Consider the following 144179-nt stretch of genomic DNA (forward strand, 5'->3'; position numbering starts at 1 on the left):
AAGACCAATCCACAGAATTTCTCCATGCTCTAACTGCTAGATGCTGCAGTCCTTACCCGCAACAGCAAGCCTGCTGTTAACTATAACTAAGGAAAGGTTTATTTCCATCCATGCAGTGAGGTGGAAGAAAAGAAACACACACACACATCACAGATCACATATATAAGCAACGCAGGTTGATGGCCCCATCAGTTATAAATGTCACCCCCGCCTAGTGTGAAATGTAGGGACCCAGCAGCAAACATACCTGCTTTTTGTTTGTATGAAAAATAAATTGATTGCAGGCTGGCATATGGTGGGGAAACGTGCATTTTGTCGGCCTTGGCAAATATCCCCAGCTCAGCCCTGCAAGGAGTAGGCAGAAGTGGTTATCAAAACTGTAGATATCTGAAGGCTGGCATGAGTAACCGTCTTCACAACTGACTTCTCTAGCACTATGAAAACGAGGCACAGATCCCAGCTACTTGTCACATTACTCACTGCAAAAGTAGCATGACAACCATAACATAATGTACCTTGGCTCTTACACTGAGAGATGTTTGTCCAGGGAAGTGCATTTCTTGCCTTTTCTTTCCTTCCCCATTAGGAAAAACAAATGAGAAAATGAACTGCAAGACAACGATTAAAACATTAACAACTTGAATGGGATTTAGCAGGCTGTGGTTCCAATTTCTAATCTAAGCACACACTGTGGTAGGATTTATGGAACATTTATGGCTCCCATTCAGGACCAAGCCTCACGTTAAGCTTTGAGACCAGGGGTGGAAATCATGCAGCCTTAGTGAACTGCAAATCCCAGCAGCTCTAGCCAGCACTGAGGAATGCTGCCAGCAACATCTGGAAGGCTGTGTGTTTTAGGCACAATTGGGGTTATTCACACTGTGAAAACAATCCAGGATGAATCCAAGTTGAATCTCTGTTGTTCACATGCATCCTGAATGCACCCAGTTAAGTTGGCGGGGGGGGGGGGGGGGGTTCTGCCCCAAATCCACTAAATCAATAATGTTTTTCCCCCTGAGTTTTTAAAAATGATCTGATTGGCAGTAGTGTGAATAAGCAATGCAAATATACCCAAATAGACTCAGAATGGCCCAATTTAAATGGGCCTTTTTCACCTCCCCCGTCATGTGCTAGGGGTTGGCCATCCATACCGGCCTCACCCCTAGCACATGATGGGGCCGGGGGCATCAAAATGGCGGCGCCCTGTACATACGGGCAACGCCATTTTGACGTGATGGACGCTTAGCTTAGTGCGTCATTGGCACCTTGCGGTGTCACAATGGCGCTGCAGAAAGAACCCGCTTTTGTGGGTTCTTTTTGCTGCGCGAGGGAGCCGTGCGGTTTGTCCGCTGTGGCTCCCTTGCGCAGCAAACCAGGGCAGTGGGAGACCACCCTTCTTGGGCAGTCTGTATCCCGCCAATAAAATTCTGGATGCCTTGAACATGTTCCAAATGCATTTACATTTTTGACTCCATCTTTATTCAAATGTTTGCACATGTGAGCAACCAAACTTGCAAAGGTGCACACTGATGCAGTTCTATAGTGTGAATAACAAACCTGGGATGCGTGAGTGAGATGATTCACATCATCGCACTAAATAAAATGATATCCAAATATGAGCTTTGTGCCTAAGTGGTCCATATGGCCTCCAAGAGTTCTTCAGGGCTCTCTCCACTCTTTCCAGGGTAATGGCTGGAGGCATCCTGGAGCTGAGAACCCACAGCCCAATGCAGGCGTGGAGGAGGTTTGGCTGTCCAGCATCACAGCTCCCATTATCCTGCAAAACTGGGTCGGCTGGCTGAGGACTGAGGGGCAATGCAGCCCAGAAACATATAAAGGGCTGAAAGGTCCCCACCCCAAGTGACCTCACAGGCTAAGGGTTTCTCAGAGGCCTGATTCCCACTACCTTTTAAACCGATTCAAATGACCCTGGTTCCCACTTGAACTGAATCACTGAAGCAGTTCAGGGAGGAGAGCCATGCACTAGACCCATTTAACCTTTTTGGCACTGATTTTTTCCGCATCTTTTTGGATATATCAATTCCATGGAAGTATGGACCATATGCGGATCAGAATCAGTTTAAATTTGTCCTTCGACCAGCTGGAGCAGGTCCATTTTGAATTGATTCATTCGTGAATGTGAACCACAAGTGGGTTATTTTACAAGGGAAAAAATGCGATCAGGGCAAATATAGTGTGAACCATGCTCCACTGTCAAATCGATCCATCGATTCAAATCACAAAGTGATTTATTTGTAAGTGGGAATGAGGCCTCTGGCCTTATGAGTTTCTCATAAGGATTTGTACTTCCAGAGTTATGGCTAAACCAGCTCCTGGGAGTTCCTGGCTTTCCTTTCAGCTGGAGTTGGATACTTCTGCCAAAATACTCAAACACATGTCTGGTGCTTGCTAGGGTTGCCAATTCCTTACCAGCGACACCTTCCCCTGTGCCTTTCAGCAGCAGGTATTGGCCCATGATAATGCTCATTAAAAATATATATAAGATAAAATCCACACAAGAATGTCCAGCAGAGATGGCTCTCAAGTCTTCTTTGCCCACTTTGGTCCAAAACACACTGCAGAAATCATCCATTTTGAGACCGTTTGAACTGCCCTGGCTCAATGCTAGGGAATTCTGGGGACAGTAGCTTTCTGAGACATTTTAGCCTCCCCTGTCAGAGAGCTCTGGGTCCACAATAAACTACAATTCCCAGGTTCCCTTAGCACTGAACCAGGGCAGTTAAAGCATTGTCAAACTGGATTATTTCTAATGTGAAGTTGAAGCTTTTCATGGCTGGCATCCCTAGTTTTTTTGTGGGGTTTTCAAGCTATGTAGCCATGCTCTAGAAGAGTTTATTCCTGACATTTCATGAACGTCTGTGGCTAGCATCTGCAGAGAACATGCTGGCAAAACATCAGGAATAAACTCTTCTAGAACACGGTCACATAGCCCAAAAAATCCACAAAAAACTATGGATTATTTCTGTTTTGGACCTGATTCCTAAACCCAGGTAATTGTTCCGTGTTGGCCTTCGGAATGCCCAGCCAGTATGGCCCATGGTCAAGGATTCTGGGAGCTGTAGTCCAACCACATCTGTGTGAGGAAGTCTGGGAATTCCAGTGTTGTCAAGGTTTTGAAGGCCTTTCTCTTTCTTCCCCTTCCCACTCCCTCTCTTGATTTTAAAGTTACTACTGTATCTTGGTGCTGCTGGTGGTTGTATGCAGAGCTCTGGTGCCACCACAAAATGCAGTTCCCAGAATCCCCTAGCCTTGAGCCGTGGCAGCTAAACTGGCGTCGAACTGGATTATTTCTGCAGTGTGGATGCAGCCTGAGAAATGAAGCGAGAAAAGGAGGCAGGAGGACAGGAGGAGAGGGAGGGATGTCCCTCCTCCTGCTGCTGCCTCTGTTGCCTGGGATGCTTTGCTGGCTGTCCCTGCGAGGAGGAGGAGGAGGAGGCTCTGGGAGAGAAGAGGTCTGGAGCCCAAAGGATGGAGAGCCAGGGAGCCAGCCCAGCCGCCCAGCAGCCCCCCGGCCCTGCTGCAGCCAAGGGGGCCTCCCTCCGGGGAAGGCTCTCCAGGCAACTCAAGCGCCATCCAGGAGTGAGTCCTCCTCCCCTCTCCCTCCCCGGACCCCCTTCCCGCCAAAACTTTGGGGAGAGTCACTTTGGGGAGTGCTTCTGGTCGTGTAGCTTCAACTTTCTGACTGAGACTCTAAGAAGGGGAGCCACTCATGGTTTTTTTCTTGACAAGTTTGGCTCAGAGGGAGGTTGCCCTGGCCATCCTCTGAGGCTGAGAGAGTGTGACTGGTGAACTCACTCCTGGGGTTTTCTTGGCAAGTTTCTTCCCAAGGATTGTTGCCCTGACTATCCTTTGAGGCTGAGAAAGTATGACTGGCCCCAAGTGAACTCTCTCCTGGGGTTTTCTGGGCAGGTTTCTTCCCAGGGGGGTTGCCTTGGCCATCCTCTAAGGCTGAGAGAGTGTGACTGGCCCCAAGGTGGACTCCCTCCTGGGGTTTTCTGGGCAGGTTTCTTCAGAGGGGAGTTGATCTTGTCATCCTCTCAGGCTGAGACAGTGTGACTCGCCCAAGGTGAACCTCTCATGGGGTTTTCTTGGCAACTTTCATCTGAGAGGGTTTGTCTTGGCCATCCCCTAAGGCTGAGAGAGTGTGACTGACCTAAGGTCACCCAGTGGGTTTCTGTGGCTGGGCTAGGATTTGAGTCCTGGTCTCCAGAGTCCTAGTCCAATGCTCAAACCACTATTGTGCCAAGCTGGCTCTCAGTGCCCCAGTGCTGATGCTGGCCAGGGAATTATGAGTAGTGTTTTCCAAAAATGGAACACATTCCCCATTTGTAGAAGCTCCTGCTGTTGTCAGCTGGCCTCAAGTGGACCCCAACTCAGGGCGACCCTGTGGAGGAGGCATCTCCAAGCCCCCCTGTCCTCCACTGCTCTGCTCAGATCCTGCAAATTTACATTTGTGTGCTCCCGGATTGAATCTATCCATCTGGTGTGGGGTCTTCCTCTTTATCTGCCTTCTTTTACCTTTCTGAGCATTATTGTCTTTTCTAGTGCGGTATGCTGCCTTCTCGTGTTGCGACCAAAGTAGGACAGCCTCAGTTTAATCATCTTGGCTTCCAGGGAGAGTTCAGGCTTGATCTGTTCAAAGACCCATTGATTTGACTTCTTGGCCATCCACAGTCTCCTCAGCACTCTTCTCTAGCACCACATCTCCAACAAACTGATTTTCATCCTATCTTATTTCTTGCTTGCCATCTCCATTCTGATCAATGTCTGATCCAAGTTACAGGAACTCTTTAACTATTTCAATTTCCTCATTGCCTAGGTTGAATTTATGTAGATCCTCCATGGTCATTATTTTTTTAACCCTCTTCTCCTTGCCAAGGTACCCCTCAGTCTCTACTGAGAATAGTCCCATTTTCAGGTTTTTGGGGGTTTTCAGACTATGTGGCCATGTTCTAGAAGAGTTTATTCCTGATGTGCTGGCATCTGTGGCTGGCATCTTCAGAGAATGCATTCTGTGAAGATGGCGGCCACAGATGCCAGCAAAACACGAGGAGTAAACTCTTCTAGAACATGGCTACATAGCTTTTAAAAAGCCACAAAAAACTATGGATGCCAGTCATGAAATCCTTCAACTTCACAGTCCCATTTTTCTCCATATTTTTCTCCTCTCTCTTCCTCACTCTTGAACCAGCTTTCTCAGGCAGAAATTCAACAGGTGCCACTTCTCCTAGAATGAAGCTGCAGGTTTCCTTTCATTATATCTCTGTGATTAGGCATGAAGGGTGGGGTGTGTGTGTGTGTGTGTGTGTGTGTGTGTGTGTGATAAATTGCTTTGGGGAATGAGGAGGATGGTGACTGTTACACAAGACATAGGAGCCCTCTCCAAGAAAGAAGTGGCAACCAACCATGTTCCCTACCTTAGTAGGTGCCTCTAGCAGCCCTGCCACTTTCCAGTTTCTCCTCACACCCCTTGTTTGTTTGTTTGTTTGTTTGTTTGTTTGTTTATATGCCACCTTTCTCTCAATTTGGACCCAAGGCAGCTCGCAAAAGATGCTTAGTTAGGAGTCTGTTAAATTCCTGCCCCTACCTCTAGCCAGGTTTGGGTCTTATTTTAGAACATCAATCCCTGGGGCCAGCACTCCTGTTAGGCAAAAGGGTGAAATCACCACAGGCAGCAAATGCTGGGTCCTGTGGAGGGGGTGTCCTTTAAATACCCTTTTAAAAGGCCCTAAAGCCCACTGGTCTTGATTAATAAGCAGGGTCAGCCTTGGATAGTATGTGGATGGGAGACCACCAAGGAATACCAGGCGCTGAAGGCTATATTTCAGAGGCAAGAACTGGCAAAATCACCTCTGCTATTCCTTGCCTAAGAAAACCCTATGAGATTCATGAGGTCACTATAAGTTGTCAGGCAACGTGGAAGTGCACATACGCACACAGAAACATACGGCGGGAGCAGTGATAAAAGCAGTCCCTGGCTATTCCTCTCTGGTGTAGGACAGCTCCAGGCAGCCTGCTGTATCCCCCTCCCTAAAAGCAAGTCTTCTGCCCTCAAGTAAAAGGAAGGGCATGTAATCTTGCTCCAATCCTTCAAATACTCCCCAGTTGTGCATAGATTTACTCCTCAATTCTACATAGAATTGTGGGGATCTTGTCCTTCACCTCAGATGGTAAAATGTCTTTGGGTGACTTCAGCTCATCCCGTAGCAATCCTAATGTTTCATAGTCCCTTATCCTTTTTACACTTGGTTCCTTGAAAACATTAGATTCTTTTTGGACCAAGAGACTCTTCTGCTTTGTATTGCTGGGTGTTCCTTCAGAGGCTGTTTATACCATACAACATTTCACATAAATAAACTGGGATGCAAGTGGCCATACAACACCAGAGTGTAGTCAGAATAGCAAAAGCATTAATAAGGGAAAACATACTAGCTAGGTAAGGCTGCAGCAGTTTGCTTTTGCCTGAGCCTACAGGAAAGTGGAAAACTTACTCCCCCCCCCATTTTTCTCTCCCCTCCAACTCAGTTGAGAGCAAACTGCTTTTGCACTTTGAACTCAGTTTACAGAAACTGAAGTAAGCCAAGAAAAAAAGGGGGAAAGGGAGTAATAGAAACTGGGACATATTAAAAGCAGCTGGAAAAGTGGGACAGCAGGAGATTAATTGGGACTATTCCTGCCAAATTGGTACAGCTGGGGTTTATACTGTTTTCACCCACTTGGCAGTCAAGGGACTCTGGAGCCTCTTTTAAACTGTCTGCCTACAGTATATGTGTGAATATTCTTAGTGCTAGACAAAAAGTAAGAGAAAGCAGTTTAAAATATCAAATATATAAAGCCTACAAAGGTAAGCTGCACACATTACTCGCTATTACTGCAAGCACTGGAAAGCAAATTTATGTGTTATCTCTGAAAAGAGTGAGTGGCAGCAACTAGGTTTTTTTTAAACTGATTTTCAGATATTGTGCCCTAAATGCATTATTTCTAAAATGAGAGAGGTCAGGTGTCCAGATGCCAAACCATATCTTTCCCCTCACACTCAGGGATCTTTGGCTATTGATTGTACAGTTTTTCAGAAGGAAGGGCATTCTGCACATGCTCAGGTGATTTTGCCTGTTGTGTTATTTCAGTTGTGCCACAGCTGGTTTATGGGATTGAAAAAAAAATGGTCTGGAAACTAAGCCTTATGAAAAAGCTAAGCCTAGGGAAATGTGGATATTTAATTTGGAGAAGAGAAGACTGAAAAGTGACATGGTGGTTATCTTTAAATATCTGAAGGGATGTTAAGTAGAAGATGAAGAGAGCTTGTTTTCTGCTGCTTCAGAGACTAGAACAAGAACCAGTGGATTCAAATTAAAAGAAAAGCGATTCCATCTAAACATTAGGAAGAACATTGCAAGGGTAAGATCTGTTTGACAGTGGAATATGCTACCTCACAGTGGCGGACCTTCCTTCTTTGGAGGTCTTTAAACAGAGGTTGAGTGGATGCCTATCAGGAATGTTTTACTTGTGTATTCCTGCATGGCAGGGATTTGATCCACATGTCCATTGTCGTCTCTTCCATTGGATTCGATGATGATGATTTTATTCGTACCCTGCCTTCCCCCCAAAGTTGGGATTCAAAGCAGTTTATAGTCTAAAAACACAATAAAATTAAAAACCTACAGAAGTGACAATTAAAATGGAATTAAACTATTTCAATATTAAAACAGATCATTTCTTTCAAAATAGAGTACTATTTAAAAAGATAATCCTATAAAAATAGATTTCTTGAGATAAGCCCTTGCCACCCTTTCAGCTAACGATGTCCTGAATCGACCTATACAAACATCTAATCTTTTTCAGTCCTTTTACCCACCCCACACAATTTCAAGATTAAACTGCAAAATGGGGAAGGGGAAGGACAATCTCAGGGCTCATTCACACTAATAAATAACCTGATGTGGGACCCAGCGTTCATAGGCATTCACATTCTTTTGCCCAACTGTACTCGGTGCAGTTTGGGGAGTGGCAAAAAAAACCACTTGACCTGGTGGATTTTGCACCACGTCATTACATCTTTTTCGCAATAGTGCAACAATCTGGAGGCGCCTCCACTTTCAAAATGATCTGGCGCATGTGCCCCCTCTTCCTTTCCCCTGCCACTGCCACATCTTCTTATGTCCTCCTTCATCTTCTCTCTTCCTCTTTCCTCCTCTTCCTCTCCCCTGCCACCACTGCATTCTCCTACTTCCTCCTTCATCCCCCCTCCTCCTTTCTCCTCTTCATCTCTCCCCACCACCACAATCAAATCTCTCATGGCATTTTATCCCTATTGCCATTCTCCCCTCCAAGTGTGAACAGCAGCAAGTTACAAAACAGGTGGCATACAGTAGGAATAAAATGCCACAGAGAGATTCACTTGTGGCAAACATAGTGAGAACTTCAATTTGGAATGGCATCACCAAGGAGACCTTGATCTCCTCAGTTAAAAAAAGATAAGTTTGAATGACCCCTCGGTATTTGAAGAACATTTGTCTATGCCACTTCATAAGAGCGTGAACAATGTTGTCATCAACATGGGTTACAAAACAGGTACTTAAGCAAAAGGGACTTGTGCATTTGGCAGAACTCTGCCTGGGACATAAGCCATTTCAGATGTTTGGAACTAGATGCCTGGCATCCTGCTAATGACATCCCAGAAGGAGGTGTCACCCAGTGAGGTAGTACAGCCCAGAGAGATTGGGCAGCTTCCTTCTGGGTTCCATAAGGCCATAGCCATATGGGACTTAGAAGGCCAGGGGTTGCTAAGGGGGCCCAGTGTACCCTCCACCTCACTGCCGAGGCACCACTGTACATACTGCAGCAGCGAAGTGGAGGGAGTGCCCTTTTGGTCCCAGAAGGTCAAAATGTAGGACATGTCCTGGGAAGGGAGGGCATTAGGTCACTCTGAGCTGATGGGAAATCTAACCATATCTGGAAGGCAAGAATTTCTCAGCTTTTGTTGTATGGCTATACTACCCAAGTCATTTGCTATCCTCAGTTCCTTTCCCTTTCTTGCCTAACCCTAACTGCTTTGCTAAGATTGCATGCTCCTCACTCCAAATTGACTTTTTTTCTATAGTCAATGCCAAAGAATAGCGGTCTTCTCCTCCTGTGACCTCTCCCTCCCTCAGAATCTCTCCCTTATTCACTCAAGAAAGACTGCAAGGAAAGGAAGATGCAAGAAATTTTCCCCCTTTCCTTACTTTCTTTTACGCTAATATGTTTTTTAAAAGGGCCACTTGACTTGATGATCATTATGGCCCTTAAACTGGACCCTTCCCAGGGCTTTTCCCAGAAAGATATTTACTTCAGTTCCACAAGGTTCTTCCTTCTGTTGCTATTGGAACTCTTGTCCTGCTTCTCCCAAGGGACCAGAGCAATCATCCTACGCCTATTTAGAAGGATTTAAAGGGCTCTTGTGATTTTGCCCTCTTTCATTCTCTTTCTCATAAACTCATTTTATGGCCCAAACTTTGGCGCTGGTCTTCCCATCTGCACAGATGCAAGCTTCTGCTTTGTTCAGTGCTGGATAATTTGTTCACTAACCCTACCTGACCAAGGCTGGCATACACACGGATGGCAAGAGAGGAGATTTGATGTGTTGTTATTTACCTTGTTATATCTGATGCCTCTAAGGGGTTTTCCTACACTCTAGGCATAAATCAACACAGAGCCGGTTTCAACTCTCTCTCCTATGCTTGCACACCTCCCAAATTCAAAAGCCAGCTTAAAGTGAATGTGTGAGTGTGTGTGTGTGTGTGTTTTCTCTTTCCTCTGTCCTTTGTGATCTGACTTCCATCAACCCCTAAACACACACACACATGCACAAACACACAGAGAGAGAGAGACGCTTCACAATTTCTGTGACAGAATGGAAAGCCTACAGCCCACCCACCCCTTCATCCCATCTCCCAAAGCCATTGTCTTGCTTTCTATCAAAAATTCATGACAGGGATTTTGTTTACAAATATGAATAAACCCAGATAAATTATATATGCCCGCGAGGCCTTGATATAAATATAATTTCCCTTCTCATGGGCTCAAGAAGGGGAAAGGGAGATGGCCTTATTTGAGTTGCACACACACATACACACAGAGGAAGGGAGAGAGAGCACTGCTTTTTCATTACATAGGAAAAATGTTTAAAGTACCAGTTCCTCTCCAAGGCCACAGGATTTTTTTGCTGCATATAGATCAGGAATGAGGAACATGTGGCCATCCAGATGTTAGTCTGCTACTCCCTGAAATCCTGTTGGTTTGACCCAAGTGGAGAGGACCAATATTATTTATTTATTTATTATATTGAATTATATCCTACTTTTCTCCCAAAACTGGGAGCTTACAGTCTGAAAACTTAGAATTAAAAATTTACAAAAATACAATTAAAACCTTACAAAAGTGACAGTTAAAACAGAATTAAACTGTTGCAAAATTAAAATGGATCAATTGTTTTAAAATAGAATACAATTACTGTAAAAAGATAAAATCACTTTAAAACTATACACATTAAAACAACACACCAACTGAATTAAGTTAACAGATTTAAATCCTGTTAATTCAATGGATCTGCTCTAGTGAAGAGTAACAATTCGATTGAGGGCGCACTGCAGAAATATGGCAGTTTGACACCACTTCAACTGTCATGGTTCCATCCTATAGAATCCTGGGGTTTGTAGTTTTGTAAGGCACCAGCACTCTTTGGCAGAGAAGGCTAAAGACCAGCTAAAACTACAAATTCCAGGATTCCTTAGGGTGGTGCTACAGCACTTGAAGTGCATTATTTCTACAGTGCAGATGTGCCCTTAGACTGATGGAGAATACAGTACTATACTACACTGTTATAGGGCTATTATTCCACTTATATTGTTCTGGCATCTCTTGAGGCATTCTGGAGTTTGTAGTTTAGTGAGGCATAAGAGCTCTGTGACTGAAAACACTAAGTGCCCTTCCCTAAATTGCAAATCCCAGGCTTCCACAGAAGGCAGCCATAGCAGTAAAAGTGAAATAATGGTGCTATAACAGTGTAGTACAGTACTGTCTCAATCGTGATGGGAGTTTTAGTCTATAAACATCTAGCCATCCTCAGGTTACCCCCACTCCCAATTCCTGCTATATATCTTCGCCTCATCCTATAGAATCACAGAACTGTAGAGTTGAATGGGATCCCAAGGGTAATCTAGCCCACCCCTTTGCCAGCTCAGGAATCCATGTTGCTGGATTCAGCAATCATTATCTCCCACTATTGGCTATGCTGGCTAAGGGAGTTATGATCTCACAAAATGGGGACACACACACATACTATCTTGTGGTGAATATTCAAAAGGTGTGATTTTATATAAACATAGTCAACACATTTTTTGGGAGATAGGGCCTTGTTTCCCTACATAGTTCTTTGCCCCTTCAAATGATTACCCAGATCAGGCTGAACTATGAAAAATAAAGGAAGATATGGATAAATGCTTCCTTTGGGTAAGTTATCTGTTGCGGAGTTCTGATTTGCTTTATGCAGGATGTGGATTTGGTTTAATTTGTTTCTTCATATACCTCGGGGTACACACATGGTATTCTGTAGCTACACTTCAATCTAGGCAGGCATGCTTAACAAGGCTTCATCCTTTACTACCAAAACAATCATAACACCACCACAGTACCCCTCCATCCCCATGGCATTTAAAGCAAAGAATTGCTATTATCCACCAGTTTACAGCAACCATGGTGAAGTCACATTCTTCTGCCATAGAGAGCTAAGAGGTTATCTTCTATAGGTGTGTGTGATCCAAATGTCCACCCTCTGGCATTTCACTGTTGCAAATAATATACTTCTAACACATCTGGAGGGAGGTTTAAACTTCAAACACCCCTATTCGTCTCACATCAAGAATTACTGCCAGAGTGCACTTCCAGCTCTTGCTATTACACTCTTTTCAGCCTACCCTATGCCTGATTGTGCTCTCCTATATGCTATTTTCTGCCCAATGCTGCATTTGTTTATTTTGCAATAGCCTACACTGCATCAGCTTCTGAAACAATGAAACAAGTAGAAAACTATTCATAATCACTTTCTTTTTTTTAACAAAAAAATGGAAACCTTGGCAAGTAAATAAAGTGTTTAATCTTGCTGTGTTTCTGGCTGATCAAAAATGATATCCCCATACCCTTTGCCATTCAGGGATAGTATTCAGGTCATTTTTCAGAAATGGGTTTTAAAGGGTTAGGGAGAGGGCAACTTTCCACTGACAGCATCTGCAGCAGCGGTAGTGCTCCCTACTTTTCTTAAATGGGTAAGAAGGATGTAACCCCTCCAAATGTTGTTCAATGGTAGTTCCTATCATGCCCTATCATTGGCTATGTGGTTCCAGAGCATGACACTCAAAGTGGTGGTCCCTGGACCAGAGCCAGTCTGCAAGTCATTGGATGCCAGTCCATGGAAGAGTTTCCAGGAAAGAAAGAAACAATTGTAGCCAATAGGCATAAATATGGTATCAATCCCTGGCACACTTGGGAGGGGGGAGGAGAAATTGCTCATTTTCCACATCAGACACCACATGGAAAGCACTGAGTAAGAGGGCTGATGGGTGTTGCACACTTTACTCAGCCTGATTTTAAAACTAAGTAGCACCGCTGCAGGATGCCACTCTTAAACTTTGAGAGCTGTTTAACAGTGGAATAGACTGCTTTGCAGAATGGTGGATTCTCCTTCTTTGTAGGTCTTTAGAAAGAGGTTGAACTGACATCTTTTGGGAGTGCTATAACTGTATATTCCTGCATAGCAGGGGGTTGGGATGGATGGCCTTTGTGAACCCCTTCCAATTCTAAGATTCTATAATCTGTTATCTTTCTCAGACTTATTTATAGTTGCAACAATGCAAGGCTGACTAATTGAACAGTGGCAGTTGTGGACAGGAACAGAAAAGAATTGGCAGTGAGCTCCACTTCATACGTACTTTCATCCCCAACATGTTTATATTTTTAACAAAAATCCCAATTTCTACTCCAAAATTGGGGAGAGAGAAAGGGAGACAGATGTCAGAAACAAAGGGCTCTCCCTGGAAAAGAGTAGTGATTGGGAAGGTGCACAAATGGTTAAGTGTGAGGGCCAGCCAGATATTTACAAAAGAAATTAGGGGGGAAAGATGTGCAATTGGTGGAGCTCAGGCTGCAGAAGAGATTCCTGACATGCCATCCATTATCCACAATCAGCTGTTGTTTGCACCATCCATGTAGATCAGCATTTTCACCTTGCAACAGCTTCTCCTGCTGCTGCGAGGTTGCACTTCCCAGGGTGCCCAACTGCCTCATCCTGTGATTAATGCTACCTCTACATGTAAGGCCAGCTGAGTCTGAAATGGCTCACAACGCCCACAGCTCTGCTGGGAAACCAATAGGAGAGCAGAAATAGGCTGTGCTAACAAGGCAAAGCCAAGAAATAGTAGCAATGTTGATGGTAGTAACAGAAGCAGATGTAGAAGCAACAACACAGCAAGGCATGGCATGGCATGGCATGGCATGGCATGGCATGGCCTAGTAGTTGTGAAGTTTGGGAACTTTCTCCTTTTCAGAGAAGCAGCAGAAACAAAATGCTATCCAAAAGCTGGCATCCATCACTCTACAAGCCTTTATTCTCTAGCCTACTGAGAGCCTCCTCTAACCTGGCACCATCCTGATGCACCCTTGACCATGGGTGATGTGGGTCATAGTCAGATACACCTGGCAGGGTCCCAGCTTGGGGAAGGCTGACCTAGGGCAGGTCTACACTGGCTAGACTGCTCCAGGCTGCTCTGGGAGTATTCTGGCCACAAAGCTGCCTCAAATTCCTTCTCTTACCTCCTCATTCTGGAGTGATGTGGGGTGAATGTTTACACAGCATCCCACTGTACCACCCAGCCATACCACCTTTGGCATGGATCATCCCCTTGGAAGTAGAAAATGAGGCACTCAGCATCAATTATATGGCTGGGCACCTCATTGCAATCTCAGAGGGAGTGACTCGCATCAGTGCCAAGTGGCACAGTGGGATGCTGTGTAAACAGCCACTCAGCATTGCTCCAGGGTACTCCAATTCTGAATTCAATTTAAGGCAGGGATAATTTGTTTTATTTTGTTTTATTTATATACCGCTATTCCAAAGATCATAGCGGTGAACAGCAAGTAAGCTAATTAGCAAGTAAGCTAATTTGCCCCCAACAGTCTGGGTACTCATTTTAGCGACCTCGGAAGGATGCAAGCCTGAGTCGAGCTTGGGCCCTTTTGCTGGTCTTGAACTCGCAACCTTGTGGTTTTGAGTGAATAGCTGCAGTACAGTCGGCCCTTCTTATACACGGATTTAAGCATACACAGTTTGAAAATGTACCAAAAAAGTATAAATTTACCTTGATTTTCCATTTTTTATAAGGGACACCATTTTGCTGTGTCATTATATGTAATGAGACTTGAGCATACACAGATTGTGTTATACACAGGAGATCTTGGAACCAAACCCCAGCGTATAACAAGGGTCCACTGTACAGGCATTTAACCACTGCGCCACCAGGGCTCCATATGGCCCAGGTTCAGTGCAGAACTGGTCTTCCCGTATGAAAACAGTCAGAACTTGTTTTGAGGCTTTGGCCCTGCATCATCTGGATAGGGTGACATAAAGGCAGGGGGAAACTAGTGTAAATGGCGTATGTATATATTTCCCCAGTAGAACAAGAGCATAGTAAAATTGATCTTATTCTAAGTCTAACTGTTGGTCCATCTAGCTGAGAAGGCCTCTTTCTAACCCTATCTGGAGGTGCCATGGACCGAGAGCTTTTATATGCAAAGTATGTGATCTGCCACTGACTTACACCCTTTTACAAGAGTTAAGCCAGACTACTTCCTCCACTCTGCCCATTTGTACCTGTCGCCTCTTGCTTATCTTGCCCTTTTATTTGGGCTGGTTTGCATTTGCTTGTTATTGCTTCCTAACTTAGTCAGCCAATGGGCATGCAACAATGAGCCTGAAAGAAGCAGAACTTGAAAAAATGCTTTCTGGATTGTATCTCGCAGAATCTCCCAGCCAGCAAGGAGTTGCAGTCAAAAAAGCAACTTTTCTAATCTCTGGATAGAGGAACTGTAACTTTTCCAGAATATAAGAAAGCTGCTTGGGAGACATGCCAGTACTGTGTTCTTCTGTACTCTGTATGGTTTCTACAGAGAGATCGAGCCATCCAGCTTGCTGCCATTCATCCGTTGTGACCTTCTTCCAGGTAGCAGCCAAATTTGTATGTTTATCCCCAGTGACTTGCCCATCCTCAGATGTTTCCCCAGTATTAATAACCCAGCAGCAGATGGTGAAATGCGTCTGCAATCCCTGCCTCTCCAAAGAGGAGCCAGCAGTCCCTAGGACTGTGGCGTCAATCTTGATTACCCGGTGTATTTCAGATAGCAGCCACTGCCAGGTCTTCCTGGCACACAGCTGGCACACAGCACTAAAAGGAGAATCATTATTTCCCAAGAACTCTAACCTTCAGCATCACAATAGGCCTCTACTGCCTTAAATGTGGGATTCACTAAAGGAAGTGAAACTCTGAGGGAGAGGAAAGTTTGCACCTGGTACTGAGCCCACTAACATGTTAGAAGATGACAACAAGGGGATGAGATGGTGTTAGGCACAAACTCACTGAAACATTCAATGGGAGATGGGCTGTTCTGGATTTCCTAGTTCTGTCTTCCACTGGTGGGAGTGGGGACTTAAAGCATGGGTGGGAACAACTAATAAGAATCCTGACTCCCTAGCTTGTTTTTCCGTCTCATTTATGCCATCCTCTCCTTCCTCATCTGCCATGGGCCCCTGCCTCTCTTCTACATCAGTGTCAAACAGGGTGATGCAGGATGGACAGCATTTGTTGCTCAAGAAGCCCCAGGCAGCCTGGCCAATGGCAAAAGATTATGGAAGTTGTCACCCAGAACTTCTTGGGAGAAAATAAACATCCCCCCATTCCTGCTCTTGTCCTTAGGACAGGGTTAGAATCATGCAGCCCTTCAGATCTTGGTAGACTGGAAGTCCCAGCAGCCCTAGACAGAATAACGAATGCTGGGTTGCAGTCCAACAACATTTGGAGAGCCATACGATCCCCACCCCTGCCTTACGGAGATAACAGTTTTCTATCTCCTGTATAATATATCCTTATTCTTAACAGACCTTGTGCAGCTTTGCACAAGCTTATCTGATACCTTGTGTCTTTCTCTTCATCTTAGTGCCCTGCTAGTTCCATGCTTTCTGTTCTATCATGTTGATCCTCACTTGTGAAATTGCTTCACCAGCTTCTCTCAAAGTGTATGTTATTGTTGGCCTTTACGTTGATTAACCACCATTCCTCCAAGGAATTTGAGGCAACATACATGGCATCCCTGTCCATATTTATCCTCACAAGAACTAAATGATTGGGCCAGGGTCACCAAGTGAGTGTCATGTCAAAGTAGGATTGTCGGGTGCTCCTTATTATCAGGGAGAACCTTGTCTGAGGACCTGAAAGCTTCTCCCTTACTGAATTGCCTGGCGTCCCTTATTGTAAAGGATGAACCCTATTTGAGTGTTGGAAAGCTTTTTTTCTATATAGAATGAACAAGATGCCATAATAATAATAATAATAACAACAACAACAACAACAACAACAACCCATATTTTTGAGTGTGAGCCTTTCATAAATACAGAAAGGAGTGCATTATATAATTTATGAAACTGGAGTATATGTAAAGAAACACGTGGCTAAGTTAACTGAAACCAACACTTTCCTTAGGTGTTTAGGTACAGCACAAACAACTTGTTGCTAACTTCTTCCTGTTAATTCAGCATATCATGAATTTTGACTATCCTTTATTGCTATTTGAAAACTGGGCAACTTTATGTCAGAGTGGAAATCTGCACTTGGGTCTCTCCAGTCCTAGTTTTGCTTTATATGGCGTCCATAAATCTTTTTTTTCCCCAAATGATCCTTGCTGCAGATTTAAAAACTCAGGGAATACTAGTTCTGTGAAGGTAACTGGAATGTTAAGGTACTTCAGCAGCACCCTTATTATAAAGATTATAAAATTCCCAACATTCTTGCTGAGGGACATCTTTAGGCTATTTACCCTTTTCAGAAAGAGTATCTTCTTCACTGTTATCTTTTCTTGCCTTGGTCTCCTTTTCCTTGCCATTTTCAAAATTATTTATTTGTCAAGTTCACTTCAGCCATCAGATTTTATGTGCATGTGTTTAAATTATGTCTATCCAAACTGTGTAAAGTATCATTGGACCAGGCCTGTCCATGTACAAACCTGTGTCTCACATGTAGGCCTGTACATCTGAGGGATCAAGAATCAGTTGTGTGAACTGTAACATCAAGCTTCCAGGCTCTGATGTGCGTACACCTTAATAAAGAAGATGTTTAAACCTGTGGAGCAGATGAGATTAGTGTGAGTCTCAAAAATAAAGAGAAGCCAGCTTTTACACCTGGGACTTGTGATCCTCCTGGTGTTAGAGGCTGGTATCTTCCAGTTCAGGAGGGCAGTAGATCAAGCTTCATGTCTTATCCTCAATTCTAAAGGAGCTATCCAATGTCCTAAAATAAATTCAGCATGTTGGAGAGCCCCTTTAAAACTAAGGCTGCATCTGCACTGCAGAAATTACCCAATTTGACACCACTTTAACGTCCATGGCTCAGTGTTATGGAATTCTGGTATTTGTAGTTTGTGAGAAATTTAACTTTCTCTGTCACAGCACTCTGGTGCCACAAAGAACTACAATTCCTGAAATTCCATAGTATTGATCAATGACAGATAAAGTGGTTTGAAACTAGATTATTTCTGCAGTCCAGATGCACCCTAAGATGGAAACTCAGAGTGGATTCCACATTCGATTGACATAGGAGCTTCCAGAGGCCAATGCCACCAGCCCTGTCCAGTATATCTGATGGTGTTCCAGACTAACAACTTGAGACTGGAGGGCTGCAAGTCATTCACTCTTTTATTTGGCATTTTTCAGTCAGCCCAGAGAACTAACTGCCTCCCCTCTCAGCCATGAGGGTGAGACCAATATTTCATTTTATTTTCCCAATGTCATTGCCAGGACATACACATTGGCAAAAGAAACAATGATTTATTTGTGAACCATGCCCCATTGCCTGCTTCATGTTATTGGTTCTAATAATTGTCTGTATCTGTTCATTCATCCCCATATTTTTATAGATTTCTTATAAAGAAATGAGAATGACTTTCATAAAACCAAAGAATTTGGTGCTACATTCAAATTCTACACATATGTCTGCAACAAGAAACATCAAGTGGGTTGCAGATTTAGGCAGTGAATCTATGTTCAAAGTGCTGCTAGTATTTACCAATGATACCACAAGCTTGTCACAATGGCATCACAAAATATTATGCATACCCTTCTAAAGAAATCAGTGGAGTGGTACACACTCTTCAAAATACAGGACCATAAAGAGTGAGAGTGTTTACAACTCCACTGACTTCTTTTGAAGGGTATGTATAATTTTAATATGAATAGCAGGGTATTTCTGTTTTATAGTTTATTGAGTTTTGTCCTGTCTTCTTAATACTTATATGTGTATTTGTATTTGTTTCTAGCCCCTGAAGATGGCCTTTTCTCATTGTGGCTGAAACATGTTAGACTTTTTTTAAAAAAAAGACTAAATAAACAGTTGACCACCTTAGAGCACGTGGTGCTTGCCTCCTCACTGTTTTCTACTTTACAATGTGCTTTTCAGTACTCTCTTCACATCTCATGACATGGTCAAAGTATGACAGCTTCAGTTTAGTCATCTTGGTTTCCAGGGAGAGTTCTGACTTGATCTGTTCAAGAACCCAGTTGTTTGACTTTTTGGCCATCCACTGTATCTTCAGCACTCTTCCCCTGCACCACATCTTAGTTGATTTTCTTTCTGTCTGCTTTCTGTCCAACTGTCACATCTGTACATAGTGGTGGGGAATCCTAACTTTAGTGTTCAGTGTTTGAGAACTTCTAAATGAGCTTCTCTGCTCTAAAAAGTTTTTATTCTGTTCTCCTCCTTTACCTCCAGTGCCACACTGCTGATGGCCTGCAGAAATCCCATTTCCTGACTTGCGTATTTTGTTTTTGGTGACTGGCCTCTTTGCCCTGTGGAGTTCCATAGGGCAAAATCAACAGCCCATAAGAGTCTTTCTTAATCAGTGAACCCATGTTTTTGTGGGTGTGTTCCACATGCCCCACTTCTGCTCTTTGTTTCCAGACAGGAAAATGGTTTTGCTTTGCTTTTAATGCAACGGTTAGGATTATAAGCACCTGGCTATTTAGTTTCCTAGAGGCCAGGGGGAATGGACAGGGAGGTTCATTATGCTACAAACACCTATCCGGGCACAAGGGGGCATTGCAATTTGGGAAAGGTCAAGCGGCTGCTGTATCTGTTTGGATTGAGGCTTTGCACCTTCAGCCTCCTGGGGATTCATAGAGCGGGCTGGGAAGAAAATTAGCTTGGAATTGGATACAAAAGCCATTGGCACTTAGGGCAGCCGTGTTAAATAGGACTGGTGGTAGCTCAGGCTCAAGAGCCAAGCAAACATAAGTATTCTATTTGAATGTGTGCACCTGCATATCCGTATGTGTGCATAAATGTGTGAGGTTGAGTGGGGAGGTGGTTGTGTGTTCCATGGAGCTGGGAAAAAGAAGGGCTGCTGTCAGAAAATATCCATCAATTCAAAAACCATTGGACAGACTCAGTAGTCAGCAATGTCCATCAAGTTTGTTATTTGATGGCTGGAGAACAGGCCATAGTTCCAGGCAGTGATATCTGTTAGCAGCTACTTGGATGGAGCAGCAAAGTGGTAGAAGTTGTGTGCCATGTGAGTTTCCCTTTTATGTGTGTATTTTTATGTGCCTTCAAGTTGTTTGTTGACTCATGCTGATCCCATGCATTTCACAAGGTTTTAAGGAGTACTGAGTTCCTTCTTCTGAAATATAGCCCACAGCACCTGGTATTCATTAGGTGGTCTCCCATCGAAGGATTAACCAGGGCTGACTGCTTAGCTTCCAAGAGCAAACAGGATCTGTTTAAGCCTTTCTATATCCCCTGAGTTACCTTCAGATGTGGAGGAAGTTTATCTCTAACTCTCACTTTTAAAGAACTTTTGTATGTGTGTGTGGAGGAGCAGGGAATGTCTGTAAGACATTTTTACCAGACAGGGAACTGTGGTAAACACTCCAGAGTTCAACATTCTGAAAAATCCCCCAGTAAACTGAAATATCCTCATCCTCAAATCTATTGGGAATACTTATTAAGTTTGACCACAGCATCCAAAAGTAACTTGGGCCCCATACAGACAGGTCAAAATAAAGCTGCTTCGGGTCACTTTGGAGGTATGCTATTTAAATGATGCATGTGTACTAAGAGTCTGGAAGCTGCGCCAAAGCTGCACTACAGTCCTTGTTTATCAGTAGATTCAACAGAGATCAAAACAAAGCACTTCTTCATCCAACACATTAGGAAATATAAAGAAAATTATGCATCTTAGTCTCCTGACCACTGGTAATCTTTGTCAGTGAGGTCCTACATATCAGCATCTTGATTTCACTGTGTGTTGCAAACATACTTTCAATCCAATCTTTGCAACAAGAAGGACATGAAAAATGAAAGCTGAAATAGTCAGAATGATGATTCATGATTCCTATAGCCATTTCTGCAAGCAATTGCAGAATACACAAAACCTTGAGTAAGATAGAAGGGGTAAGATTCCTCATCTCCAAGATCATATCCTCATTTATTTTATATACATTCTAGCTCTGAACGCACTACCCCAAATAGAGGTTTTAGCATTATTTGTCAATGTTTATTGTGCAATTTCATGTTTTTCCCCTTGAAAAGAAGCAACTCAGTGTATTTATTATTCATTTTTCTCCCCCCTTCAGAGTTAGAACAATGTTAAATACAATAAGGTGACAATAGCAAGTAGTTATGACTAGATATTCATGTCAAGGGACTGCCTTTACCTATAGTAACAAGGAATCACATTCTGATGGTGGTGGTATAGAGGGATGCAGAGAATGCCTTCTCTTAGTGAACCTTAGTGGATGTGCTGGTTTTTATGGGAAGAATTTCTCCATTCCAGCAATAAGCATTCTTTTAATCCATAGTCACATTCCACTCAAGCTGGTTTAACTACAAGCTGACTGAGTCAGGTGGAGGAAAGCAACCAAGGAAGAAGAAAAGTGTCAGAAGTGTGAGTATAGGATTACAGAGGTGGAAAACATAAGAGTGAACAAAGAGGGGTCAAGAGTGGGCAAGTGGATGAAGAAAAATCCTTTTGGGTTGGAAGGAGAGGCATGCAGGGAAGGTAGTTAAGTGCCATGTGGTAAATAATGGCTTTAATTTAGCAAAGAAAGGTGCGCATAACCTCATCTCCCAAGTCTACCATGAGCCGTACCCACTGCTCCATCATTTACACAGTGCTGTTGACAAAATGCCTTCCTGTCACCATTTCTCTAAAGGCTCAGCAGGCAAAGGGAGAAAAGTCATGTTTCCTACTGCCATCCTTAGACTTTTCCACTCACTTACCCAAATTCCAATATGAATTGTCAATGGCCCCATTGTCTCCCTCCCCCCCCCCCCCACACACACACATATACCCTACGAAGTGTGGGGAGTGGCAAATGATTTCTCTTCCCCCAAATCCAATTCCTCCCCAAGACGTGGCTATTTTTCTCCCCCTCTTTTAATTCAGTCACTCATTCTGACAGCTACACTATGTACTTGAGCTGGGCTACATGATTGCTGTGCCATATTTTCCCTGTAAATCTTCCAATGTGTCAGGTCTCCCTTTCACTCTCCAGTCCCCCTGATAAATATTCATTTTATTTAAGCATTTTTCATCTCTCTCTCCCTCTTTCTGCAGCTTATCCCCCTCATTGGCTTCATTGGACTCGGACTGGGCAGCGCTGCCCTCTACCTTTTGAGGTTGGCCATCTACAGCCCTGATGTGAGGTACATTTCTGGGAGTGGGTGGAACAGTTCTGCCTAAGACCAGAATGCCGGAGTCTGTCTTGTTTGTGACAAATCCATCCTTTGATCCAGTCCAGTATCTGAAAATGCACTGGGTTAGTCCCAGCATAAACCAGGACTTCCCAACATGGTACTTTCCAAACTATTTGCACAACAACCTCTATCATCTCTACCAGCATGGCAAGATGGGATGATGGCAATTGTTGTCTAATGCATCTAGAGAGCAAAAGGTTGTGTAAGGCTGGTTTGCACCATCTTAGGACCAGAGCTAGACTTGGAAAGGCAAAGGCAATTTGAGAAGGAAGCTCAAGAAAAGTTATTTTATTCTGTCTAGTACAGTGGTGTGGTCAGATAATTTTGAAATGTAAATCAAATGGTCTTATGCCCCACTCCCACCCCTCTTTAGATGGTAATGCATATTACTTCACTTTTTTCAAAATGTGACCTGCTGCATTTGGAAGAACTTCAGGTCATTCTGCCAAGCAAGGAGCAGGTAAGGTGTGGTTCACAGCCTTCTCATGGGGCACTACTGGGTCCTTAGCCCAAGAAGGGGGTCTCCCCACCACCACCTCCTCCACCACCACCCCATGTCCTCAGCACCAAAGCCTAGAGGAAAGTGAAAACGTTCTCTAGAACAGTAGTTCTTAAGCTATCTGATGTGGGGAACCAGCAGGGTATTTTCCACCCACAGTATCAGCACCAGCAACAGATTTGTGCCCTTTGGCCACTATTTTTTCCTTTCCTGGAAACATACCATGGGCCAGCAGCCAATAGCCCATAGACCAGCAATGTTTCTTGGGCCACCACTTTGAGTAGCACTGCTCTAGAAGGTGAAAGGTACTATTTCACTCAGTTTTTGGGGGGGAGGGTTGTTTTAGGCCTGTGGGTTTTTTGTTTTTTGTTCTTTTTGTCAAAATCAGATGGGAGTATGCGGGTTCTGCAAGATTTGAGGAGGACTGCAGCACTTAGATATCTGGAAGTTATTCACTTCTATGTGGAGCAGTGCCAACTGCAGGATTTGAATAGGGCACTTGAAAAGATGCTCACAGTTCCTACCTTCTCATTCTGTCCTAGATGCCTCCTATCTTCCAACTGTCCCAATTTGACAGGAACAGTACCAACTAATACTCTGTTGTCCACGTTTTCAACTGCTTTTAAAATGTCCAAATTCCTCTCTCCTCCTCTTTCCCCCTTTGTCCTCAACTGACTTCAGTTGGTGCAAACGTAAGATTAAAGTGCAAAAGTACTTTGCACTCAGCTAATTCAGCAGTTGGGAAAGGAGACAGTAGGATCTTGACCTTTCCAAGAGCTAAGACAAATGCAAACCGCTTCAGCATCTCCTACTTTGTGTGCTAATCCTCATTAATAATTTTTGCCATCTTGACCTCACTCTGATCTCACTCACCTGTCTTGGTTTTCACCCATGAAATGTTGAAAGGTATGCCATCCACTCACTTGTCCTCCCCCTGTGGACCATGTCTGTGCAACCATCCAGAGGGAAAGAGCAAGAGATGTGGTAGAATCTCTTCTATTTTCTTTCTCTAGGCCCTCCTTACATACTCAAGGAAGGCAAGTGAAGAGGTCCTGATAGCAAGGAGTAACAGGGTCAGGACGCCTCCAGACCTGACCAAGCAGCCCCACAAGTATGTAGGCCTTGGCAGATGTCCCTTTACGCCCAAAGAAGCTGATCGGGAAAGGTTTTTTTCCAGCTTTAATTTTAAAGAAAAAATGTTGAGAAAACAAAGTAAGAAAGAGTGAAGGGGTAAATGGCTACACATCCCGTCCTCTTAGTTGCCCATGCCTGCCTGCCAAGCATCAATCCATGGTGCCTCTGGCAAGTGCACCATGAGTCACCCCTTTGAAGGCGGCTAATGCTTTTATAATATCTGTTTGCTCCCGCTAAAGAGATCATTGATTCAATTTGACACCAGCTGCCCAGGGCACTTAGCACAGCAATTATCAGCTCTAGAGCCCCTGCGCCTCCAAGTGAGCTGTACACAGCACTGGAACAGAGATCTGGGGACATTCACCAGCCTCCTACTAACAGGCAACAGCAGGGTCAGCATCAGCAGTTTTTACTAGAGCTCTGTGGATAGCAAAAAGGCTACCTATGGGCCCTCCTGTTCCTCCTGCATCCTCAGTCATGGGAAGACCATGCTTCTAAGAATGTACAAAGCGTTTTTGCTTACTACTCCATAGTCACACCATTAATCTCAGAACATCAGACAGTAAGAAGAAAGTATGTCCAGGATGAAAATCCTTACTTTCACTTCTTCTGCCATCTCTTTTGAAATGTATGTGTCTAGCTCCCATCTAATAATCAACATGCCTAGTATGCTCAGTCCACAAGTGCAGGGAAGCATCAATAATGATAATTATTATTATTATTATTATTATTATTATTATTATTATTATTATTATTATTATTATTTATTTATTTATTTATAGCCCACCCAATCACGAAGAATCCGGGCGGGTTACAACAATAAAATACATCAATTACAATAGAGTTAAAAATCAAACCCTAGACCTACCACCACCACCCCATACCCAGTACTAAAACAGAATTAAACAATAATAGTATAAAAAACATTTAAAGCATTTTTTAAAAAAGCAGAAACATAGGCGGGGAAGAATAGACAAATGGGACAATATCTCTATATCTGGAGAGGGTAACTAAGTTGGAAAGGCTTGCCAGAAGAGATCCGTCTTGAGTGCTTTCTTAAAACCTGTCAGAGTGGGAATGTGACGGATCTCCCCCGACAGGTCGTTCCATAGTTTAGGAGTAGTAGTAGAGAAGGCCCTCTGGGAAACTGATGTTAGCCTAGATTTTTTTGGCTGTAGTAGATTTCTTCCAGAGGACCTTAGTGTGTGGGGCGGACAATAGGGAAGAAGGTGTTCCCTCAAGTACTCTGGGCCCAAGCCATGTAGGGCTTTAAAGGTAATCACCAACACCTTGTACTTCGTCCGGAAACTAATAGGCAGCCAGTGCAGGGACTTCTAGACCGATGTTATATGGTCATTCCTAGAAGTTCCCGTGATCGATCTGGCTGCCATATTTTGTACCAACTGAAGTTTCCAAATTTGGCACAAGGGTAGCCCCAAGTAGAGCGCATTACAGAAGTCCAATCGAGAGGTTACCAGTGCATGTACTACTGTTTCCAGGTCCCTCGGCTCCAGGAAGGGGCGCAGTTGGCGTATCAGACTAAGCTGATAGCAGGCGCTCTTGACTGTCGCATCCACCTGAGCTGTCAGTTGGAGCGAGGAGTCAAGGAGCACCCCCAATCTAGGGTGGGTACCCTTAACAGTGTGAGTCCTTGCAAAAGCCATCAACTAGATTGGCTGCCTAATGCTTTACCAAAACAGAGGGCAAAAAAGACACTGCTTTGCACAATTTTTGCATAGGCTAATTTATATTTATAGATACTACGTTAAAAATATCTGGTTTAATTTTAAGTAGAAATGCCTTTATATCATATATAAAAGAGATTTAAAAAAAACACCAACCCAACCTTCATCATAAAATGATAACAATATAAAATATGCCATCATTAAAAATCGAATAAAATTAGACAGCAATCAATCAATATCAGATACAATATACATCACTATTCAACTATGGAGTTTATCACATGGGGGAAAATTGGGAGTTTAAACAGGCATTTGCCTGAGACAGTCGCATGATCACAGTGAAGATTTTCACATACATCGCAATTAAAGAGAACTTATTTTGGAAAGAACTAGGAATGCTCCAGCAACAAATCATTAATAGCATTTCCCCGTGAATGATTTGTTGCTGGAGCATTCCTGGTTCTTCCCAGGATAAGTCCTCTTTATTCACGACGTCGTGTGAAAATCTTCACTGTGATCGTGCAACTGTCCCAGGAAAATGCCTGTTTAAACCCCTGATTTTCCCCATGTGATAAACTCCTATCTTGTTATACATTTCACCATAGTGAAGAAAGACTGTGCCTATATGTCTGTACCTATGAGCAGAGAACAGAGACTAGTGTTGCTTAGCAGTTTGAGTGTTGGATTACGACTCTGGAGAGCAGGTCTCAAATCCCAGCTTGGGCATGGAGACCCACTGGGCATAGAAACCCACTGGGTAATCTTGGGCATGTCACATTTTTTCAGCCAACATGGAGGACCATCATCTAACAGCCCTTCAAATTACAGGCAGCCTTCTGTATAGTCAGACACACTGTCACCCAAGTTGGGACCAGCCACCAGCTGAAGCTTTTAGAGAAGTCAGACCCAAGAGTGATGAGGGATTGGATAAGAACATCCAAGCTCCCTTTCTCTGCTGGTGCCAAACCAAGCATCTTCATATATCAGAGCCTGATTCCCACATGGAAAGTTTAGTCTCTTGCTTCCTGTCTAGGGCCAAAGTGTTAGCAGAGCAGGAAGGAGCCCATGAGTGTCTGACAAAGAGTTTCTCGTGGGAACTTTCCCTGGCCTTGATCTCCAGCACTATTTTTTTGACTTACGGTAACCTCCCCCCTTCATCCTGTTCCCAAAGCCATAACATGCTATTTGCTCAATGACACCTCCAAGTCAAAATGGAAAGAAAGAAGTTCTGACGTACATCATGGTTCAACAACAAGAACAAAAATCCACCAGAGATTATGTGATAGAGAGAAAATATTTCACCTCCTAATTTCTTCTGTCCCTTGAAAATTTATCAACCCTGCCCCACATTTGAAAGGTTTCCAGGCACTGGACCAGACTCCCTTCTCCTTACAGTTAAACTATCGAGTGTATTTCTTCTGGGGCCACATTGCTTTTACTCTAACTTGCATTTTGTAGGCACATTTGAAATACAAATCTATACTATCATATGTCAGATTTGGCTGTTCTGGCTTCCCACACAGAGGCCTTGGGGACCATGGTTCAGAAAGATGCTCAGCATTCTGTTATGGATACTCTGATCCAACTTCAGCTCCCAACACCAGTACCCAGGGGATTGTGAGAGGAAGTAAAGATAGAAAGAGTAACCATAATGTCTGCATGAGAATTAGGCAACTTTGGGGAGCAAGTTGTTGTTGTGTGTCTTCAAGTCATTTCTGACTTATGGCAACCCTAAGGTGTGAACATATCATGTGGGTTTCTTGGCAAGATTTGTTCAGAGGGGGTTTGTTTTTATCTTCTTCTGATGCTGAGAGAGTGTGACTTGCCTAAGGTAACCCCATGGGTTTCCATGACCAAGTGAGGATTTGAACCCTAGTTTCCAGTTGTAGTCCAACCACTGCACCATGCTGGAACCCTTTGGGAGGCCAGGTGGCCACATTTCCCCCCCAGGAGACCTGTAGGGGGGCCTGCATCCCTACCACACCCTCCACTGTAAGAAAACTCAATATTTTTGCCCCCAAATGCCTCCTGTCCTCTAGGGGCTGTGGCAGGGCATTTTTGCCATGGTTTTAGAGCCAGGAGAGCCTTTTCCCCCCCCAAAATAGGAAATGTCCAGAAGTCACTTCCAGTTTGTTAAAAGGCCTTTTCTGTGCCTAAAATTGTCCAGAGAGCTTACAAAACTTGGTAAAAATGGTCCCTAGACATTTGGGGCAAAAAAAAAAAATCAGCCCTTGTGGAGTCTCTGAAGACCACAAAAATGACCCTGGGAGGCCATATGGAAGCTGTGGGCTGCACTTGGGCCATCCCTGCTCTAGATCCACTAACTAGAAGGGGTTAGAAAAAGCAGCATAGCCTTGAGTGATGAATGCTGGGAGATGCAATCCAATGACTTCTGGAAGACTGCATGATACAGACAGAAAGGTGAGAGGGGGAGATCGAGATCAATGGTTCCTAAGTAGGTACCAGTGGAGTGACATGTTGTATTAGAAATACAGCATTTCTCTGCCAATACAGAAATAGTATGTAGCCTCTGACTTAGTTCCTCTGACCTTGCCCAGTTAACCACTCAGTGCGAAAATCAGGCGGCTGGCAGAGCCTGGGGCCAGCCCAGGGGCTCATTCACATTACAAAAAAAATCGGTTTTGAAACCGATTCAATCACGTGAAGTTCCTACTCACCCCGAATCTCACACAAGCGAATCCGGAGCTTGCACACCCATTCCGTGGTAAATGGCCCCTAGCGCGGGTCTTTTGAAATCGGCGCAAATACCGTTTCTTTTTAAAAACCCCGGGTCCTGGGAATGAGAACTTTGGCCTCGATCACGATCGAGGCAAATTGAGGGAGGGATTTTAGGTCAGAGGGTGGGCAAAGGGCAAGGCATTTCCTCCCCTCATCGGAGGGGAGGGGGAGGAGGAAAGAGCCCTGGGCAGAAGGGCTGCTGCTAGGCAAGGAGCAGGCAGGGCTCCTGGCGCCGGGAGGAAGGGGATGCTCTCCTCCTCCTCCTCTTCCTCCTCCTCCTGCTCTCCTGCTGGCCCCTGCTCCCTCCGGGGCCATTCAAGGCCGCCTCTCTTGCTGGGGGACTTGGCCAACCCCAGGAGGGCACATTGCATGCCCACGGAGGCAGCCACTTCCAGCCTGGAGCCTGGCACCCAGAGAGGGGCTCCCCTGAGAGCCAGCCTGGCAGCCAGGGGATGGCGGGAGGAGGAGGAGGAGGGTCGCTGGCCAGGCAGCAGCAGGCCTCCAGCAGCTGAAGCAGGGAGAGAGATTCCTCTCTCTCTCTCTGTGTGTGTGTGTGTGTCAGAGGGAAAAGGGGGGGGTCTACTTCCCGCTCCCGCAGCCTCCCCATTGCTTTTCTCCCTCATGATCCCAAGGCTGGAAGGGATCCCCAAGGGACATCCAGTCCAACCCCCATTCAAAGCAACACCCCCCCCTTTTTCAAGCAGCCTCTTTTGACCATTTATGCGCATTTTTTGACCATTTATGCGCATTTTTTGGGGGGTGACATGTCTGTGTGCTTGCTTGTGCTTTATTTCCTCTTGCTCCTGGATTATTTATTATTATTATTATTATTATTATTGTTATTGTTACTGTTATATGCGGATGCTACAGTCAGAATGCCTGCACTGCATTTCCCCTTTATTCCCAATTGATTCCATGGGTTAGAGCATTCCCGCCCCTCATCGGAGGGGAGAGAGAGGAGGAAAGAGCCCAAAGGGTGGATGCTAAGGGTGACAGGTGGCAAAAGGGGAGGCTGGGCTGCATAGGGCTGGGGGTGGGAGGGAGATGGAGAAAGTGATGGAGGAGGAGGAAGAGGAGGATTGCCAAGGCTGGGGGATGTAGGGAAATGAATGCAGCAGAAGCATTTATGCGCATTTTTTGACCATTTATGCTCATTTTTTGGGGGGGTGACATGTCTGTGTGCTTGCTATTTCCTCTTGCTCCTGGATTATTATTATTATTATTATTATTATTATTATTATTATTAATGCGCTGCATTTCCCATTTATTCCCAATTGATTCCATGAGGTCACTCTCTCTCAGCCTCAGTGGAAGGCAATGGCAAAGTGTAAGCAGGAGGAAAGGGGTCAGTTCAGCAGAGGGGGAAGCTACAATGTTGCAAAAGACCTCACTTACAATCAGTGTTACATTTTTAAACAATTTTTTGGAGCAAAGGGAAAGCTACAAATGTTGCTTTTAAAAGCATAAAAAAATGCATGACAATTCCATCCTTTGCCTGGGACAGGGGCAGATCTGACTCAAATGCCCACAGGTTTATAAAAAATTAACCCTGTGCCTGGCTCTTTAAAAAAAGGGAGGAGGGGGAGGACACTTTCCGATGCCCTGCAAAACGTCACCATGACAATCGCTTGATTGACAGTGGCCACCTCGCCGGCAGAGATAGAATGCATTCAATTTCTGTCAAAATGCATTCGATTTCAATTTGTAGTGGGCACTTGCTAACGGAGCAATTCGGGGGAGGGGCATCCGGATCATCCCAGTTCCCTCCATGTCTTTTACCCCAGTATGAATGGGGCCCAGGTAAATGATGTGTTCGCTTCAGGGTCTGCCATAATAGGTCTTCCAAGACTGGAGGAATGATAGGCAGACAGACAGACAGACAGACACTTCTTCTGCTACCACCAAAAGAAGCAAGATATATAGGATGGACATGGTTTGCTGACAGCCTATGTATGGCAATAATAATGCCAGGAGAACATGGCTGGGTATTCAGTCTCCATACATAAGCAAAACGTAGAGGGTCTCTCTGAACTTTCTCCTTTGATGCAGAACTGCCCATGCAGTGCCAGCCTCATGAAGGTGTTGTGCTATGTGGAACTTAGGATAAATCCCCATCTCCACATCACCCAGCTGTTGACTGGCTGTTTCTGGGTCCTCATTCCCACTTTGTGAAGATGAAATAAGGATGATTTGGTGCACAAAAAAGATGCATCAAGGAGATCCAGCAGCCTTTAGGACTGTGGTGAGGATGAGGGTTGATGAAACTTCTTTTCAGCATCCCTTAAAATCACCATAAAGTCTCACTGATTGCTTCATGAGGTGGTGTCTCCCATCCTTCACCTGCCCACACAAGTTCACTTCCTTAGCTGTGTTTTTCACTTGTAGTGGCAGTTAGGAAATTCTTGCGACGCCTGGATGCAGAGCATTGCTTCTGTGGCTTGGAGTAGTGCCATTTTGGGAGAGACTGAGTGACTGGAGCAAGGAGCTAAAGCATGGGGCAGCATGAAAGAAGTGGTGGCAAAAAGGAGCTTTCACTTTTGAGACCTGGCTTAAGCTTTGGGAATTTTGCTGGGACTATATTTGGCTCTGTTTGATTACAGCTGACATAAAGGTATTATGGATATTTGCTAGCAATTGATAGATGATGTGTGGTAGCATTACTACTATCTGACAGTGAACAGCTCTATGAGATTTCATGTTTGACACCTGCCAAAATCAAAGCCGTCAAGAAGCACCAACAGAGAACTAACATTCTGAGATTTAAAAAATTCATATTCAGAATTTGAATGACCTGTTTGAAATGTCACTTTCGACATTAGAGCCATGAGATTCAAAATGATGCAGAATTTCAAACATAGGTTCCTCCAGCTCTACTTATAGGGTAGGTGTGGGGGGGGGGGAGTTTACATCCTTGTATTTTTAAAAAGGCCTCTTCTGGCTGTTAAGTAACCCAGGTGGGGAACTAACAAAGTTGCTGTAAAGCAGGGGTGGGCAAAAATGTGGCCACTTGAGACCCCCCAGAATCATTTTGCTGTGTGCTGCCTTGAGTTCATAGTACTTCAACATGCACTGGGGAAGGAGGCTAGAATTTCATCTTGCTTGTAAGGAAGTGCTCATGTGGGAGTCACTTTGCTCAAAGCTGCCCCTTAGGCAGAGTGAGGAAATAAACTCAGGCAGCAGATTCAGGTAGACAGCAGTGGGAGCTTCTGCAGTTGTTTCCTCCTGAACCTCTTAGCCCAGTGGCATCACTAGGGGAGTGCGGGGAGTGAGGACCACATTGGCTGACAACCCAGAGTGGGATGTACACCCGGTGGGGATGGCGTACCTGCTGGGTGAGCAAGAAAGGGTTTCATGTCCCTCCAAGCAGCCACACTGGATCCCATATGGCCCTCCAGAGGCCACAGTACTGCCACTCAAGCAGTGGGCACTGCTTGCAGGGTGAGTGCCTTTCGCTTGGGGCCCAACACAGCTTCTCCCCAAAGCAGCTGCTCTGGATCCCAAATGCACATCAAAAGGCTGCGGAATCAGGACGTACCTTTTGTTTGAGGTCCAGCATGGCCGCTGCCCTGAACAACTATGCTGGAGCCCAAATGACCATCCTGAACTTGCAGCGCACACACACACACACACACACACACCAACAGCAGTCTTACTGGGCAGTGGTGGGCCAGCTGGTGGGCAGAGAGGGTGATAGGGCAGTTTGTTTCCCCCCCCCCCAACTGGCTGACACCCACCACTGAGATGCCACTGCCTTAATCATTCTGGTCTTTTGGAGGGCAGAGTTCTGTGTGTCACACAGTCTGGCCTATACTCCCTAAACTACGCTGCTGAACTCAGGGCTCCCAGATGTGAGGACCTGGCCCTGAGCCTTACACTGTCTAATGGTAGGGCAGCTTATTCTAGATTTCTTTATCTAGGCTGTATCCGCATGGCAGAAATAATCCAATTTGACATCATTTTAAATGCCATGGCTCAGGGCTATGAAATTCTGGGAACCAGTAAGACTGCTGTTGGTGTGTGTGTAGTTTTGTGAGATATTGAGCCTTCTCTGTCACAGAGCTCTGTGCCACAACAGACTGAAAATCCCAGAATTCCATAAGGTGGAGCCATGACAGTTAAAGTAGGGCCAAACTGGATTATTTCTACAGTGTGGGTGCAGCCCTAGACAACTTGCAGTAGGGTCCTCTTCAGCACAACAAGAACAGTGAATGGATATAGGGATGGGGCATTTGGCTTTTTCTTTGGAGGTCTTTGGAGGAATGGGAAGGAGAGTGGCTGGAAATGTTATGGTTGGTAGTGATGATGGCTCAGTATTTTCAAAGTCTAAAATTTGGACCCAAAATCTCCATCTTAAAGAGTCCTCACCCAGTTTCTTCTGTAGATGAGAACACTCTATCCACTGTAACTGCAGACAGTGATGCCCCCCATTGCTCTGCTTTATTATTGTATTATAGTTTAAATGGGATCTAGGCCCTACACTGACCTGAGAAGAGTTAAGTTAACACAGCCCCATTATAAGAGGACAAGCCTGCAGCTGACAGGCAGCTTTCCTTCACTGTCAGGCCTCAATATCATGTCAGCCGTTGTCCTGGATATTCATTTAAATGGAAAGATGCAGTTTATTTCCCCCAGGCACCTCACCACATTCTGTGGCCATTGCTTGACAGGTAAATATGCATTAAAATGCCATTCTTTACGTCTATACCTTACCTGGCTTAAAACAGCCCATTTCCACCTTTAAAATATATTAACCTTATTTACTATCCTAGCTATATACACACAGACACCCCCCCAAAAAAAAAAATCCCCTTATCCCTGCTGTGTGAATGAGAAAATAACAACTGGAAAAATATTAGTGCTCCTGTCCTGCACCTTGCCTTGCATTACATCCTTTAACTGTCCCAATTTGAGTAATTCTGGTTAATCCTCTGTCATTCCACTTTTTAAACTGTTTTTAAAATATCCCACTTGGTGTCTTCCTCACTTTCCCACTTTGACCTCAGCTTACCTCAGTGGCTGCAAAATGAGTTTGCATTCAATTAACTTTGCAAGTGCAACTCTGCTGCAGCCTCTCCTGGTTTGTCTGTTCTTCCTCCTTAATAACTTTTGCCATTTTGACCACACCCTGGTCTTGCTTTACTCACAGTCTATCGAAAACCCACTGATCGCTACACATATTTACACACCTCCAGTTTCCACCCAGTACACACTACAAAATCTATTGTTTACAGCCAAGCCTCCAATATAATTACATCTGTTCAGACCCACAAAACAGAGACTTGAAACTCATGGATTTACAGGCATTTCTCAAACTACAGTATCCACCTAATGAAGTAAAGAAAGAAAGAAAAAACAAAGCAAGATTAATTCCTAGGAACAATCTATTATGGGATATACCAATAACACAAAATGACAGAACACCCCTAGTAGTCACCTACAGACCCTAGCTAAGATCACTTAAACATATCATCAAGCTACAAGCAGTTTTAGAATATAATACAATCCTTTCGCAAGTTCTGGAAGACAGGCCTTTATTAGCCAACAGACAGCCACCATATCTTAAACAGCTACTCACTTACAACAGGATACATAACAGGGATGACAATACAAGGAAAAGACCCTGCCACAAACTCATATGCCAACTTTGTCCCCACATCTACTCTGGGAGCAATATTAGAGTGGGCAGTAATATCACCCACAACATCAGAGGTACGTTCACTTATTTCTCCTCCAACATGATACATGCCATCCTGTTCCAGCAGTGCCCCTCTATACTCTACATTGGACAAACAGGACAGTCTTTACACAAAAGGATAAATGGACACAAATTAGACATTAGAAGTAGCAATACTCCAAAACCAGTTGCAGAACATTTCAGCTTCCCCGGACATATAGTACAAGCTTTAAAGGTCAGAGTCCTTGAACAAAGGAATTACAAAAGAAGACTATAAAGAAAAACAACTGAATTGAATTATATTCACAAATTCTCATCCATTAGCACAATATAAACAAAGTCAATGGCTTCATCACACACTACATCTATTAATACAAGAGTCCTCGCTGCTGCACAGATAACAAAAGGAATTTTCTCAGAGAAGCTTTTGAACCAAGGAAATTGGCTTTTGGTAAGCAGAGGTATTGCTTTCAACACATCAACAATAACTAAGCACTGTAAATTTGAAGACATAGCTGGATTAGTCTGGAAAATCAGTATGCAAAGGGATCTTGCAGCACCTTTGAAACTAACAGAAAGAGAGAAGCTGGTAACGTGAGCTTTTATAGACTTGCACCTGTTTCCCCATGCATCTGAGGAAGTAAACTCTAGTCTACGAAAGCTCATGCTACCAGCTTCTCTCTTTCAGTTAGTCTGAAAGGTGCTGCAAGATCCTTTTGCATACTAACCACTGTAAAAATCTGAAAGACCTTTATCACCTTATGCAACCTTTTGAAAATTTGGGACAAGAGTCATGATTACATTTTTCTGGATCCTATTACATTCCATCCAACTCTCATAGCTGTGTAAATATGCTTTATCTCTTGAGGCCTGAATATCACTCTGCATTGCATATTGTTGTTTCTGTAATGGTTATACTGACCTGTTGTTACCCACCTTGATCCTCGATAGGGAGAGGCGGGATATAAATAAATATTTTATTGTTGTTATTATTAAGAAGTGGGTTTATATCCATGAAAACGCATGGAAAAATAAAAACCAGTTAGTCTTAATTCCTTCTTCTTTTCCCCCCACTTCCCATCCCTTCTTCCTTTTTATGCTGCAAGAGATTAACATGACTACATCTTTTAAAAAAGCAGCGTTCTAAGGTCCAATAGGATGCAAATGGGTAGGCAAACCTAAACCATAGGATACAGCTGCCACCTGAGCTGGAAGAGAATTACCTAGTAGACTATGTCTTCCCTACTGAAGGAGTTGCCATTTTGAATTTACTGCCTAAGAAGCACAACTTCTAGGACATACTTTTTTTTAAAGCTCAGTTTAGGCTGATTACACAAATCTGCAAAAATGAGGGTCATAACAACTTTTTTTAGGGATTTGGTGTTCTAAATCCAAAAATGACCTCAGACTTGCTCCATCACATTCTATAGTTTTTTCACAACTTGCTTTGATGTTTCTGTGTTATAATATGTGACTGAATGAAATGATCCTACAAAGAACGATCCTACAAAGAGCAAGAAAGGGGTTAAAGTCTTCTAACAGATTTTCAAAAGACTTTAATTCACTGACATGAAACACAAATATCTCTTCAAAAGCACTAAAAAACACACACACACTGGAACATCAGTGTCCACATTTAATCAAAGCGGAGTAACAATTGAATTGATAAAAAAAAAACCATCAGATTTGTAAAAGAACTGTGTGTGGTATGACATTTTTATTGTGTTTTTCAAATTCATCACCCAAAAATACATTAAAAACAGCTACAATATTGAAAAGTTTTTTCATCGCAGCGCTGTGTGATGATTGCATATGTGTTGATTGCTCAACATTTGAAGGCTCATTAACCTCTATGACAAAAGCAGGGATATATAAAACCTTGGTACTCACAGGGGACTAGCTTACAGAACAAGTGAGAAACGGATGGCAATGGGAGTGGGAATGGGGAATTAAGGGCAGACAGATGTCCATTAATAGAGTATCAGGGTAAATCACGCATCTAGCTATATTCCACTAGATATTTACAAGAGATGTGAAGTGTTATTGATTACTGCCTGCTTATTGATTGAGATGGGAGACTGAGGTTAGGTTAGGTCAGACTTACATAGTTTATGATGTTCTGTAATTTTTTGAGTAAATCTGTGTCACTACATTGTTGTTGCTGTTCTTGGCTGGAATTCATGATCAAAGTTACAAATGAGTGACCTTGAGTTATATATTCATAACCAATTCGCATGCATGATCCGTATGTATTCAATAGCAAAAATCACTTAATTCTGACTTACTGGTCAGCAGCTGCTGCAAGTGATGGAAGTGTGTTTTCCTATCAATGGGGTGCCGCAGACTAATGTTTCCACCCCACTCCTTAGAACAACCTCTTGTGTGACAGTCAGAAACAGGATTCTAGTCAAACTTCCTCCTCATGCCAGAGATCACTGATGGAAGAGTGTTTAGAAACATCAGTCTGCTGTGCCTCAACTGATAAGAGAACAGATCACTGTCATTTGCAGCAGCTGCTGTCCAATAAATCAGGATTGAGTGGGATTGGGCTGGGAGATGCTACTTAGCTGTGCAACTAAGGCAGTTATGTAACTAAGTAGCTCATCTGGAATTCTGGCTATTATTATTATTATTATTCCACATTTTTCCCAGTTTAGGACTGAGCATGGGTTACAGCAGTTAAAACAAACACAGTTACAAATTCATAGCATATGAAAGTTAAAAAGCCATCAAATATAAAAATATTAAAACTAGTTAAAGACACAAACCATTAAAAAAAATTCCAGCACTTGTTTCCCCTTTAAAAATCAATACGCAAAGGCCTGCTGGAATAAGAAAATAAGTCTTCACATGTTTGTTGAAAGGTAGTAAGGAAGGAGCCACTGGGGCTTCTCTTGGAAGGGAGTTCCAAAGCCCATGATCAGCCACTGAGAAGGTCCTCTCCTGTGTTACAATCAAATGGCCATGTGAAGGTAGAGAGATAGAGAGACAGGGTTCTCCAGAAGATCTCAAAACATGGGCAGATTTGTGTGGAGGATACAGTCCTTCAAATAGCCTGGACATGTATTAGGCCTGCACTTGGGCCCCGTAATTTGGTTCACACCTGTTCTTGTGATTCTGATGTGGACCAACTCAACACTTTTTTGAATTTGAAAAGATTTTTGGGAATCTGAATTAGCACTCTTCTGTGCCATGCACTGGAAAACCCAAAAGACTACAACCTATGTATTCACACAAACACATATCATTTGGAGATGCTAAAATGAAATTAGACAGCTCAGTTTCAGACAGATAATCCAACAGATTTTGTAATAGACATATGCAAAATTTGCTGTTTTTCCAAAAAAACAAAAATAATTCATAAAAGCTGTTGTTGATAGCTGAGTCTTGGCAATTCATTTCACACTGCTATTCTCCTGATATGTCCCACTAGAGCATCAGTAAGCTAAATGTGTTGATGTAATGATAATGAAATGACAGCATGCTTGAAGAGAGGGTACTGTTTTGTTTTATTCTACCAGTAATACAGTGTATAATAGCATGCTTTATTTATTAGCAGCAATCCAAATGATGCGAACCTCTTACAGATTGCCTTGCTCCATCTTAAGTCATTTGGTCATCTGGGCTGGCACTGAAAACTCCTCTTTCATGGCCCCATCCTACCCATTTTATCTTTTCCAGAGTTGCCTTCCTAAGCCTTTTGGAGAGAAATGGGAAATTATTAGATGCTGCTTCCATGAGCCCTTTTTTCCTCTTGCTCAGTAGGTCTTGGCCTTGATGTTCAGACTCTGCTTTTTCCATTGCCCTGAGCAAGCCTACTTGGTGCTCCCTTTTAATGTGTTTCAGTGGTCTACAGTACATGTGTTTTGGGTAGGGTTAACTCTGCGGATTTGGTGCTAACAGCAATGGCATCACTAATGACATGCAGGGGGTGCAGACTGCACTGAGTGACACCCCACAGAGGGTATATATACATCTGGTGGGGAGGTACACCCAGTGGGACTGCCACAGCTGATGGTGAAGCAAGAAAGGGCATTGCATCCCTTTCTTGCTTGCCTAGCAGCAATGCTGGACTCCAAACGGACTCCAATGCTGGACTACCAGAAGACGCAGTAGAGGCTATTTGGGGGCAGTGCCTTCTGTTTAGGCAGCCACACCAGGACCTAAACTGTCATCTGGAGGCCATAGCACTGTCCCTTCAAGCCGTAGCACTACCCTCTCAAGCTGCAGAGACTGCTGTGGGGAGCTGCAGCCAGGCCAGATCCCAAATGGCCCTCCAGAGGCCATACCTTGCCTTTGGGAGGCTGTGACTGCTAGGGAGGACAGTGCCTTTTATTTGGGCTCCAGTATGGCTGTAGCCACACTAGACCCCAAACACTTTCCCCCTGCAACACATCATTCAGTTGTAATACTCACTGCCCATAAGACATTGAAGGCCAATAGCATAATGGTTCTTCCATTTAAAAAAAAAAAGCTGGATTGAACAGATTCATGGAAGATGAAGGCATCAGTCTTACATTTAAGGCATTCTGTGGGACTGGCTGAATATGAGTGGGACCTACAGAGGAAGAATTTGCCCATGTATGTCCCATGCCTACTTTCATATTTTCCCTCAAGCATCAGATTTCAGCCACTTCCAGAGCAGCACACAAGAATAAAGAAATTATTAGTGTCATCTGTGGAAATCTTTCTATCCTGCTGCTACTGTATATCGGCCTTGAAGTTGGGCAGGTATTTTTAGGCAGATATTCTTCAGGTATTTAGCATTACCTCTGAGCTTTCCATTAAAAAAAAAAGATCATAAAATCACACAAGAGATTAATAGAAATTTATCAAAAAGAAGTGTGACCTTGTACCATGAAGAGAAAGTATTCTGTATCCTTGTATACTGGGCATGGAATAACTCAGCATCTTGGTTTTCATTAACTTTTTCAGTACAGTAGGTAAATTCTCCCAACTATGCTAGAAATCTCCTCCTGGGCTTCATTTAGCTTTCCCTGTCTTACTTATTGTGCAATTCTTCTCGACAGTGTATTCTCTACTGACTCATCCAATCTAACATTTCAGAAAATCAGCTATCATTCCATCCCATGACAGTCCTCACTGCCTCCCCCTGCCACATTACACACACTCTTTCACACTCTGCGGTTTCTTTCCACGTTGGGTCCCCAAAATTTGTATTTTCTGTAGCATATCACCCAACTCAGTAGTTATCAGTAACGCCTTTACATAGAGTCAGTCACCATGGTGGTGAAGGAAGCTAGGAGCTGTAATCTAAATACACATTTTTTCAAGGACTGAGATGCATGCAGTACATAGGAAACAGTTACACCGAGTTGGTCCATTGGTCTATTTACCAGTGTACTGTCCTGTGACAAACAGCGGCTCTTCAGTGGGACAGCAAACCGTCCATCTCCTCCATCTTTCCCGATTTGGCAAGGACAATCTGATTAATCCTCTGTAGTCCCACTCTTTCAGCTACTTTTAAAATGTCCTAGTTTTTCTCTCACCCTCCCACTTTCCCCCTTTCTTCTCAGCTTACTTCAGTTGCTGCAAACTGAGTTCCAAGTAGAAAAGTAGTTTTCACCCATTTAACTCAATGGGGGGATAGGACAGAAGAGGGCAGAATCTTGCCCTTTCCAGTAGGTTCAGACAAAAATCTAACTGCTGCAGCCTGTCCTGGCTTATCTATTCTTCCTCAATAATTTCTGCTGTCTTCGACACACTCTGATGTTGCTTGGCTACACGTGTCCTGTTTTTCATCAGTGAAAAGTTGGAGCATACTGGACAAGTACATATTAGCAGCTTGATGTTCTCAAGACAGTCCACAGGCTAGGTTGGAAGGCTCAGCTTGAAATGGTGGAGTGAGCCCACCCCTGCTAATATCATAGGCCACTGATGGAACTGTTTTAGCTAGAGATATTAGGGATTGAACCTGGGACTTAACTGCATTCAGAGCACTTACTCAGCAACAGAAAGCTGCGTTACGTAAGAAACTGTTCATTTTCAATGTGAAGTCGAAGGCTTTCATGGCCAGCATCCATAGTTTTTTGTGGGTTTCTCTCAGTCTCTCTCTCTCTCTCTCTGTGGTGGGGATCCTGTGCGTCTCTCAGCCCAGTTCCCAGGATGCTATTGGGGGGGGGTCTCTCTGTCATCCTCTTGGCTTCCTTACAGCAAGCAACGTAAAAGCAAGCTACCGTATGACGATTTTTTTGTACAATGGCCAAAACATAAATGTGCCCCCCCCCATGTTCGTGGTATGATCACATGGTACATCATCCACCTTTCGCATGCACCTTGATTGTAACCTCCAGGTCAACAGCCTCCTCTCCTCTCGCCACCCATCGTCCTTACCCTTGGTGCCACAACATGGATCTCCAGTCATCTTGAGTTTACTGTTTACAACAAACAAACTAGTCTGTTTTCGTCTTTTGCATTTTTGGTAGTGATCATGCAGTAGTGTTTCAGTGTTTGTGTTTGATTTTGAATGTTTGCCTAGTACGTTTACTACTGTATTGCATTCTTATGACAAGTTTTAAACTAAGTAAATAGGAAGTTTTAGTTGTTTAGGTGAGTACTCTATTATTACATTATCTTAGGGGATGGGGAGGCACAGCTGCCCTGTATTCTATATCTTTTATCATTACGTAATCAGAAATCAGAACAAGAATGTTGTTCTATAAAAGGCAATAAATTAGGCTACACAGACAATAATAGCAGAATAAAAAAGTATTTAACCTGTAAAAACTTAATTGGCTTTTTGACTAATTCTCAGTACTATGATGAGAGATTGGAACCTAAGTTTTATATCATGTTTAGCTTTAACAAATGAAACAGCGGAAATCAAGGAGTGAAAATAATTATATGGGGTGGCAGGGGTGCCAAAATATTTCTCGCCTAGGATGGTCAAATACCTAGAGCCAGCCCTGGGGAAGAGCCCTCCTCCTCCTCTCCACCCAGCTCCCCCAGAGATGGCCAAAGGGGGCCCTGGTCAGTCCCAACCTCCCCCCCCCCCCATGAAACCTTTGGTTCTCCCTCCTTTGCCCCTCTTTCCAGGAGGGAGGGAGGGGCTCTTCAGGGGGATTTGGGGGGAGGAGAGCCATTTTAGTTTGGAAAATCAGTATGAAAAGGGTTCTCAGATCCTCAAGCTCAAGTCTATGAAAGCTTATGCTGCCAACTTCTATCTTTCAGTTAGTCTCAAAGGTGCTGAAAGATCCCTTTGCAGCCTGTAGAACTAGCAACTTTTTCACAGAAACTTGTCCCACCCTCTGTGTTACTGGATAATTTCAAATTGTTTCTTGTCCAGTGTTAATACGTTTACACTTCAAAAGCCAATTTTGGTTTGTTTTTTAAAAAAACAGCAGCAGCAAAGCTCTTTCCATATTGATTATGTGGTTTGTGTAGCTGACAAAAGAGGATTCTTAACACAATTTGGCAGTTTATCGTTTACAACTATCATCATGTTAGCAGCACGTGGCACCACTTGCCATAGAGCCCAGAGTCAGCAACTACCTTGCTGCAAAGACACTGATGTAAGGTATGCCTACTTCATCCATTGTTGTGGCACATAAACTGATAAGAATAACAGTGGCTGCATCCGTACTGCAGAAATAATCCAGTTTGACACCGCTTTAATGGTCATAGCTCCATCCTGTGGAATCCTGGGATTTGTAGTTTGTTGTGGTAGCAGAGCACTCTGACAGAGAAGGCTAAATGTCTCAGGAAACTACAGATCCCAGAACTCCATAGCAGTGAACCATGGCAGTTAAAGTACTGTCAACTTGGTTTATTGCTACAATGTGGATGCAGCCACTGCCTCTACATTTACATCAGGGCAGGGATTAGGGTTCCCAGTTTAAGATCATCCCAGCTCCTGAGGTTTCTGGAACAAAACCTAAGACCTAAAGTGCATCTACACTGTAGAAATCATGCAGTCTATGCACCACAGTCTTCTAGTTCCATCCCATGGAATCCTGGGATTTATATTTAGACATGGTCTTTTAGCCTTCTCTGTCAAAGAGTGCTGGTGCTTCACAAAACTACAATTCCTGGTATTCTGTAGGATGGAACCATGGCAGTTAAACTCAAACTGAATTATTTCTACAGTGTAGATGCACCCCTAGATACAGCCACAGTAATGTCAATAACAATAAGTGTTGCATTAAGCACCAACGACCATTGCTCACAGCGTCTCATTCAAACATACACACACTTACAAAGAGAGAACATATTTTCCTGTTGGGAAATGAAGATAGCACGTTTAGCAATTATGTTTACTTTTTTGGTTTATAATTTTAATGTTTCATTGTTATTGTATTATAATATTCTTATTCTTATTATATTTATTTATTCATAGTACTGTATAATGTTTATTTTATTATAAATGTCATTTACTATTTTTAGTTACAATTTAAATTTATATTTTATAATTTTCTTTTCTTTCGATCTAGCCTTTCTCCCAATAGGAGACCTGGGATGCCTCATCATTTGATTGGAATTAAATTAAAACAATGTCTAGTACAAAAAATTGCAGTTGGCCCTTCATGTCCATGGATTCTGCATCTATGGCTTCAACTATCCACAGCTTGAAAATACATTGCTTAAAAATCCAAAATGCAAAGCTTGATTTTCCCACTTTATATAAGGGACACCACTATACTACATCATTATATATAATGGGATTTAAGCATCCATGGATGTTGGTATCCATGTCGGGTCCTGGAACCAAACTCCATCTTATTGCATGTTAAAAACATTAATTTAAAACAGTTTTGAAAAGCACATTGAAATCTAATAATAATTATAGAAATTAATGTCTTTTTCATCATTTCCAGCTGGGATAGAAAGAACAATCCTGAACCATGGAATAAACTGAGTCCCAATGACCAGTACAAGGTACGTGAAGGATTATGTTTTCCATCATTCACACTCAGAACCAAGAGAATAAAAACTATATCTAATAATACATAGGGCAGTGATAGTCAAACATTTTACCCTTGGGACTCCCCTTCACATCTATATCTGGATTTCATGCTCCCTTCCCCTTCAATGTAGTATATAAATAAAAATATTTTGTTTATTTTGTGGCCTTCTGTATCCATGGGTTCTTTATCCATGGATTTGACTTTCCAATATTTTTTAAAATTGAAAATATTTTTAAAAATATAAATTCCAGAAAAGAAACCTTAATTTTGCCATTTTATACAGTGACTCCATAGACTCACAGAATTATAGAGTTAGAAAAGACCACAAGAGCCATCCCGTCCAATTCCCTGTCATGCAGGAACTCACAATCAAAGCATCTCTGACAGATAGCCATCCAGCTTCTGTTTAAAGATCTCCAAATCCTTCGTGTATGCACTGAAGTTTGGATACAGGATTCAGTAAAATGGTGTCCCTTATATAAAATGGCAAAATCAAGGTTTGCTTTTGGGAATTTATATATATATTAAATATTTTGAAGCCATGGGTGCTTGAATCCATGGATAAAAAAATTCATAGATATGGAGGGCTGAGTTTATAAGTGATGCCATTTTCCTATGCCATTGTATTTGATGGGACTTGAGCATCCATGGATTTTGGTATCCACAGGGGGTCCTGGAATCAAACCCCAGTGGATACCAAGAATTCACTGTATATTAATATTTTAACATTTTATAATAAAATAACATTGTTCAAATTAGAACAGTTTTATTGAAGTAAATCCAGTGTTTAACTCAACAAACATATAAATTTTACACATAAAATGTTGGGAAGACAAGGAGGAAGAAGGATCAGAGCCTCCAAGTCTTGCTCCCCTTTGAGCAACTCTCACACACACATACCAGGAGTCCTGCCCCACCATTTGAGAACTGGTGTCATAACGGAAAAATTCAGTTACCAGCTTCATGTCTGGCCAAAATGAAAGAGCTGTCTCTTTTGCCCATGACTGCCTGCTCCCCTGCCTTCTCCCCCTTGGTCCTCCCCACCTAAATATCCTGACAGAGAGTGTAGTGCAAGGAGGCTTCTTCATTTCCTTACATTTGTCCTTGCTTTTATGCTTGCAGAGGGATGCTGAACAGGTAGTGACAACTAGAGAGGAACTGCCACAGCAGAAAGCTCCAAAGCATGGCAGTGGATGCCCATATGGGCCTTTATGGGTGCCCAGTCCTACCTACACCCTTGAGTAGAACCACAATAAATATGAAGAGAGCAGTCACACATCTCAAAGGTTTTATACAGGGTGTTTTTAAGAATCGCCTCATGACACAGGAATTTTAGTAGGACACAGCAAGGCTGCCCCAGTGGCATCCCCAGCCCTGGTGTCATCTGGTGCAGGAGAGGCTGTTGGTGGATGCCAGGGGGTGGGCAAAAGGGCATGCTTGGCCATCTCCTTTGCTGCTGCGGCATTGGCTTCCTCATGAGGAGACCGGTGCTGCCACAGAGAAGTTAGGGACAGAACACTTGGCCCTCTCTCTTGCTACTGTGGCACTAGCCTCCTCAAGAGGACATCAGTATTGCAGCAGCAGAATCAGGAGGGGCATGATCAGCCTTTCTCACTGTGAAGTGGGAGGAGGCCCTGACCAGGTGACACCACTGGGTTGCCCCAAGACATTTGCTCTCTAAGGCAAGGGACAAGGTGACACTTCCGCCTTTCCATATATTGTCAGACTGGCAGTTGAATTTTATTTTAATACTGGTGAAGGCACAGCATCCTCCACACATCCTCTAGGAGGCTAGATGAAGGGGTAGAGGGCAAGCCATGTAGCACACCCAGCTGTCTGCTTCCGGCCCTGAGAAATTGCTACCTGAGACAGGTTCCTCACTCTTCTTTCCTGGAAGGGCTGGTCCTGGACCAAAGAGAGCAGACATTCATTCATCAGCATCTCTTTCTTCCATAGTTCATGGCTGTCTCCACGGACTACAAAACCCTGAAGAAGGATCGCCCAGACTTCTGACGGTATCAGGCCATCCTTGGCCATGCCCAAAGGACCACTTGATTTGCCGCTCTGTGTGGCCATATTTCTTGCCTCTTGGTGGGCCACTAAGTGCCATTCACTTCAGTTGTGTGCATGCCAAAGCTAGTGTTGTTGTTGTTACTGCTACTGCCGACGTGTGATTTGCAGCACCAGTGATTGCCAAGAAAACATCAACAGCCCATCCAGCAAGAAACAGAGCAAAATATTAACCTGTGTTATCTCTGCAAAATGCCCCTGTGTGTTACAGTAACTACAAACAGCTCATTTATTAAAGTGGGGAGTGGGGGGAGGGGGAGGAAATAAGAAAGTGAAGGAAAGAAAGCTTGCTCCCTTTGGGTCTTAGCGAGGCTTTTCGTTTCAGTATTTTCCAATCTCATTCCTGTGAATATCCCTAACTCCCACCCCACTATTTGTAGCATTTCCTGTCTCCCACACTCAGTTACCATTCCCATGGAGAATGGACAATGCCAGGAGGTAGATTCCAGAGGTGAAAATGCCAGCTGAGGTCTGAAGGGAAACACCATCCATGCAAGAATAGATTGGAATGAGTGGGGGAAAGTCAAACAAAAGAGGCAGCACCATATGGCAAGTGCTGTGGAACCAATTTCAGAAAACCAATCTTTAGTAACAGTTTTGGGGGAGGACATTAGATGGCATCTTCATTTGCTTCTGTGCTTGGGCAGTTGCATTGTTATGCTTATGTATCTCACTATTATTATACAGACATCTGAAGAGCATATGTGTATATGTGTGTTAATTTAGTATATCATTTTTCTGTGGTTTTGCCCATTTGGATAGTTTGGGTACAAAGGTTATTTTTTTAAAAGGGAACATATCATTCTCTGCAAGCATTCTCCTCATGCATGCTTGCTGTAATGAATTGTACAACTGTGTGTATGTGTGCCTTCAAATCAACTGTTGACGTGTGGTTACACTGTAACTTTCATTGGTTTTCTTAGGCAAGGGATTCTCAGAGGTGTTTTTGCCAGTTCTTTCCTTTGAAATGTAGCCTACAGCTCCTGGTATCCATTGGCAGTCTTCCATCCAAGTATTAACCAAGGCTGACCCTACTTAGCTTCCAAGATCAGACAGGATCTGGTGCTTTTAGAGTATTTAGGTCCCTACATTTCACTCTTTGTCTTAAATGAGGAACATTTTTTTTCTGCTTGACCCAGGCCCAGGTAAGGCCTAGCCATAGAGATCTATTTTCTTAGCCAAGACATAGCCTTAGAATATGCAAACTGGTAACAAAGAAGAGAGTTCCTCTGAGCATTCACAAAATGTTTTTGATATACTATCTAGTTCCCACTGCTTATGTCTGCACATGTAAGATTAAGGACAGCAGTTTCAGGGACCCAGTGGAAGCTGACATTTATGTGAATTAAACCCTGATACTACTATTATTATTATTATTATTATTATTATTATTATTATTATTATTAACCTTTATTTATAAAGCGCTGTAAATTTACACAGCACTGTACATACAATCTTTTTAATTAGACAGTTCCCTGCCCTCAGGCTTACAATCTAAAAAGACACGACACAAAAGGAGAAGGGAGTGGTGGAGGGAAAGGGAATGAGGTCCAGCAGTTCTTCTCTACCTCTGAGGCCTGGACCATGGCAGATGGACTGGAGAGAAGACTTGGCTTCTTAATGGATGGTTAAAAGGAGGCATCCTGGGGCATAGGGGCTCACCCCTGGGAATGCTTCTCTAAACAATATAGTCTTTAACTCAGTTTTGAAACTGGGTAGAGAAGTAATGAGGTGCGAACATGGGGAGAGAAGTAAGGGGCAGCAAGTGAGAAGGGACGAATCCAGGAGGGGGCAGTGGTAGTCCTACACTGGGACAGGAGACCTTGACTACCAGAGCGGAGGGTAAGAGTAGGAATGGAAGGAGAAAGAAAGTCAGATAAGTAAGGAGGGGCCAATCCATGGAGGGCTTTGAAAGTCAACAACAAAAGCTTGTACTGGATGCGGAAGGGAAAGGGGAGCCAATGAAGGGAGGAAAAAAGAGGAGAAACATGGTCAAAGCGGCAAGCTGATGTGATAATACATGCAGCTGAATGCTGGACAGAGATTAAAGGATCGAGGTGTGAGAGAGGAAGCCCTGTCAGAAGAAGGTTACAATAATCTAGTCGCGAAACCACTAGGGCATGGACCAGAGTCTTGGCAGTAGAGGCTGAGAGGAATGGACGGATCTTGGCAATGTTGTGGAGAAAGAATCTACAGGCCTTGGTGGTGGCCTGGATCTGGGGAATAAATGACAGAGAAGAGTAAAAAATGAAGCCAAGACTGCGGGCTTGATGATGATACAGTGGTGTCCTTGTGGTTGCTGTAACCCTGTGCAGAGGAGGGGCAAACTACCTTACCGCCCTCCTTCCCTCCTGATGCCTTACATGCCTGTCTTCTGGCTGGCCAATTGCTGCCTGGCAAGACTGCTGCTGGGTGAGTGGTTGCTGCAACCTCCAGAGGGCTTTTTGGGGTCTAGTGCTGTTGCTCAGGAGAGCAGCCATGCTGGAGTCCAAAGGGGAAAGTACTGCAGCCTCCAAAGGGCTGTTTTGGGTTTCACACAATTGCTGGGCAAGCGAGAAAGGAATGTGATGCCCTCTGGATGTACATCACCCGGCTGTCACCCAATACAGCATGAACCCCTCACACCCACCTAGTGACACCACTGCCCTGACGTTCCTTCTTGTGTATAGGGGCTTGTGTGTGTGCTGTGTTTGTATTATCTGAGTGTACACGTCACATGCACACCATACATAAAAATAGGCTTCCATACAAAGAAATACATATGTGATTGGAAAATAATGCCTGTGTACTACCGACAAAGTTGCCCAAGTCTGAATGCATCAGCATTGATATATCTGAGTAGAAGTGGTATGTACAATTATGTAGAAACACAATTCTAGGCGGCCTCATGATGGGTACTAGTCCTTTAGGTGGACCTTTTAAAGACACCAAAAGTAATTTGAGAGTTTTTGTTTCCCATTGAAACCACTCACCCATACTTATGTAAACACACATTTGTCTCACTGATACCAGTATTTAAACTGGTGAGATGATTGCAACAATACAAGTAGGTCCAAATCCTGTTTACCAGAGGCAAAAGTGGGAGGGGACATACCACCATCAACAACTCTCCTCTTTTGCTTTCTTCAAAAAGTACTGTCTGCTGTCTCAATCAAGGCTATTTACTTTGGCTCCAAGAGCAAAACATAAACACTGACCAGATGTATGAACAGAACAAGAGGACGTGCTGGTGCACCAGGGGCCTCTCAATGTACCCCAGAGGATGATGGCTACTCAGAAGAAAGGTTATTCCTCACCCCAACATTTTTAATCTCCCAGAGCTACAAAAGAGAGCTCAAGTCCCATTCCTAATTCCAACTAGCGCACACTCACTGAATCCATTTCTGAATGCTAATCCCACATTTATGTAAATCTCATTGACTCAATGGGTTTTTCATTCCAGTTGGGATTAGCTGTTGCAGAGGTGAGAATTTTACAGCCCTCCAGATGTTTTGGATTACAGCTCTCATGATCCTTTGATCCCTTTGCTAGAGGCTGTGTAAGTCTCGCCCTTGAGCTGTTGAATTTCAGTGCTTATTTAGACAGTGAAAATAATCCAGGTAGAATTTGGGCTGAATCTTTGTTGTTCACATGCATTTTGAATGCATCCGATAACGCTGGTTGTGGAGGGGTTGTGACTTAATGTTGAGCAAAGCAGTTTTGTAGGAGTGGAGTTAGCCTTCCCATGCATTTTCTGCTGTTTTCTTCACATGTGGACATGACCTACAAAGTTATTAGATCTGGGTTTGGGCTAACTCTTAAGATACTTTGTGGCCTGACTGGCAATGCAGTACGGGGCATTCTCCACCGAACCAATTCAAGGGGCCTAGTATCCAAAGACAGTCAGGTCCTTTGAGCAAGCCAGTCAAGTCCTCTTCCCATCTCTGAAAGTGAAAAATACAACAGTAACTTTGTGTTAAATTACTAAGTTTTTTTACTCTTACCACAAATCTGCTGCCTGCTGTGACTGCCTTACTTGCCTTAATGGTAAGACTGGTCCCACTGGGAAAAGAAAAGAAAGGAACAAGAAAGATATTGCTCACACTCTCACTTGCATCCAGCTAGTGACACTCTGGGGAGAGAGTATTTTGGTCAGGCTAATGATACAGATGGAACTCTCTTTAAGTCAGTAGGCACAAATATGGTGCTAATCCCTGACACAGTGGTGAGAAAAACCACTGCTAATCCCCAGCAGTGCTGTAGGGAAGCACTGCTGTACATACATTGGTTGTGCTTTTACCAAGATTGTACAGATATTCTGTTTCAGACACACGGAGTCATTTTTTCTTTCTTTCCAGTGGTTTCTAACAGTCCTCTACTAATGTTACACTCCCCATCCCTAGCATTAAATTAATGCAAGCATTTAGTCCACCTCAGTGGACTATTGCAAGGTTGTCTATTGCTAGTACTAGTAGTAACACTATACTAAAACTACTAAATACGATACTAAAATTACTATTACCAGTAGTCTGTGATGATCAGTCTGTGTGAGGGGGAAATACTCAGTCCCCACCATCCTGCTATTTCTTGGAAGGCATCACTGATCCTTTCTTTCTCCCAGCACCAAAAGAGTTTTGTTGCTGGAGAGCAGGAAGCCACAAAAGACAGAGGTCCTAAACTAACAAAATGCTAGCTCCTTCCTGAGCTGGTGAAAATGTTTAGTGGACTGAGTTGTATTCTTAACTACCACTCCGCCAGCAGCAATATCAAGTGCTTCTTCATGCTACTCCTTTGGTGAAAGCTTCCTAGTTGCAGCACAGCTATCCCATTTCTCTTTTTTAAACCTCTCCCTATTTGTGGATTAAGGTGAAATGTGTGGATTATTTCATCTGATTTATTTGGATCATTTAATCAAGTCTACTTGCTTCTGGCCAGAAGATGAATACAGAGCAGAGTAGAAGGTGAGCCCTGGCATCATAATGACCGTGAGGGAAGGAGGAAGCTTAATAAGTCAATATTAATAGACACACAGCCACACACACACACACCCTGGAGAGTCTTTGTAAACTGTAGCATCACATCAATTAAACCTTGAAAATTGTAGCAAGTTGTTGATCTACTTTGCACATAACCCTTTCTACTTGCCCAGAACTGAGTCTGCCAAAGCTGCAGAATTTGTACTCATGTTTCTCCCCACAGAGATGATCCTTGAAAATTGTATATATCCAGGGCCAGGCAACACAAGATATGGCAACCCTAGACACAGTAGTGTCTCCCACCCATTGCCTACCTTTTCCACTGTTTGATAGAACAAACAAGGCATTTCGTTTCCTCCCCCTCCTGCAGCATTGAGGAGTGAAGGATCAAAGAAAAGGCCCAGGAAAGAAGTATCTGCCATGGTTGCATGGGTGTTCTCTGTTTTCTGCTATGAAGATGAGCAGGACTTCCAGGGTGGAACCCAGCAACTCCATTGCCAGAATGGGATTCACACATATAGATAGAGTGCAGATTCTCATCTGCACTTGGTAGTGTTTGACGGTTACCTAAAGATTATAGTGATTCTTGTTCCATTGAGTAGTGTAAGTGATCAGTTCTAAAACACAAGTACTGATTGTGACACTCCCCACAGACACTCCCCATGGACAGGAAAAACAGGAAACTCTATGAATCTATATTACAAACCACTTGCAGCAGTTTTCATCTCCACTGGAAACAGGCCTTTTATGAAGCTAATGGGTCCTGACTGCTCTGACAAGACTGCACTCTGTGCAAATATTTTGCATTATTCTTGGGACGTGGCTTACAATACATTGTTTTCTGAAAAAAACCTATTCCTGCCTCCCCTGCCTCCCTGTAGCTACTGTGTGGACTGCAGCCAAACTCAGAAGAAACAGCAAAACCTGATAGTACATTTGTCTTTGCTAATCTATTCATTAGAAAAGACTATAATGCTCCATAAAGTAGAAGGCAATAGAAAAAGAGGAAGACATTACAAATTGATTGACTCAGTAAAGCAAACCATGGCCCGGAGCATGAAGGACCTGAGCAGGGCTGCTGATCACCGAGCCTCTTGGAGGTTTTTAATATACAGGGGTACCAAAAGTCAATTTGATAGCAATAATGATAATATTAAATAATCCCAGTGTTCCCGGCTCCACTAAGGCACTTATATTTCCCAACTGTCCTGTTTTGACAGGGACCCCTCAGATTAATACTCTATCATCCCAGTTTTTCAGGTTTTTAAAAATTTCTTCTCCCATTTCTCACCTTTATCCTCAAACTTATCTCAACTGGCGTGCTCTGAGTTCCAAATGCAAATGTATTTTTCTCTCAATTAACTCAGCAGGCGGAAGAGTAGAAGGGAGGATGGCAGCTTGATGTTCCCAGCAGAATCAGGCAAAAGCAAACTGCTGTGCCCTTTCCTAGCTTGTGTTTGCTTCCTTATTAATAACATTTGCCATTTTAACTATACTTTGATGCTGGCTGGCCATGCATCTCCAGTTTTCATTTCTGAAATGTTGGAGGGTATGAAAACACTGGTCCATGTGTGTGTTGTGTGCCTTTGTCATTTCCGACTTATGGCAACCCTAAGGTGAACCTATTGCAGGGTTTTCTTGGCAGGTTTATTCAGAGGGGGTTTGCCATTGCCACTGGGATTGTTTTCCAAGGTATCTCCACATTGTCTGCCAACCATGTATCCTGCTTCTCCCACTAGTTTATGCTGTTTTGATATTTTCATCCTTGATCTGAAAGATGTGTCTCTGGGAAGGGGACAGAGAAGACCAGCACAATCCAATCATTCTGCAGTAGAGGGATGGCACCTGTTGTCTCCACCTGTTCCCTGAAATCTGCAACTGCACTCAGACCTCTGGGAAGAGAAGAAAGGCAACACTCACTATTATTAGTGACCCACCGCCTCCTACAACCCTTCCCCTTCCTCCCTCCCTCCCTCCCCGTAACAAAGCCATACAAGCCGGAGGCAAAATCCAATTGCGTTGAACAAATCCAATTTGCAGTAGCAGCTAATAGAGTTTGTTGCTGGTTTAAGCGATGGCAGCATCAAAAACGCTCTGGAAAGCATCCAGGCCTGAGGCCAAGCAGAGAAAGAGAGAAAGCAAGGAGCTGGATACTGAGCCAGATCTCCAAGCCTGGGCCCAACCAAGCCTAGCTTAGCTTAGTTTAGCTTAGCATCATCTTTAGTGGTCTATGGTTTCCCTCCATTTAAAACACAGCGGGCCCTTAAAATTTCACTGCTTAGGTGTTGTGGCATATGAAGCAGGACATCCTCCAAGCACTACTCCCCAACCCCTGACAGGAAAAAGACAACAATATCACAGTTGATAACAATGTGCTGCTTTTTCTTGACATCCCAAATCTGCTGCCTGAGTCAGCTGTGCCTCCCTCTGCCTAACAGCAGGGACGTAGCCAGGATTTTAGGAAGGGAGGGTCCAGACTAAGTGCCACCATTATAATGGGGCTTGGGCGCAGCAGCATGCACCATTCATTTTTCTAATGGAAAGGGGAGTCCGGACCCTAAGAACCCACCCACTCCTTGGCTACATCCCTGCTAACAGGAGGACCAATCTTGTCTTCCTCCACACACACTGCTATGGTAGGTAGCTACAACTGTGCTAAGAATTGCTAGGAAGATGAAATCATAACTCTCCTGGGAAACATTCTTCTTTTGGGGTCTGTTTGTGTGTGTCCTTACAGTCATCTCTCCTTATCCAAGGATTCAAGCATCCATGGCTTGACTATATATATTTTTCCTATCAGGGGTTGGGGAGTAGTGCTTGGAGGATGTCCTGCTTCATATGCCACAACACCTAAGCAGTAGCATCAATAGGGGGGTGCAGGGGGTAGGACCACACCAAGTGAAACTTTAAGATTATATCACTGCTCCTTGGGCAAAAATGGGCTGTGGTGTTTGCCTGTGTCCCTTTAAAATGCTGAAGAGATCATGTGAGTGGGACAAGGCTTGCTGGGAAGAGAAAGAAGAGGCCCCAGGTTTCTTTTAAATTAAAATTTTAAAATTTTAAAATTTTATTTTTAAAAATATTTTATTTTTTCTTTAAAAACATATTTTACCAAATTTTCACCTTAACCACATGAAACTATGTATATGTAAATTACAATATCATAGGCTGTGCATATGATATTGTAATTTAAAGGTATAATTTTAATTTTGCTAGTTTATGTCACAACTATTACCATTCAGTGATATACTGGACTTACAATTTATGAGTAACATCAGTACAAAAACATTACTAAGGATTTTGTCTGGTGTGGTATAGAAAAAGGTCAGTTGTGTGTGTGGGGGGGGATGACACCATGAGTTACTGCACCAGGTGTCACCAATCCTAGTGACTCCACTGCAACTGAGCCAATTTTGGGTACATCTTGACTTGAAATGGGAAGCGGGTCATTTGTAGTTTGGCTTCAGGCAGCAAATCTTGGAGAAACCTTGTATGGAGAAATCAAGTGTCAGTTCACACTGAAAGCATGAACTCTCAGTGCAAATGGAAGCATCTCTGTCTAAGTCATTGCTTGGATTTTCTTCCATTCAATCAGAAATAGAACTTATAAAATTACCTTTTTTTTTCCTTTTGGACTACAGCTTCTTGACACCACCATCTCCCAGCCAGCCAGCATGGCCGCTGTGATCCAAATAAGTAGCTTTTTAAAGTTCTGATTCAGAAAATACGCCCAGAGCAGATAGACAAGCTCCTCTGAGGGCAGGTAAACAATAATTCTGTTACACATTCTGAAGGTAAGCTATCCTATCTACTAATAATCCAACAAAATGCATTTTCAGGGTGTCTTGTGGTTTTGTGCTCTGTAGCCAAAACAGTGCCATCTGTGTAAGAGAGAGAGATGACAGCATGCATACAGAACCCTGTGGTTCACAGAAGTACAACGATGCTTCAGGAAAATGTATATAAATAGGTGGGGAACCTAAATTAGCTCAGCATGCTTAGTGGCCAAGCAGCTGGGGCCACGGGGTGAGAATGTGAGATAAAATTGGATGGGCAGGGCAAGGAATGGAATGGAGTCCCCCAGAAGAAGAAATGTGTGACTTGTTTGGAGGCTGTTTTTCAGGTGAGCAGGGGGTCTCAACACTGGCAGGCAGGTCATTAAAAATGTTACATACTTACATATGTGCTTTTGTTGTTCACTGTCCTCACATTGACCTCGACTCATGGGAACCCTATGGATGAGACATCTCCAAGGTCCCCTGTCCTCCACTTCTCTGCTCAGGTCTTGCAGGCTCCGGCCCATGGTCTCCCTGATTGAGTCTAATCATCAGGCATGTGGTCTTCCTCTCTTTCTAGTGCCCTCTACCTTTCCCAGCATCATTGACTTTTCTAATGAATCATGCCTTCTTATGATGTAGCCAAAGTATAGCAGTCTCAGTTTAGTCATTTTGGCTTCCAGGGAAAGTTCAGGCTTGATCTGTTCTAAAACCCATTTATTTGTCTTCTTGGCCATCCAAGCTATTCTCAGTGCTGTCCTCCAGGACCACATCCCAAATTAGTTGATTTTCTTTCTATCGGCTTTCTTCACTCTCGCATCCGTATGTTGTGATGGGGAATACAATGGCTTGAACAATTGTCACTTTAGTATTCAGAGTTATATCTTTGCACTTTGGGACTTTGTCCAGTTCTTTCATAGCTGCCCTATCGTCCTAGTCTTCTTCTGATTTCTTGACTGCAGTCTTCATTCAGGTCAATATTTGATCCAAGGTATGGGAACTATTTCAATTTCTTGTTAATAGGATGAATTATTGTAGATCTTCTGTGGACATTATTTTTGTTTTCTTAATGTTAGGATTAAGCCTACCTTGGGTCTTTCTTCCTTGATCTTCTTCTTCAGTAATTGCTCCAGGTCCTTGTTGGTTTCTGCTAGTAGTGTTGTGTCATCTGCATATTTTAGGCTGTTAATGTTCCTTCCCCTGATCTTCATTCCTCTTGCCTTCTCTGTGTGTGATATTTCCTGTATACAGATTAAATAAATAGGGTGATAGTATGCAGCACTGCCTGACCCTTTTGTCAATTGAGAACCATCCAGTTTCTCCATTTTATCTTCTAAAGGCATCCTCTTGTGCTGAATACAGGTTATGCATCAGGACAATCAGATGTAGTGGTACTCCCATTTCTTCCATAGTTTTTTATGGTCTATGTAGTTGAAGGTTTTGCTGTATTCAGTAAAGCACATGTAGATTTTCTTCTGGGATTCTATTAAGCATCATCTGTTAGCAAAGTGATCCCTAGTGGCTCTTCTGTATTTTTACAAAATATGAAAAGAACAAAATATTAATACTAATGTTTGTGCATATATGCCTTCAAGTCACCTGTTGATTTATGGCACCCCTTTAATTTCGTAAGAACGATGATGATGATGATGATGATGATGATGATGATGATGATGATGATATGGTGCTGCATCATTTCAGAGGGGCTCAGATCCCCCTTGTCTCCAGCCTAGCCCTCTCTGTTCTGGGATCTACAGACTAGCCACATCCCTGATGGGGATACAAGTCCATTTGCTCTGCTGTCAGATGTGCAATCTGTTTAGTTCAGGAGACAGAAACTCTGAGAAACACCATTTGCATTGCAGCTTCAACAATTCCACTTCCTCTTCTATCACCCCCTGTTCAGTTTGTTAAAATAAATAAAAATAAAGCCTAATCCTAAAGCAGCACAGGTAAGTCAGGAAAACAGAGAGACCAAGGAAAGATGTAACATGCGTTGAATCCTCTACCAGTGCTGCCCAACCATTCAAACAAGAAGCCCATTCCCCAGGCTGCAACCTAGCAACCTGATGAGGAACAGCATGGCAATGGCAACCCCTCTCTGAACAAATCTTGCCAAGAAAACCCTGTGATAGGGCTGTCTAGGCCGAAATGACTTGCAGGCACACAGCAACAAACAAATTGTAAATGATCAGCTGAAAGACTCTAGAGACCCATGCTGGTCTACTTCTTCACTGGATTCTGTAATCTTACCTCCTCATTTGTTTTTCACACAGTCCAGTTCACCAAAGGGCTATAATATGTATATTTATTTGCTGCAGCCTCCTAAACAATGTTATATTGCCAATTAAGATAAACATTGTTAACAGCTACATTTCCTGGAGCAATGCTGCAAAAAACTTTCCCATCCAATCTGCAAGCTGATTTAAAAAGAAGCTGTAGAAACACACAAGCTGTTACATCCAAGCAGAGCTCCTCATAATCTTTAGCTTTGTTGCAATACTTTTTGTTGTTGTGTGTTTTCAAGGTGTTTCTGACATATGGCGACCCTAATCCTATCATGGGTTTTTCTTGGCAAGATTTGTTCATAGGGTTGGGATTTTGTTTTGGTTTTTTTTTTTTTCCTTTGTCTTCTTCTGAGGCTGAGAGAATGAGACCTGCTCAAATGGGTTTCCATGGCCAAGTATGGATTTGAACCCTGGTCTCCAGACCCGTAGTCCAATGCTCAAATGATTACACTGTCCTGGCTCTCTGTAATACTTTTAGCTCCTTGCAATCCTTTAGTTTCACATAAGCAGGAGAAAAGTCTTTGCAACAGGCAGGTGGGAAAAATTGATTGAGATCAGGATTTAGAGAGCTGACAAATGTATTTTCTCTAGCCATAAAACATGACAGCATTAATATAGACATCTTAATGTGCTTCTCTGTACCTCTTTATTTGAGCATACCCTCCAACTGTCCCAATTTGGCACAACCCAGATTAATCCTCTGTGATTAATCTCCTTTTTCAGATGCTTTTAAAAGGTCCCTGTTTCTTTCTCCTCCTACCACTTTTCACCTTTGGTCCTCGGTTTACTTCAGCTGCAGCAAACTGAGATCAACATGAAGGGGAGGAGAAGAATCTTGCCCTTTCCGTACTCAGGCAAAAGGAAACTGCTGCAGCATCTCCTAGTTTGTCTGCTCTTCTTCATTAATAATTTTGTCATCTTGACCCTAATCTGATGTTGCTTGGCCACATCTGTTCAGTTTTCATTTGTGAAACGTTAGAGGGTATGTTGGGGAGATGTGCAAACAACAATTCTCCAAATATTGCAACTTCCATCTTTCCTCACCACTGTCTACACATTCAAGTGCTGATGGGAGTTGCAGTTCAACCATATTTAGCAGGCCGCAGCTTGCTGTAAGACATGAGTATTCAATGTTGAGTTGACATGTTTTGAATCACGTCTCAAACAATCCCTTACAATTGCTCAGGCTGGCTGAATGTCCATGAACTGAAAGTCCTGAACTTCAGGAAAACCAGATGTCATCTAGCCTAATATGAAGCAGGATGTTGGATTTTACACAATTATTTTAAAAAAACTAAATGCTAGGCCAGCTGCTAGAGTTTTTCTTGTGCCAAGATATTGCATGTGTGCATAGTTTTCCTGGTACAAGGTTGTCTTCACCAAAGAAAAGAAAATACTGTACTCCAATGCAAGGCTATGAAGTAGACATGCCGAACATTGAACTCCTCTATTTTTCTACTGTCTAACTCTGGCTCCTTCGTAAACAACAAATTACATTAATTAGTAATAACAAATCTACTGTACTAAAATGTTGGCACAAGGCATTCCATCACCACGATGTGAATCATTAAGCTACTTTGACTAACAGACATAAAATATATTTATTTTATTAAAATTTCTGAACAAGAAAATTTTTCCAAGTGCCAATGAAACTAAGTACACCACATAGTAGACATTTAATATTACTGTACAAGTTTTTATTCTGAAGCTAGTCAGAGACTGTACATTTCTACTGCTCTGATTCTGACTCCACAGCCCTGGAGGGTACGAATATGCTTCCACCCCCAAAGACAGTAAAAAGCAGTCTATCTTCTCTTGAGACTGTCAGCAGAAGATTATATCTCTACAACAGCCTTCCCTGTCTTGTTGCCTCCATGAATGTGTAAGACTAAAAGCCCCATCATCCCTAGCCAGCACAACCACCAAGAGATTGTAAGATCGCATCCATCCTCCGCCTCTTTCCATGAGTGTGGCATAGTACCTTGGAAAGCAGCAGGCAAAAGGGAAAACTAATACCAAAAGTGCACAGTCAAAGCCAGTGGCAGGAGAAGGAAACTCAACAGGAACAGTTGGAATTTAAAGCTGGAACCATTTCAATGAGAAATAAGGCACCACTTGTTACCAGCAGCAGCAATTAATCATTCGGACAAGCTGCCAAGGGATTTCAGGAAGGGGTTGAAAATAGAGTTCCCCATAACTTGCAGCTCTCTGGTGAATTATGAACTCCCTCCATAAAGCCAGCCTGAAATGGAGTAACTTGATTCAGTAATAAACAGAAGGCATTAGAAGGCTTGCAGCAGCAAGACAGGGAAACTAGATATCAAGAGAATTATTTGGCATTTAACTATTAATCCAAAAGCAGATGAAGAGAGAGAACAATGGTCTGGAAATGTGTTGACAGTCCTCCCTTCTCTTGCATTTTATTATTCCAGCTTTTATATATAGTTTAAAAGTCAACTTTGCAAAACTTCTGTCAACATATCCAATGGCAGAGCACGTACTTTACATGCCAAAGGTGCCAGTTTCAATCCTACCATCTCCACAAAGGACTGGGTAAGACCACTCCCAGAAACCCTGGAAGGACACTGCCAGTCAGTGCTGACAGCACTAGACTGGATGGACCTGTGGTCAGATACAGTATAACATAACCCTCTGTTTGCAGCAGGGTGGGGAACTACACACAAAGTATTAACAGCTGCCAGGGTAATGAGGCATTCTGGTCTTTAAAACAACTCAATCTGAGTCCCACCACCCCCATCCTATTCATCAAGTGCAACCTCACTTCTTCTGTTATCCAAATTCTCCTGGAAACATACTTTGCTAGAAAGTTAGAAAATGGAAAGAGCCCTCTCTCGCAACGTATAGGCTGGAATTCAATAAGGAACCTGTGTCTTCATAAGTGGATTTATATCCACAAGAAACAGAATTAAGGTTCCACAATGTCCATATTCAGCAAAGTGACCAGAGCAATGGCACCAATGGACAGTGGGAGTACTGACGTGCATTGGGACTCTATTATACATCTTTGTTATTCAGCTAACAGGGTTTCCTAGCCCTTCTGCTATGTAGATAAATCTACATAAACTTGTGTAGACTGTGATAGAGAATTCTGACTGGAATTGCAACCTGCCTTTAGGGAGTGCCATACTTGCACACAAATGCATGTACAGTGCATGTCTAACAATGGCTCTTGTCATTACCCACAGGCTATCCCCATTTAGAGCTTGCTTTCCAGGTAAAGATACTTCCCTAAAGGACTGAAGCGAGAGCAATAGTCCACTGCCCTCAAGTCAACTTCAACTCATAGCAATCCCATGAATGAGACACCTCCAAGATTTTCTGTCCTCTACTTCTCTGCTCAGACCCTGCAGGTTTAGGCCTGTGGTCTCTTTGATTGAGTCTAGCCATCTGTTTGTGTTCCGTCTCTTGTTGTTTCAGATTGTATCATCCTGAAGTTTTTGTGGTGAAGGTTATAGCAAGGAGGTTCACCTTTGCCTTCCTCTGTGCAGTACTAACCTGCATTAGCTATGGCATTACTCCTGGAGTGTCAGAGACATTCTCCACCAGTGTCACCCACCACTACTACTGCTGCTCCCCAGCAGCTGTTTCCACCCACCTTCCTCCTAAACCAACCTTCCCCAACCTTCTGATCTTTAAGTGAAGACTGTCCCCTATCATTCCCATCATTCTCAGCCCAGACAGCCATTGGTCAGGAACCTGAAGTTGTAATCCAAAACAGCTGGAGGTCACCAGGTTGTCAAAGGATGCTCCAGCAATAACACACACACACACACACAGATTATGTTCAAATTCTTTCCCACAGAAAACCAAATTGAGATTGTATGTGGAAGAATCCTAGTCTACCATGAATAATCAATGAAAAGAAAGTCACATCCAGAATAGATGCCCCCCTGCATTTTGCAGAAAGCTTCAGTCTGACAAAAACATTCAGGAGTGGAGTTTTAAATAACACAGGTACCAACATAAAAGAACCTTGTGCATTTTTCCCCCCCCCCCCCCGTAGCTTTATTGTCAAAAAGGGGCAGGAAGATGGGTGTCTTCTATGTCATTTACCATATGTAAATGTAATGTTTTGCTATTGGATGCATCATCTCTTTAATAAGCTGGTCATCTGCAATCACAAGCCACAAAAGGATATGAAAAGGACCACTGCTACCATGTGTGGCAATATCAGAGCTACAGTTTTAGCCTCTCTTGAGACCAAGACTAGTTCTTCACATTAAAACTGCAGCAGTCACATCTTCACGATTTAAAGTATGTGTATGGGGATGGGGGGAGGCCACTCCATGACCTCACCAACCTACTATTCAAATAAGTTAGGGGCCCAATTTTTTAACTGGAAAACAGACCAGAAATCGGTGCCTCAGAAACTGGTGGAAGGATGTAGCCAACCACTGAAGGCAAGTGAAGGCTTATGCAACTTATGGGTCAGGGAAATTAATGGTGAGGCCACCAGCAACTACATAATACATTCAGAGGCAGTATGTTTCATTTGCTGGGTAACATGAGTAGGAGTGCTGCTCTGGCACTCATGTTTTATAGAATTCTCAGAGTCATATGGTTGATCACCTTGATGTTTTTGTCTGGTCTACTATGGATTTCAGTTTCTTTACAAAGCACTTTCTGCCTGTACCCATAAGATTTAGGCACACACCTTTTTTTCTCTCTCTGCTGCCCCTATGGCTAGGCCCTCAAAGATTGTTCAATTATGAAGGCTGCTATAATGATTCATATCAACAAACCAGTTCCTGCAGTTTTCATCTCTATTGGGTTATTGCTGAGTTATTGTCCATTGGTCCCTGGCACACTGGAAAAAATTAATGCTAATCCCCCACATCAGATGACTTGGAAAGCACTGTACTACCCCATCTCTGGCTGAAGATATTAGATGCAGACAAATGAGTTGTGCATGCACACCCATGTACCTTAACCATCATAGACATGGATGGCATAGGATACAATACTACGTCCAAAAATGCCCTCAAAACATTCTGTGTTTTTAGTTCAGTCAGGGAAAGAGGTGAAGTTGTTTAATTTTTACAATCCATTTTGCATAATGATCCAGCCAAATATTACATGTGTATCGTGAGTCAGAGACTAGTCCCACTATAAACAAAAGGAGGTCAATTGTTTGAGTCACTATAAAATGGTCATGGGGGAAGAGGAAAGTAGCCAAGGAGAGTGCCTTTGGGGGTGGGAGGGTTCCCACTTGGCTAGCCCTAAGAGATAGGGCTGCAGGGTCTCCTGGCACCCAGCCTCTTGCAAGCTCCATCCATCTGAATGTAATGATGAGCCAGTCTCTGATAGGGCAGGGCTCTCAACGTTCATCAAAGCCAGGCATGGGGAAGGCACGGGCAAAGGTCTCCACACGTTGCCGGAGGTCAGACAGTTTCTGCTTTGTCTCTGGGTCAGCCAGCAAGAAGGATTTGAAATCTTGGAGCTTGGCTGGGGAGGGGGGAGAGAAAAAGAGAAAAGAAGCAAGTAAATTAGCAGTGGAAAGAGCTGAAAGCACATGGGGGAACTCTGGTGCAGAAAGAGATATCTCACTTCCTCAATAATGCATTCCATTTAGGCACAGGTTCCCAATCACTCCCTGACCCTCACTTTTCTTTCCATAGAGAGGACTATCAATTTCCCAGTACCATATTCCACCTACATCACCTCAAATTTTTTGTTAGGGAAAAAACAGCCTCAAATTTCTTCTTTTTAATTTCTCCCCCAGACCATTTTAGGCCCAGGAAAGGGCTTAAAAATGAACCAGGTCTTTGTTTTTTTAAAGGACTTTGGTGGATCTAAAACAGCTCAAGGAAGCCAATAAAATTCACCACCACCCTACACCCTAATTTATTTTTTAAAACAATAAAAACTCAAGGGGATCTCAAAAACAGCTACACAAGATGAACTTGCCAAATCTCAATTTAGATTGCCTACTAAACAGCCAAATGTGTGTGTGTGTGGGGGGGGGGGGGTCAGAATGTGGAATATAAAGCAATTGGCTGACTAACTGTAACTAGCGAAATTCCCAAAATACCCTACACCATATAGAGCATGGCTTATCTGTACTAGGTCTCCTATTAAGTGTCAAACAACTAGCATTTGTTAGCTTTCATAACATGCCAATGACTTACAGGTTTTCTTTTTGACATCCAGTCCAATCTTGATGCCTTCATCAATGAACTCCACAACTTTCTGAAAATCAGCTTCCCGGAACTGCCGGGATGTAAGTGCAGGTGCTCCTGTGGGACAAATGGAAGAGAATAGGATTAAGAGCACTTGTAATCCAAAGGCCAACATTACGAAGAGACAGAGTGGAAAATGCTGCAACTCAGAAGCAAAAGAGCAACACAGACTACAGTGGATAAGGGAGACCCAAGATGACTCTATTTCTCATTCCTCTCCAACCACCTTCTACTGAAGGACTAACTACACAAAGGCCAGCCATAAAGACAATACTTTGCTGGACTAATTGGCACTGCAGCTCTGAGTCCTAGGTCTGTACATATGTTCAACAACAGATTCTTCAAATGATTCTGCTGAAAGGGTGCCATGCCAACCCTTTAATTATGCACAGGAGATGCCAGCCAGAGACAGAAAACAGATGGACTATATTGTCCAGTGGTGCAATGGTGAACTATGAAGTGTGGGTGTCTATTGTTAAAATTCCCCAAGCCATACCTTTTCTCTCTCTCATTTTTGGTGACCAATAATTTCAACAGCTGTGGTGGTCGCTGTCTCAGTAAATCAACTCTGTCAGTTTTCCTCTCCACAAGGAGGATGTCTTTTGCACAGCTAGTGCCTCTTCAATCTCAAGCCACCCCAAAATACTCTGCCTTACAACAGGGGTAGCTCACAAAAACATTTTGTTACTCTGCTAATCCACAACCACTCAGGTACTTTAAAGGCTGCAGCTAAACTTGCAGCCTTACAAGCCCTGGTTGCACTACACTACCAGCAACATCTTATCCTAGTTTAACCCTTTTATTCTCACTAATGTCACACTAATCAGGCTTTTAGGGACATGAGGCCCTCTTCAAGGTGGTCACCTTCTCATCCAGGCACTGGATGATGAAACAGCCTCTGCAGATAACTGAGCTTTCCCAACACTTTTAAAGACAGAAGAAAAATGATAGAAATAAACAGGAGGAAAACATCAAATATGGTCCCTCCACTGCAAGGCATTGAAGGACCATGCAAGATGTGTTTATAGGAATTGGGAAGGCAAGAGTTGTGCCAGTGTGGCTCCACACAGAGGGGACCATGGACATTTTAAAGGCAAAGGAGAGCAGCACGGCAAAATGAAGAACTTGGTATCCTGAATTTTCTAGGCAGTTTTTTTTTTTTTTTTTTACTGTAGAGGGAGAAACCTTGAAAGGAGCTGCAACACAGTGCTGATGGTGAGAGGCAAGAAGCTCTGGAAATCTACATAACCCCTTTTCCTACTGGCTGCTCTTTTCCAGCCCCATGCTGTTAGAGAGCATAAATCTCTGTGTGAGAAACAGATGTTTTAATGAAAATTTTGGCCCACAAAAAGCTGAAGTCTACAAATGAAGCTCATCTGCATCTATTTGCTTCCATATATTCTGCTACGAGCAGGGAGGGAGAAATATCTCTAGAAGGCAATCAGACATTTCTGCTCCCACTTCCAATATACTTTCAAACCTACCACATACCGGCCTTTAAGAGCTAGAAACTTGCTTGTAAACACATGAAAACTGTACAGGATGACTTCATGGTATATGTTCAATGAACCTGTCCCCAAATCTCCATACCCTTCCCTACCCCCAATTCAACATTCCGGGGCGGGGGGGTTGATTTTATTTAAAAAGCAGAAAACAAAAGCAGGGTTTGAGTGTTCTTGGTGCTGAATCTGGATTATTTTAGCATAGATTATACACAATTCCAAACATGTAAATTCAGCACACACCTCATTTTTTGGGGGAAAAAAAATTACAATTGAACCTCTTGCTCTTACCAAGGCGCAAGCCACCAGGTGCCAAAGCACTCTTGTCCCCAGGACAGGTGTTCTTGTTGGCTGTGATGGACACCAGTTCCAGCACCCGCTCAGCCCGGGCTCCATCAATGCCTTTTGGCCGCAGGTCCACAAGCACCAGGTGGTTATCAGTACCACCTGACCCAAAAGAGAAAGAAGAGGGCATGTTGCTTCCCAACAGCCTTCCAAGTAGTCATAGTATCCTCTATATTCACCTATGGCTCCATCCCCAATATTTATTAAAACAAAAATATTATTAACAGTGCAACTAGTAAATGAAACTCTTGGGTCAAACTGAAGTTCTCTCTAGTCCAGTTGTCCCTTGTTGGGAGATTCCTGTCATAGCTGACTTACATAGCTAGTCTTATCCTCTACGAATATATCAAACTCACTCATCCCAGCCATTACCCCATCAGCCCTTCCAAAGTTTTGTGATAATGCATTCCATGGGTTAAATACATGTTGTACGAAGGATCCATTTTGATATTAGAATCGTAAGAGTTGGAAAGACCATGTGGTCTAACCTCCTGCCATGCTGTCTGACCTCCAAGGGAGAATCCACCATTCTGAACAATGGGCCAAAGCAGATACATTGGTTAATATTGCAAAGGATTACCTTTGGACTGATATTTTGGATCTCTGCTCACAGAAGCCCCAGTCCAAATTGTCAATGGTAAAGGATTGTGAGAGTTTTAGTCTAAACATCTGGAAGGCCAAAATTTCCCACCCTTGGGTTAATGCATAGTATGCAAGTGTGTATCTTATTCTTCCTTAAACAGTTACACAGTTAGGGCACAATTACTGGGAAAGAAATGACAGGGGAGGAGAGGATTATTTCTTAGGAGGAAGTTGTCAATGAAACCTTTCTCCCTATAGCTTTTAGTGTGCTGAGTGGGATGTGTAGTTTCCATTCCATTTTAATGATGGAGACAAGAGTCTTCATTACATGCTCTGCCTTTCCCCTTCCCCTAGCCACTTTGTAATTACAGTATTTAAAGAAAAGCATAATATACAACTGCACACTACATAGTAAACAAACATTTAGTTTGGTACCAAAGGTCCTACATTACATTTTTCACATCTTTAAGGTGAAGCTATCATCTTGGTTGAGAACACATGTGGCCCTTGGCCCTTGGTGATTCAAACAATACTCCATCTATTGATCATAATGTGTTTTGATTTCTTTCATAGCTATTCTCTCCTCCCCAGCAGCAATAGCACATTTCTGCTTGCAGCTGCAGAACCTAACATCTCCCCATATGCACAAGCCCCTGGCTGCTGTTAACCCTACCAGCAACATGTACTTTCATACTGCCCCAAAAGGAGGTTATGATGCACTAAGTTGAAACATACCACACAAATAAAATACAAATTCTACATCTTAGGCAATGCAACACCAATTCAGACTGTAGCAGAGAAACTTGTCTTGCTATATTAAATTTTTTTTGCATGAACAGAGCTACAAAGTCATGGAGAAGGCTCACTTAGACTTTTTCTCACTAATTTCCATACATCATACTGGGGGCTTTTACTATGAAACTAAAACATGTTGTATCCTGAAATAGTACAAATCAGCAAAGCTGATCCATATGGCTCTTTGGATTATGTGTCTCAGTTCAGAAGCAACAGAGTGTCTGCATTATACCAGAAACCAAGGTGTATCCTCTCTGCAGCAATGCCTCTGCCATGGCTTTGGCATTCTTCAATACTTGTTGGCAATACTCCTGGAACATGGGTGAGCTGGCCTACAAAGGAAGAAGGGATATCAAGTAAGCCCAAATGAACACTGTTCATATTCCATAAAACCATAGGGAGGAAGGTGCAACATTGTCTGCTCCATCCCAGTCCCTTATACCCACATAGTTAACCTAGTGCTTCAAGTATCCCTTTAAAAAGCAGCCAGTTAACTGATGCCTGACTGGGAAAGCATAGAATAATAACAATTAACAGAAAGGATTATGCTAATGATAAAGACTACTGTCTTCCAGAATACTAAATATCCTAAAGGTACCAGATCCCATCTGATCTAAGCTAAGCAGGGTCAGTGCAGTTAGTACTTGGATGAAAAACTGACCAAGTGCCATAGGCTAAATTTCAGAGGAAGAAACTGGCAAAAACATCTTCGAGTATACCTTGCCTAAGAAAATCTTATGAAGAGTGTGTGTGTGTGTGTGTGTGTGTGCTGTGCCTTCAAGTTGTTTCTGACTTATGGTGACTCTAAGGCAGAGTTATCATAGAGTTTTCTTGGCAAGATTTGTTCAGAGGTGGTTTGCCATTGCATTCTTCTGAGGCTAAGAACATGTGACTTGCCCAAAGTTATCCAGTGGTTTCATGGCCAAGATCGCCATAAATCTTCTAGACCAACACTTCTCAGATATCTGATATGGGGGGCTGGCAATTAAGGTGGGGCCATCTTATCCATGGGCTTGCCATTCGCAGATTCCAGCATCCACAGATGGCAAGCTGCATGCCTACACCACCATTAGGGACAGCCACCAATTGTCTGTGTAGGGATGCTCCCGGGTAAAGGAAGACCCCTGATCACACTGCCTGCTGTTTCACTCCAAGCTGCCCTTTTCACACACCTTCTGAGGTCCAAGGGGATGATCCTCTGAGTCTTCTCTGCCCTTGGGGAAGGGGCTCCTTGTTTCTTGGAGCCACCTTATCTCAGGGCGCAGCTAGGGGAATCCATTTGAGGAGGCAGATGAGCAGGAGAAGTGATGAGGTGCCCTCCTGGCAACAGGGCTCAACATTGCCCCTGAGATGATCTGGACCGGGCTCTGCAGAAGAAGCAGGAGGCCCTCCACAGCCACTTGGAAGGTGCCATCAGTGACTGCTGCTATTGTTTCCCCAGCTGCCCCCTGGAGCAGCCCTCCGCAACCAAGGCGCACCTGGAGAAGAGTGTTGTCCCCAATAGTAGCTGTCCTGTGGTCCCTAAGGGCAGTGCAGCCCATGTGTGCACTGCCATTGGAGACAATGGAACTTGAGCATCCACAGATTTTGGTATCCATGGGAGGGGTCTGCAATGTGGGCCAACTGTATTTTTTCCAGTGCGTAATTTTAACAATTTTAAAATTAATACTTAAAAATTAAAAACTAAAAAAAAGAACTTAAAATTTTTAAAAAACAAAGAAGTAACAAAGGATAAAAACATAAAGTATAAAATAATTTTAACTATAAAAGATATATAAATATAAATATAAAAGGAAATTAAAAATATAAATAAAAATATATAATATATAATTGAAAATAAAAATGTAAAGAAGATAAACATATTAATGTAAATATAAAATAACTAAATAAAATTATAATATTTATTAAAAATAAATATTAATATACTAGAATAATAATAAATATAAAAAATAAAATATAAAAATATAAACTTTAAAAAATAAAATAATAACTAATAAAGAGCCCAGAAATTTCCTCTTACAGGTCGGAATCCAAGAGTTTCATTTCATGTTAATAGAGCAAATGAAATGGCCATATATAAAAGACTAAAAATACACAATCTAAATTCTCAGAGAAAAGAGGAAGACCTACTTCCCCTTCTGTCTCACCTGTTTCAGTGCCACAGCCACAGCAGCAATGGCATGGTTATGTGGGCCCCCTTGCAAAGAGGGGAAGACAGCAAAGTTGATTTTTTCCTCCAAGTTGTAAGGAATCTCTTTGCCAGTCTTCTTGTCCACAGAACGGACGCCTTTGCGGTAGAAGATCAGCCCAGACCTACATAGGACAAGGGGGTAAAAGCATCAAAATTTTGGCCCTGCCTAGGTTAACATGTCTGTTGGCAGGGCTACTCAGGTTACATCTGCACAACAAAAATAATCCAGTTTGAGACCACTTTAAATGTCATGGGTCAATGCTATGGGTTTGTGAGATATTTAAGACTTCTCTGCTAGAGAGCTCTGGTACCCCAACAAACTCAAGTCCCAGGATTCCACAGCACTGAGCCATGACAGTTGAAGTGGTATCAAATTAGATCATTTATGCAGTGAGGATGCAGCCCCAGATACAGGATTCAAAGGTTCACTTCAGATTTCCACTTACCAAGACACCTGCGTCTATTACAAATCCACACTACCACAGCCATATGAATGTTGCAATTCCATAGAACCAAAGCAAAAAATGTTTAACACTTTTAAAAAATGTTTGTATTACATATTACAATCATCCCTCCATATTTGCGGCTTTGATATTTTCGGATTTGATTATTCACGAATTTCATTAATATGTTCTCTCTAGGACTGTCTAGGTCCTCCAGTGCAACTCTGTGGTCAACTTTAACTAAAAGTTGCACTGAAAGACCATTTGTAGCTACTCCAGTGCCATTCTATGGTCAGTGTATGTTGGACATTGACCACAGAGTTGCACTGGAGGACCTAGAGATTCCTAGAGAGGTGTCCTCTCAGGTAAAAACAGTGTTTTTGTTATTTGCAGTTTTTCCATATTCACGGGGGTCTTGTTCCCCTAACCTTAGCGAATATGGAGGGACAACTGTACTTCTAAGATTTTACCAGTCCATATATTCTCATGTATAAGTCGACCTCATGTATAAGTCAAGGAAAGGTTTAGGGTCAAAATCATAGATTTTGATATGACCCATGGACAAGTCAAGGCCAAAACTTAGAGGTCTATAACAAAGGATCTAAAGGGGAAAACACCACTTTCATCCCCCTTACTCCTTCTCTGGACCTCTCCTGACCACCTAACACCATTTTCCTGGTGATAGAGGAGGTTTTAACATCGAATGAGGAAAGGAAAGAAGTGGATTTAAATGTGGGGTTTGGTGGGGAGAGTAATAAGGCTTTAACAATGGATGGGGAAGGGAAAGAAGTGGTTTTAATGAAGGTTTGGTGGGGAGAGAAGACTTTAACATCAGATTAGGAAGGAAATCACCCATTTCACACACACACACACACACACACACACACTGCAGTCAGGTCTTTCTGAAATCACTGCCGAGGCACATGGGGCGATGCTTCTTTCAGGACCTTTCTAAGCATTATTACTGTACTGATTCGTATATGTCAGCCCATGGTTTTAGGGTCAATTTGGGGGCATTTCTCAACTCATATTTGCATATATATGGTGTCGCTAACTCAACCACCCCTGTGGATGATTTTGGAATTGAGGGTAAGCAATACTCTACCTGTACATTCTTTCTTTTTCTTTTTTTTTTTACAAAAACAATTTCTTTTGCAAAAGAAAGTGCCAAAGTGTTAAAAAAAAAACTCACGAAGGTAAATAATTTGCAAAGAATATGCGACCTTCCAGACACTATAGTGGTGAGGGACAATGCAAACTGCAGCCCAGCATCGTCTACAAGATCACAGATTCCATACTCCTGATCCAGGCAATCTCTACTGAAATCTCAAAAAGCTACAGAGAAGGACAAACAGGATTTCCCATAGCAGCAAGCAGGGATTCAGCATCCTTGAACATCCCATAACTTATTATACAAAATGGCAGCATTATGGATAGAAAAGCTATGCTCTCTGGTTCAGTTTATAGCCAGCTTTCCTCAATTCAGGGCTATCATTTTTAATACAGTTACCTCTCCATATCCACAGAGTTTTTATCCATAGATTCGAACATCCACAGCTCAAAAATATTTTTTAAAAAGAAAAACAAATTTCCAAAGTAAAGCCATTTTATATTAGGGACACCATTTCACTATGCCATTGTATTTAATGGGACTTGGGATCCATGGATTTTGGTATTCACGGGGGGTCCTGGAACCAAACTTCATTGGATACCAAGGGCCCACCTGTCTGCCAGCAAATTTACACTACACTGTTCCTGTAAAATTTCAGTACCTTTGTCCTCTTGCTTCAGGAGAGTACTTTGCCCTTTCATTACCCTTGGCACCACTTCACATGGGGCCCTGGCCAACTCTAGCTATAAGCACTGGGCCTGGGGGGGGGGGGGGTAATTTGACACCATTATGGGGAAGTTTGGTTTAGAAGTTGTTATTTTTGGGAACATTTAGTTTGAGTTCAATATGTTTAACTCTGGAGAGCTGCAGTTTGGGAACCTCTAAACTCAAACATTTAGTTTCAGTTAAATATAATAATAATAATAATAATTTTTATTTATATCCCGCCTTTCCAATTGCATGATCAAGGCGGCTTACAAGACAAGAAACAATAAAATACAGATAAAGCATCACAATATAAAAAGTTTAAAAACATCATTACTAGGGGTAGGAACGGGAATCTATACAAATCACAATTCACTAGGGGCAAGAAAAAGACAGTATATTGCACTAATCCGGGGTCGAAGAACAAGAACAAGGAGCAGAGAAAGAACACTATTACCTAGAGTGAAAAAGCCAGCTGGAATAGATGCGTTTTTAATTGTTTCTTAAAAGAAACTAAATATGCAGAGGAACGGAGCTCTATAGGGAGCTTATTCCACAATGAGGGGGCGGCGATAGTGAAAGCCCTCTGTGAGGTCCTCACCAAATGGGATTTAGGGACCTCTAACAAATTGGTCCCAGATGTTCTGAGTGTGCGGGGCGGATTATATGGGGAGAGACGGTCCTCCAAGTACCCTGGGCCCAAGCCATTTAGGGCTTTATAGGTCAAAACCAACACCTTGTATTGAGCTCGGAAACGAATGGGTAGCCAGTGAAGATCTTTTAAAATAGGTGTTATGTGGTCTGTCCTAGAACTACCAGCGACCAGTCTGGCTGCCATATTCTGCACCAATTGAAGCTTCCGGGTTTGGTACAAGGGTTGCCCCATGTAGAGCGCATTGCAGAAGTCCAATCGAGAGGTTACCAAAGCATGTACAACAGTTTCAAGGTCCCGACGGCCCAGGTAGGGGCGCAGCTGGCGTATCAGCCGAAGCTGATAACAAGCACTCCTGACCGTCGCGTCCACCTGGGATGTCAGATGAAGCGACGAATCAAGGAGTACTCCCAAGCTGCGCACCGAGTCCCTCAAGGGGAGCGTGACCCCATTCAGGACAGGCTGACAAATCTCACCACCCGGAACCGAGGGACCTATCATCAGTACTTCCGTTTTCCCTGGATTCACACTGAGTTTGTTCTCCCTCATCCAGCCCATTACCGACGCCAAGCAGGCATCTAGAGGAGAGATGCCATCCTTAGTTACTGCATCAGTCGGAGACACAGAGAAAATTATTTGGGTGTCATCAGCATACTGATAACACCACGCCCCGTGTCTCCAGATGATCTCTCATGTAGATGTTAAAAAGCATAGGGGATAAAATCGCTCCCTGAGGGACACCAGATGTAAGTGCCCTCTTATCGGAGCGACAGTCCCCCAGCTCCACCATCTGGAATCTAACCGAGAGGTAGGACCGGAACCACTGCAAAGCAGTGCCCCCGATACCCAACTCCTCCAGGCGTTCCAGAAGTATACCATGGTCGATGGTATCGAAAGCCGCCGAGATGTCCAAGAGCACTAACAGGGACACGCTTCCCCTGTCCATGCTCATGTTTGTTTGTTTGCTTTCCTGTCACTTACATTACTTGTATAATTGAAATAATCAACCATCTTAATTTTTAAAAATGGCATTTCCTTGTCTCTGTTAGTAAATTATCTGAAAACTTTGCTTTAACAGAAATGTAGGGCTGCATCTGCACAGCAGAAATAACCTGGTTTGATATCACTTTAACTGTCACGGCTCAATGCTATGTAATTCTGGAAACTGTTGTTCAGTGGGGCACCAGAGCAAGGCAACAATTCCCAGAATTCCATAGCACTGAGCCATGGCAGTAAAAGTGATGTCAAGCTGGATTATTTCCACCATGTGGAGGCAGCCTAAACTGCCTTGATGTTTCCTAAACCACTCTAGAGTATGGCCTTATCACAGGAAAGTAGCATACACTCAAAAGAATGATTAAATAGATTACATACAACTTAAAGAGAGTGTTGGTCTGCAACTTTTTGCATCCTTCATCATTGGCACATCAGACTGGGGATGATGAATTTGCAGTCTAACAACTTCAGGAGAGTCTCAGTTTGCCCACCCTTCTCTAAACTAATTTACAATGAAGGTAGTGTTTCAGACATGAGTCTCTTCTAACCCTGTTTGGAAATGTCAGGGATTTAAGATGCAGTTACCCCTTGGAACTCACGGGGGATCCGTTCTGAACCACCATCACCTTGCGAGTTCCAAAACTTGCACATATTCAAGCCCCATAGGCTTGAATGGAGTGCACGTCCCATTGAGGTTAATGGCAGTTGCCTCTCTGTGCATTTTCAAATCCACAGATTTCAAGTCCGTGGACTTGGAGGGGCGACTGTAGTATTAAACTGATATCCTTCTTGGTGAACATGCAACAGTGGTGGGGAGGCTATGCAGCTGGATTAAAGTTCCCATCCTCCTTGAGATTTTGCCATGTTACCTAGAGTTGATGGGAGCCTAGAGCTGATGGGAGCTCCCTGCTCTGAATATGGAGAAGAAACACCTACCTTGCTCCACGTAACGTCTTGTGAGTCGTGCTGGTGACCAGATCAGCATAGTCAAAGGGAGATGGAATGACTTTCGCTGCCACCAGGCCACTGATGTGGGCCATGTCAGCCAACATGTACGCCTTCACTTCTTCACACACCTGACAGAAAAGGGCAGATCAATTCCCTACTCAGAGCTCAGAAGTAACTCGTTAAGAACAGTGGAGCCACTAGGAAAGTGTGGGGTGTGTGGGTCACATTGGGTGACACCTCAGAAGAGGGGTAACAGCTGGTCAGGCCCTCCACCAGCTGTGGGGTGAGAAGGGGTGCATGCACCCCTCCAGGATTCACTATGGTCACAGCCTCCTCTTGAGGAAGAGGTCATCACTGTGGTGAAGAAGAATGGAGAGCACACTCCACCCAGCTTTGCCACTGCTGTGGCTCCTTCCTCAAGAAGCCACCACAGCAATAAAAGAGAAGGTCAAGCTTGCCCGTCCAGGTTTTGCCACCACAATGGCTCCCTCCTCAATATGAGGCCACTATTGCGGCAAAAGAGAAGGACAAGTGCTCTCCTCTAGGTTTTTCCACATCGGCAGCCTCCACCTGAGGAGGAAGCAACTGGAACTATGGAGAAAGGCAAGTGTCCTTTTGGCCATGGCCACCACTACTCCTCCCACACCAGGTGACACCAGGTTTGGGGATGCCACTCATTAGGAATAATTACACACTTGTCCACTTGGCCTTCCACATTTGCGGCTTTGACTTTTGTGGATTTGATTATTTGCGGGTTTGATTAATATGTTCTCGCTAGCAATCTCTAGGTCTTCCAACACAACTCTGCCAGAGGTTGGCTATAGAGTTGTACTAGAGAACACAGAAGTTCCTAGAGAAAATGCTGTAGCTATAGAAGTATCTAAAACAGTTACGATTTCACTGCAAGAGAAATGAGGTGCTCTCTCATTACATTATGATTCTATGATTCCATTATTCTGATTCTGTAATAACCTTAATTACACCAGTAAAAGGACAGCTTCTTTGTAGAGTTCTGGACTGTAATTGTTTGTTTGTTTTTTAAGTAAAAAAGAATAACTACTTTAGTTATTTCTGAAAAAGAAAATAGTTACTTCTTTATAAAGGTAAGTAGAATGTGACTAATTATTTTGAGGTCCTTGGAACTATAACTATAACTAATTGTTGTTGTTTTTTAAAAACTAACTCCCCCAATTTTGCCCCAGGCCCTTGACCATTAATCTCCACCACCTATCTCAAGTGAGATGCACCATCAACACCAGTCCAGAACAACCCAGTATACTAGACGGATCTATTTCCTACACATAAAAAACTATTCAACCCACAAGCAAACTCCATTTCACTCAGAAGCTCACTTTCCCATCGAACTTTATTACACAGAGGAAAGGGGAGAGAAAGGGAGCATTACTGCTGCCACCACCCACTCACCCACCCACCCCTGGCAATATCTAGTCAGTTTATCCAAGTTGACCATTGCCCTCCCTGCTACTTCTCCCAAAGTGTACCTTTTTGATGCGGGCATAGTCAATGAGGCGGGCATAGGCACTGGTGCCAGCAATTATGAGACGTGGGCGGAAGAGTCGGGCAGTGATTTCTAGCTGATCATAATCTATTAGTCCTGTTGTTGGCTGGAAGAAGAGGTGAAGTAGAGAAGAGCAACACAGGTCAATGTACAAGAATACCATCCTTCTTCCACAGCTACATGCAAACCCGTACAAGCACTCAGGCATGCCAGCACAACAAATCTTGCCAAATAAATCATAGACTACTGGAGCCAGCATGATGCAAAGGTTTGAACAGTGGGCTAGAACTCTGGCAAACCACGGTTCAAAACCCCACTCAGCCATGGAAATTCAGTGAGTGACCTTGGGCAAGCCACACTCTCTCAGCCTCAAAGAAAGGCAATGGTAAATCTCCTCTGAATAAACCTTGCCAAGAAAGCCTTATGATAGGGTTGCTATAAGTCAAAAACAACTTGAAGGCACATTGCAATAAACAAAGAAGAAAGCATGTTAAAGAAACTGATTATAATGGCTGCATACTCATCCAAGGCTGCATATACACTATAGAAATTTAACTGTCATGGCTCAATGCTATGGAATTCTAGGAACTGTAGTTCTGAGATATTTAGCCTTCCCTGTCAGAGAGCTCGAGTGTTACAACAAACTACAATTCCTAGAATTCCATAGTACTGTGCCATGCCAGTTAAAGTGGTGTCAAATAGAACTATTTCTGCAGCGCAAATGCAGCTGATAAAGATACTGATAAAGATACTGACTGAACCTGTGGCCTTCTAGTTCTTGGTTGGGGCCCCAACTCTCATTAGCCCCAGTCAGCTTGGTCAATGTTCATGGGGGACGGATGGTATTCCAATATACAAATACATATACAAAGCCTTGAACACAGAGCACTGTATGAAAAAGATATTTTTGCAGGCTATCACAGGAAACTGCCTGATACTAAAGTCAAGTTTTTATGCATCCAGCCCTATCATGTGTGCATGAAACCACTGACTTTCCACAACACATGCATGTTACAGCTAACACCTCGCCAGAGCTTGAAAATGTTGGGATTTTTTTTGCGGGGGGAAATGTTGGACTACAACGTCCAGAGTGTTGCAGTCAGCCATTCATTCTCTCTCTATATATATATACAGTATATATACTTCCCAGTTTTGCATTTCACACATAATAGCATAGATGCAAGCAAAACATCCTGTAAAAGCTGACTTTAGCACAACAGTAACTTACATCTTGGAGCACTTGGCCATATTCAATACACATTCACATATCCACATCCTCTCAATACAGGTTGAATATCCCTTATCTGGAATTCCAACATCCAAAATACTCCAAAATCCACATGGGTGACTGGATAATGACACCTTTGCCTTCTGATGTTTCAATGTACACAAACTTGGGTTTATGCACAAAATTATTTAAAATATTGTGTATAAAATTACCTTCAGGTTATGTTTATAAGGTGTATACAAAACATAAATGAATTTCACGTTTAGACTTGGGTCCCATCTCCCGGACATCTAATTATGTATTTACATATATTCCAAAATCTGGGGGGAAAAATAAATCGAACAAAATGTCTGATCCCAAGTGTTTCAGATAAGGGAGATTCAACATGTATACTCCTTATAGACCTATAAGCTTCCTCCCCCTTGGCTTCATAAGAATAAACCAAGAGCAAACTGCAACATGTATACACATGAACACATACCCTTTTTGTTCACTCACATTTAGTTTATAGGGCATGGATTCAAAGAAGATAGAAGTGGCTGAGATGCGTTTGACATCAGACATGTACCCATGTGTCAGGCTGCCAGGGAGACAAAAACCATATGGTCAGAACAGAGTGCAAGCCCTAGTCATAACATAACTTTTGACAGAGATCAAACAAAAATTCTTCAACTCAGGTGGGCCCACAGATTATTGTATGTATTTATTTAATTAATTTAATTTTTATCCTGCCTTTCTCCCAAAAAGGGACCCAAGGCTGCTCACAATATAAAAACAAAAAAAGATTAGCTATGTAACGCTCCCTCTGCCAAAACAGGATGGCTACTCTGAGGTTTGAAGGAGAGATCTATATGGCCTGGATATGTTTGGCAAGTGATAGAAGGCACAGTGCATCCTTGGAAGAGAAGAGGCACCCCTCCTAAATATTCCTCCTGGTAAGAAGAGAAACTAGAACTTCCCACAGATAGGGGCAAATTGACTATCTCACTGAGAGTAGGCAAGTTTCTGTCCAACCTGGGATTTTTATCCTATGAGGAATTTCACCTCCTCTGTGAATGCCAATGTGGTGTGGTGGTTTGAGCACTAGACTAAGACTCTGGAGACCAAGGTTTGAATCCCTACTCAGCTGTGGAAACCCATTGGGTGACCCCGGGCAAGCCACTCTCTCTACTTCAGAGGAGGGCAAAAGCAATCCTGCTCTGAACAAATCTTGCCAAGAAAACCCTGTGATACGGTCACCTTAGGGTTGTCAAAAGTCAGAAACGACTTGAAGGCACACATCAACAATGGGGGGGGGGGGGGGGAATAGAAAGAAAGCCCACTCTCAAATCTGTATTTGTGGCTTTGACTTTTGCGGATTTATTATCCACAAATTTGATAAATATGTTCTCTCCAGGAATCTCTAGGTCCTCCAGTGTGACTGTGGTTATTCTGCCAAAAGTCATGCTAGGGGACCTAGAGATTCCTAGAGAGAACACTTCTTTAGGTATTCATAGGTCCTCCAGCACAATTCTATGGTCAACCTTCAGCAGATGTTGACCACAGAGTTGCCTTGGAGAACCTAGAGATTCCTAGAGAGGTGATCTCTCAGGTAAAAAAATAGTGTGTTTTTAATTTGTGTTTTTTTCACTTTCATGAGAGTCTGGTGTCCTTAACTGCAACAAATGTGGAGGGTCCACAATATATAAGTTCTACATCATTTTCCATTAATTCTTCAGTTCCACTACTTCTGTCTCCCTATTGCAGCCCTTTCAATCACTCCTCCCGCATTCGGTCCTTTATTAGTCCTGCCAGTTTTCAACCTCCCATTACTCTTGTGCTTCATCTTCCCTTTCACATCATACTTCTCAACCACAACGACATATCCTCCACTTAGTTCCTCCCTCAATCAAAGTAGCCACACTGACTGGAGGTTAATGAGAATCCAATGCATCTGGAGGGCAACAGAATAGGGGAAACTGTTTTTTTAGTGAACAGGAAAATTCCTTAGCTGCCCTCACACAAGTTCTGGCTCCTAACTGGTACGTACTGGCCCCCATCAGGGAGGTCTAGACCCATGAGTCGTTCGTGAGGCTGCAGCAATGCCGTGTAGGCAGCAAAGTTGGCAGGGGAGCCCGAGTAGGGCTGGACGTTCACCCCCCAGCGTTCAGGGTCCAGGTCAAAGGCCTCAAGAGCACGGCGTTCACACAGCAGTTCAATGCGGTCCACCACCTCCGAGCCACCGTAATATCTGTTTGTCAGGATATAAATGAGAAAAGAAGCATTAAAGATTTCACCACCATCACATCTCCAAGCTGGAAAGGAACAAAAACAAAAATCTTATCTATCTCCTCCCAGCCACCATAATATATAAAAGATGTTGCCAAGGCAACAGTCTCCTCTCAAAGCCCTCTTCTACCTCTTGTCTACACAGAAACACTCCACAACTGATTTAGGCCACATCCGCACTGCAGAAATAATCTAGTTTGAGACCACCTTAATTGCCATGGCTCTGTGCTATGGAATTTTGGGAACTGTGGTTTGTTTCTGGAATTCCATCACATTGAGTCATGGCAGTTAAAGTGGTGTCAAACCGGATTATTTCTGCAGTGTGAATGCAGCCTTAAACTGCACCCTCCTCTTCATTACCATTTTTCCCCTGATGGCAACCGTCCCCTATGCTGTCTTTTTCCACTCCTAATATGCGATCTGATCACAATTTACTACTTTGGCTGGCATCCATGGCCAATCATTGAGGTAACAGCATAAGCCCATAACACCAGACCTTTGATCAGACCTGTCCAAATTTCAGTTCTGTTTCATTAATGCCTGTTCTAAGGGAGGCCATTCTATGTGGCATACCAAAAACAGGGCCCTTTCACACTACACAACTGATTTCATAAATACACAATATTATGATTTCACTTGGCTGCCTTCTACGGTATCCTGGGGGTGGGTTGCACTTTGGTCAGAGGCATCACAGAGGCTTCCTGGCTGAGAATTCTAGTTGCCCCTTCCCTAAACTGCAAATCCCAGGATTCCATAGCATGTTACCATGGCAGTTGAAGTGGGATCACAATGCTGTAATTATGTAGTTTGAAAGGCCCACAGGTACACTACTGGGAAGAGTTCATGAGTTGTTCAATTTTCTCCCAGCACCTTGAGGAATGGGTTTCAAATTATCTTCACAAGAATTGCCAACAAAGGCAGAAAGAGGAAATAAAGGAACTTCTTTTTCCCATTCTTTCCAAACATGGACACTGTGCACTTTTATTCTACCACATTCCCTTTCCACTAATTCCCTTCTTTGTCTTATTTTCTCTCTTGCTGCCTTCTATCACTTTCCCCTGTTGCTAGAAAATTTTATTTATTACATGGAAAATGTTTTTAAAAATCAATAAATTATCAGAGCAAATGAAACACAGCAGAAATTGCCCACCTCTGCTTTACTGACAAAATGTTGTATTGTAATGTTATGGTTTATCCAGATTGTCCTACTCTAGAATGACATTACCTCTTGCCAGGGTAGCCCTCTGAGTATTTGTTGTTGAGGCAGGAGCCCAGGGCTTCCAGGGCAGCTCGACTGCAAAAATTCTGGGATTCGGGTGAGAAAGAGAGAAATAAAACACAGAGAGAAGAAAATGGAATGATTCACATCCATCTGACAGAGAGCTAGAAATGTCCATACTTCCTACACCACAAGCTTAAGGGGAGAAATAGTAGTCATGTGGGATGGTGAAACCTGGACTGTGACCATGGAGGAGTATTCTAACCTCTGTCCCCTGAATTGCACTGAAATCCATCCTGTTCACTGTAGTATTTTCTGCCAAGCTAACACAGTGGAGATGGGGGAACTGAAGCGAGGAGATGCAAGGGAAGACAAACACTGCCATTCTCATGATTCAGAACCAAAGGAGAATTAAGACACCTCTCTAGGAATCTAGAGAGGAATCGAGAGAGAATCTGCCAGATGTTGACCATAGAATTACGCTGGAAGACCTGCAAATGTCTAGAGAAGTGTTCTCTCTAGGGATTTCTAGGTCCTCCAGCATGACGTTTGGCAGATGTTGACAGTCGTGCTGGAAGACCTAGAGATTCCTAGAGAGAAAATATTAATCAAATCCATGAATAATCAAATCTGCAAAAGACAAAGCCTTAAATGTGGAGGGCCAACTGTATTTGTTTTTCTAAAACCTGGACTACATTATTATTAAAGTAGTAACCCCATGAATTGCATAGGCTCTTCTTAGGCAAGTAATCCTCAGAGGTAGTTTTTCCTGTTTCTTCCTCTGAAAGGAGGAAGCACCCACAGCACCTGTGATTCACTGGTGATTTCCCATCCAAGTATTAACCAGAGCTGATCATGCTTAGCTTCCAAGATCAGACAAGATCTGATCTGATTCTTTTGGGGTATTTAGGCCATCATACCATGTTACAAACTGGGACGGGAGGCTGAGACAAAAACAGAGACAGGGAACCTATGGCCATCTAGACATGGTTGGGCTTTATTTCCCATAATCACTGACTAACATGACCAATGGTGAAGAATGATGACATTAATAATTGTTCAACATCTGGATGCCCATGAGTCCACAGCCCTAGATTAGGGGGAAAGTGATATGTTTAAGAATGCCTCTTCTGGCTATAGCGCCATTTGAACCTAGGACCTTCCAGTTCTTAGACAGCATCCTGAGTAACAAAAATTCAGAAGGTTACCAATAGCTGTTAGCTATAATACCCGAGTGTGAGCTCAAAAGCAGCAATGTGGCCCTCCAAATGTTGTTGGACTGCAAGTCCCAACAGTTCTAGGCTTTCCTCCCAATGGCAAGAAATGTTGGAAAGTGAGATGAACAACTTCTGGATAGCTGTATGATTCCCACCCTGGCTCTACACTCAGAGGTAGAACACCAGTTGCAGAGGCAAGAGTACATATTGCCTTCATGCACTGCTTGTGGGTTTTCCATCTAATTGGACACTGTGGTTGCATTTACACTGGAAAAAATAATCCAGTTTGACACCACTATAATTGACATGGCTCAGTGCTATGGAGCAGAGCTCAGGTACCACAGCAAGCTGCAATTCCCAGAATTACATAGCAATGAGCCATGGCAGTTAAAGTTGTGTCAAGCCTGATTATTTCTGCAGTGTGGATGCAGTCTGTGAGTAACAGGAGGATGGGCTTTAGAAGAATCCTTGTGTAGACCAAGACCAATATTCTTAAGGGTTAATATCTACATTAGAAAGGGTGGGAGGACCTGAGCTCTCCAGATACTGTATTTGTTTAATTCCAACTCTCAGCAGCTTTTGCAAGCCTGGTCAACGGTGGGGTAGGTTGAGAATAGCAATTCATCTCCAGAGCCAAAGGACCCCTGCCCTCAACATCTCCAGTTTAAAGAGTAAGTAAACCACTTAAGTTGTGAACCTTCAGAGCTTCATAGGGGAGCAAGGAAGGAAACAGTCCTTGCCGCAGAAAGTAACCAAAACATAATGCAACCATTCACTTGCACTCCATTCCAGGAGTAAAGAAGGGTCACCCACCTCCGAGGCGATGAGCTCCAGTCCCCGGCACTGCCGATCCTTCTCTTGCTGCACCAGCTCCCACATCTCTGGGTCACTCTCTGACAAGCTCTCCTGCCCAGTCCAGCCTGGCATCTCTTTGGCAGGCACTGCAGCTGCTTTGCTGTGTTGGGCCCGCAGGCTCCCTGTAGCCTGGCAGCATATCCTCAGGGGCTGAGGGAGATGAAAAAGAGAGGAAGATGTTCAAACAGGATCTTACAATAACCCAAGAGTCACATTTCTTACACATTATAATGTACCACAGAGGCTCTAGTTGATCTGCCAGGAGGTTTCCCCATCCAAGTTGCAAACATAGCATCTATTTCAGCCTTCTCCCATCTGGTGCCCTTGCTACAAGTGAACTACAACTCCCAATAACCTCAGCCAGCAAAGACAATGGCCACAGATGATAGAGACTGTAGTGTATTTGCTTGAACACACAACACACACACACAAGGATGGGAACTACTGCATATAGAGACCGGCCACATATCACTTGAGAGAGCTGGGATCTCAGCCCACATTTACTACAAGCTTTGCTGACTCCTAGATTTGCCAAGTGGACCCTTTTTTAGTAGCTCTGTTCACATCAGAACTGGGCTATTGCCATAGGCCAAGAAACCCTATCACTTTTCTGTAAGCTAAAATAGATGGTGGGAGATTCAGGGAGGGTATGCAAGGGGGAGAGGGCTGAGAGAGCATCCAAGCAAAATACTAGTTCTACCAACATTAAGAAAATAAAAACAAAACTGAAAGGCAGCAAAAATTACTGTATATCACCAGCTTGTGAATTTGTTGTTTGGGTAATGTGCCCTCCAGTCAACTTCAACTTATGGCAGCCGTCTCCTATTGTTTCCCCAACAAGATTTAGTCAGAGATTTGCCACTACCTTCCTCTTAGGCTGAGAGTGTGTGACTTGCCCCAGATCACCCAATGGGGTTCTATGGCTAAGCAGGGATTTGAATAGTGACCCCCCCCCCCCCGCAAGAGCCCAAGTCCAACACTCAAACCACTACACCATTTTGGTGCTCTAGCTTGCAAGTTGTGTGTGTGTGCACACCTTCAAGTTGCCTGTCAACTTATTGTGACTCCAGGAATTTCATAGTGTTTTCTCAGGCAAGGAATCCTCAGAGGTGGTTTTGCCAGTTCCTTCCTCTGAAATATAACCTACAGTACCTGGCATTCATTGGCAGTCTCCTATTCAAGTACTAACCAGGGCTGACCCTCCTTTGCTTTCAAGATCATACAGATCATACATTCAAGTGCTGATACGTTTGAGCAACTGAACTACTCGCAGAGATGCCCAGGTCCATAGTGTAAACAACAAACCTAGAATGTGTGAGTGAGATTATTTGCAGAGTCCTGCTAAAAACAACGTGTTAATGATCCCAGAGAGAAAAGCTGGCAGAGTGAAGGGAACAGTCGATTTCAAGGCCTGCTGGAATAAAAGTTGGCTTTGTGTTGCAAATCGGCAAGCATGCTTCATTCGCTCAGAACAAGGGAGGCATTCGCTTTGGCTGCTGAGCTGGCAATTCTGACAGGGAAAAAGTTTTGCATGCACAGACACAAGTTCCTTCCCTATGCTCAAACACTCTTCAAAGCAAGCTACTCTGTCACCACAAATGACAGCCAACCGCCTTTGAAAAGAGGTGGTTTCCTCTCCTTTCCCTCATCGAAAGATGCTCCAACCCATCCTCGCTTTTGCAGATGATGTAACTGGCTCCTTGAGGTTGCATCAGAAAGGAGACCTCAGGAATGTCTCAAGTTTGGCACAGTAGCCAACATGCTCCGACAGAATGAAAAGACAACATTCTTTTTTAAAAAAGAAATTACAATCTGTAACTTTCAATCTATTGCTGTTTTAATGTACACATATCCATTTGTTTTCAACTGCATGGACAGATTCAGTTTTAAAATAAGTTTTAATCCTCGGTGGCCAAAGCAGATTAGTTATTTTTAATTCCTTTTTTTTTTAAAATGTGTTGTAATTAGGTTACCTAATCGAGATACTTAACCTGCGAATCAGAAAGCAGTTTTCTGGGGGCAAGTCATTTTTTATTGACCTGTTTATTCAAATGGCAGAGTTGGTGCCCAGGGAAACTTCTGCCAAAGAGACTTTGGTAAAGAGATAAAGCAGCCTCACAAGTTTCTTTTTGTCCCTCTCCCTTCCTTCCTTCCTTCCCCCTTGTCTGCTCTGAAGGCCTCTTTTGGAATTTCTCCCCCTTTCCCTCCTGAAAGCTGCAATGTCAGATAGGACAAGAAGATGCTCCAAAATGAGCCCATAAAAGTCAGCCGAGCGTGGCTGCTGGGAGAGGTTTTCGGCTGATAATAGCGTCTCAGTCTTGAACATCCAGATAACTCTTTCCCCCTCGCTCAGTGCCGCAATACAAGAGCCATTAGCCAGAATTAAATAATAATTGAATGGCAGAATGGACCCCCCCAAAGAGATCTGTGCTGTCATCACATCCCCTGCTATAACCCTCCAGCGGGGATATAAAACTCCTTTTACCCAAGAAGTTTGGTTTCCTTTACTTGCACAATTTAACTTTCCCACTGGAAAGAAAAGAACAATAATTGTAAAAGGGTGTATGGGAACACCACCCATGAGAAAAGATCTTGACAGGAGGAGCAAAACTTTTGTCACTGCTGTCGTTGCATAGATGGAGGCCCGAGACAGAAAAACTGATCTTGCCCATAGAAAGCAACCTTTTCTTGTGTATTCCTGTATGGCAAAGGGTTGGTCTGGATAACCCTTGGGGATCTCTTCTAACTCTATGATTCTATGCACAGAGCTCATTTCAAACCCCTTGCCAAATACCCCAAAGGCACCAGATCTTCTGTGATCGTGAAAGCTAAGCAGGGTCAGCCCTGGTTAGGACTTGGATGGGAGACCACCAAAGAATATTAGGTGCTACAGGCTACATTCCAGAGGAAGGAACTGGAAAAGCCACCTCTGAGTAGCCCTTCATGGGATTGCCATAAGTTGACAGGTGACTTGAAGGCATCTTATCCCTGCTCAGCCACATCAACTGGGTGAACTTGGGCAAGTCATACTCTCTCAGCCTCAGAGAATGAGCATGGCAAACCCCTCTGAAGAAAGTTCTACCAACATTAAGGCCTGGCTCTGAATTTCCAGAGCCCAAGTCCAACATTCAAACCACTACACCATTCTGGTGCTCTAGCTTGCAAGTTGTGTGGGAGTGGGACAGGAGGAAGATTCAGGTTCAGAGCTCTACTACTTGAAGGCACACAACAACAGACACACAAAGACACACACCTCATATGCAAAGGGAAAGAATGGAGGAAGACTTAGGACCAGAGCTCTGCTACTTGAAGGCACACAACAACAACAATTACAAAAGAAAGGACTGGGGCAGGAGGTACTCGGGTTCAGAGGCACACAACAACAACAACCACACAAACACAGAGACACCACAAATGCAAAGGGAAGGAATGGGACAGGAGGAAGACCCAGGAACAGAGCTTTAATACTTGGAGACACACAAAAACAACACAAAAAAAAAGGGGGGGGGAGACAGAATGGGGCAGGAGGAAGACTCGGGACCAGAGCTATAATACTTGAAGGCACACAACAACTACACATACACACCAAAAAGGGGGAGAGACTGAGACAGGAGGAAGGCTCAGGTTCAGAGCTTGGATACTTGAAGGCACACAAACAACAACAAACACAGACACCCCAGATGCAAAGGGCAGGAAGAGGGCAGGAGGAAGACTCAGGCTCTGAGCTTTAAGACTTGAAGGCACACAACAACAACAACAACACATCAAAAAAGGGGGGGACAGACTGGGAGAGGAGGAAGAGTGAGGTTGAGAGCCTGGCTCCTTTGTAAACCCACCCCAAACCCAAGGCCTCTGAGGCCAAGGCCCTGCTCAGAGAAGTTCCCTTGTGCAACTTCCCTTGCAGAGACCCCTTGCAGTCCCCAAACTCAAAGGTAGTAGTAGTGCTGCTGCTTCCCCCTCTGCAAGGAAAGCCCCTTGCAGCCCAGCCCCTGAGCCCTCCTCTCTTGCCCTCTCCCCGTCTTCTTACCTTGGCCAGGTGTCTAAAGGGGAGAAGCACCATTGCAGCCAAAGGGGCACAGCAGCTCTTTCTGGCTCGTGCGTAAAGGCAGGGAGTCCCCAGCAGCAGCAGCAGCCCAGATGGCAAGGCAAGGAGGAGGGAGCCACAGAGGCAGGGAAGAAGCAGCACGTGGCCCTCCTCCGCCACTGGCAGCCACTACCGGGTGCGAAAGGCATCCTGGGAGATGGAGTTTTTTGGAGGGCTCTCCCAAGTTCTTGCTTGCAATTTGCAAAAGAGATGGGCTTGGGATTCTGTTTGGTTGCTGTGTGCCTTCAAGTCGTTTCAGGCTTATGGCCACCTTCAAGTGGGGTTTTCTTGGCCAGTTTTTTTCAGAGGATTTATTATTATTATTATTATTATTATTATTATTATTATTATTATTTTGCCACTGAGGCTGAGAAAGTGTGACTTGCTCAAGGTCAGGGTTTTCCATGGCTGAGCCTCCATTCAAACCCTGGCCTCCAGAGGCAGAGCCATAAAACGTAGTTATATTGTTTTAAACTGTTTGAAACATCCTTACTTTTTAAACTATTATTTTATTCTTTTGTAACCATTTGTTTTAATATTGTAATCATTTAGTTCTGTTTTAAGGTATCATTTTTTCTTGTTTATACTGTATTAATCTTTATTAAATTTTCCATATTTACAAAAAAAAAACCTTGAAAAACTACATTTCTTCTTTGTTTCAATTCTTTTAATGTACCATTTTTTGTACGCTTTGAATTATACTGTTTCTTAATATTGGAAGCTGCCCCGAGTCCCAGTTTTGGGGAAAAGGAAGGATATAATTATTATTATTATTATTATTATTATTATTATTATTATTCAGTGCTCAAACCATTATGCCGCACCGGTTGTCACAATTTAAGGCTGCATCTGCACTGCAGAAATAAACTGGTTTGACACCTCTTTAATTCCCTTAGCTCAATGCTATGGAATTCTGGGACATGTAGTTTGTTGTGGTACCAGAGCTTTCTTAACTGCCATGGCTCAATGTGCTATGGGTTTCTGAGAATTGTAGTTTCCCTAATCTGAACTTCCAGCCCCACAACAAACTCCACTTTGCGCTGGGACCACAACAAACTACAGTTCCCAGAATAGCATTGAGCCATGGCAACTCAAGTGATGTAAAGTCAGATTATTTCTGCAGTGCAGATGACTGTTTTCTCCTCCTTTAAACACACGAAAGAAAGAGTGCATGTCCCTAATGTGTCATTTCTAGATCATCTCCCTGCAAAGAGAGTTTGGAAGCTGGGGGTCAATGGGCCCAGAAGAATACTATGCGTTTTAGAAAACATATCCAGGGGTAGCCATATTGGCCATATAGCAAAGGACAGTATCATCTAAAATCAACCAAACTGATACCTTTATTGGACCAACCAAAGTGCACTGTCGTTATACATGTTGCAAGCTTTCAAAGCTTCACCAGCTTCTTTAACACCTTTAGCCTGATGATGAAGCCAGTGGAGCTTTGTAGTGGTGGAAGCGTCTGTAGTGAGCATGACCTGGGGCTGAAGAAGCAGTAAGGGGAGGCCCACGCAGGCGTTCTGTGGGTTGAGCCACCAATGGAAGAAGCGAGCCACCAGCCTCAGGATGGTGATCCATTTCTGTGGATGGTCGTAGGCCGGATTGAACATGGAGGGAAACCAGGATTGGAAGGGGCGCATGCGGAGCCAGGCCCATGGAGTGACATACATCATGGATGCCATCTGTTCCAGCACCACTTGAGCTGTTCTCGCCCTGACGCATCTGGAAACGAGGCAGCACCAAATTGAAGACTTAAAGTTCATGAACCTGTTGTGGAGAAGATATGCTCTTGATGCCATGGAATCTAACATGGCGCCTATGGGTGGGACAGAGAGTGGATTTTTTTGGTTTGACCAGGAGTCCTAAGGCTTGAAGGAGAGAGAGAGGGAGAGGGAGAGCATAGCTGAGGTGATTAGAGAGCATGTGTCTGTTTGGAGCAATAAACAACCAGTCATCAAGGTATGGAAAGACGATGATGTTCTGCTGGCGGAGGAATGCTGCCACAACTGCCATGCACTTGATGGACACCCTCGGTGCCATGGAAAATCCAAAAGGCAAAACACAGTAGCGAAAGGAGTCGGGACTGACAAAAAAGGCAAGGAAATTTCGGTGGTCCTGTCGGATGCTGATGTGGAAATAAGCATCCCGAAGGTCCAAAGTGGCAAACCAATCTGAGTCCTGTAAGGGGCAAGATGGAAGCAAGAGTTACCATACGGAAATGCTTATAGTGAATGAAAGTTCAAAAGATGCAGGTCCAGAATGGGGCGGAGGCCTCCATTAGGTTTGGAGACAATGAAATATCTGGAGAAAAAACAGTCTCGGATTTGAGAAGGGGGCACGGGCTCGATGGCCCCTTTGGTGCAAAGAGAGCACACTTTGTCGAGATGGGTGTCTGAAGGGGGAGTGGAGACAAAGTTACCCCTTGGAGGAAGATGTTGAAGCTCCTCCAGACAATTTTGACCACCCGAGAGTCAGATGTTATGGTGGCTCAAGTGTGGTAAAAATGGGCCAGGTGGTCCCCAAAGGGAAACTTAAGAAGCGCCATATGGTCTGCCGTTTTCCCAAGGTTGTGGATTGCTATTGAAAGGGAAAGCACTGCCGTTGGAAATCAGAAGGCTGATTGGGCCTACCCTGGTTGGGGGGGGGGGGGGTTAGGAAGGAAGGTCTTTGCCATCCAGAACGGCATTGATATGGGTGGGGAGACCAAGGAGTTGTTGAGGAGGACATACCATATTTATGGGCTGTGTTCCTCATTTTGTTTTTGAAGCCCAGCTTCTCATCAGTGTCCTTATGGAAAAGACATAAGGCATCAAAAGGGAGCTCTTCAATGGCCAGTCTGGCCTGGGGTGTCAGGTCAGATTACCTCAGCCAAGCGTGGCGACGGAGGGCAACAGCACCTGAAAGTTGTCTGGTGGCACAATCGGCAGAATGTCTGGCCGAAATGATCTGTTGAGAGGCCAGAGAGTGTGCCTCGGCGTGGATTGTAAGAGCCAGGCATTTCTTTTCCTTGGAGAGGTCAATATAGAGAGGAAGAGCACGTTCTCACAAGTGCTGCTGGTAAGTGACCATACAGGCCACGTAGTTTGTGACTTTGAGGTCCAGTATCGCTGAGGCATAGGACTTCTGAGTCATGGCATCCAGTTTGCAACCCTTCTTGTCGTTAGGAAAGAATGCAGCTTTGGGTGTAAAATGGAGCTGGGAAGCTTCGACAATAGCTGATTTTGGACGAGGATGCTCAAAGAACCAAGAATTGTCGGAAGGGGTGATCCTGTATGAGTTGTCCAGCTTCTTGGAGAGAGGCTGAGAAGGGACATTGTAGAAGGAGGATGGGACTGAGGGGCTGCTGCCAAAGTGAATGCCGTACAAGAAGGAAGCCGAGGTTCCTCGGTACTGAGGGCCTGAAAATAATGTCCAGCTCAAACATCTGAAGGTTCGAGGGGGAAGTAATAGGTGCCCATCTCATCATCGAAAATGAAGCCTCTACCAGAGGGTTCTGGGAAACCATAGGAGAGATTTTCCTCGGGTTCATCTTAGAACTAGATGACCTCAGAGGTCTGAGAAAGACAATCCACAGGATATACTGAGATGCCATCAAGTCCGAATCCAGGAGTTGACGAGGAGAAGCTTCAAGCTCCGCATCAGAGAGCTGGTAAGGTTCAAGAAGCATCTGAGGAATTGGGGGAGACCTGGCTCAAGGTGGGGAGCAGAGGTCATCTTGAGTTGGAAGAGGTGTGCCGGTCTGAGTGGGCAGCTCGCCACACTGTACTAAGCCGGAGTCCATATCAATGGGAGGCAAGGGCTGTTCAGTACGGGACCGACGGTCAGCACCTGAAGAGGTTGAAAGGTGAGATTATTTGTCCTTGTGATGAGAGGATTCTTTGCCCTTGTCTTTAGAAGACTTATGCTTCTTTTTATCGGGCTTGGAGCCTTCTGAATATTTTTTTTTTTAGGGGAGGGCTGCTGCTTGGACCCCTGAACATAGGTTGCCTTGTGTTTCTCCAAAGTAGGAGAATGCGGAACCTCAGCGGTGGGTATACCCTCAGCAGAAGGAGCCTTGACAATGACTTTAGAAGGAACAGGAGGCTTGAGGATTTGTGCATACAGCAATGAATGAAGTCGCATCTCCCTGTTTTTCCTAGCCTAAGGTGTAAAGGCCTTGCAGTGAGAATACTAGAGACATTGTGATCCTCGCCCAGACAAAGGAGGCACATAGAGTGGCCGTCCTGGCTGGGAATCTTTCCTCTGCACTCAGTGCATCTCTTGAAAGAGTGTGAGGACATCATCAAAAGCCAAAGGAGAAGACAAGAGAATGGTCAAACAAGCTGAAAATTACTGTTGATCACAAGCCAAATCAATATCCAAAGAGAAGTCAAAGCCGAAACATGGTCAAAAGCGAAAGCAAAAGAAGAAGCTAATTCCAAGCGAAGTTCCCTGTGCTGCTCACGTGGTGGACAAAAGGAACTGAGAAAGGACAGGAAGTCACCGAGCATATATAGAGGGTGGGTGGAGCTATCACCAAAAAGTCTACCCTAGCAACTCCAGAAGGATCCAAAATTGCTGCACAGGCGCAGAATAACCCATTTGTGTGATTTGCAGAGACCACGAAGAAGAACCCACAAAGGCAAGCCCTGAGATTCATTTAACCTTGGTTGCCTCCTGACTATTCAAGATGCTTCCACATAAACCAACCACACTGAAGAACCGCCCTCATCTCCACACTCAAACATTGATTCTTATCTATGGTCTATTTATTTCTGTGTTAAGATTTTTTCATTCTGAGTCATTTTAATACACCAGAGCAGGTGTAAGCTTAGAAATATACAAAGAACCTCTCTCTCCCTCCCTCCTCCTCTCTCTCTCTCTATATATATATATTAACCATACATTCATGGGAAATGATAGCTAGACTTTACTTTTGATGAGAGGAACCTAAATCACTTTTCCCCAATGAAGTGCTCAATGGAGTCATTTTGGATTTTGCACTACAACTCCTTTTGGCCATGGGTGGTAAGGTTCAACATTTCTGGATAGAGACAGAGCAAGAAAGAACTTACACAGAGCCAAATAAAAAGATGACAAATTCTGTATTGCAATCCAAATGTTTAAAGAAGAATTCCTAACGCTGGTGGCTCATTATAAAAACAATACTGTGTGCTTGGAGATAAAAATAGTAGGGAAAATATCCATGCCAAAAACAGAGTGGTTACTATTTAACAAACAGTCATCTAGAAGTCCTGTACGCAGACATATGGATAGTCAAAAGTCATTTATCAACCAACAGCCTGATCATTGAAACTGAACAGTCTGAAAACAAAGGATTGTGCGCTGCTTGTGTTGCCATTTCACAGTTCTTTTCTCTATAAACCTACATTTCAACTGGTGAGGAAATCTCAAGTTGTGGCTTCAGTCTGTGAAATAAGCCATCACATTCTGCTCTGGTCAGGCCCCACCTAGAATATTGTGTCCAGTTCTGGGTGCCACAATTCAGAAAGGACATTGAGAAACTGGAGCGTGTCCAAAGGAGGGCGACAAAAATGGTGAAGGGTCTGGAAACCATGCCCTATGAGGAACGACTTAGGGAGCTGGGGATGTTTAGCCTGGAGAAAAGAAGGTTAAGAGGTGATATGATCACCCTGTTTAAATATTTGAAGGGATGTCATATTGAAGAGGGAGCAAGCTTGTTTTCTGCTGCTCCAGAGAACAGGACCCGGAACAATGGATGCAAGCTACAGCAATAGAGACTCCACCTCAACATTAGGAGGAACTTCCTGACAGTTAGGGCTGTTCGACAATGGAATGCACTCCCTCGGAGGGTGATAGAGTCTCCTTCCTTGGAGGTCTTTAAACAGAGGCTGGATGGCCATCTGTCAGGGATGCTTTGATTTCGATTTCCTGCATGGCAGGGGGTTGGACTGGATGGCCCTAGTGGTCTCTTCCAACTCTATGATTCTATGATTCTATGATTCTAAGTCCTTATCTCTATCAGGAAAAACACTCCAGCCTTCTGTAATAGTGAGTCTCATCAATGACCTGAAGGATATATCAACAGCCACATACCTTGAGAGCTCTTCAACAGCTGACACTTAACATTGTTCAGAAAGAAGATTGTGAAGCAACAACACAAGCAATGCACAATCCTTTATTTTAAATTTTCAGACCGCTGCATTTCAGACAGCCAGACTCTTTGCTAATCAGTGACTTTCAACCATCAGTCTTTCTGCCCACTGGAGTTCTTGATGACTACTTCGCTTGTTAAATATATAGTCATTGCTACATTTCTGCATGCATACTTTACTACTGAGAGCCAGTGTAATGTAGTGGTTTGAGCACTGAGCTATTGATTACAACTTTTTAATAACACTATGGAATTATTCATAATTTTGTCTACATTTTGCATAAATTTAGTCGGATTCTGTAGTTTTGCTGTATGTTGTTTTTGTAGATCCTACCTCTTTCTGTTTGGGAAACCTTTCCCTTTTTCATCAGATTAGAACATCTAGAAAACACCAGACTTAGGAAGGTTGGACTTTATTTTTTGGCCAGTAAACACAGCAAAGGACCAGACCTTTGCCCTTTTACCCAGAAGCTGTTTCCCGTAGCATATAGTGGGGCTGGCCCCCAGGTTAGTGTACATAGAATTTGAATATCAGTGCAATCCTATACACTTCTACTCAGAGGTTATTTCTTTTTGAATTGAGATTTTTTAAATTGAAATATTCAAAAAAAAAATGAAAAAAGATGAAACAGGACAAAAGGAATCAGCCAAAATTTCACATATAGAAACATATACAAAATTATACCTATAAAAGGCCAATTATTTTAATTAACTTTTTAACTAATTAACTCTTGGCATGCTTTTCAGAAAAAAGCTAAGAAAACTTTTACTAAGTTGGAGTAACAAGTCTTCCTCACAATAGCCAGTCAAAGGCCTTTAGGAAGTCCACAAGCATGAAAATAGATTAATATCTCTGCAAACCATGCTGTCTACTGCTCAAGTGTCACAGGTAGAGAGTAACTACTGATCATCTCCCCAATAGAAGTAGGACAGAGATCCTCCCAGAGAGTGGGATGGGTACAGTTTCCGACCTCTTGCTCTTCGTTAGCTGTTTCACTTTGAAAAATGAGAAGGCTGGCCTTGAGCTCATCCTTTGCTACAGGCCTTGAAATATGTAGGGTTGGACTTGTATTTAAGATGGAGGCCATCGCCACCAATTTTGGAAGTAAATACCATTAATTAATTATGTCTTGCATGATGTAGTTACTTCCTTTTCTCTGTCCTATATCTACTGCAAACTATCTCAGGCTCAAGTATTTATATGTGAATGAGAATTCAGAGACCTAGCCGTGTTACTGGAAAATCAGTGTGCAAAGAGATCTTGTAGCACCTTTGAGACTAATTGAAAGAAAGAAGCAGGTAGCGTGAACTTTCGTAGACTTGAGCCTATTTCCTCAGATGCATTTTGGAGAAAGTAGTAGGCTCAAGCCATCAGCTTATTTCAGATAAGTGTCAAAGGTGCAACAAGATCCCTTTACATACGTGAAAGAGAAGGGAGTAAACCCTCTCTTCTTGACTATCTACATTATTTTATAACCTTCTAACAGCACAGGTGGGGATCATGTGTTTTTGGATTGCAGCTCTCAGCATGCTCAGCATAGATAAAATGGTGAAGAATGCTAGGAGATGCAGTCTAACAACAGCTGCACAATTCTATAGCATTTTCTTGTGTTAGTTTTCTTATTGTGAAACCTCAAGCAATTAGCCTTTACTTATTGGGAGTTTTCTTTAATCCTAGGATAATTTTAGTTGTCCTTTCCTCTACTTTTTCTGTGATAAGCAACTAGAGGTACATATATTCGGAATTCTAATGTAACCACACCATATACAAATTAGGGATGGACACTCCAGATATTGTTGCTTTGCATCTCCCATCATCCCTCACTTTTGGCTGTGCTTGCAAGAGTAGGTGGGAAATGCAGTTCAACAAAATCTCAAGGGCGATACATTCCTTAGCCCTGATATAAAGGTATTATCCTATTTTATTTTCAAACCCTACCTACTAGGGCACTGAGAGTCTTATCATAATTTCAAATATGGGTAATTCCTATCATGATATTCCTTGCTCCTTTTAACTTCCATTATATTTTGACTGAGCTCTCCACTACAGCCATATAACTGTTTTCTTTAATTTAATGCCTCTAGTCACTCATGCCTGCTCAATTTTGCCTGTATATCCCTGGTTAAAATTTGATTTTGTCTCATAGTGAAGCCTTAAACTCAGCATCTTATTCCCAGGGAAATTAATACAGGATTGCAATAGATGTACTACAGGCATATCTCACTTAACAAAGCCTTTGAGGGAAAAAGCTTCTTTTTATAGTCCAAAAAAAGTATAGCTTCCCTTAGTCCTTGTGTTCTGTCTAGTTATACTTTTTTTAGCAGCATTAGCATTGGGACAATAGTGAAGAAGGACTGGAGAAACACAACTTTCATTGTCAAGTAGCAAAAGTATGTAGTAAACAAGTGATAAAGCTTAAGAAAGAGTGGGATTCTTCTTTAGCTGGCACTATTTTAGCTGAGTGTGCCTACCTACAAAGGCAAAGTAAGCAGCAGGTGCCTCCAGAATCCTCTACTGAAGATGTGCAAATAACACAACAGAGACAACAGGAAAGCAAATAAGCCTCACCAACTACCCCCAGCATGTTACAAATGCACAGATGTGTTTGTCTGGCCACCAAAATGGACAATAATTGTCTGACAAAAGGGGGAAAATCATCCCTGGATGCATTTTTTAAGAAGCTATATATGGTGCATTTACACTGTAGAAATAATGCAGTTTGACACCACTTTAAGTGCTGTAGCTTCATCCTTATTGAAACCTGGGAGTTTATCACATGGGAGGAATTTCTCTTAATTTCGAATGAAAAGAAAGTGGGTCCAGAATGTATTTGCACGAGTTCACTAGTTCAGCAAATTTAAGTGAATTCGAATTGCGTTCGAAGAACTGACTTCCCATTGCCTGAAAATAGCTTGCCATTGCCCAAAATTATGTGTGACCACCTCTCACGCAATAACGTGAAACCCCATGATTGCTTTCAGACTGACTTCCCATTGCCTGAAATTGTGTGTGAAATCTATCACACAATAACGTAAACCCCATGATTGCATTCGGATTGCCATTGGATTATACTTCCAATTTCCCTTGTCTGATAACGTCCTTGGTATTTGCCAAAGAGTGCTGGTGCCTCACACTCCAGGATTCTGTAGGATGACGCCATAGCAATTAAAGTGGTGTCAAAGTATATTATTTCTACAATGTAGATGCACTCAAACTGGTCTCTAGAAGATTCCAATTTTGTAATTATTTTTATTTTATTTATTGTTTACTTATGCAAAGCTTACCTGACCTGGATGTTCCATTTCCCATGTGCATATATTTAGCTCTGAATAAAAAGTCTAATGAAACATGTTGAAGTTGTTCTTCTCTTTTGCAATGTAAGAACCAATCCCTGTTCCCTCCATGTTATGTTTGCCTCTGGTGCCAATGTTTCTGTCAAAGAAGCAATACCAAGGGACACATCTCCTTTGTTAACTGACGTATACCTGCCTCATATGCCATTCCCCACATCCACTCATGCAGTTTTGAGAACTCCTTCTCATCTCTACAAAAATCCAAATTGGTTTCCATTGGGCTTGGTACTTAGGGGTCATTCACCAACCCGACCATCTCCTTGCTCTCTCCTGGGACGAGGTCATTTACAAACAAATTTAATACCACTAAAGGAGTCCCAACAAAGATCTAAAAACAGGCCTTTGAACCCTGCTGTGACTCTCCTCTGCCCTACGTCAGCCTTTGCCGTGCAATTTGTGTTTTGCCCTGATCTATGTGCATCTACCAGTCTAGGTCACTACGCCAGCAAGAGGTGCTATTAATTTTGCAAAGTTCACTTCTGTCAAAGTAGCCTAGAGCACTGCAACATTTGGCAGCATTCTCATTTGTGGCTTATTTGGAATCCTCCTCCCCCTGGGTTAAGTGTGCATGTTAGTTGCTGATCTAGAAGTTTGCACATCTTTCATTTTTAATTTTTTGCTCTGCTGATCCAAGCCTCCTTTAGCCCTAGCAGCAATGCTGAAAAGAAGGTTGTTGTTTCCGCCCCCCCCCCCCCACTTCTACTTCGATCTCCATATTATTTCTTATTTTATTTCTTATCATATGGTGATTTGTGTCAGGAAGAGCCAGTGGTGCCCCCTGTTCTGCTCCTCTGAGCCACAAAGATTGGCTTCTTCTTCTATAAGGCATGTATTCTTGAATTGCACGATATTTCCTCCTTATAGAAAAGGGGTAGTTGGAGGGCTTTAATATAGGCTGGTTTGGTAACTTGATCCTTCTATATCCTTAATATATCCCAATTATCAGGGACAATACCACTTAATCCCCTGCTGTCCCAACTTTTTAGCGGCTTTCAAAATGTCCCACTTTCTGTCTAGTCCTCCCGCTTCTGTGGGAAACTTACTTCAATTGCTGCAAGCTGAGTTCAAAGTGCAAAAGTAGTTTGCACTCCACTCCTCTGAGGGTGCAAAACACTTACACAAGGGAACCAAGTTAAAACATGGAGCATAGTAACAACTTCATATCCTCATTCAAATATTTGTTGATATACCAGAACCTAGCAAGTAACTTTTGTGTCCTTGCTGATCTCCCCCAGCTATCATAACCACATGGTCAGTTTAAAGCCCTAGGAATCAAGGAAGGGGGAGGGAGATCATTGTAGAAATTCCAGGCAAAAATGTAGAAAAAACAAAGACAGCTATGTTGGTCATGAAACGAAATCCAAAGGATAATCCCTTATTTGGGTAAACCAAAGCAAGCAAAAATTGTGTGCAAGTGATTTACTTTCATCAGTCCCTCTCTTTGTTTCCATTAAACATAATTCAGCCATTCTAACCTGGATACCTGCTAACCATCTACTTGCAGATTTATTCTGTCCCGGGTCTTGATCATACATGGGTTTTAAACTGTGCCTTTAGCAATCTTTGGCAATACCTATTGCATGACATTGCCTCCAACTTGTTGCTGCTGTGCCTCTGAAGTGCATCATTTCATTGACGGGGAAAATAAGCAGCCTATCATGCTGCCACTCCATTACTCCACAGATGTGGTGACAGTCCTCAGCAGACGCGATATTGGACAATCACGTGGTGCCAGTTTCCTCCTTTCCCTCATTCTCCCCAAAGCAACCTGTTTTCTTTCTTTTTTTTCACTTTCTTTTCTCTCTTTTCTCCTCTAAATCATATTCTCATAATTCCAGAATTGTGTTACAAACAAACAAACAACAACAACAACAAAAGGCATGCTGACTAGGGCATAGGACAGGAAGACAGGGTTAAGTGGGAATGCGGAAGAGAAATAATCCAGTTTGACACCAGGGCTATGGAATTCTGGGACTTATAGATTTGTGAGCCATTTAACTTTCTCTGTCAGAGAGCTCTGGTGCCCCAACAAACTACAAAACCCTGGATTTCATAGCACTGAGCCCTGGCAGTTAAGATAGTATCAAAGTGGATTCTTTCTGCAATACGGATAGCCTCATACACATCTTTCCCTAGGATTCAGAGTAAGAATCATGGTGTTTTTTTAAAAAAAGAAATAAAAACTTAAACCATAAAAATGATGCTGGGAGATGCCATATTAAAATGCCTAACTTGAAATTCAAGTTAAACTTCTCCCTGGGGCCAAATTATATATGACCTTCAGTTGTGTGATGTTTGATGTCTTGATTTTTCTCTTCCCTTTCCCCACTGCAAACTTGAGCCATGGGAGAGTGAAATAACTAGTGAAATGTTAGCAAAGAGGGCTTCTTAATTCTTTCTCCTCCAGTATCACCCTCCCCAAATAAAATCTACTTTCTTTGCAACACACTTCTCATTTTAACCAAAGACAAATCCTCTTGATTGAGAAAGAATTACAAAGTCCATTTCCCTTTGCCAGCCTTCCAGTACAAATTGTTTTGTTCATTTGTGCCATTATTTCAGCAGCTTAAGCCTTGCCTTTCAAGTTTGCTGCCTCAAGGTGCCTAACAAATATAAAATGTATGCCATAAAATAATATAGGAGGAACGACATAGAATCAAAGCACGTTTTAAAAAACCCAATAAGGCTGTTGCATAAATGTTGTTTGATTTTATTTCATTTTTAATTTAAGCTGTTTATATACCACTTTCCCCAGTTGCTCAAAGCAGTTTACAAGCAGATAATTATTTAAAATACAGATAAAACAAGTAAATGACGAGAATTTATTCCAGAAGATGAGCTCAAAAGAAGGGAATTGTCATTGTCATTGAAGTCAGTAAAATGCCTTTAAAATGACTGTCAAGAGCAAGAACCTCAAAGACAGTAAAGAAGGTGATAGGCTTGCAGATATAGGTAAGAAACACTGTAATATAGATCCACTACAAAAGGCCTTCTCTTTGGACACAACTCCTCTAATCTCTGAACAGTGGCATTGCTTGGACTTAAGCTACACATCTGGGGCCCTGAAACACCAGGGAGAAATGCTGTGTTTATGCACAAGCTAGATCAACTACATTTTAAGGATCAGATGGTGTGGGATATCTAAATAGCAACAAATATATATTTTAAATGAAAATAGTTCTGTTATTGCTTGACATGTGCCTTCAAGTTGATTCCAGATTTTGGTGATCTAATATTCAGTCTTTCTTGGCAAGATTTATTCAGAGGGGGTTTGCCACTGCCTTCCTCTGCGGCTGAGAGAATGTGTTTTGCCCAACGTCACCTAAAAGGCTTCTGTGGCTGAGCAGGAATTTGAACTCTGGTCTCCCAGGGTGCAACCACCCTGCAAAAATAATCCAGTTTGACACCACATTAACTGCCAAGGGTGAATGCTATCAGATTCTGGGAATTGTAGTTTGTTGTGGCACACAACAACAACGTGTGTGTGTGTGTGTGTGTGTGTGTGTGTGTGTGTGTGTGTGTACATACAGATACCTTGGGCAAGTTACATGCTGTCAACCTCAGAGGATGGAAATGGCAAATCTCCTCTGAAGAAATCTGCCAAGAAAACCCTACGACAGGGTCACTGTAAGTCTTAGGGTCACCATGAATAAAAAATGACTTGGAAGTACACAATGACAACAGTATTACAGAAGTCACTCCCAGGTGCTCCCTAGGCATGACTCTCTGGCCAAGTAGTCACTGGAAGTGTGTTGTATCTATTCAGACTGCCACTGTTTGCATGACTAAACTAGCTGTTGCTGCTGTGAATGCACCTGCTATTACATTGTAGATAGTTTTGGGAATTGGCCGTAAGTAACCAGAGAGTAAACCCTTCAATCATCTCCATTGAGGAAGAAGACATGCTAGGTCAGAAAATATAATTTCCCGCCAATCTCAAGCTTCCCCCTTCTCACTCTTTCTCTCTCTCCCACTTTCTCTTTTTAAAAAAGAAAAGAAAAAAGAAAATAAGTGCTAGGGGAGGGGAGGTGGGAATCTATCCTTTCTAAAGCGCCTCTCCTTGTTCCTGCACCTCTACTGAAGCACCATTAAAATGATGGATAGTATAGACTTATCATTAGGGCTGCAAACATCCATTGAGCAAAGCACTGCTTGCAGATTAAAACTGACTGAATAAAGCAAATCTACTTGCTGCAATGAAAATTATGAAAATTACATCATGTTGCTGCCATACGATTCTGTCATTGTTGAATACTTAATTGATTAATTGGTGGGTACCCTAAAAGTCAGATGACTTTAATCAGCCAAAACCAAGGAATCCATTGATAAGCCTTGATTGTTATGCATTTATTCTACTACCTCCAAAACACACATACACACACACGCAAGCTATTAATCATGTATGTTTCAGACTTTCTTCAGGGCCCGAGCTTGTAGATGAGGAATGCATAGGAGCATGAGATTTCATGCTGTCCTGTAATAGATCTGCATTATCTATCTATTATTGCTATTAGGTGATGACAGTGTGCTTAGTCCTGTTGCAATATAGCACAGAAACCTCAACAGAGAGGCAATTAAGTGTCACATATGGCATAGCTTGCTACCAGCAAAGCCCTACAGCGATTTTCTATTTAAAAGCAAAGCAAATTGACATAAATCGAGCTTTTAAGAATGAGAACATACAGAAGTCAGTAAAGGTGCCAAATCTGCACACTGTCACCATAGCTGTGTCTTTAAGAACAACATGATGCGAGGCAGATATTAGAGAAAGAAAGAGAGAGAGAGAGGTGTAGTGGTTTGAGTATTGGATTAAGGCACTGGGAGACCAGAGTTCAAAACCCTGGTTATCCATGGAAACCCATTGGGTGAGCTTGGGCAAGTCACTCTCTCTCTCTCAGCTTTAGAGATTTTCTGTTGTTGTTGTTTTGTGCCTCCTAGTCATTTTTTACTCTTACTGACCCTAAGGCGAACCTATCATAGAGTTTTTTTGGCAGGTTTCTTTATAAGGGTTTTCCTGCATTGTCATCCCCTAAGGCTGAGAGATTGTGACTCGCCCAAGTTGACCCAGTCAGTTTTTATGCAGAGAATCAAACCCTGATCTCCAGAGTCAGAGGACTTTATCACGGAGGGAGAGTGGGGGGGGGGGGGGGGTTTTAACCAGCGAAAATCAAGAGAAAATCATGAAAATCATCCAATTGCGATTAACATTTGCACACGACGTCAATCCCAGGAATAAACAGGCAATAAACAGCAACAGTTGGACAGTGAAAAAAGTGGATAAGAAGAAAATCAATTCATTTGAAATCTGGTGTTGGAAAACAATGTTAAGGATACCCTGGCCACCCAAAAAGACAAACAAATGGGCACTTGAACAGACCAAGCCTGAAATCTCTCTGGAAGCCAAGATGATCAAGTTGGGGCTGTTATACTTTGACCACATCATGAGAAGGCACAGCTTATTAAAAAAGACAATAATGTTATGAAACATAGAGGGTAGAAGAAAGAAAGTCCACATGCCAAATGGATAGACTCTATTAGGGAGGTCATGGGTATGAATTTGCAGGACCTAAGCAGAGAAATGGGTAACGGGTCTTGGAGATGTCTCATCCATTGAGTTGCCATGAATCAGGATCAACTAAGGGTAGTTAACAATGACAGTAATAACAAATTAGGAACATACATACACACACACACTTTCAAGGCAATTCTGATCCAATAAGCCAGAAAAGTGGAGCCAGACCCTGAGATCTGTGAAAGCTACACCACAAGGAGTTTGCACTCCACAGAGCTGGAGCTGATGACGGTGCCTTGCCAAATGAGGCCACCTTTTGCTGCTGCTAGCAGAAGTATTTCTGGTAGCTTTAGGGAATGTGCCGCTCCAAGCGTCACTAGCAGCCAGCAGTGCCAAGTCCAAAGCCGTATTCCAGCAGCTGCTGCAGGCTGAAGTCTAAGGCTGCTACCACACTGCAGAAGTAATGACACCACTTTAACTGCTATGGCTCCATCCTGTGGAATCCTGGGAATTGTAGTTTGTTGTAACACCAGAGCTCTCTGACAGAGAAGGTGAAATATCTCTCAAAACTACCAATCCGCAGCATTGAGCCATGTCAGTGAACACGGTGCACAAACTTGGAGTCGAGATTCTCTGGTCTTTTTAAAATTTCTTTCCAGACTGCAGTATCAATGCAGAGAACCCAAATCCTGGACCAGATGGATTGTTGGTCTTACCCTTTCTGGCAGCTCTCATGTTCTTACGCTGCTTGATTCACATTGAGGTGCCCCAAGGGCCTCTTGTTCAGGATGAAAGGTGCTTTATGATGTAGTTACTGCACAAACACATCCCAGCCACTAAAGATCATTCCTTGGAAGAGTTGTAGCTTTAATTTCAACACACACACACAGCTGAAACCCAGCTTGCATGATTGCTTTCTCACTCTCCAAGCAACTTCTCTGCTTTGCAATAGAAGCACCCATGCTTAATGGATGCTTCGCTGATCATGAGAATCAACCTCTCTGGAAATGGCTGCATTTTTAAAAAAAGGACAGAGAGTGAGTCAAGGCCAATAGTGGTCTGGGATGCTGAAAAACAACTGGGAATAGTTATTTTTTAGGACTACAGTTCTCAGAATCCACCAGGCAGAATGGCGGGTGACCACGCTGGTGGTGCAGTCGTTTGAGAGTTATAGCTCCCCAAAAGGAAATTTTCAAGGCTGCGGTTGAAGTGTTGGTGAAGAACTGCAAGCCCCTGGGTCTGTTTATTTCCTGCAACCGCTGAAGCTGAGATAGGAATGTTAAGGGCTTAGTTAATCATTAATGAGCTAAAAAAAATCTAGTTCAATTACATTAATGTAAGAAGTGGGAAAATTTAACTGTTATGTTTATTTTCAATTGCCATTTAAGTTAAAGTTAAAAGCCTGTACAAGATCCCTTACCAGAAAGAAGCTGGAGAATGCTATACGTGATTTTAAACTCACCCACTGACACCATCTATGTTTTGAACGCAGGAGAGAGGAGAAATTGCACAGATCTTTGAAACATCTTTTCTTGTTATGCCTTCAAGTCATGTCAAACTTATGGCGACCTTAAGGCCACCCTACGATGGGATGTTCTGGGGCTGAGAGTGTGTGACTCAACCAAGATTACCCAGTAATAGAATTCAAAGATATATCCGTGTTAGTCTGTAGAATCAGTATGGAGAGAGCTCTTGTCATACCTTTGAGACTAACTGAAAGAAAGAAGTTGGTAGCATGAGCTTTCATAGGCTAAAGTCTACTTAATCAGATGCAAGATTATTTAGTGAATTTCCATGGCCAAGCAGGGATTCGAACCCTGTCTCCATAGTCATAGTCCAACACTCGAACCACGACTCCATGCTGGCTTTCATCTCTTCTACCCCACCTAAACCTTCCTCTTCCTTTCCTTTCCCCCTTCTCTTATAATCTCATCTCCTTAACCCAGGGACGTAGCCAAGGGGGGGGGTCTTGGGGTCCGGACCCCCCCTTCCATTAGAAATTGAATGGTGGTGCTGCTGTGCGCTGCACCAAGCCCCATTATATGTGGCACTTGTCGGACCCCCCCCTTCCTAAAATCCTAGCTACGTCCCTGCTTAACCTCACCTTCTCTTCAGTTTATTGATTCGCATCTCAGCAAAAGCCCCAGCAATGAGGGTTTAAAAATCCACTTTTCTGGAACTGATGAAGGAGTCTTTAGGTGTCCAGATGTAGAGAAGACCAGATCTCTTTCAAGTTGCCCTCATTATTCTTTCATCTGGTCTGAAAGTACCTCTCCAAAGGAAATTTTTCTTCAGACCCCAAATTTCTAGCATTGGAGTCACTTATAACATGAGCTGAACATTTAGAAATACAGTTTAGGAATCCAAAGTAACGCGTAATTCAGAGTTACCATGGGCATGCAAACACAGCAGATAGAAGAATTATAGGTGCAAAAGCTTTTCAATTGCCTTATTCTTTGCAGCGCTAAAAATCTGGGGAATACAGGGAAAATTTCATCTGGGGGTAAAATTAATATTTGGAAGAAGAATGCCCTAATTTTGTCCCTTCTCTAAATACTTTCTCTTCCTTTTTTTCCCTTTCCTCTTGGAGCCACTGAAAGACTTGCTGAACAAGTTAAGGAAAAAGTTAATAACCCCTTTTCTTAAAAAAAGAAAAGAAAAAAGGTTAAAATGTATACTTGTGCCCAATACAGTTCCAGGACCAATACCCACATGGACCTTTCATTTGGCCAAAATGGAATGGGCTAGCCTCCACCCTGTTCACCTTAACTTGTGCACTGCTCTTGATGGAGAGGAATGAAATGTCCTCCTTCCACCTCTGTTGAAAATTTCATTAGGAATTACTGGTAAATGTATTTTTTAAAAGTTGAACTTGACAATCTCTTTACTAATTTTACTAACCTTTCACTCAACACTGATGTGCTTTGAGTGTGTCTACCTGCATGACAGGAGGTTGGACTGGATGGTCCTTATCTTCTCTTCCAACTCTGTGATTCTATGTAAGAGGTTTACGTGCTCCTGGCAGATAGAGAAACTCCCCCAGTAAGAATAGTAGCTGGTGATGGGAGCCCTCTTTATAATGAAACAGCAGGCCAGTTAAAGTTCTGCCAGAAGCAGCAGCTGATAACAAAAGAGGGCACTTCAATATAGAAGTGGGGGATAAATCTTTCAAAGTATCTGTGCATAGGACAGGGATGTGGAACCTGTGGCGCTCTAAATATTATCAGACTACAGTTTCCATCCATTCTTGCCAGTACATAAAATGGTAAGAGCTGTTGGGAAAATCTGGCAGGCCACAGTTTTCCTTGGCCCTGACAGAGAAACAGTTGAGCATTGTGCAGTTAGCAGTATGTGCATAGTGTTAACAAAAATACAAAAGACTGAGGGGGGGATGTCATTATCCAGAAGCACTCTTTATTTATTTTATTTTTTTGTTGTTGTCTACCTTTCAGTCGTTTCTGACTTAGGCAATCCTAAGGTGAACCTATCACCGGGTTTTCTGGGGCTGAAAGAGTGACTTGCCCAAAGTCACCCAGTGGGCTTCCATGGCACAGTAGGGAACTGAACCCTGATCTCCAGACTCATAGTCCAATTTTAATTGTCTTTTAATTTGTTATTGTAAAAATGATTTAATACTTTACAATAAAAAATTAAAAGACAATTAAAATTTGTGAGCCGCCTTGGGTCCCTCTCTGGAAGAAAGGCAGCATAGATATAAAATAAATAAATAAATAAAATGCTCAAGCCACTGCCTAATAGTAAAATTGGTCCAGGTGTGACCACAACTTTTTTTCTGCAAGTACCTTATCTGAGTGCATTCTTTTGATATTTTGCTGTATATACATTTTTTGTGATTTTTGCTTCCCTATCCAAAATCTCTTGTTCTTCAATTTATATGTTTTTGCGGATGGCGGAGATGAGTTTCCATGTGGCTCTTAGCCGCAGATGGTATGGAGGGTAGTGCAGTCTGATAAAAACAAGGTGAGAGGCGCCATCAATAATATTCCATTATTCCAGGATGGGTGAAACCTCTAACACAACATTGACAAAGTGTGGCCCATACTCCCATTCATACCCACTGTGGCTTGTGGGTCTCTGCTTCCTAATCTCCATCCTATCCCCTCACAGTTTTTGGCTTAGAATAATTGGTCTAAAGATTTAGAGATCACAGTTGACCATTACATAGGGGGAAAAATGGGGTGTGTAAATGGTATTCATGGAGATGAGTCAGAAAGTTTGCTTTTGTCCTTTGAGTTCCTGGGATACAGATATGACCTGCAGGACTCTGAAAGTTGCAGACTCCAATTCTAGAAGAACAGATGAGGTTGTTTCTCCCCTTGATCACTTGCTGGAAAAGTTCCTAATTGCTCCGCTGAGTCGAAATATAGTCGAAGGAATTTGTCCAGGATTATGTTCCAAGTTCCTTCTCTGCCTCAGACCCCAGGAGAGTCCATGACCAAAACTCCCTTGTGTCCCATTTTCAGATTTCCCAAGCATTTTCAGAAAGGGCAACAGCAGTAGCTGCTGCAAAGCCTTCCTTTTCTCCACCTTTCCCTAAACCCATGCAGCTGCCCCTTCTTTCTTCCCAGAATGAAGGAGACAGCATTAAATCAAAATCTATGTTTCCCAGGCTCATTTACTGACAGGAAACATAGCTGAGCAACAAGTTAAGTACACGTGGAAGGCATGGGGAGCCAATTCCAGCAATACCCCTTTATAGGCCCATCAGAGAGGGACAGACAAGGCACATCTATTCAGACTGTTCCCCCATGGCAAACATAGGCAGATCATCTCCCCAATGGCCTCCTCTTCCTCTCCCTTTTTGTTTTTCTCTCTCTCCTCCTCATCCGCTTCTGTACAGCTGATGTGCCACGTGAAATTTATCTCCTTGCTTCCCTGCTGTGAAAGCTTTATTTCCTGAGCCCAGATGTTTGGTTTTGTTGCCTTGTTTTAATTAGATTCTTTTCCGTTAGTGCTTTCACAAAGTATCATAATTGCCTGAAGTACATGGCAAAGAAGAGAATCAAGATGTTAGATGGAGAAAGAAAGGAGGAGCCAGTAGTAAATGGGGGTGGAAGGGATAAAGGACTGGCACAGAATGGCCAAGACAAGGAGGAAACTCTGGACTTTGTATTTAAGACTGCTTATGGCTGGCAGATGGCATAACTCCAGCAATGTACCAACCATTTTGCTAACCACTTATAAGCATATAAGCCACAGGTAACAGACTCTCAGCTTGGGTATAAACAATGGCATAGGCAATAGTGAGCCATAATGAAGTGGTAAATTTTGGAGAGAAGGCACCCAACACCATGCTCCTTGTAGCGTCACCTTCTAACAGCAACCAGCAATGCAGTTAGCTATGGTGATCTGCCTCAGCAAACCAGGTCTGACTTTAATTAATGTCACACTAACCAGTAGTGGCATCACTAGGATTGGTGTCACTCAGTGTGGTAACTCATGGTATCACCTCCTCCCATACCACACCATACAGAATCCTTAGTAATGGTTCTTGTACTACTGTTACTCATTAATCATAATCCCTGCATATTGCTGAATTTCATGGTAATAATTGTGACATAAAACTATTAGCAAAATTAAAATTATACCTTTAAATTACAATATCATACACACAGTATCGGTGCATTTACATATGCGTAGTTTCATGTGGTTGAAGTGAAAGTTTTGTAAAAGGGGATATTTTTAAAGAAAATTTTAAAATAATAAAAATGTTAATTAAAAAAATATATTTTAATTACAATTTTTTAAACTGCTTTCTCCTTCCACTGAGCCTCACCACATTCACCCCATCTCTTCAGTGTTTCAAAGGGATGCAGGCAAATGCCATAGCCCATTCATGCCAAATAGGAGATGTTTGAAGAGCAGTGGTATCACCCCTCCCAAAGAGTGTCATTTTGTGCAGTCCGCACCCCCCACGTCCCCTAGTGATGCCACTGCTAACCAGCTTTTCAGAGCATGGAGCTGCCTCCTCATCCAGGCTTTGGATGCTGGGTGGCCCCTGGAGGCAACTTACCTTTCCCTTCACTTTTAATGGCAGACGTAAGATGCTAGGAATAAGCAGGAAGGAACCATCAAGCATGGTCTCTTGACTGCTGAGCAATGGGGGAACCAGTGCAAGATGTGTGTAGGAATTAGGAAGGCAAGAGATGTACTTGGGTGGCTCCACATGGAAGGGACCATAGAAATTTTAAAGGCAAGGGAGCACAGGGTTGCAAAATACCTTAAATGTTCTAGGCAGGTTTTTTGGCCACAGAGGAACAAACCTTGAAATCAGGAGCAGCGATGTGGAAGAGGCTTTGATGTTGTTAACTGCCTTCAAGTTGACCTTTAGTCATGGCAACCCTGTGAATGAGACATCTCCAACCTCTCCGCTGAGGTCCTGCAGGTTCAGGCCCATGGTTTCCTTGACTGAGTCTATCCATCTGGCATGTAGTCTTCCTCTCCTTCTACTGCTTTCCATATTTCCTAGCTTTCTTGTCTTACCAGTCCATCATGCCTACTCATGATGTGGCCAAAGTACAACAGCCTCAATGTAGTCATTCTGGATTCCAGGGAGAGTTCAGGCTTCCCAACCGGAATCATAGAATCCTAGAGTTGGAGGAGAAGAGGATTTGGTGACTGGCAAAATGTTTTCCTTGCCCATCATCCCTGCTAATGAATAGTCCTGGTGCTCTGACCCTGTGAACCCTGGTTCCACTGCATCACTGGTTGTAAGGTAACTGTGGCCCACTCAGAGAAGAAAGGACAGGAGCACAGGATTATGCAGACTATTACAGGTAGTGTGGTTGAGTATTTTGTTAATTTTTGTTGTTATATCTGTTACTTTTGTTTTGATTTTATTGTTGTGTGTCATCAGTTTGTCTTCTCTGAAAAGTGTACTTTGTTGTGCTTTGTGCAGCAAAAGATCTGATTTGGTGTTTCGAGCTGACGCCTCCCCCTCCAACACACACACACACTCCTCATGTTCCCTTTCTTAGGAGTTCATCACATGGGACAAATCCTGCGCAGAAACTAGATTTAAAGTGAATACAACACACTTTTGTGAATTGTTTTTCATATGATGTTCAGTGTTAACCCAAACAGAAAACAGGAAAAAAAACACAAATGCGGGTTGTTTTTCAGATGACATTTGCATGAAAGAGAATTAATGTGAAAATAACCTGAACGGAAACCTACAAAAACCTCTCCTTTTTACTTTCAGGTAATTCCTAAAAGTAGAAAGTAGTGTTTTTGTTGGCTTTCCGTTTGGGTTATTTTTCACATTATTTCTCTTTCCGCTAGTGCTTCTGAAAAACAACCAACATTTGCAGGTGTTTAGTGAATTTTAAAATCCTGTTTCTGCATGGGATTTGTCTCCGTGTGATAAACTCCTTAGCTACATTAAAAGGCTCTTGGTTTTATCAGTTCAATTTCTGTAAAAGCTTTATTAAATCAAAAAGGTGGATTTTTGATTTCATAGTGGCTTTGAGTGCTGGAGCTCAGATCTCATTGCTGCCTGTATGCTGTGTATGTCCTTGAGCAAATTTGGCTTCTGCCACACTGCAGAATTAATAAAACTTGACACTGATTTAACTGTCATGGCTCCATCCTATGAAATTCTGGGATTTGTAATTTGTTGTGGCACCACTTCTCTCTGCCAGAGGCTAAACATCTCACCAAATTGCAAATACCAAAACGCCATAGCAGGGAGCCATTGTAGTTAAAGTGATGTCAAACTGCATTCATTCTGCAGTGTAGATACAGCCTTACTTTTTTTTTTTTTTTAGCCTTATCAATTTGCTTGTTGGGACATGGGGGATTTGTGACTGGCATCCATTTTGTGAAAACAGCCACAGTAAATATTTTATGAGCATTCCAAACTTGCCTCCAAATGTAAAAAGTTGAGAGTCTTCTTCTGTCTCCCAGTTGGACCTTTTGCTGCACAAAGCACAACAAAATATTCTTTTCCAAGAAGTAGTAGTGTCGCTAGGGTTGGTGTTGCCCGGTGCTGTAACTCATGGTTTCACACCCACACACACCTCCTCCCATTTCACACCATACAGAATCCTTAATCATGCCTTTCTGTACTAATGTTACTCATAAATCATAATTCCCATATATTGAATGTAATGCTAATGGTTGTGATATAAATGACTAGAATAATTAAAATTATACCCTTAAATTACAAACACACAACTTAAATGTGTATATATATATATATATATATATATATATATAGAGAGAGAGAGAGAGAGAGAGAGAGAGAAGATTTGGTTAACATTTGATGTTTTTAAAGCAAATTTAAAAAGAATATTTTTAAAAAAAATAATTATTTTTTTAATTTCATATTTTGAAATTTGAAGTTTTTTTTTTTAATTTTGGGACCTCTCCTTTCTGCTCCCACTGAGCTTCACCCCACTCCCTCCATCTCTTAAAGCATTTTAAAGGGAAGCAGATTAATGCCACAGCCTGTTTCTGCCCAAAGGTACGTATTTGAGGAGCAGTGGTGTCACCCTCCTTTTAGGATGTCACCTGGTGCGGTCCGTACCCCCCGCATTCCCTGCGTGATGCCACTGCCAAGAAGGATAAAATCAAAAAGGATAAAACACACAACAATAAAATAAAAACCAAAGCAATGCAAACAACAACAACAACAAAACCTACTGACGACAAATGGGTAAACTGGAAAAGGGCCAGGTCAAATGATGAGCTTATGCAGATCAGCTGGGTAGATGGCAATCTCTTCTTTGCCTTGTATTAAAACTCAAGCCAGAGAAGAATTCTGGGATTCTAACACTTGCTTTGTAGCAAGGTTGCCTGGGTTAAACCAGGTTGATTTAAACTATGGTTTAAACCTTGGTTGAAACCAAATTACTTGTAAAAAAAACATTCTTGGTTTTCCTTTTTAAAAAAATGTGACTAACATTACGATTTTCCAACTTTCTTCCTGGAACAACAATTACCATATGAACTTAAACATTTTAGCTTTAAGGTTTATTGACAGTTGTTCATTGTTAAACCAGTATCCACTGTCAGCTGCTGTTTTTTAATCACTTTATTTTATAGCGCAAGAAATGCCATTCAGACACAAATTCTTCAATTAATGTAAGTTCAACCAAAATGACTTCCTTAAAAAGAGCACTTTTTAAAGAACAATGATTATTATAAGCTAGTGGCCATTACATCTGAATTGCATTTTGCTACTTAATTTTCTGATTTAGCCCTATATTGGTGTAGTCTAATGTGATGTACACAAAATGCAAAAATTGGTTTAAACAGGAGCAACAAAACAAGCAATTGGGTTTGCTATTAAAAACTGAGTTCCCCCCGAACCCTGCTTTGTAGTTGTATTTTGTAGTTTTGTTGTTGTATTTTGGGCAACCTGTACCATTTCCAGATGTGGAAGTGTACATTTGTTGATAGCAATGTGCCAAATGTTCTGTCATCCACATGTAAGTAAAGGAATAAATAATAAAACCCACAGAGGTACCTATTGGATAATTGGTATCTTTGGCTCCTCACCCAACCTTGCCCTGGAACATGGTGAGAAATTTTAAAACACTTGGCCCTGCTGCCAAAGTTAAAACAACAACAACAACAATAATAACAACAACACATATAACATACACAAAAGAGGACCCACTGATATTTTATTTTATTTTATTTTATTTTATATGCTGCCTTTTTCTGGAGTGGGACCCAAGGCAGTTCACAGATAAAATTGTTTGAACACCTACCATATGTACTTTTACTGTTGGATCACTTTATTTGTATGTCACCTGGGACTTCTAGTTTCCAGCATTTGATGTTCATTGTCAAAACTGGCATTTCTTTTATTATAAACTTGTCATCATACTGGTTAATAAAGTATTTTTATACTTTTTTTAACATCACCTTTCCCTAACTTTTTTTGTTTTACCAATTTGAACGCCTACGAATACAATTTAAAACAATTAAAATAATTTCATTTATTTTATAACATTACATTTACCAAACACAAAAGCTGAAAACTTAAACACACCCACGTACCCCAGTAAGAAGGGCCCCCTCCAACACCTGACATAGGAAACTACAGTAGTTCGTCTAATTTCTCTGCTAACATACATTGGCAATAGGAAACGTCTTTTGTATATACGCATAGAGATGTCTTCAACTAAGGCTGCATCCGAACTCCAGAAACAATCCAGGTTGACACCACTTTAACTGCCATGGCTCAATGCTGTCGAATTCTGGGAACCGTAGTTTGTTGTGGCACCAGAACTCTCTGACAGAGTAAGCGAAATGTCTCACAAAACTACAGTTCTCAGAATTCCACAGCATTGAACCATGATGGTTAAAGTGGTGTCAAACTGAATTATCTCTGCAGTGCAGATACAGCCTTATGCTACTTATTATACCTCCCAGGAACAACATCTGACTTTAATAGGCCAGGGGTTATTCCAGCTCTGGGGCAGTGATGCAAACCCCAATTTATCTTCCTAACCTCTGCCCAAAACTGAAATAAACTCACTTCTTCTCTTCCTCCCTCAAGGCTTGGTTGCCAGCGCTAAGGCCTTCCAGGCTTGCTTCTTAAGGAGGCGGTTCAGAACAGCTTCAAAGGAGAAGCCAAGACTTTTCAATGCCAGATCAAACTGATCAAAGGAAAAACAAAATGGAAGCTCCCAAACTAGTATCGACTGCTAGAGTCTCTGCAGCCTCCCATGACCAAAGAGAGAGGAACCCTGCAGAAGGGCCTCCATCGCTAGTTGAAATCAACTATAGTTATCAATTCAGCTAGAATTTTTCCAACAAACAGTGCGATGTTAATTAAATTAAATTTATTTTAAAATTTAATTGATTGACTTAAGTTGGACTTAACTTGATGCTGCAATTTTATTGAAGGCACACACAATAAAATAGTACAGGTTGAGGCTTCCTTTTCTGGAATCCCAAAACATCCAAAATATTTCAAAACCCAAAATTGTCCACATGAATGGCTGAGATAGTGACACCTTTGCTTTCTGATGGTTCAATGTACGTAAACTTTGTTTCATGCACAAAACCATGAAAAATCTTGTGTATGACATTACTTTCATTCTGTGTAGGAAACATAAATGAATTTCATGGGTAGACTTGGGTCTGCATATGCAAATATTCCAAAATCCAAAAAAACTCTGAAATCCAAAATACTGCTGGTCCCAAGCATTTCAGATAAGGGAGACTCAACCTATAGTTTCAGTGTTCTTTTTTCCAGCATGGATACAATTTATTAACTCTGTTATTACATAGATTCTTAAACAGTAACCAGGATCCACTGATGGAAGCAGCTTTTTAGTGGAAATGAGAGGAGGTAATTTACCTCTTCATGCAGACATCTCCAATCTTCAAAAAAATATTTTCCTCCTCCTTCCCTTCCTCCCAAATTGATATGTACCATCAGAGACTTCATTCCCACTATATTTTAATCCAGGTCGTGATTCGGTTCAGAACCGGTTCAAACGACCCCAGTTCCTGCCTAATCTGAATTGCTGAAGCGATTCTGAGAGGGGGGCCATGCTCTAGTCCCATTTAACCCGCATCATTTTGACGCTGATTTTTTCCACTTCTTTTTAGATAAATCAATTCTGCACAAGTGTGAACCACAAGCAGATCAGAATCAATTCAAATTTCCCCTTCGGCCGGCTGGAACCAAATCATTTTGAATTGATTCATTCATGAATGGGAACCAGAACTGCCCATATTACACCGGTTCTAAAATCTCTTCACTGGCTGCCTATCAGTTTCCGGGCAAGGTACAAGGTGTTGGTTCTAACCTTTAAAGCCCTACATGGCTTGGGTCCTGACTACTTGCGGGAGCGCTTACTTCAGTATAATCCTTCCTGCACACTTCGGTTTTCTGAGAAGAATCTGCTACAACCAAATAAGACAAGACTTTCAGCAGTGACCCAGAGGACCTTCTCATCAGCCGCTCCTAGGCTCTGGAACGAGCTGCCGGACAAGATCCACCATACTGCCACCTTGGAAGCCTTTAAAAAGCCTATTAAGATGGATCTCTTCCGGCAGGCCTTTCCAGACTAGGTTAGGTCCATTAGACTTGCCTCCCCCCTCCAATGGTATCTCTATTGTTCCGATATCAAAAACGATTGATACCATCCCCCCATCACCCCTCATTTCTTGTGCTAATCTGCCCCAAATTTTTGTTTTTTCCTATTGGACAGTTTTAAATTTTGATGTTTAATCTTTTTTATGGGTTCATCACTGTTTTTATGACTGGGGGAGGGTTGGAGTTATGGGGTTTTAAATTGTAATTTTTGTTTGATGTTTTTATTATACTGTTGGAATCCGCTTTGATTCCTTGTGAAAAAGCAGAATACAAATAATATTAATAATAATTATTATTATTACAGTCGGCCCCACTGATTTTTTATACACGGATTCAAGCATCCACAGTTTGAAAATGTTCAAAAAAAGGTTAAATTTTAAATTTCAAACCTCGATTTTCTATTTTTTATAAGGGACGCCATTTTGCTATGTCATTATATTTAATGGGACTTGAGCATCCGCTGATTTTGTTATACACAGCAGATCTTGGAACCAAACCCCAATGTATAACAAGGGTCCACTATATTATTATTATTATTTTGATGCCAGAATATGTGATCGGGGCAAGTGTAGTGTAAACCGCAATCCGATGTTGAATCAATCCATTGATTCAGATCACACACTGATTTATCTGTAAGTGGGAATGAGGCCTGAGATTCTACTCCAGAGGGTTTCCAAGGCTTCTGGAGCAGGTAGGAAATATACCGAGTGGGAAATGCCATCAATGGATAAATACTATTGGGTCCTGGTCAACTTTGCTTGCTGGACAGTTATGACCCAGTATTTTTCCTGTTGTCTTTCTGTTCAGTAAAGAAATGACTTGTGGTTATCTTGCAGTTGTAACGCCAGCCCTCTCTAATATGGAGTGGTTAAGCACTATTAACTGGTCTTCCAGTCAACAGCCTTTTAATTAGTTGTTTCTTGTTCATTCAAACCATTGCATTACTGTACCATCATTTTAATCAGTCATTTCCTGTTTCCTGCTGGTGGGCACTTTGTTGTTGTTGTTTCTACTTTCCAAGCAGAACATTGGTTGTTTCATTATTCTTTATAAATTATAAATAGAAAAGAAAAAGGGGGAGAAATCATAATCGGCTGATTTTAAAAAAATACCCTGCTAGAAGTGGAGCTATGTCTTGTGTGGACATTTAACCAAAATGTAATTCATAACCTTGGGGGATATTTGTAAGGTTGATGTAGTGCTAAAAATTTTAATTTAATGTAACACTAAATAACACCATAGAAACTAATTTAGAAAGGACATGAGATTAGGGGCAGACTTCATAAATTGCTTGTATCAACCACGCAGAAGTCTGCCAGTGAAGCCAGATCCAAAACATCCAGAGGGCTAAAGTCTCTCTACTTCTCTGTTGTATGATGCCGAAGCCTATACTGTATAGTGACTGCCATTGTAATCCATGTTGAGCTCAAATTACTAGGAAGCCACAGAATTCTGGTGGAGAATTTTAAGTGACTTTGATCAAACTCCAGATCCCTGGATTTTGTAGGAGGGAGCCATAGAAGTTAAAAGTAGTATCAAAGTGCTATGATGATATAGTGTGAAAGAGACCTTAAGCACAAATTAAGGATGCATCTACACTGTAGAAATAATATAATTTGCCACCACTTTAAATACCATGGCTCCATCCTACAGAATCTTGGGATGCGTAGTTTTGTGAGGCACCAGTACTCTTTGGCAGAGAAGGCTAAAGACTTTGTAAAAAGTACAAATCCCATGAACCCATAGGCTGGAGCTACAGCACTTAAAGTGGTGTCAAACTGCTTTATTTTACAGTATAGATGCCCCCCCAAGGCATGTTTGCTGCTGAAGGCAAAAAATATCCCACAAGTACTCCACGTCTACCTATTCTCTGTTGGACTTGCTCACTAAGCAACACATCAATGACACAGAGCCAGAGGTTACACAAATTATTTCCTGGCAATAGTTCCACTCTGTTTAATGCTGAAGGGAATCCACTGGAGCATAGAGGAAAAGGAAAGTGTAACAGCAGCAGACTTCTCTCCCTTTGTTCTGCTGCCAAGGGATGAATAAAAGATTGGTCTAACATGCAGTCTGTTTGACTAGGCATATGGGGAAGCTGCTCAGAACACACCATATCAAGCCTTGGAATTGACAGAAGTGTTATGAGTTAATATTTGTTATATCTTGTGGACGCAAAAATTGCGGCACACTAGGACATTTCAGAGCAACAGCTAGGAACCTGTTACATTACATAACTAGCTAGGTAGCAGAGGCACTAAGAAACCCCTTTAATGAATTGCAAAGATGCATAACAGGAATCTGTCAAAAGCGCCCAATGTGCATTGTGCTCAGTGCACATTGGGACTGATGCTATGTGTATTGGAACTGATATGATGCACAGGAGAACCAATGTGATGCACATCCTGTTGTGCATTAGTCCCACTGTGCATTGGTCATTTTGCTGGCTCTACTGCATAGTAACATTCACAGCAGCCCTCTATGGGATATGGACATTATGGAACTGCCCGTTTCTAATTCCCGCAGATGCAAATCCACTTACAAAGGCCTAAGTTCCCAACAGGATTCCTCTAGTAATCACTTCTTGATTTCTGTGTGCAACCCTCTGAGGTTACTCTGGTATGCTGACACTTTTTATTTTGATATCAGCTTCAAAATGTATATGGAATACTGATCTTTATGAATTTACAACTGCTTTTGCAGTTATCCTTTCTTCACAGGGCATCCTGGGAACTGTGTCTCTGTGATGTGGGCACGGATATTTTTTTAAAGGAGTTTCCAAACTACAATTGCTACATGTCTTTGAGAGGGAAACAGTGGGCGTTTAATTGCTAGAAAACTAGTACAGCCAGCTCTCCCTATCTATGGATTCTTTATCCACAGATTCAAGCATCCATGGCTTGAAAATATTTTTTAAAAATAAATAAATCCAAGAAGCAAACCTTGATTTTGCTATTTTATATAGGGGCACCATTTTACAATCCATTGTATGTAATGGGATTTGGAATATCCATGTTTTCCACTGTGGTGGAAATTCCTTTTTGAAATATAAAATCTATAGAAAGATGGAGTCACCTTTGTGAGCCAGAGAAATGGTTTTTGAAATAAAGGCTTGGAGTTACTAGAGCAAAGGAATAGTGAGTGCATCTTGACCTAGATGGAAGCTGGCACCAGTAAGAAAGACATAACATAAACTACTGAGATAAGGATACATAGTAGACATTTAGAAGCAAGGCTAAGAGGGAAAGCCACTGAATTCCTACAGGAGGGGTAAGGAGTGATGATGCAGTTTTAATGTATGCATGTATTTCTGTTCTGATTGTAAGAATTCTATATGTTTAAATTGTAATTAGCCAATCAGGTGTATTGAAGAAGCCCCTTTGTCTTGAATAATATAAAAAGAGCCATTTTGTCTTGTTCGGGGTTCTCAGCTTTTGGAACTTGAATTCCACTGAGTTCAATGTTTTCCTTTGTCGACAAATGGAAATAAACTTATGGATTTTCAATTATTAGGTCCTCTTGCGAATTCCTTGATCTGCCAATCCTAGAAATCTAAGTTTCCTGAAATTTCTGTTACACCACAATAAGCCCTGGGACCATACCCCAGTGGATACCAAGGACCCACTGTATTTGTGGTATAGCTATACTTACCCCCATTTAATTTTGAGGTTTTCTGGCCTTTCAATGGTAATTGTTTCTCTCCTCCTCTTCCTCTTGCTCTGTCTGCTTTGCATGAAGTTCTTCCTTTCTTCTATTGTCCATCCCTTTGGTGCTGTTGCAGGGCTTCCCATAACCCCAAAGGATCCAAAGCACAAGCTTTAATACTCAAGAAGTGCCTTAATTGCCATAGGGATTTCTGAGAAGGACTGAGAGATATCACCTGTGTTGTAATGACTGATAGGCAGCAGGACAACCTGACTCATGTACCCATCCCTTATCTATGTTCAGTGGTGTCAGTGAGAGGTGCAGGGAGTGTGGACCACCCTGGGTGACACCAGGCAGCAATGAGGTATCCCAGACCCCTCCTCTGGAAAGAAAGGGACGACTCTTCTTGATATGCCAGTCCCATTTGGGATGTGTGAAGATGTGGGTGAAGCCACAGATCAGAAGATGTGAGTGAAGCCCTCCCTCCTTCAGCTTCCCATCCTGAACCATATGGCTGCTTTCCACCATTGCCCTCTGGTATGGGCTTTTTGCTATGATTTTCTTTTTCCTTGAGGATCGAGTTCTTTCATAATTAAAACACTGTTCTTCCTCAGGGGAGTCCCATCTCACTGTCTCAGCTGGGGTGAGGAAGGATAATGGTGGCAGAATACACGATTCCTCAGGGAGAGACCCTCCTCCCCCTTTGGACCACCATCCCAAGATGTCCATGGAGGTGACATCATGAGTTACCATGGTGGGTGACACCAAACCTATATACTGTCTTATATTATGAGGAACATTTTTTTCCAGAGGTTCTGTGCTTCATTGCTGTACACAGCTCTCTGGTACAGTACAGCAGTTCTCGCAGTGTTATGGCATGATCCTGTCAAAACCTCTGGTGGTAGTCACACTGAGCTGAGAGGGAGCTTGCTTCTCTCAAAGTGTCCCCACCCCTGGTCATACCTTGCAGAGGGGGGCTGATGGAGGGTGGCAGCAGCCAAAAGGACATGCTTGGCCTTCTGCTTTGCTGTGGTTGTGGAGGTGAGGAGGCCTTCGCTGCTGTGGCAAAGCCAGGAGGGGTATGCTTAGCCCGCTCATTTGCCATGAGAGTGAAGCCAGGAGGGATGCAACAGGAAGAGGGCTTGACCTGGTATCCCTTTTCAGGCATCACTGTGTGCAGACCACACACCCTGCATTCCCCTGAAGCCACTGGCTGAGAGCGCTTTTCAGGGTGCTCAAAAGTGACTACTGGAAGGCAAGGCAGGTCCTACCATTAGGCAGACTGAGGTGATGGCTTCAGGTGATAGATCCTGGAATGGTGTGGAGAGGACAGCTGCAGCAGCCTCCTGGCTAGTCCTCTCTAAATACCTTCCAACAGTTTACTCAAAAACCAGAACGTGTAGCCAGGTAGCATGAGAGTGTCATCAAGAAGGTACTGTATGTATTATTAATGAAGTAGTGCACACAAGCTAGGAGAAGCTTCAGGAGTTCACTTTTGCCTGGGTTTATGGGGAAGAAAATTCTTTTTATGACCACCCAGCTTCCCTTTTCCTCCTTGTAAAATCCTTGTAAAATCCATGTAGAAGATTTTTAGCAGCATCAGTGTTGGGAGGATGGTGACAGAGGACTAGAGAAACACAGTCTTTGGGTGCCAATTTGCAGCAGTTTGTCTGCAGAAAACAATGCAATCAAGCTTTAGTTGACAAAGACTCTCCTTTAGCTGATCCTACTGTAGCTAGGTGTGTCTGCCTATGACAGGCAAAGTAAGCAGCAGCTGCCTCCAGAATCCTATACTGATACTGAACACACACAAACAGCAAAACAGAGAGAAAAGGGGAAAGCAGAGAAGCCTACCTCACCAGTTCCCCCCAGCATGTTTTTAAAAAAATAAAATTAAAGTCACCCAAGGATCAGGGGCAACTTTTTGGAATGCTGGGATTAGCAATTTAGAGAACAGAGGGGAAGGATATTTAGCATGGTTTGAGTATTGGTCTAGGATTCAAGGTTTGAATTCTTGCTCAACCATGGAAACCCACTGAATGACCTTAGAAAAGCCACAGTTCCTCAGCCTTAACGGAAGGCAATGGAAGCCCCCACTAAATAAATCTGGCCAAGAGAACACTATGATCTTGACTGCTGCCACACTACAGAAATAAAGCAGTTTGACACCCCTTTAACTGCTACGACTCGATGCTATGGAATTCTGTGGTTTCAAATTTGGCAAGATCTCTCTGTAAGAGACCTCTGGCACCCCACCCAACTACAAATTCCAGAATTTTATAGCACTGAGTCATGGCAGTTCAGGGGGTGTCAAAATGCTTTATTTCTGCAGTGTGGCAACAGCCAGGGTTTCCGTAAATCAGAGTCAGCTTGAAGGCAGATAAAAACACCCAATTTAGAATGCCAAGCCAGATGGCTCCTCTGGCACTTCCCTAAACTTCAAATCCCAGGGTTCCATAGGTTACAGCTATTGAAGTGGGACCATAGTGCCAAAACAAGGTAATGTAAAAAGGCCCCAAATCAAGCATTTGAAAGGAATTATTGACTGTCTTTACAATAGCTATAGCAACAGTAAATTCCTGATGCTGCTGAATCCAAGGTATGACCTAGTGACCACATCCTATCATGATGCTATCCACTCAAGGGTCTCAGAAGGAGTGCAGTCTCAAGACATTTTGCTGCCTAAAGTTAAAACTGCTGTAGCATCCCCTTCTCAGAATCAAGGTGCAGTGTGTGCAAGGCTGGCCAAATTGTTTTGCAACTTGGGGCAGAGAAGCCCTTTGATTACTATTCCCTCTCCAATCCTAAAATGCCCCCATTCCATAAAAAGCAACACTCTCCAAGTTCCGTTTATTCTCTTTTTATTTAATTTAAATATATAAAAATATGAAGAAGTCTTCACCCTGGCAAAGGGCACAGTTGAGGGGTTGGGGGATACCTCCGAAGAGACTGCGACCCTGCCGTGTGGTGAAGGAGAAACTCAGCCACTGTCACTGTTCCCAGTCGGGTGGCCTCTTGCTTCTTCACAGATTACAGATGTTCTATAGGTAATGACAGTGACAAATGAAGACGGACGGTCCAAACAGGTGGGGGTGTTCCATGGGAGTATTGTTGGTTAGTTAGTTCTTGCTTCCCTCTAATCTGACCTCCTTTGCCTGCATAGCTGCAGTCCTGGGCAAAAGAAGTTGTCTCTGTGCCCCTGAGCCCTGGACTGTATTCACAGGTAAAGGCCTCCGCAGTACACAAGTGTCTTCTGTGCCACAGCCAACCAAATACATTATCCGATGCATGCCTACATATTTCACACACACCTCTTGCAAAAATGAATATATCAAGTGCACAGATATATTCATGTTATATGCACAATATTCATTTTGTACCTTGCTGTTTGCTTCCATACACACAGACATACACAGACAGAGAGACCCTCAAGACAGATTCACAAACAAGTGTTCTAGCAACCAGAATAATCACCCATGAAGATTTGGAATCACAATGCACCACGTGATGCTCTGAGTGACCTGATGCATGAAATGAATGTCAAAGGGGATAAAATGGGATCTTGATAGCAAATGGTTGCATCATGATGCTTTTTGTGGCACTGGTTGCTACAAGAGAGAGATCTCTGAATTTACAGAGAAATGTTTGTCCAAATGTGGAAATGGAACTACAAAGAGCCCATCAAGAATGTACTAACTTTGGCTGCATGTGTAGAGAAGGCCATTATTCCTTTACACATGCTGACTAGTACCCAGCACTAGGGTCCTGCTATAATAACTTGACACCTGTGCATTGAATGTCTCTTCCCTCCTCCAGGCCACCTCCCTGAAGGCTGGATTTTATAAAGTAATGAGGTACTTACAAGCATATTTGTTTCTGTCACCATTCAAAGATGCAAGGTCTATTAAGGACTGCTGGCATGTTTTCAAGCGCTACTATCTTACTAGCTAAAAATGGGATGAAAACACTACTGAGTCACACTGCTTTTTCATTAGTTGCCCACCACCACCACTGTCATAGCTCAGTAGGTATGTTTGTGCTTTGTGTACTTATGATTTCAAATCCAACTGCTAAAAGAACAATAACTTGTCCTGGGGTAAATGAATGTACCCCAAGAGGTACTGAAGGATCAAACCACCATGCTGGAAGCATCTGCTATTCTGTACTCCTGAAAGAAGGCTGTGCGTATCTTGGCTTTCCTCTCACACCTCCTCAGAAATGATATACTCCAGAGAGGAGACTCTCTAATACAACCTGTACTACACTTCAGGAGTGTTGGGACTCCTAAAAGCCACTGCCAAGAAAGCACATCCTCACCTAGGAGTCCCATTTAGACTTTCCTGTAAGTATAATGCAAATACTTGGCCAGTATTTTGGGATAATGTGTGTGTGTCCATATGAAAGCGACAGTGTAATGCAGGTCCAAAATACACTGCAGAAATAATCCAGGTTGATACCGCATTAACTGCTCTAGCTCAATGCTAGGGAATCTTAGGAGTTTATTGTGGCACCAGAGTTCTTGGACAGAGATGGTTAAATGTCTCACAAAACTACAGTTCCTAGAATTTCCTAGTATTGAGCCAGGGCAGTTAAAGCGGTCTCAAACTGGATTATTTCTGCAGTGTTTTGGACCATTGTGGTTAAGAATGTTGCACTGGGACTTTGGAGAAGTTATAGTTCCCTTCAGTCCACAAACTTCCCTGAATGACCTTAGAATGGTAATTCTCTCTCAGCCTGACCTACTTCACAGGGATGTGAAGATAGCATGGGGAGAAAGACTGTTACTTCAGTCACCTTGCAAGCTTATTTCCTTAAGGGACGAGGGGTTCGGGTGTGAGGGGGGGGGGGGGGGAGAAATTGTACCTTAAATATCAATCATTTACATAACGTCCTCCCAGGCTCAGTCATAAATCCCTGCTTGTTCTTAACACCGAAAACATATCTGTACAGCTATAGATACAAACAGCAGATCTTGTAAAAAAAAAAAACTTACACAATTATTTATGTGCACAGAACCTCCTGAAAACAGTCTTGTACCAGGATTCATTCATATCATGTGGTCAGAGACAAGACTACACATGCCTAACCAGTGGGAGTGACACTAGCCTGCCCACTCTTCTCAGTTGCCCACTCTTCCACTTTGACTTCAGTCTGATAACAAGCTGGATGCAAATGTAAGTAGTACAGCTTGTACCTCAAAAAACAGGAACATTGTGGCTTGGGATGATTTGCCACTGGTCACGCAGATGCCATGTGGTTTCTTCCCTTCCCTTTCACAGCCAAGATAAGCCTTTGATTCATGGTCTACAACTCATGCATTCTAACATGATTTTTTCCCCTTTCCTTTGTAAACATCACTCATAGAAGTCCCAGAGACATCAGTCACTTGTTGTATGTAATTCAACCCTATTTTAGAATTCATCACCTGCTGTTAAGCATGTGTTCATCATTCACCATTTGTGAATACTGCACACTGACACTTGCCTAACATGTTTCATGAATGACTCATGGAAGCAAAGTTTTGTAGGTGATGATGGAATGGATTACTCTAGGTCAAAGCTATGTTCACAAAAGGTGCATGGTAGAATTCTGGTCATTCTCTAAGAATCTGTCTCTGGCCTTCAAGGTTGGACTTGCAAATTTGAAAAGCAATCTTTCATCTTTGATATTTGAAGAGCTAATCTACACATTCTGAAATATCACATGATACTGTTTTCTTTGGACTGTACTTTGGAATGCAGGAAAGAACCCAATACTTTATTGTTACCTTTATGGGAATAAACCCTACCTTTAGGCCAGGAGTGGTGGCAAACTAGGGGACCACATTACATCTCCAGGAGCCCTTATAGGGCTGCACTTCTTCACAAACTTACTCCAGCAAGAATAATGTTGGTATTTTAAAAACTGACATCCCAGGGGACCATACTTTGTCACACTAGGCCAAAAACAAGTTTAAAAAACTGGTGGTGGGGGGGTTTATAATCATTCTTTTACTTAATAGGCTAGAATTATAGAAACAGTGTATCTTTTAATATGAAAAACATTTAAGCATGTGATTCCATGCTTATACATCTTGACATGAAACAGTTCAAACCACTATTTTTGTAGCTGTACATCAGAAAATATGTTGATTTTCAAAAGGGAAGCATATTACATTCCCTGTACATCCACACCTGGTTTATGGATTTCCACCCAACTAGATTTCAAAGCCTCAAAGTAGAAGGATGAATGTAGGAGGGGGCCAGTAAGCTGTACGAAAAGTCAACAATAGATCTGGAAGTAGCCCAAATGTCATTTCATCCAACGACAGCAAGACATTAGAATGACAGGATCTACTTTAAAAAACAAAACTATAATTCACTGAAGCCTGGTATGAAAGCTGCACACTTAGAATCAATTAATTCTAAGCCCACAAATTTTTTTTGAGTATCAGAACTGAATGAAGCTCACACTCCTGGATCTTGATTATCCTACCTACACTTTCAACAATAATTGAAGAATAATTTTTATTCTTCTATAATTAATCAGTAGTCAGTTCTTACACATCTACTACAAATCACCTGGAGAACTGTGAAGAGATCCAGTTTTACCTTGTAGCCAGATCAAAATGATCTATCTGAATCACCACCTGCCTGAAGGCAGGACAAGCCAGGTACCAGCTGTTCACAGGTAAACTTAAACAGCGCAGATCCTCCATATGCCAAGGAGAGTGACTTAAGAGCACTGTAGAAGATGTTTTAAGGATAACTTGTTCTAGAGGAAACATCCAAACATGACCAGTCACCAGTGCAGGGGGAATTCAAAATAAATATGTTATACAAAATGAGTATGGTCTCTTCTTGTACAGTCAAACAAAACAAAGCCAAACAAAACACACCCTACCAGCTCATAAATCACTTGCAGACTTCCCTATCAACATCACCTCAGCTGTACATTCACAGCTTTATATGCAGGTACTCCCTACTGATGCATTCAGATTCCTGATAACATACATGCTCCTTTTCAAATGTTGCCATAGTCTTTGATGAAATCTTCACACCCAAACATGTGCACAGATTAAAACTAGGGCTGTCTACTGTTGTTGTTATTTTTAAAGTCTTTGTTGATTAATCATCTGGTTTTGATACTCAAGTCATGAAAAAGAATTACAGGTGCTTTTGTTTTGAAGTTTCAGCAAGGAAGGCTTGACTTCCTACTAAAATATGAGCTCACTTATACTTGAATAACCAAAAGCTACCTCTCATTGTTAAGAAAGAAAAGGCCATCTTTTATGTTTTCTTTTCCATGCAGAATATTTCTGATTACAGAAACACACTGGAGCCAAAATGGCTTTAAAAGGAACAACTTCAAATCCCACTGGTAGGGTGGAAGATCCAGATTTAAAAGACAAACTGATGTTGTTTTCAAGTGAGCACTGTCAGCCTCAGTTGCTTAGTGGTTCTTATTGCTGACAGGAAAGCCCTCATTTCACCCTGAAATGAGAAATACTGGTTCTCTTTCGGTGTAAACTGGAAGCAAAATCTATCCGCAGGAAAGAAGGGAGCTAGTACACTTGTGCAGACACTCAGTGTTGTGCCCTTCTTTGAAACCCCACTGATCAATTAGAGGGAGAAATTTCCATCTGTGATTAAATCTCTGGTTGACTAATCTGTTGAATAAATCAATGAAAGCTTTCAGCCCCAATTAAAACTCTCACACACTTTTGTTACTTGTTGCTAACATGCATATACATTTCTAGTTATATACTCAAATGAGCACACTTGTGCACACATATGTCATTAAGGCCACAAGCATATACAAAATGTAGCACATGTTCTTGTGAGCCTCCATGCTGTGTACACATATGCACACTATCTACTTGTTTCTACTGACACGCCTCTGTTGAATTTCAATCACTCTGACCATCCTTACACACCTACTTAGATTTCTATTAACACTCAGCCGTGCCTCTGCTGAGAATGTATGTTTCTATTTTAACACGCCCACTAGGAAGTTACCATTTTGTTATATCAAGGTGCACTTGTGTATCTACCATTCTTTCTGCTTCCCTCAAATTAAAGCTATGTGGCACAACTTTGCCACATCAAGCCCCTTCTCTATTTATCCTCAACTCAAATGCTAGCTGACATCCCCCCCCCCCCACGCTAATCCATCCCCCAAATTTAATGTGGTCTTTCCCTTCTGCTTTATATTTTATGTTCTGTCGGTACAGGAATGTTCATGAAGTGGGCAGTTTCTATCCTATGCCATCATCCACTCCCAGGGTATCTGGCAATACATCTTTCCTGTAGCCTCAGGTCAATGACAACTTCAGTCATACCTCAGATTGATGGTTTGTGACTCATCCCAAAGGAGAGGGGAGACAGACATAGACAGAGAGACCCAAAGACACTCACAGTTGCTACCATTCAGCACCCTTACATTCCACATGAGAGGCAAGGTCCTTGGGAGAAAGGGTTACATTGTCAGTGTGACAACCCCACAGGAGCAGCAGGGTTCATTTATGCACAAAAGAGAGACAGATTCAGCAAGCTGTTTCTTCATATTGCTGGGAACTCCCATGAGACACCCCCAGGAGGCATCAGAAAGAGGGATAGATAGGTGGTGCATGAAAGCAATGTTGTCTCTTGTAACAATCTCCGTTTTCCTATTGTCCTCGGAGGTTAAGTGGTCACTAGGAGGGGAATGTCTATCTGATGGACGTGCTTCCAATTCCTAGTCAGAACCAGTGACTGTTTTCCACCAAGCACAGAGGGGTGTGCGTATGTTTCTGTCTTTCACCATCCATCAAAGTTCCTCCGACTGTCACCCTGATATAAACCACCATTTACTTAAACATCCCTCCCTTCCCTGCATCCCCTCGAAAGCACCCTGTTCCCCCATCAGCCAAAATAGGGATTCTCATTCTGGAAGTTATAATCTGGACAGACTTTCTGGACCAGCTTGTAGTCGATACTGAAGAATGAGATGAAGATGCAAATGACCTTAAAAGGCTTGGCACACAGCCAGGCAGCATGGCTCTGCGTGTGCTCAGTGAAGCAGATCTTGGAGGGGTCATAGAGGCAAGGCTTGTTCTTGCGTGCCCGGTTGGTCTTCTCATACTCTACATGGCAGTTGAAGGTCTTGGATTCCTTGGGCTCAGCTAAAGTGGACTGCTGGGGGTGGAGGTGTTGTGTTTGGATAGGGGGGACCAAAACATCAAACTCAACAACCTTAGTTGGTGGCACAATGCTCACTGAGACATTGCCCAAACTGGAGGAGTTGTGACGGAAATAGACACTGAAGGTACCATTAATATGATCCACGATCTTGCCTGTCACTAGTAGGCTGAACTTCAGGGTCTTGATGTTGAAATAGAAGTCCCCCCAGCCAAAGATTTTCTTGGTACGTCCTGCTTTCATGGAAGGCTTCCTTTTGGCCCGCTGGTTGAAGTGTTCCATTGCTGTCTGGTTCTTACTCCAGTCCCAGGGTGTCATGGCACCACTGTATGGATCCAGCTTAGCTTTGGATGGCTCACTGGAAAATATCCGGGCAGGGTTGAGTGAGTGAGGTTTCAAAGCAGTGCCATATGGCCCAGGTTTCAAGACGCCTGGGGGACTCATCTCCAGATAGTTCAGGGTCTTGGTCACATGGCCCTCAACGAATACAACCTACCAAAGAGAAGAGAGAAATGGGGAGTTTTGAGTTAGACCAAGTATGCTCTGGGAGTCTTTACTTATGCATAAACTTCAGTTCTTCCCTGTGCAGTGCCCATGGGAAGCACTTTAGGTATGCTTAGGACTCCAAAAACTTTATAGCCTAATATTCTTTGGGTTAGCCTTTCCTAAACCAGCACTCTTCAGTGCTGGATTTGAGTTTACTAGGGCCACAGTGGGAGGTTTTGATGCTGTACTGTTAGAATTAACATGCAGAGATTCCAATCCCCAAAGCCTGGCCTAAAGAATTAAAAATGCCATGGCAAGGAAAAAGCACATTCAGCAGCTGCGCCAAACTATGCAACCAAGGTTGTTGCCACACCACAGAATTAATGTAGTTTGACACCGATTTAACTGCCATGACTCCATCCTATGGAATCCTGGGATTTGTTGCTTGTTGTGGCACCAGAGCTCTCTGACAAAGAAGGGTAAATATCTCACAAAATGACAAATCACAGAATTCCATAGCAGTGAGCCATAGAGTGGTGTCAAATTGCATTCATTCTGTGGCGTAGATGCAGCCAAAGGTATATTTGCATAAATTTATTCACAAAGCCTGCTCAGTTTGGACCACATGGGGAGGTTCTGCTTTAATTTTAGAGTTGAAACAGCTGTGATATATGACCAGAATTATTTAAATATCTATGCCACCGTGTGGAGTTGGAAAGACCCTGATTTTGACCAGAATGAGATATGAATTGTTTAACTGAGAGGTGGATCGAACAATATTTATTATTTATTTTATTTATATTCAGTTTTTCTCTCTGAAGGGACCAAGGTGTCTCACAGTTTAAAAAAAAAACAGTACAATAACATTTTAACAGTTAAAGTAATTTGAAAACAATATAAAATTACATTAAAAAATATTAGAAGTTACAAGGCAATACACATGCTCAATATAAAAAATACTGTGGCATGCTTTAGGTTTTAAATGCTTGCTTAAATAAAAACATCTTAGCCTGCCGTCAAAAGGCAAACAGAGAGGGGGCCCGTCTAGCCTCCTGTGGAAGAGAGTTCCGCATGTGACCTATGAACCAAACGCCTCCCTGCAATACCTACTAACATCACCACCCTGCCACATTTGCTGCCATAAACAGTGGCAAAATGCACAGTCTTTCCTTTAAATTTGCTGTTGTTCTTGCAATTTGAAGCATAGTTGTGTTTCCAAATGGGGAATGGTTTCCCCATGCACCTTCTTTCAAAACAGAAATGCTCAATGTAAAGTTTTTTTTTAATCATTGCCACTCCAATGGCAGGCAGCGTATGTGGACCCTGGAGTCACCTGACTTTCAGGCGGAGCTGTGCCCCTACACAGATTCTGTTTTGCCACTACAGCCAAAATGTAGCTGTCCAAAAGACAGCCTAGCGTGGTCTCTCACAACACACTGGAATCTGATTGTTGGAAGATTTTTGCATTCTCTTTCTCCCTCCTTAGATAGACAAGGATTTCCTGCATTTCTCATTCAAACTAAGCATATGATTTAGGTCACTCCCCCTTTGGGACTAACAGACATTCTCTCAAGATTTTCTCCTGAAGTGCATGTTTTCCATCTTCCTCCTCTCTCATCTTTCTTTGGAAAGATGGTGATACAGTGACCTGAACTATTCACTAGATAGATTAGGATATAGCTTTTATGTAAATATAGATTAAAGCCACTGGTAAATTTTTGTTTTAAACTACAAGCTATGTGTTTGTTGTTTTTTGAGTGAGTCTCAGTTATTAGGGAAGCATAGGCACGGTACACTGCACCAGGAAAAGGCGGCCAGGTGCTGCCTCTCGTTGCTGTGCAGCGGTACCGCAGCAACCAAATTGTGCGGTACCGCTGCTCAGCAAAAAAGGAACATGCAGAAGTGGCTTCTTTTTGTGGCAAAGCACCGGAGATGTTGCAATGATGTCACAGCTGTGCACACCATTTGGACATGGCGTAGCTGCAACATCATTGCTAAGCGCGCCGTCTGTACGGCGCTGCACAGCAGTGATGCCCTGGCCATGTGCTAGGGTTGCGGGGCATGTGGTCGCTCCATCCCCGGGCAACTCTAGCATGTGATGAGGGCATCCCTAAAGGCCTGTTTGTACCGGGCCATAGTTAGACAAGGCACATTTCTGCTACTCTGCTAATTTAAAGCTAGACCTCACAGGATTGGCTTTGACATTTTTTATTTTTAAATGTTTTTGTTTCCTTACAAAAGGCTGAAGCCTTAGGAAACTTAAATAACCTCTACACTGAAGAGAAGATTTCCACCACGTTTATGCTAAACTAACTCACCTCAAAAAAGTAATGGCGCTTAGCCTCAATCAAGGAGACTATGGCCCTGAGCCTGCAGGATCTGAGCTACTGAGGGCAGGGGGGCTTGGAGATGTCTCATTCACAGGGTTCCCATGAGTTGAGGCCTACTCGAGGGCAGTTAACAACAACCAGAAATGGAGGGTGGATCATAAATGCACTGGGCACTAGCCAAGGTGGTCAATGGATAGATTTGAATGAAGAGGCCACCTTCAAGTCTGCCAGATATTGGGAACAAACAAGTGGTGCATTGCTTCTGCTGCTCATAAACATCTCTCTGAAGCATCTGGTTGTGCCTGAACATTGGAGTCTGAGTTAAATGAACCAAAAGGCTAGCCCATCTGGCCACTTTGATATGAGGCATTCAGTCCCTATGGTCCAGTAGGCAGGCTTAAGCCTTCTGTGTTCTTTCAGAATTTCTCTTCTTCTCAGTCTTTCCATCTTATCCACTCACAGATCTTGCCTCAGCTTCCCTATCAACACCATGCCAATTGTGTCACTGGTTCCGTCTGACCCAAGAAAACTTTCTTGCCAAGACAGCAGCTGGCTGACAGGCCATGATGGATGAATGGCACTTCTTTGCCATCGCCAGCACTGTTAGATTCACAGGTATGTGGCCTATTCATCAACTATGGCATTGTTGTCCATCTACCCAGTGGGTGAATTATTCAGACACAGCAAGGTTTATAGGGTGGCTCTTGAAGTGGACTCTGAGAAGGAAATACTATACTTTGGCCTATACAACATTCCGACAATCATAGAAGAGACCCCAAAGTGACCTTGTCCCTTCCCTTTGTTCCCCAAGTGGCGAAAGTCAAAGGGAAGGGAGATTTCAGACCTAGGCGTGATCTGCTTTGTATTTTAACAGAACCAGTTAAAAATGGAAGGGGAAGGAACAGAACAAGACCCAAAATGAAAGCACAGGCAATTGAGCCACTTGCTCCCTGGGCATGTATGTGTTTTCAAGCTGCCTGTCGACATATGGTGTCACCATGAATTTCAAAGAGTTTTCTTAGAGAAGGAATAGGAGGCTAGTGTCTAGATCAAGGGAAATAATAGTGCCACTCTATTCTGCTCTGCTCAGGTGTCACTTGGAATACTGTGTCTGGTTCTGGGCACCACAATTCAAAAAGGATATTGAGAAACTGAAGCGTGTCCAGAGGAAAGTGACCAAAATGGTGAAAGGTCTGGAAGCCCTATGAAGAGCAGATTAGGGAACTGGGTATGTTTTGCCTGAGAAGAGAAGGTTGGGAGGTGACATGATAGCCCCGTTTAAATATTTGAAAGGGAGTCATACTGAGGATGGAGTGAACTTGTTTTCTGCAGCTCTAGAGACTAGGATTCAAACTATAGAAAAATAGATTCTACCTAAATATTATGAAGAACTTTCTGATGGTAAGAGCTGTTTGACAGTGGAATACATTGCCTTGGCAGAGTCTCCTTCCTTCAAGGTTTTTAAACGGAGGCTTTGATTTTGTGTTCCTTCATGGCAGGGGGATGGACTGGATGGTCCTTGTGGTCTCTTCCAACCCTATGGTTCTAAGAAATACTCAGAAGTGTTTTTGCTAGTTTCCTCCTCTGAAATATAGCCTATAATACCTGGCGTTGGTTGGCAGTCTCCCACCCAAGTACACTTTCACAAAACAAAAATAAAGGTGCACAATTTCTGAGAGAAATTCTAGTTATACTTTTCTTGCTTCCAGGCCACACTTTGCTGACAAAACCTGAGACAACCAGAAGTAAGAGTAAGTAACAGATGCTTTGCTCTCAAGAATCTTCATAGTGGTAAAGAAATGAGCAGAAACTAACCATTCGGGCCACAGGGTATTACCAGCAAAACATCAAGTTTAAAAGAAGACACTCATGCCTAACAAAATAGAGAAATCCAGTAATTTGTGAACGTTTTCACTTTCTATTGACCAATTTCTGGAGGCCCCACAGCACACCACTCATTAAGCACACCCAGCAGTGTGATCATTTTGAAAAACCATGGCAGCACCATATTATAAAGGTCACAGCCCTAGGGTAGGCCACTGAAAGGAAAACTTTCATCTGGTATACTTCTGGTAAACCTTAAGTAAACCACACTGCTGTATAACACTGCAGGCCCTCTGTCCAGGCTTTTCCTTCCTGTTTAATAAATCCAGTCTGGTCCTAACAGACTCGATCCTTGTCATCAGAGAAAAACAGTTCAAGTGCAGCACCAACTACAGACATCCTTTCCTGTTCTGCAAACTTTCTACAGGACACATGGATGCAGTTTGTTAACTATAGCATGGGAACGTCTCATCTAATCTGTTTGCTGAACATTAAGCAGTGTGTTCCATGCTATTATTTTCAGCAACATTTTTGAGCTACAAATAACCTGGGACAGCACTGGAACAGTCAATTAACATGATGTTATATGTGTAAAAACATGATGTTATATGTGTTAAAGTTTGACCTCACTTTAACTGCCTTGGCTCGGTGCTATGGAACTTTGGGATTTGGAGTTTCTTGTGGCACCAGAGCTTTCTGACAGAGAACGATAAATACCTCACAAAACTACAAATCCCAGAATTCCACAGCTTTGAGCCATGATAGTTAAAGTGATGCCAAACTGCATTAATTCTGCAGTGTAGATCAGACCTTAGTCAGTTAAGTCCCTGGTTCAAATCCCACCTCTTCAATCAAATAGATTTAGTAGGTTGCCTTAATTCAGTGCTTATTAAGTAATATGACTGGGGGACCAGCAGAGTGTTTCTCCTGTGTGCCAGGAATCAGCATCATGGGCTACAACTGTTTCTTTCTGTCCTAGAAGTTCACTGTGGTCCAGCAGCTTGCTGACTATCACTGACCCATGGACCACCACTTTGGGTATTTCTGCTTTAAGCAGCCTGCTGTCTTTCAGTCCTACTGCCCAATCTGTAATAATGGGGAATTGCTCACACCCTATTTTATGGGCTTGCCATCAGGACTACTGAGGTATGATTTGTGACTGTGTTGTGTACATCCTTTGCAAGCTACCCTGAGAATGTCTCCAGGCAATAAAGCCAGATGTAAGTGTACTAAATGAATAAATAAATGCACCTGTATGTACATGCCAGTGCTTTGACCTCAACAGTGCCATATTACCACTGAGGTAGTGCTGATTATGATTCTCTATATAGCAGCAACTAGGATAATGGCTTCCTGTTGTTACCCTTACTCTTAAACCCTTAATCTCAATCTGTTTTTTATTACATACAACAAACCTGCAAACTGATGATGTAACCAACCTGTATTGCAGGTTTAGTGTCAACAGGTTAATGAAGCCAGATAGGGAACAGCATTACATATGATCATGAGAGAGACCCTTGCCCAATGGGAGCTTCATCTAAAACAGAAAAGCTTGGAAAGGCCTTGGAAGTTCTTCAAATGATAAGATCCCAAGGCATGAGCAAAAGAATAGGAAAATTATAACCAAGATGAGGGAGAATCAGGGAGCCTTTGCCTGATTCTAAGGAAGCCACAACTGAGGCTGGAAGAAAGGTTCCAGACTCCTGGCTTCTCTGCAACAGACAACCCAAGACTGGAATACCAAAATTAATGTGAATCAAACAGGAAACGTGTGTAGCCAGATGTGTTAAGGCAAATTCTGACTATTTTAGACCTGACTGAATGCTGGCATAAAGATGATTTTGTAACTCTCGTCATTTTTTAAAGCTATACCTGTAGAAGGATTTTATGTGCAATATGCCTTCTAATATGATGTAACTCCCTCACCTGGAAGAAAAGCTTTCTCCTTACAAATGCCTCTTTTTCCACCACACTCTAAAATACCTTCTAGTTAGAGGGAATGGACTCTTCCGCTACTTGTTTGGACACAGGCATCTCAATCACAAGGCAATGGTGGCAGCCCATCCAAAGAAGTCTGTAAATGCAGGCATCATGTAGAGATTAGGACATCTCAAATATGAAGTCTTTTTCTTTCACTGAAAGGTCAAAGATGGAGGAGGATAGGCCTTGGATAAATGGGGCTCTTACTGTTTCTGCTCTTGGAAAATGGCTACAAAGAAGGTTGACTCTGAGTATGTGGACGGATACTCAGGTAGCCCTGCTGCATCTGGGATTAGAGCTTTCAGAGAGTTTCCAAGCCAAATTGTTTGTGACTTCAAGAAGGTTCAAGCTCTGATTCTTCCTACTTTGCAAACAAAGCACCTAGGGACCAGAATCCAAAGCTACAGCTGTGTTAATCTGGAAAGTCAGTATGCAAAGGGATCTTGCATCACCTTTGAGACTAACTGAAAGAAAAATGTTGGTAGCATGAGCTTTCATACACTTCAGCCTGCTTCCTCAGATGCATGTAGTAAAACATTCATCTGAGGAAGTAGGGTGAAGTCTACATTTTAAAACATGCATCTGAAGAAGTAGGCTGAAGTGTACGAAAGCTATGCTACAAATTATTTCAGTTAGTCTCAAAGGTGATGCAAGATCCCTTTGCATACTTGGGAACCAGGGTGGTATAGCCACCTCATAGGATTGTTATGATGATACAGTTGAGAAGAGGCCAAGTATACTATGCATACCTCACAGGAAAATAAGAAGTTCTAAATGTACATAATAAAATTAAAAAATCAAATGTCCACAATGCTCAACTCATCCCACAAATTGTATCTAAACAGTGAATCCATCTGATCGTGTTCTGACATTGTTGCAACTGCCTCTCTGTTCAACATCTAACCATTATTAAGGGACACAGGAAGAGCCAGGAAAAGTTACTTTTAAAAAAATGCAACTCTCAGAACTACTTAGGCAGCATGATCATGGTCATGGTGGCTGCTGAGGGGAAGCACTGTAGGGTAATTTCAGAATTATAGTGAATTTTCCAACTGAATATGGAAGAAGGCTACATGGGTCCCTTAAATAGACCCAGACTCTTGCTTTGTTGCTGCAGATTCAGCCTTTGCTGGATGAAACAGCCCATTAGCACCTGATGCTTCAACCTAGGGAAGGAAGTTGTATGCTGTCGTCAGCCTTGTCTCAGAGAAAGTTGATGACAGTGCATGAGTGAGTGATAGGCCCCTAGCAGAGCCCTGTGAAAACTTAATGAATGCCACAAAAATGTCTGCACTTCCTTCCGCTTTGCTACCCTTGCCATAATTGACCATTCCCGTCAGCCATGAAGTATCACTTGAGGGAATTAAAACTTGAGCTTCACATATCTCTGCCTCAAATCCCTCAGCACAAAGAACCACCCACAGCTATCTCACATAAAGGAGGAAGAGGAGAGAAGGAAGAGAAGAAATCAAACCCCACAGCTGTGTGCGCCTGTCTTTAAACCATCCTCTCACTCCCAATGCCTCTTGATTGATTGGTTCCAGCCCAAATCCCCCAAGGCAGCAAAACCACATGCACAGCGGGTGCAGAGGAGCTACAGGAAGAACACTCTTCACAGGTACAGGGAGCACAGAGGGATGCTCATTAAAAGGGAGGCAGGAGCAGCAAAAGGTGACGACTGAAACCACGGGGAGATTTACCAGTGTAAGACCCAGGCGGCTGGGAAAAATCAGGAGCCAAGGCCAGGGCCTAATGTAAACCTAGTTAAGTCAGTCACTTAACAAATCCTGTCTCCCCCCACCCCACCCTTAATGATATATCTGTGCAGACACAAAGAAGGTACCTAGACCAGAGCTTGGAAGTAATTGATTCCTTTTTAAAGGAACAAAGATGTAATTATTTATACTGCCATTGAAACTTGATGCAGGGATAGTGTCACTCTTTTTTTTTTTTTTGGATGTAACTGTTAATTTTTAGATAATGAAGAGGAGAGAACAAAATCAATATCCAGAGGCAAGCAATACCAACTGAAATTCCACTAAACATATGCCTAAGCCAAGAGGCAGATTTCTGAACTGCCGCCAGTCTTGTGTTTTCACAAATGGAGACCCCACCATCTCTTATCTTCCTCACTGAGCACTGAGAGGTATAAGCTGTTCAGGGATGTAGTCAAGGGGGGGTTCTTGGGGTCCGGACCCCCCCTTCCTAAAATCCTGGCTACGTCCCTGAGCTGTTCCCTACCCTCCTACTAGTAACTCATTTACCATAAAATTTCCGCGCTGGAACTGAGTTTAACAGCAGACCTTATAGCCAAAACACCATCCTGGCTGCATTGGCACTGCACAATTAAATGCAATATGACACCACTTTAACTGCCATGGGTCACTATTATGACATTTTGGTATTTGAAGTTCTGTGAGATATTTAACTTCTGTCAGAAAGCTCTGGTGCCACAACAAACTCCAAACTCCAGAGTTGCATACGTTGGCGCCACAACGGTTAAAGCCATGTCAAACTGCATTATTTCTGCATTGCAGTTGAAGCCTTAGGAGATTAGCACACAGTTAAAAAAAAGCGACTTACCGCTTCTGAATTCAATTAGAATTCAGGATACATCCGGATTTTATTGCATGGATTTTTGCCACCAATGAATGCCACTGGGCTGGTGCATCCCGAGTAACATCCAGCTAGAATCCGAGCTCAGCCAACTGATTCGCAAAGCCAGGAAATTCCCAGCTTTGAAAAGGGGCCAACTAAACTTGGATTCCAGCTGCATGTTACCTGGGAGGCATCTGTCCGGCAGCGTAGGAGGCAAAAATCCATGCGATACAATCCAGATGTAACCTGACTTGGAACTGAATTCAGCAGTGGTAAGTTGCTTTTTTAGCTGTGCGCTAATCTTCTTAGTCAACATTTGGAACTTTCTTCCCCCTACCCAAAGTTTTATTTTCACCTAGCCTGAAGTATTCTCGATATCTTGAAAGATCTCACCTTTGTATGATTCACCCTAATAAAGGTCTGCCAGTGGATTTTTTTAAAAAGCTTCTAGGGTTATTTTGGCTTCTCCAGCTGATAGAAAGGAAATATTATGTGGGTCAAGTTCTGCCTAGTACTGTGGATGATGAATTGGTACAACAGATCAACAATTTGTAGTGCTCAGATCTTGGGGTTTTTTTCTAAAGTAAATAAAAATAACTACTTAGTTCAGGAGTAAGCAATTTGTTTCAATACAAATATTATTTGGTTTGCAGCTCTCAGTAACAGCTTTGATGGTTAAGGCTCTGGGTTCTGAAGTCCAACAACATCTAAGCCTTGATTCCCACACTTGATTTATTTACTACTGATAAACAGAAAAGTCATGGCTTACTTTTAAAGAAATGTAATTATAATGGTAACTAAAGCCATGTCTGCATGGGCTAAATAATACGTTCTCCCCATGTTCTCACAGCATCCAGATGTCCAAATGACATTGGGCCCAATCTGGTGCAAATTCTGGTGCAAACTGTCCTGACAATGTACACCCAGTTCAGCACTATACTGCATTATACTACCTTTAAAACAAATTTTAAAAATTCATCTTTTGCTTTGGATCTTCTCAGATCTTTGGAGCAAACGACTATTCACATGTACTTCCCAATGAAGCCAGAATGAGGTATCCAGCCATATGAGTGATGCTAGGTGCCACATTTTCAGCCTTAGAAGGAGTGCTATGAACCACTCGTGTTGGGCAACATAGTGGGAGGCATGTGCGAATGCCCACCCCAGCATAGCTCCAGAGTGCCCAGGTAATGGGGGAACATTCAAACAGTTTTTAGAGCAAAAATATTCTGGATGTATATTATTTTATAAAAGTAACTTTCAAGGCTAATCTAGTTACAGCCCACTGCTTGCCCTATGCCACAGGGAAGCTAGCTTATTAAAGTTGCTGCATCACAGAGATTTGGGGAGGTTTGAAGGCCACCCAGTCAAAGGGACAGAATGATTCACCTACCAGTATACACATGCACAAGCACACTCCTCTCCAGAAAAACCTGTATAATCTGGTCCACAAACTATGTGCAGTTGTACAGGATAGGCCAGAAAAATAACTTTAAAGAGCAAATGCCCATTTGGGGTAGATTTGCATAGGCTATTGGTGAAAAGCCTATGAAGTGTCTTATTTGTTTATTTATTTATTTATTGGTTAGTTTACATTCTACTTTTCTCCCAGTGTGAAATCAGGGTGGGGGGTACATGGTTATTCCCTCTCCCCAATTTATCTTCACAAAAACCTGTGGGGTAGGTCAAACTAAGAATGAGAAATCAAATATCATCCTATGTGCCTAAGTTCCAGTCCAACACTCTTAACCACTGGACCCCCATGGACAAAATTAACCAAGAGAGGACTTGCTTTGGTATGCTAGAGCAAGTGCAGAGGAAGAGAGTGGGCGGAAGTCAAGCCAAAGCTACTTAGCTTTGAACCTTTGTATGTGGGGCTCTGTGCAGGAGCAAGTCCCAATTGTGTGAGGGGTAGAGTTCACAAAGAAAAACGAATGTGTTGAATTGTAAGTCAATTCCAACACGTTTCCTACCATTTTTTTAAAAAGCTGCAAAAAAGTTTGCAATCAAATTGCACTTGCTTTCCCCAAATATATACATCTGAGCATCCATTTTGGAACTGAGAACTGGTCCACAAAATTCAGAGAGATGAACAACCCAGAGAATAATTGTGTTCAAATCATTTCATATCTAAAAAGTGTGACTTACTTTGGTTAACTTAAAAAATTGAGCCAAATGAAAATCTCCAATAATCTTTCTTGCCTTCTCCTTTATCTTTCTTCTGTTTGTTAAATGTGACGCAGCTTTGAATTTATTCTTCCTTCAAATGTATTGCAGGAATGAGATCCCTTGGGAAGTAATCCAATATATGCATTTCGTTGTTATGATCTATGGTGCAATGATAAATTACTGTGATGAACGTACACATTTGCATTACAATCTCTCTTAAAGTTGGTTGTTCGTGCCTTGTCTGCTGGGGAAGATGCATACTCATAGCCGTATTCAGAGGTAATATGAGGCCGGAATAGGGAAAGGAGGAATTACTTGAGTCTATGTAAGAATCAAGAGCCAGGATGGTGTAGTGGTTTAAGTGTTAGATTATGAGCCTGGAGACCAAGGTTCAGTTTCCAGCCCAGCCATGAAACCACTGGGTGACCTTGGGCAAGCCACATGCTCTCAGCCTCAGAAGAAGGCAATGGCAAACTTCCTCTGAATGAAATTTGCCAAGAAAATCCCATGATAGATTTGCCTTAGAGTAGCCATAAGTCAGAAATAACTTGAATGAGAAGGCTGAAAGATGTCTAAGGGGCAGTCTGCAGCCGCCCCTTTCCTAGCCGGGTTGGGGCTGCGGCAACCTCATGCCATGGCCCCGATCCGGCCTCTGGAGGGTGCAAAAAAGGAACTGCAAAAAGTGTCTCCTTTGTGCTGGCCTGCAGGTGGAGTCTGGGTGCAGCATCCTAATGCTGGACGCTCTAACTCTGTCTCAAGGGGTCATGATGCTGCACACTGTTCCAGACGGCACATGACATCATGGCTCAACTCCGGCGCTGCATCCAGATGATTCAGCGCCAAAGGGACACCATACAGTCATGCTGCCATGGCTATGGCGCCCTTTGGAGGGTGTAAGAAGGAGCAGCTTTTTGCAGCTCCTTTTTGAGCCCTCCAGAGGCCAGATCAGGGCCACAGTGTGAAGTTTCCGCAGCCCCAATCCAGCCAGGAAAGGGGTGGCCTCCCACCGCCCCTTAGGGGCAATCTGTATAGCCCCCCTTTTGCGCTCTCCAAAGGGTGCCATAGCCACAGCAGTGCAGCGCAAGTCTTTAGGCCTAGAACGGGCAACTCTAGATGGAATAGAAGGGCAAGCCCCAGAGCAAGAAATGGTGCTCCAAACTACCTAGTTGGAACTCTTAAAACAAACTTTCTCAACTTGGAGTTATAGTTTTTGTTCAACTTAGAGCTGGAGCGGACCCCAATGCCCATCTAATCCAATCCCTTGCCATATAGGAATACACAACTAAAGCACTCCAGAAAGATGTTTATTCAAACTCTCTTTAAAGACCTCTGAAGTTGGAGAGTCCATCATCAACTGAGGCAATCCATTCAATTTTTGAACAGTTCTAATAGTAGGGGGAAAAAGTTATTTGTGATGTTTAGGTGGAATCTCTTTTTTATGATTTGAATCCACTGTATGCACAGCACTGTGTAAATCTACAGTGCTATATAAATAAAGTTTAATAATAATAATAATAACAACAACAACAACAATAATAACAATAATAATAATACATTGCTTTGTGTTCTAGTCTCCAAAGCAGGAGAAAAGAAGCTTGCTCCATATTCTACATGACATTCCTTTAGCTATTAAATGATAGTTATCACGGCACTTCTCAGTCTTTTTTTTCTCCAAGCCAAACCATCTCCTTAAGTCCTCATAAGGCTTGATTTCCAGACCTTTGATTATCTTGGTCACCGTCCTCTGGACACATTACAGTTTGTCAATGGTCTTCTTGAGCAGTGGTGCCCAGGTGTTCCATATGATGTTTGACCAAAGCAGACACTCCACTTGTCACTTATCTATAGGATGAAGAACAACCAATGGCGAGTACTCTAAAGATTCAGTCTGTTAACCAATTACTGGCCAACATGACTTTGACATCATCTAGCCCATAGTTCAACAGTTTGTCTGAAAGGACATCACAGGGGAGCTTGTCAAAATCAAGACATATAGGAGTCCTCTGATCTACCAAGTTTTTAACTCTGTCAAAAAAAAAGAGATACGATTAGTTTGGATTACTTGTTTTTGAGAAACCCATACTGGCCCTTACTAATGACAACATTCTTTTCAAACTACATACAGACTGACTGTTTAATTATCTGTTTTAGAAACTTTCCTGGTACTGACGTCAAACTAACTGGTCAATAGTTGCTCGTGTCCTCCACACCTTTTGAAAATGGGGCCACATTTGCCCTCCTCCAGTCTGCTGGGACCTCTACTACTTTCTGAGAATTCTCATGCATTATTGCCAATGATGCCGAAATTACATCTGGAAGCGTCTACAGAACTCTTGGGTGCAGCTTATCTGGCCCCAGAGAGTTGAATTCAATTCTTATGTTTTTGATTGTGTGTGTGTGTGTGTTTTTTTTTGCATGCCTTCAGGTCTTTCTCCACTAATGATGACCCTAAGGCAAACCTATCACTGGGTCTTCTTGGCAAGTTTCTTCAGAAGGGGTTTGCCATTGCCATGCTCTGAGGCTGAGAGTGTGTGACTTGTCCAGGGCCACCCAGTGGTTCTTATGGCTGAACCGGGATTCGAGCCATGATCTTCATCAATGACTTTATCAATGACTTGGAGGACAAAATTGGGGGGATACTTATCAAATTTGCAGATGACATCAAATTAGGAGGAGTAGCTAATACCCCAGAGGACAGGATCAAGATTAAAAATGACCTGAACAGACTAGAAAACTGGGCCAAAGCTAACAAAATGAAATTCAACATGGAGAAATGTAAGGTACTGCACTTAGGGCGGAAAAATGAAATGCACAGATAGAGGATGGGGGACACCTGGCTGAATGAAACTACGTGTGAAAGGGATCTAGGAGTCCAAGTAGACCACAAGTAGAACATGAGTCAACAGCGCGATGCGGCGGCTAACAAGGCCAATGTGATTAGCTGCATCAATAGGCTGCATCACTTCTGTATAGTGTCTAGATCAAGGGAAGTAATAGTGCCACTCTATTCTGCTCTGGTCAGGCCCCACCTGGAATATTGTGTCCGGTTCTGGGCACCACAATTCAAAAAGGACATTGAGAAACCGGAGCGTGTCCAAAGGAGAGCGACTAAAATGGTGAAGGGTCTGGAAACCATGCCCTATGAGGAACGACTTAGGGAGCTGGGGATGTTTATCCTGCAAAAGAGAAGGTTAAGAGGTGATATGATAGCCCTGTTTAAATATTTGAAGGGATGTCATATTGAGGAGGGAGCTAGCTTGTTTTCTGCTGCTCCAGAGAACAGGACACGGAACAATGGATCCAAGCTGCAGGAAAAGAGATACCACCTCAACATTAGGAGGAACTTCCTGACAGTGGAACAAACTCTCTTGGAGTGTAGTGGAGTCTCCTTCCTTAGAGGTTTTCAAACAGAGGTTGGATGTCGGGGATACTTTGATCTAGATTTCCTGTATGGCAGGGGGTTGGACTGGATGGCCCTAGCAGTCTCTTCCAATTCTACGATTCTATGATTCTGTGGTTCTATGGTTGTATCTCCAGAGTCAAAGTCCAGTGCTCAAACCACTATAGTAAGCTGGCTCTGTTTTTGATTAGTTCCTATTAGTTACAGGCATCATGGCCAATGGCCATTTTATTGATTGATTGATTGATTGATTGATTGCTTTCTCCTGGTATAGGGACTCATAGATGAGGTCAATGGTCATGGAGGACGGGAGGTAAAATCAAAAGCATCTCAAGGGTACCATATTGTTGAGCAATAACTCAAAACAAGACATTTCGAAGCTGGTAATAAAATTGATGCTTATTATCCTAATGTTAAAAGGGAAAGTGTTGCAGTTTGCACCCCCGATCTTGTGAGCTTTTTCAAAGGGGAAGGGATATTTTGAAGTTTTCAGATGTTACTTCCTGAACATGCATTCAAACCGAGTGCCTAATTTGCCTTGTTCCTTGCATTCTTTCATGGAAAGCAGAGAATCACACTCTGCAGATGGTATGATCAGAGGCTCAAAACATCCCAGCCTCTCCTCCTCTTTGGGTTCTCAGGGTGTGTTCACACCGAGCTTTTAGTCTGCTTGGGTCCTAAGGAGTTTGTGCATACAAAATTCTAAATGAGAGTTGAAAGCATTCTGAGGAGTCTTAGAAGATACAGCCGTAGTCAAAAGAGCGTTCTTTTCTTCTCCCCCCTCGGTGCTTCAGCACACAGAAATAAGTGCAGAAGATCCTGCACACACACTGATTAATTAGTATAGAGAGTCAGGGCAGAAATCTGTAGCTAAGGCATTCCTTTTCTCTCAGCAATGGGAGCAAGAGGGGAGGTTCTAAGGCTCATCTCTTATGAAAGAGCATGTCCGAAAATGCCTTCCCAGTGCAGACACCAGACCTAAAGTGCAATCTGATCTTAGAAGAAGGGAACACAATCTTGGTTGCACCTGTTTTCCCCTGCAGCTCTAAAATGCACTGGGTGCATGTCCTCCAACTCTCTCGATTTGGCAGGGACAGGCCCGATCAATCTTCAATCCTCTGGCATCCCAGAGTTCCTGTTTTAAAATGTCCGAGTTTCTCTCTTTTCCTTGCACTTTCTCCCTTCATTTTTCAGTTGAGCTGAAAATTTCACTTTAACTGCAAATTTTCAGTCACTGCAGACTGAGTTCAAAGCACAAAAGTAGTTAGTATTCAATTAACTCAGTGGAGTAGGGAAGGAGAGATAAGGACAGATTCTTGTGCTTCCAGTAGGCTTAGACAAAAGCAAACTACTGCAGCCTGACATTTTTATTTGCTTTATACCCCATCTGTCTGCCAAATAAAGGGTTTCAAGGTGGATCACAATAAAACAAATAAAACAGTCCCAATTAGGAATGTAAAACACAGTAACTAAAGGAGACAACATGGGCCTCATTACTAGTCCCAAGCAGAGCAAACCCAGCCAATTAAGTGTGTAAGGATACATCAACACTGATGTAATTACCCATTGATTCAGAAGGTCTAATCCAGAACTAGCAATGGGATGTCGGCTTGTGAAAAGGAATTAAAAAATCTAACTTGAACAAAAAAGAAACAAAATGGAGCACCCACTAGGATTTTTGCTGTTGTTGTGTGCCTTAAAGTTGTTTCTGAGTTATGGTGACCCTAAGGCAACCCTACCACAGAGTTTTCTTGGCACGATTTGTTCAAGGGTTGCCTTTGTCTTCCTTTGAGGTTGAGAGACTGTGGCTTGCCCAATGTCACCCAGTGGGTATCCATGTCCAAGCAAGGATTTGAACCCTGATCTCCATAGTCCATAATCCAAGTAGTGGATTATGCCTAGTAGTGGCAGAGAAATACTATTTATTTATTTGGCATCTTCTTCTAAATTTAGAACACAAAAGTTAAAACAGATACCGGTAGTTGTTTTTTTTTAAATTGCCTCGTACACAAGTTAAAAATATACTTAGGCTATCAAAAGAATTAAGAGCAATTAATAGCATGACCATTAAAAACAAAAACAAAAGAATAGAAACAACCCAGCACATTATAAAAGGCTCCTTCTCCCCTGAGCAATCAGCTGTCAAAGGCCTAGTGAAACAAAAAGGTCTCCACCTGCTTATGGAAGGATAGCAAGGAAAGTGCCAGTCTAGCTTCTCTGGAAAGGGAGTTCCAGACATGGGAGCAACCACCAAGAAGGCCCTCTCCCATGTTCCCACCAGCTGTACCTGTGAGAGTGGTAGGACAGAGAGAAGGACCTTCCCAAAATTGCTCAAGACATGAGCAGGCTCATATATCCTTCAAATAATCTGGAGCTGGGCTTTGTAAATCATAACTAGCAGTTTTAATTTGCCAACAGTCAATAAGGAGAGCCCACCTCTCTCCCCCTATCTATTTACCTGCCTGCCTATGCCATTTATATATTGCCTCATAGACTGCTGGGACCCCTGAAGTAGGTGATGTACAATGGATAAAAACATCCAAACAATACAGATAAAACTTTAAAAAACAAACTAGAAGTACAGTGAGCCCTTGGCATCTACAGGGGTTTGATTCCAGGACACACACAGGTGTTTATCACACGGAGGGTTTTGCAGCTCTGATCCGAAGCCACTGCGGGTCTAATGATGCGAATTCATGTGATGTGTTATCTCATATGATTGCTTTCAATGGGGGGGGGTCGTTCCAAGGCGCCTCCACAGTGAATCCGAAGTGACTCCTCATTTTGGTGAATTCAGTAACAAGCAAATTCACAAAAATTGCTTCTAAGCTCACTTCAATTTCACTCCAAATTGGTCTGGTGTGGAACTTTGCTTCGGTCCCAGCACCCCCCCCCAAAAAAAAATCCAAGGTCCCACATTTCCCATAATGCTGCACTGCAATTTTGCCCCATTTGCTTCCGGTGCTCCATCAAGAAGGGAGGTGAATGTAGCTGACAGGGATAAAGGGAATGAAACAGGAGGCTGGGGGGAGAGATGGGAGCAACGGAGGGAGCCATCAGAGGTTGGGGGGAGCAACAAACTCCAACTCCCAGAATTCCATAGCCTTGAGCCAAGGACCCCACAACAAACTCCAACTCCCAGAATTCCATAGCACTGAGCCAGGACAGTTAAAGTGGAGTCAAACCGGATGCAACCTAAGAGAAGGCAACTGTTACAAAGGGAAGGAGAGCATGGGGAATAATTATAATAAAAATTGTTTTTAATCATAATAATAACAACAACAACAATAAGTTATTAGTTTGCTGAGGCACCAGAGCTCTCTGGCAGAGAACGCTCAATGTCTCACGACACTACAGTTCCCAGAATTCCATAGCACAGAGCCAGGAAAGTTAAAGTGGAGTCAAACCAGATTATCTCCCCAGTGCAGATGCAACCTAAGAGAAGGCAACTGTTACAAAGGGAAGGAAAGTGGATTGGATTCAGGGAGGTGGTACTTTACGGAACATGGAGAATAAGGGAAACTGGAGCACTCCTCCAAAATGGATCTCCTTCAGATCCAAAGGATTTACTTCCAAGTAAACCTGCAGCTTCTACACTGATTATTTTGCAGTGAAAGAAATTTTTATTAATAATAATAATAAAATTATTATTATTATTATTATTATTATTATTATTATTATTATTATTATTATTAATTGATGGGGGCTATGACACGGAGGATAGATGTAGATGTGGCTGAAATGGATGAGAATGACAGGAGGATAGATGTAGATGGAGCTAAAATAGATGAGGAGAATGACAGGAGGATAGATGTAGATAGATGTAGCTCAAATAGATGAGGAGAATGACAGGAGGATAAATGTAGATGTAGCTGAAATGGATGGGGGCTCTGACACGGGGACCCGTTTGAATTTGGCTGCCAGGGATGCAAAAATAGAAGGGAGGAAGAAACGTGAAGCAGTCATTCACATGAGGTTAGCATTCACATGAAACTGGAACCAGGAAGTGGTTCTCTTCACCTCACAAGTGCAAAGGTTCACGATGCGTTCAGAGCCCCATTGAGCATGTTCAAGGGTCCTAATTCGAATCGTTGAATTTGAATGATATGTACCGGTGTGATAATTTAATCTGCACTCACTCCGCTTTGACTCAGGAATGACCACAATTTTGTTCTTCGAGTGTGATAGTTCATCACGTGAATTGCCTTGGATTCGAATTGACTCTGCTTTGCCTTCAATTCGAATTGGCTCTGGATTTGAGTTCCAGTCTCATGTGTGATAAGGGCCAAACACACCACAAATAACAAAATCCATGGATGCTCAAGTCCCAGTAAATACACAGGAATGGTAAAATGGTGTCCCTTATATAAAATGGAAAAATCAAATTTTGCTTATTGGAGTTTGTATTGTTTAAATATATTTTTACACCATAAATGGTTAAATCTGTGGATATAGAAGGCTGACTGGACTCAAGGGCTATGGCCATGGAGAACAACACTATTTGCCACCAAAAGCTGAGGAGAGATAGAACCAGCCCAACTTCCCTTGATAGTGAGTTCCACACTCAGGGTGCTGCTACAGAGAAAGTCCTGTCCTATGTACACACCAAGCTAGCCTTGTGAGGTGTTGGGATCTCATTTTTTTCAGGCAGGCTCAAACGGGAAGAAGCATTCTTTGTAGCTTTTTTTTGTTATTCCATGACTATGATTCTCTCGGATTGTGGTAAAGTTGGCTTTTATGCATTACAGCCCCTGTTGTTGTTGTTGCTGTTGTTGTTGTTGTTGTTGTGTGTTTTCAAGTCATTCTGACTTGTGGCAGCACTATAAAGGGGTTTTCTTGGCAAGATTTGTTC

General features: G+C 42.7%; 3 protein-coding genes across 4 annotated transcripts; 1 reads left to right on the plus strand and 2 right to left on the minus strand.

Annotated features, from left to right (window-relative positions):
* The first annotated feature begins 3445 nt into the window (after positions 1-3445).
* On the plus strand, positions 3446-45496 carry NDUFA4L2 (NDUFA4 mitochondrial complex associated like 2). 2 transcript variants are annotated; one of them, XM_042452864.1, is made up of 4 exons: positions 3446-3600; positions 21931-22019; positions 42636-42696; positions 44682-45496. In XM_042452864.1, the coding sequence occupies exons 1-4, from the start codon at positions 3490-3492 to the stop codon at positions 44736-44738; spliced, it is 318 nt and encodes a 105-aa protein (XP_042308798.1). In that variant the 5' UTR covers positions 3446-3489; the 3' UTR covers positions 44739-45496. The 2 variants fall into 2 exon arrangements, with proteins under 2 accessions (XP_042308798.1, XP_042308800.1); XM_042452866.1 differs by lacking the exon at positions 3446-3600 and adding an exon at positions 15182-15272.
* A 15354-nt stretch (positions 45497-60850) lies between these two features.
* Positions 60851-84773, minus strand: SHMT2 (serine hydroxymethyltransferase 2). The gene is made up of 12 exons (XM_042450230.1): positions 84618-84773; positions 80549-80740; positions 78525-78604; positions 77061-77261; positions 75530-75611; positions 73787-73909; positions 72273-72412; positions 67386-67551; positions 65471-65570; positions 63808-63963; positions 61964-62071; positions 60851-61280 (listed from the first exon to the last, which is right to left on the minus strand). Exons 1-12 carry the CDS (start codon positions 84648-84650, stop codon positions 61153-61155), a joined length of 1509 nt encoding a protein of 502 aa, XP_042306164.1. The 5' UTR covers positions 84651-84773; the 3' UTR covers positions 60851-61152.
* A 35461-nt stretch (positions 84774-120234) lies between these two features.
* Positions 120235-125028, minus strand: NXPH4 (neurexophilin 4). Its single transcript, XM_042448146.1, has one exon. It carries the CDS (start codon positions 124982-124984, stop codon positions 124265-124267), a length of 720 nt encoding a protein of 239 aa, XP_042304080.1. The 5' UTR covers positions 124985-125028; the 3' UTR covers positions 120235-124264.
* Between the last annotated feature and the right edge of the window lie 19151 nt (positions 125029-144179).

The sequence above is a fragment of the Sceloporus undulatus genome, chromosome 2 (genome assembly GCF_019175285.1).
Source record: "Sceloporus undulatus isolate JIND9_A2432 ecotype Alabama chromosome 2, SceUnd_v1.1, whole genome shotgun sequence".
Taxonomy (NCBI): Eukaryota; Metazoa; Chordata; class Lepidosauria; order Squamata; family Phrynosomatidae; genus Sceloporus; species Sceloporus undulatus.

Excerpts from the sequence above, each read along its gene's own strand:
- NDUFA4L2 (XM_042452864.1), top strand. The coding sequence starts at position 3,490 with ATGGAGAGCCAGGGAGCCAGCCCAGCCGCCCAGCAGCCCCCCGGCCCT. Across the intron at positions 22,020-42,635 it reads ATCTACAGCCCTGATGTGAG|CTGGGATAGAAAGAACAATC; the intron begins GTACATTTCTGG and ends CATCATTTCCAG. Across the intron at positions 42,697-44,681 it reads GTCCCAATGACCAGTACAAG|TTCATGGCTGTCTCCACGGA; the intron begins GTACGTGAAGGA and ends TTTCTTCCATAG.
- SHMT2 (XM_042450230.1), bottom strand. The coding sequence starts at position 84,650 with ATGGTGCTTCTCCCCTTTAGACACCTGGCCAAG. Across the intron at positions 78,605-80,548 it reads TGGAGCTCATCGCCTCGGAG|AATTTTTGCAGTCGAGCTGC; the intron begins GTGGGTGACCCT and ends CCCGAATCCCAG. Across the intron at positions 62,072-63,807 it reads ACCTGGTGGCTTGCGCCTTG|GAGCACCTGCACTTACATCC; the intron begins GTAAGAGCAAGA and ends TTTGTCCCACAG.
- NXPH4 (XM_042448146.1), bottom strand. The coding sequence starts at position 124,984 with ATGAGTCCCCCAGGCGTCTTGAAACCTGGGCCATATGGCACTGCTTTG.